The sequence below is a fragment of the Prinia subflava genome, chromosome 15, assembly GCF_021018805.1.
Source record: "Prinia subflava isolate CZ2003 ecotype Zambia chromosome 15, Cam_Psub_1.2, whole genome shotgun sequence".
Lineage (NCBI taxonomy): Eukaryota > Metazoa > Chordata > Aves > Passeriformes > Cisticolidae > Prinia > Prinia subflava.
Window position 1 is genome coordinate 2,537,939 of NC_086261.1, and position 107,646 is coordinate 2,645,584.

Here is a 107,646-nt window from a genome sequence, read left to right on the forward strand (position 1 = left end):
ATCCCAGCAGCGCTGGAATTAGCTCAGCAGAGACTGGCTTTTCCAAGCATGTCCTTGGCATAGTGCACGAGGTCGTGAGATATTTCACATCTCCGGTCGCCCCCATGACCACAGGCACTCCAGGAAGGGGAGGCATTTCCATGCTCTCTTTTGCCAATGGGGATGCTGGCAAACTCTTTTGGAGCTGAAACCTGGGGGTGGATCAACCCCAATTAGCCCAGTCCAGGCATGGCTCCACCTTGCTCAGTGCAATAATTAATCTGACAGAAATTCCCATATGGTTCAACGAGGAGTGCCCACTACCCTCATGCCTCCATCTTGTCCCTCCTTTCTGTCCATTCCATGTAGAGGCACATCTGAACACTAAAAAACACTTTTTAACTCAACTTTTTAACTTTTAACTTCGCTTTCACTGCCATCACTGTTACCTCTGGTCTGACTTACACAGCCTACACCTCTCCAATGTGCAGCCAGTGCAATCCCTGCATAACAGGAGAAAGACAAAGTGGAAGAACCAAGCCCTCCCTTGCACACTCATGGATGAGGCAGGATCTTGCTGGTTTTTAGGAAAAACTGGCTGACATTTTGCTGGTGTAAGTCATTGCAAAGCTGTCCACTTCAACTTGGTTTATAGCAAGAATGTGGAAGAAAAGGCACAAATGAGACCAGGGATCACCATGCCATGTCTGGGAGGCTGCTCCCCAGGCCAGCATGGGTGCACAGTCTGGAGTGCATCCCAGCCCAAAGCCAATACCCATAAACAGGAGCAATAAATCAAGGATTTCTTCAGGAGAAATTAACTACCCAAATCAACATGGACTTTGACACAGGATGGTCTTTGTCCATCCAAGCCTGTCCAGAGCTAAAGCAAACAGCCAGTGGACTGTGGGTTGGAGCTCTGCTCCTGCCCTTCCTCTGCAGTGTAAATGTCCCCATTGAGGTGCTGTCCTGGCTTGGATCTGGCCACATTCCCATCACGTCTGTTCCCATCCTGAGACCACTTTTACATCACTGATCAGAGGTTGTGCAATAGCTCAAGTCCTGCCACATCTGTGGGCAGGATGTTCCCCACACCATGATGCTGGTTTGCAAGTGTCCCTGAGCAGTTAATGCTCCAGGGACATCCAGGGATATGCATTATCCATGGACTGCTTGAAAATAATGGCCTTCTCCATCTTGAAGAGAGTTTCTAAATGAGTCAGAATTCTTATCTGAATTTCCCTAGCTCAGACACATAATTAAAAAGGGATTTGCTATTGAGGCACTTCTGGTGCTCTCACAGCATCATGATTTCTGACCTTCCAAACTCTGATGGGGAAGGAGAGACAGCAGATATGACCGTGGCACCTAGGAGAGAAATACAGTGGGAGCCTTCTGCAGTCCAGGACATCCCAGTGACCAGAGAATCCCTCCCCGGGGTACATGGGTCTATATGTGTGCAGCAGGGTGGAAGGTGACAGTTACTGGACACTCCAATAGCAAACATGCCCAGCAAAAGCAAGAGAAAAAGTCCTTTTGCTTTACAGTGAAATCATGGAACAGGGGTCACCCTCTTTTACATGTCAGGAGTCAGTTGTGTTCTGCTGGTGCCAGCAGACATTTGGGGCCTTACCCTGTGGAACAAACCCCACAGCCAGCACAGACACTGTGTCGCTCCTGGCTCTTTCACCACTGCAGAAAAAGCCTTCCTGAGCTCCAGAGTTAAAATCAGTCTTTCCCTGGATCCTGCTCTACTGGCGTCCCCGCTGTGTGCTGCCTTTTGTATCTGTTCCATAAATGATGTTTATGGAGCTAAGCACTACTGAGCCTCAGTAGAAGCTTTAGCTCCCAAGCAAATCCTTCCAGAGGGGAAAAAGGTCCACTCACTCCTTTTCTCCCAGTCACAGCCTGTAAATCCTCATCCACACAATGAAAACAAACTCCAGTAATTCATTTTTTTGGCTCTTTTCCAAAGATTTTAGGCAGCTGGAGTGCAATTTTGTGCTGATGAAGCGGTGGAGGAGGGCTTAAGTGAAACAATATTGCGGTGGCTGCAAGGTTTGCTGGTGTTTTCAGAGCTCAGAGGGAACCTCAGGGACCTGCCACATCTCCAAGTTCTCCTACAAACCATGGAAATCGCCACTCCGGCTCCTGGGATAGCAAAACAGGATTTAAAAAACAACATTAGCCACCCCTGGAGCATGGCTGGAGAAGTGCCGGGAGCCAAGTGCTTAATGAAATCCCAGCTCCCAACTCTCCCTTCTAAACCACACAAACTTCCCCAAAGTGTTTGGGATGGAACAAAGTCATCAATCAGTTATTTTAACTCCCATCTCCGTAAACAGAAGCAAGCCCAGAAACATGCAGCAGGGGAAAATAACCGTCAGCTCCCTTTGGCGGAGTGGAGAGGGCGCAGGGAGGGAGGACGAGGGCAGCTGGCAGGGAACGAGCCATGGCCTTGACCCAAAAGGGGATTTACAGGCCCCACAGGGTATTTCACAGACCCCACAGCCTGTGAATTCCACATGCAGCCCTGAGAGCAGCCCCTCCAAACCCGCTCTCCTCCTGGCATGGTGCAACTGACTTTTAGAGATGGTCACTCAGCCCATGCTGAACTAGAAACGGTGGGAGCCATGAAGAACCAGGATGAGCATTACTAGCCAGTTTTCCTCCGGATTTATTAGATGAATTCAAGAAAAGTTATAGATACAACCACAAAGGAGTGTGGGGAGGGAGATGCTGCTGGCACCATCTGTTGTCACACTCCTCTGACACTGCCCCAGCCTCAGCACTGATCAGAGGGAGCATTAAGCATGGCAGCATTCACATAAAGACCTTATTGCTTTGTAATTACACATCAGTGATGAAACCATGGAAAAAACCCATGAGATTTGGGTAGGCTCCCCAGCATTAATCCAGGAGGGGAATGAGTCCAAGAGGCTGTGGATCTGCTGCCTTCTGATGGGAAGCAGCAGCCTTAGGCAGCTGAAGCCACTGGTGATGGGCAGAAAGGCAGGAGCAGTTTGGTCTGCAGGCATCCTTGTCACTGGCCACAGGTTCTACAGCCCTGCAGACTACCCCAGGCATGGGGCAGCCCCTGACTTGTCCTGTCCACCCTATGGGTTGGGGCATCGTTCACCTGCAGGCAGATGGAAAGCATCTCCCAGAGCCAATGGTGCTCAGCACTGGGAACATCTGGGGCTCTCCTCATGCTGTTCCCTCTAAGTCAGCCACATGTTGAAGCTGCAGCAAGGGATGGTCAAGCCAAGAGAGACTGTGCAAATGGACTTCTCTGGAGACTTGGGGCTGGCATGAACTCACACATCCCAAACCTACTCCTGAAGCCACACATGTGTCCAAGAGCTTGTCTTGAAGGAGCCATGCTAGAGAGAAAACAGCTATGCTAAGGAGGCTGCAAAATCCCCTGCAGAAATGCCAGCACCTGCATTGGGTTAGAGCTATCATCCCATTTCCATAACGTAAGGAATAACATTTTATTCCTTTTGCAGAACAGCACATTTCCTCACCCAGCAGTGCAACCCATAGAAATTGATGCCAGGATGTAGGAAAGCAGCTGGAGGGACTGGAGATGTCTCGCCAAGGCATCGGTGCTGTGCCTAGTGTGGGTCAGCTGTGGTGGGAGGTAGGTTCCATCTGGAGAAGAGGAACACCTTGCTTTCTGCCTCCTTCCCTTTCCCACATCTCATCCTCATCACAGAGGGAAAACAGAGATGATCTCCATGTTTATGTCAGAGGTCTGGAGCTTCCAGCTCACTGGGCACTCCTTGCCCACCAGATAAACATTCTGCCATTTTTTGGCACGTCTCAGGTGTTTTTTCCTTTTCCCTTGTAAACATAAACAGGAGCTGGTGTAGGTCACCGCTGATTATATTTTATGGGACGTCTTGATCTGTGTTCCTCCTGCACCACTCCCTCTGGCAGCAGGGCTGACAAGGATTACCAGGAGGCAGCTTGGGACACCACTGGCCCCCACTGGCTGCCCCAACACCCATGCCCTTCTTTTAGGGGTTGCTCCTGACACATAAAGAACATGCTTGCACACCACATTCCTGCAGCAACCGTCTGCACAGTCCAGTGGCTCCAGAGCTGCATGCATGGGTGGCGGTCACTTGCACAAGGCCACGTTTTGTCAAAACCCAGGAGCCCTGTTGTCAAAACCCACAGACCAGTTGCCACAAGTTACATGAGAAGAATGTGGGTGCAAAGGGAGGAAAAGCCTGGAAGGCTGAAGCCAGACTGGGGCAAGCAGGAAACTCTTGTTAGGGGCCACTGCTAGATCTCCCCATGGCCTGAGATACAGTCACACTTATTGACAAGAATGGTCCTGCCTCTGCAGCTCTGTGCTGCAGAGGTGTTCAAACCAATCCCACTTGCTTTGTCCCACATCCTCACATCCCCAAAGCATCCTCATTTGACCCCTGCCAGAGCCAGCACAGTGGCAGAGGTGGGCAGGCAGTGCAGGGAGCGGTGCCCAGCTGAGCCATACCCCACACCTGCAACACGGGGCAAATCCACGTGCACTGCTGGGTGGGCGTTTTGTCCCAGACCAGGTAAAGCCGAAAAAGCACCCCCAAAACTCATTGCCTGTTCGCTGTATCTCCACCTTCAACACTCAGCAGCATCTATTTCAGATCCAGACCCCAGATGAACCCCTAACGCTGACGGTGCTGTGCTGGGATGCGGTGCCCACACCAGGACGTGGTACCCACGCTGTGCCCTGTCCCACCGCCAGCTGCAGCCGCCACGCCGTGGCATCGCCACGGGTTTCTGTTTACCATCACCTTATTAAGGGATTATTCAGGCTGCGGTTTCCTCGCGCGTCCGATCTGTTTGTGCTCGCGGCCGGTGGCTCGCTGCCATCCCCTAAGCTACACGCCGGGCTATATAAGCGACCTCGCCGCCTCGGCGGCGGGAGGCTCGCACACAGCCCGGCTCCGCTCGGCGCAGGGGAGCTTTCGGGAAGCCGCAGCTCGCTCTGTTTCCCAACCGGCTGCAAATCCCCAAGCCCGCAGCTGACAAGCCCGCGGATCTCAGCTCGGCTGGCGGCTCCGTGGCTAGAAGACGGGACTCTCCTTAATTGGAGTTTTTATGGCTTTTTAGGTAAGAGAAAAAACCCAACTCAATCCTGCTGCTTTCCCTTCTGTGGCAGATAGTGGTCGTAGAATTCTCTTGTGCTAAGACGGTGTAATTAAGAGCGACTGGGATTGAAGGTGAGGCGGAAATTAATTAACGGGCAGATGACGGCACAGAGGTTGAAAAATATCGATGGGGATGCAGGTCCCTGCGTCCCGCTCCTCCCTTCCTCGGCTCAGCTAACGGGCTTGGGAAAGGCTTACTGGGACAGCTGGAGCGGGGGTTTGGGGGGCTTTGCTCACGTGGGGCTGTTTCATCTCCCGCGGCTCTGTCCTGTGCTGGCTTCCCCAGCCCCCTGCCAGACAGGGGACACAGGCAGTTCCAAACCTTCCCTACTGCCAAGGTCCGGCCGCTTGAATCTCCCCTCTTCTAGCATCGTGTGTCTGGGTACAGAGGGATTGTATCCCGATCCCAAACCCAGTGCTGAACAAGTTGCAGTCAGCTCCAAAAATAGTTGCCAAGTAGGAAACAGGATTAATTTTTTCCTGGTTATTGTCTGGCTGCAAGTTCACGACCCCATCGTAAGCCCACAAAACACCACTCATGTGTTGCTTGTTATTTTTGCTTGACTGGGATTTGCTGAGCCATAATCAAAGTATTTCCTAGTCCCACATTCCCCAGTCTCAGAGGGGATGGTTAGTACCACTTACAACAAATAAGTGTTCTCGCCACTGGCTGCTCTTTGTCAGCCCCATTTTATGGGTAAACTTAGGCACCAAACAGCTGGGGCAATATTCTCCCCTCCTCCTAGTTCATTAATTTTGGGTCCATAAAATAAAGCACTTGGAATTCCAGCTGGTGTCACTAGGGATAACACCAGCTCCATGGGTACATTCAGAAATGAAATACCCAAATGATTGATGCTATACGGCAAAGGGACTGACTGAAAACAAAATCCGAAGTGGCTGAGCTGGTGAATAGTGACATGAAGCCCCAGTCCCCTATCTGTGCCTGGGGGTAAAGGAAAATATTGAGCTTCTTGCTACATTTGCAGGGAAGACTTGGCTTGTGCATGGGGTTTTCTGCTCTCAGAGGTGCTCAGGATCTTTCCCTCTCCTCACACTCTGGGATGTACTGGGATGTTATCGCCACACTCTGCCCAGTTTTCAGGCAGAGGGATGGAGCCATGAGGCTGTCCCTGCTCCTGTGGGGAGTAGAGCTGGGTGCCGGGGGGGCTGCTGAGCTGCGTGGGCTGTGAGAGATCCCTGCAGAAGTATTTAAGCTGTTCCAAGGCATGTTAAGGAGATGCTGTTACAAAGCAGTGCTCTGCAGAATAGATTTGGGCTCAGATGTGATAGCGAGAAGCAGGGGGGATGAGAGCACAGATGTGGAGCCCCTGCTGATCCCCACTGGGGGAGTCAGTGAAGAGCTGCTGGGGGTGGGTGAACAGGGGTTATAAGTGGCCCTGTGGCACGTTTTGGAGTGGTTCAGCCTGGGAGAAGCTCCCCCAAACCAGCAGGACCTGGGTGAGCTTCGACACAGTCGGGCTTGTCTCTGCAGGACTGGGGAAGGCGTGGGACGGCTGCGGAAACTCCAGGAAGCCCCTGATCACCTCTGGAGACAACAACGGTCACCATGAAGGGCTGGATTCTCCTCCTCCTCTTGGGAGCCACATCTGTTTTAGGTGAAGGTTAAACGTTTCCATTCCAGTCCCCGTGCTGTCCCCTGCCCATGCCAGTGCAGGCACGTCTGCTGGCAGCCGCTGAGCCAGCAGACACAGCCCGACATCGATGCTGGGTGCTGGGCTGGGTCACTGCGGCGTTTGCCCGGCCACACAGCTTCCACACAAGGGCTGGCTCCCATCCAGCCCCCAGGGTTCGGGCAAAGCCTGTCTGTGAGTCAGTGAGCCTCTGGTTCATCAGGGATGAGCTCCCCGGCCCGCTGGCCACGCTGGGACCATCCCTGGCTGCTGTCTCTGAGATCCCACAGTGTCCAGTGTGCACCCAGAGGAGGTGGGCATGGGGCAGAGCTGGTGCTGGGGCTTAGCTCCCCAGTTTATATGGAACTGGTCCCAGCAAGTACCCCAGGAACTAGCCATGGCCATCAGCTCCCCTCGGGCAGGCAAGTGGCCAGCAAGTTCAGAAACCTGTTCTTGTCCCATAGAAACGACCAATATTATCCACTTTGGATTAATTTTTCCTTGAGCATGGATAGAAAGGATATTTTATCTCTCCAGCTACAAAAAGATTAATTGATCTGAGCTGCTCCAACACAGGAAGTACAGAAAAGGTCTTCTTAGGTGATAAGGGAAATAGAGAATTTGTATCATACCTGAGCTGCAGGGATGCTGTGGAATATCTCTATTACCTCCTTCTCTTGGCATCTCCTGCACTGCATCCTACAGGAGCTCTAACCGGCCACAGTTCAATGGGAAAGCTGTAATATTCAGCCTAAGGATGCCTAATTCCTTGACTCTAATTTATTCTTTCATTTATTGACTTTTAGGACAAAGGATTCTGAAACCAACCCTCAGCAGAGTCCAGATAGGACAGAGAACCTTCAGCCCGCTGGTAATGCTCAGCTTGGAGAGTAAGTCAATTCCCACCTTGGGTGGATTTTCCTCACTGGACAATTTTCCCAACAATTTACAACTAACCAACATTATTTGAGAAGAAGAGGACATTTAGGGTTAGAATCATTCTATGACTCTATGATTTAGGCAATGGAATAAATGTTAATCATCCACGACCTCCTGTAGGGTTTTGGCTATCACTGACACACTCTGTTGGCTCCTCTCCTGGAAAAGGGAAGGTCAACGTGTGACCACAGCCCCAGCTCCTGTGGGAGGCATGCGCAGGCTGGGAGGGTGAGAAGAGCCCAGGGATGGGCCAGCACATGCTCTGACCTGCCCTTACGCTGCCCAGCCTGTCCCCACACCCTGGGTGGTTTGTGACACCATGCCTTTAGAATTAAAGCCTGTGGGAGATTAATTACCTGCAGAGCCCACTCTGCTCATTAATCCCTCGGAGATGCCCCGACCTCTCATCTTTACTGTACAGGGCTCAGAATTTAAATTCCAGCAGGCACTGAAAGGGCTGGCCATGTTGTAGGATTTGGGGATTTGCCCAGCCTTTTGCCTAGCTCCCAGCAGCTCTCTTAGCCACTGGGAAGAATCTAAGCACCAAAACCATGGACACTGAAAGGTCCCCTCCACGTGCTGAGAGGTATTTTTAGGAAAACTACCAGTAAAATAGTGGATGATACAAGGCAGCGATGCTGGGGCTGGTTCCCTGGCTGGCAAACCCTGCCTGAACCAACCCTCTGCCCACAGGTACGAGGAGCAGCTCTCGCCGGGGAGACCCAACCTTCACCTACGTCAGACGCAGTATGTTCCTGCTGGCCAGTGCCACGGGGCAGCCCTGTCCCTTCCCATGTCCCCACCAATGCTCGACCCCTCAGATTCTCCCTCATCCTCCACTTTCTGCTTTTCCTGCTGTCAAAATGCTACCCAGAGCCATATAATGCCATTTTCCTCCACAGGATTCCCCTGCTCATTTCTTATCATCAGCCCTGCAGATTAAAGCAGCTGATCCCAAACAATCTTAGGATCTTGCTGAGATCCTATTTGAATCTGCTGCACATTCAGTTTTTGCCTGGGACAAGCACAAATAGGCATTTATTCACAGGATGTGACCATGTCCCCAAGCCCTCCTCCGGCATGCCTCAAATGCTAAATAATTCATGGATCCCACTGCTTGGGATGCTGAACTAGAGATGCCGATGTGCCAACAGATGAAACCCATCTAAGCCAAGCACTCACTCCAAGCCAGACATGACACTCTGATATCTGCTTCCACTTAAAGCGTCTTTCCACCCACCTGGTTTTATAAGACAGGATTGTTTTTAACCACCCATTCACAATTTGAACAGTCCAGCCCTGTGCCTGTCTGTCTTTCTAGGAAACAAATCAACCTTCTCTATTACAAATTGGGTGGAAGAATAGGTATGGGAGATGACATAGCACATGTCTCCAAGAAACTTCATTTTTAGAAACTTTAGTCACTAGTGCATCCTCATAAACATTATTAGAACACTGTCATTTTTAAAAAAGCCCAAACCACAGACTTGGAGTGGATCTCGTCCATTCAAAGTACCTTAAATTAATAACATCTAGTAGGCTGGTTAAAAATTGCTTTAAAAATCTAACCTCATATTAAATTCTCAACGGGTTTTGCAAATTTTCTCTGTTTTACCAATCAGCTGGCTCCTGACATGTTCAGCCTGCTCGGTAGCATCTTAAGCTTCTGGTTTGCACTCAGTAAAAGTGGTGCTCACAATAGGACACATGCTGCCCCTATAGAAAACATATGTTGAAATTTGGTTAAAGACATTCAAAACAATCATACCAACAATTTTACCCCTTTTTTATAACTATTTCACCATTTTACCTTTTTTTAAAACCATTTAACCACATTTGAAACAGACAAGTGTTGCCCCTCAAACAACATTTAAATGAGAATGTGTGTTTGATTTACTTAAGCCAAAGTTACTCAACACTAAGCATGAGCTGCCTGCACTTTGCTCTCTTTGGGTTTATTTAATCATCCTGAATTTGGTAGCCTGTGGGGAATTAAGTCAGAAGCCTTCAGACGCCTTCTCATGCTTTAATTCCCAGCTCCCTGAACATGCTTTGAGTTTGTTTAATCCATGTGGTGCATAGTATCCAAATGTATAGTCTGAGCTCTACAGAAGCTGCTAAAGTCCATCTGCCTGTTTTTGGGCAGCTGTATGTATAATGTGCATCTCAGTAACACACCACTGATGTTATTCAAGGTCCACTGGTGCAAGATTCAAAAAGGTTTTTGTCTCCATGGTCGAAATGGAGCGAGTGCTCAGCAAAGTGTGGCCAAACCGGGGTGCAGAAGCGTACCAGATCCTGCCTAGCTGAGCGCTTCTGGGGCGTGCACTGTAATGAAGCAACTGAGGAAGGGCGGCTCTGCATTGGACATGTTTGCTCAGGTGCTCCTATAAACTCACTTATGGGCAGGGGAGGATGTCGTGGTCTCACCACTGCTCAGGTGTTGTACTCCCTTGGCTGTCATTTTATCATCTTTCTCTCCTTTGACAGAATTTAGTGATTCTCAAGCAGGGCTGGAGAGTACAAAGAGAAGAGCAGGGGGAGTTCACAGACAAACAGAAAGATAATAGGGACTCACAGTATCTTGGGGATATAGAAAAAAATCTCATAAATCTTGTTACAACAGCAGTTCTCAAGGTGGAGTCAGTGACTGCAGACAGCTGTCTCCATGCAACCTCCAGGAAAGAGATAATTTGGGAATATCAAATTGCCATAGTCCCTACTGAAGGGGCTTGTAATTAATTATATTATTCTTATAATCCTCCTTTTAACCAAATAATTCTGAAAAAATTCTGAAAACATATTTTGTGGAGAAAAGTTGTTCCAGGTTTTCCCTGATTTCTTACATTTATTTCCATCTTTGAAATATCAGATAGCTTCTGTACAGGGACACTCTGTGATTGTAAAAAGAATGATCTGAGCCTTGGGAAAAGACAGATTATTATTTAGGATTAATCACTATAGGTAAATGAGAACAGAATAATATTTGTGAGCCCAAATGTTAAGCCCATTGGGTAATGCTCACTTGGCAATTATCCCACATCCTGCCCAAGCCAGGATACCATTGAATAAGGGGAGACAGCTTTTGGGATAGACCAAAATCACAACTTCTGGGCATGCACTGGTTAGAGAAACCTAGAAAGTTTATGACATTGAATTTGTAATTTTGCCAGGGTTGAGCTAAGAGCTCACATGCTGATCTGGATTCAAATTTCCCTGAAATTCAGCCCTTTGGGGAAGGTAAATAACAGTTTCTAGCTGTAATTATATCCACGTGGCTGATTTCTACTAATTGTCAGGTTCAAAATGACATCGTCCCTGCCTTTCTAATGCACAGCTGTGGATAATCAGGAAAAATATGTTTTGGATACAATTTACTCCTTATGTGCTATTTGCCTTATTGCATCTAAATTAAAACCAGACGCGAGAACGTGCTGTGAGTGTTGTGGGGAACTGAGGCTGTTTTTTGACCTGTCTGCTTCTCCTCCAGCCTGCAACATCACCTGCCCCATGGGCCGTGTCAATGCTGACTGTGACACCTGCATGTGTGAGGATGCCACCCTGCATGGGAAGGTGTCTCTCGAGGATGGGTCACCTGCTGCCGATGCCCGGGTCTACCTGCAAGCCAAGAAACTCAAGCTGTTGACAGTGGCTGATAACAGAGGCATGTTTAGGATCCCAGGGGTTTGTCCTGATGGGAAAAACACCCTTAAAATAAAGAAAGCCAAATATGCAACAGCGACTGTCACCGTGCCTGAGAGCAACCGGAGAAACCTGGCAATCCAAGTGCAGCTGCACCGATCAGGTAGCCCCAAAGATGGGGGATGGAGGAAGCTTTATGCAGGCATCAGAAATAAACCTCGGTTTTATGAGAGGAAGAGTAATGAGATGGCCTTTTCCTTCTCCTGCAGGCAAACCCTACGTTTTCAGGAGCCCTGAGGACAAAGCCAGGAGAGAGGGACAGAGTGTGTCACTCTGCTGCGATGCCCGAGGGAGCCCAGCTCCCGACCGCTACTTCTGGTAAGGAGCTTGAATCTCATCTGCCAGAAGTCTTAGCAGTCCTATAGATGTCAGTTTTATCTCCTTGCCATCTCCACAAATGGGGGGGGGGTTTAGCTGTAAAACAGTTAAATGTGCTGAGAACTGATGGCTTCCTCAAGATGGCACAGTATTTTCATCTGCTGAGGGATTCACTGGAAAAACACATGAAGAAAGTGTTTAAAAACCTCATCAGACACAACTGACAGCTCTGCCTGCCTGCCAGCTGTCCGGCAGCCACACTGCAGTACTGCCAGGAGTAGGGGAAAAAATTTAGGTGATGCCACCTAGCCAAACAAAAACCTCAGGGACACTGAGGCAGGAAATCTGGCAAAATCCACATAGTAGGATGCAGGATTAGGCCATTGCTGTGCTCCAGCCAGAGAGTCAGTCTCTGTCCCCTTAACTGTTCCTGGCAGGTACCACAATGGCTCACTGCTGGATCCCTCCTTGTACAAATATAAAAACAACCTGATGCTGAAGAACCTGAAGAGAGAACAGTCAGGAGAGTATTTCTGCAAGGCCAGCAGTGCCGGGGGGTCGGCAAAATCCCAAGTTGCCAAGCTGGCTGTAATAGGTAAGAGAAAATGCACCTGATACTCTCCAAGCAGCTGGGGAGGTGTTGGTGTGCAGGAACCAGAAACTGTGGTACATCTGGTAAAGAAAAGTCACAGGAAAAATACTTGAGGTTTATATCATTCATCTGTTTGCAGATAAGCTTGAGTGAGCTGGCTATGAACCAGACGCTCCCTACAAACCAGAGCTCTGGATTGCAGGTGGCCTATCAACCTCAACCTGCTGCTGCCAGGAGATTTCTCACTGTACTTGCTGCCTGACATGGGAATACTTCTGCTTGTTTAGGGTTGTTTTGAAATTTTTGGGATATATTCTAGTCTTGCCATAGTCAAAAAGCCAGGCAGAGCATTTAGCTAAGGGTGGGCTGGATGACCATAGTGGATAAGCAAGAGCAAGCAGGATCCTGCAAACAGCTCTTAATCAGGGTCCTAAAGCTAAAGCTGAGCTACTTGTTTCATGGAAATGAGTTAACCAGCTCATCAGAATCCTGCAAAAACCTCACTGCTTTTAGGAGCAATGTTTAGCTCTGAGGTTTCAGACAACATAGCAATGACTGTACAATTATTTCATGCTGCTAATTAAGAAATCCTATTCAACAGGAAGACAAGAGGCAGCCTGTGACTCTCAACCCCAAAGCCACCTCATCCGACTTCCTCACGATTGCTTCCAAAAAGCAACAAACTCCTTCTATTACGATGTGGGCAAGTGCCCAGCAAAGACCTGTGTGGGGAAGGTGGATAAGGGACTTCGGTGTAAGGACAATGTCTCCTACTGCTGTGGGGTATCCAAGATGGAAACCAGAGACATCTCCTGCGATGGCTACACGCTCCCCACTAAAGTCATCGTTGAATGTGGTTGCAAAATATGCACTGAGACCAAAATAATGGTTCGAGGCAGAGCCACAGCAGCAGATAATGGTGAGCCACTGAGGTTTGGCCACATCTACATGGGGAACAAGAGAGTGAGTATGACTGGCTACAAGGGAACCTTCTCCATCCACATCCCAGCAGATATGGAGAGACTGGTTCTAACTTTCGTGGACCGGCTGCAGAAGTTTGTGAACACAACAAAAGTTCTGCCCTTCAAAGAAAATGGAGGTGCTGTATTTCATGAGATCAAGCTACTAAGAAAGAAAGCCCCTGTTACACTGGAATCCACCGAAACCAATGTGATTTCTTTGGGGGAAATGGAAGAAGATGATCCAATTGCTGAATTAGAAATTCCTCCCAATGCATTTTATAGGAAAAATGGAGAGGTCTACAGTGGCAAAGTGAAAGCCAGTGTGACATTTCTGGATCCAAGAAACATCTCCACAGCCCCTGTGACACAAAGTGACCTGAACTTTGTAGATGAGGAAGGAGATGTATTTCCACTCCGCACATACGGCATGTTTTCCGTGGATTTCACAGATGAACAGGGCACCGAGTCCCTCAATGCCGAAGAGGTGAAGGTTCATTTGGATGCTGCTCAGGTCAAGATGCCAGAGCATGTGCAAGAGATGAAGCTTTGGTCCCTGAACCCAGAGACAGGGTTATGGGAGGAAGAAGGGGACTTCAACATGGAGAAAAGCACCCGGCGCAAAAGAGAAGAGAGAACCTTTTTGGTTGGGAACATGGAGATCAAAGAGAGGCGTCTTTTTAACCTGGATGTCCCTGAGAGCAGACGGTGCTACGTCAAAGTCCGAGCCTACAGAAGCGAGAGATTTCTGCAAAGCGAGCAGATTCAAGGGGTTGTGATTTCTATTATAAACATGGAGCCAGAACCAGGGTTCTCCTCCAACCCCAGAGCATGGGGCCGTTTTGACAGTGTAGTCACTGGTCCCAATGGCGCCTGTGTGCCCGCCTTCTGCGATGAGCAAAACCCCGAAGCCTATGGTGCTTATATCTTGGCAAGCATGGGGGGTGAAGAGCTCGAAGCTGTGCCCTCTGCTCCCAAACTCAACCCTGCTGCTATTGGGGTGCCACAGCCATACCTCAACAAGCTCAACTACAGGAGGACAGACCACGAGGACTCCAACATCAAGAAAACAGCGTTCAGTATTAACATGGCCAAGCCAAGCCCTAATTCCCCAGAAGAGAACAATGGCCCTATTTATGCCTATGAAAACCTCAGTGAATGTGAGGAAGCTCCACACAGTGCTGCTCACTTCAGGTTTTACAGGACAGAAGGAGACCGGTATGACTACAACACTGTTCCCTTCAGTGAAGATGACCTCATGAGCTGGACCGATGACTACCTGGCGTGGTGGCCCAAGCCCATGGAATTTAGAGCCTGCTATATTAAGGTAAAAATAAATGGACCCCAGGAAGTGAATGTAAGATCTCGTAACATGGGTGGGACACACCCACGCACCATTGGCAAGCTCTACGGCATCAGGGACGTGCGCAGCATCCGCGACCCCCGGCAGCGGGACGTGTCGACAGCCTGCCTGGAGTTCAAGTGCAGCGGGATGCTCTTCGACCAGGACCGCGTGGACCGCACGCTCGTCAAAGTGGTCCCACAAGGCAACTGCCGCCGAGTGAGCGTCAACAGCATGCTCCACGAGTACCTGGTGAACCACCTCCCCATGGCCACCAACAACGACACCAGCGAGTACACAATGCTGGCACCTCTTGACCCACTGGGACACAACTATGGCATCTACACAGTCACTGATCAAGACCCGAGGATTGCTAAGGAAATTGCCCTGGGTAGGTGTTTTGATGGCACATCTGATGGCACATCCAGAATCATGAAGAGCGATGTTGGCGTTGGGTTGACTTTCACCTGTACAGAGAGGAGCACAACAGAGCAAAGTGTCTACCAATCTCAGAGGAATTTGGGCCCACAGTCTCGGAGGGACTCAGCCCAGCAGTCTCCAAGGAACGTGGGCCAGCAGTCTCCGAGGGACTCAGGCCAGCAGTCTCCAAGGGACTCAGGCCAGCAGTCCATCCTGATTCTGCCAGGGCAGAGCCCCGTGTACCAGAGGCCGCCGGCAAGCCGCCGAAACAACCAAGCCAGGATCCCAATGACAGGTCAACGTCCCACCTACTAGAGCTGTATAGGAACATTGGTAAAGTCACTCTTGCTCAATTAAATATAATTTGAAAGTAACATCAACCCGCTAAGTAACGTAATTGAAAGCTGGTAGGTGTCATTATTTAAGAGACATAATTAAGGTGCCTTTTTTTTTCCCCACCAGAAAAGAAAGACGTAAGGCCAGAACTGGGGGCCAGCAGAGGCAGTGAGTTTGTGTCTTATTAAATGTATCCATAAAAATCTCCTTTCTGCCTGACATTAAACAGCTTCACATGATAGCCTAAAGGGAAGACTAAACACATGGTTCAATTAAGTCATGTACATAAAACATTCTTCTGTTCTGCATCTGCAGACTTTGCCAGCCCAAGTACCTGTACAGTAGTTGGTAACATGAAAAGGAATAAACTGATTTCCTCATACTGAATTCAACTGCAAGGTTTCGTACTTGAAATGTAAGTATTTTATTTATTTCTAGCTTGTTTTAGAATGACTGTATTCAAGTTAAACTACTGGCAGCTGCATTTCTAAGAACTCACATGCTCAATAGCACAGAGAAGCCATGTGGATTTGTAGGCTCCACGTAGATATGGCTAGAGTTTTCTCTTGCTTCTTGCATTATTTGACAAGAAAATCCATGCTCTATGATAGGGTAGATTAATAAAAAAAGTAATTTTGTAACTTCAACAACGTGTGTCACTTTTGTGTTTGAAATGCCCAAGTAAATAAACCACATGTACAGCTGACCTGCAGGATTTCATCATTCTGTTCACCAACAGGTCACAACTTTATCAGTGTGAGACTGATCCTGGATATGGATGAGGGGTTTTGTGGGTGCCTGGTTCTCCTGCAGCTCCAGGGTTTGGCCATGGCATGCTGCAGTCAGGGAATCTCTCCCCAGCTTGACATGTGGAGAGTCAGCAATGGTTCTGGGAGAATCAGAGCAGCAGGTCTGGGCAGGGATGAATTAAGGAGTGGCACAAGATGGAGGCAAAAGAGGGTGGGAATTCATGCATTAAGGATGTTAGGAAACCAGGCAATGTAGAGCAGTGCAGGGTGGAGATATGGAGAAGACAGGCTTCCCTCCACACTCAGCAGCAGTGACCACAAGAAGCTGCTCTTAGCTGAAGGTAAAGCTGCCCACAGAAGGGGTCAGTGATCCCTCTCCAAGTGACCTATTAAATTGTCCTTTCAATCCCCCACTCTTTCTAGAGTGAAATCAAGGACCTCACAGCACAGGCAAACACTGGCAATAAACTTCTGGGGTGCAGACAAGCCAGCAAGTCTCTGACACCAAAATTCCCAAGAAAGATCATAAAGAAGTGGACAGTGCTATTGGATGCAAACTAGAATTCAAACGCATGCTCCAGCATGGATTTCCTTCTCCTACCCAATCCCCTCCTAAGGATATGAAGCCAGTTCTAGGCCTATGCTGCCATACCTACAGCCCATCAAGGGCATAGGGAATGCTTCAATAGTGTTTAGCCAGCTTCAGAAGTGTTTCTCAGGTCTGACACAGGGCAGGCTGAATTATGCTTTAACACATAAAAACACCCCTTAATAATCCCCTTTTTAACGCAAATTGACAGTTATCAAAGAAAAGCAGAAAAGGAAGAGCTGTGGAATACTCTGGCACATCCTCTTCATACCAATGAATTTAGACTCTGTGTGTTTTCTTTTGTGTCTAGTCTGCTGCAAGGGCTTGGCAGGAGCCAGAGCCAAGGTGGCCAGTGGGGAGCATTAGCTTGGACCTTCCCACAGAGCTCTTGGCTTGTGCAGAGAAATGTCTCTTCCCTCTGCTCCCCTCCTCCCCTGCAGACAGACAGCCAAATCCCAAACTTAGTTTCATCACTTTGAAAGTGAAGTAACACAAATGACTTCCACAGACTAACCCAAGAGATAAATGGATGAAAGCACGCTCAGGATCTGATCCCTGTGCTGCATGTGGGCTCGCTAGTCAAACACAACAGAGTACAGGGCTCTTCCTTCTGGGGAGAAATGTGTGTTTAACAGCACTGAAACGGTCACGGCCCTACAGCCTGGAACAGCCAGAAGCTCTCCAAGTTTCCCCAAACTGTTCCCCTCTGCAGCTTAGTGCTGACTTGGAGGAACAAACTAATCTGTGCACTCACTGAGTCCCTGAGCTCTCCCGGGAGGCTGCTGGCAGACTGTGCTGGACACAGAGCAAGACAGAGGTTTCAAACACGGGTGTTTAAGCACTACCAACAGAAAACAACCTTGACACAGCCACCACTCAGTGCTAACACTTCACCATTACTGATAAGCCATCATCCCAAATACATTAAGAAAGGTTTATATAGGAGCAAAGCTGCTATATAAAGCAGGGTCCTGGCATCACAAATCACAAATTTTATGCTACAGTTCAATGTCAGTTCTGACTCCTCCAGCTTGTGTTTATGGTCACTGTGTGGCAGTGTCCTTTCTGCAGCCTGAAACCTAACCCACACTCCCACATATCAGAGAGCATCAGCTGGAGGAATGCAGGAAGGCTGGGACTCAGCTCCTCCCTTGGCCTTGGCCTTTGGACCACCAACCTTGAGGAACAGACTGAAGAAGGAGACCTGGCTCCTAAACATCGGCAGGTTTGTGGCTAATGGCAAAGCACCTCCCATTAAGGTCACTTAGCTTCCAATCTGCAGATAAATCCAGTGACCTATCCCTCCTGTTTTTAAAGGAAACTCCTGTTCCCAGAAGCTATCAGGATGCTAGCAGACAGGATAAACAAAAGAAGAGATATTCTTGTCTGGCCTCAACCAGCAAATTATTGGGGGATTTTGCAAACAACTTTATAAAAAGGCTCAAGTACTTTGATTAGTCAGTTATACTTTTTGTTTATTTGTAATGTATTCAGAAAAAAAGGGATAAAGAGGTTTCCTAGGAAGCAGGGGAGTAGTAAGGTTGCAGAACATGAAACAGATGCACCTAAATGTGAGTCACCAGCATCCTAGGAAATAATCACTCCCTCTATTAACATTTGTTTGAAATTCATGATGAAATCATCCCTATCCAACACCAGAGCCCTTCTGGTGCCCAAATATTTTGCAGTTCTGCCTGTGATTTGGTTCCAGTGATGTTAAATTGAGCCATAGTGGACGATGGGTCTGTGAATACCTCTGTTGCTTTCTCTCTCTCCTCTGAGAGGAGGACAGCTGTTTTATTTTGCTAAGATCCTGTTCCAATGGCCAGGGTAGCTGTACTCAACCTCATCAGTGGTGCTGGGGATCCAATCACTGTGTCTGTGTTCCAGAGTCAACCCTGACATGCTATTCCACACCTCATCAGTGAATGCCCCATTTTTTTCTGTTCTGCAAAAATGATCAGATTTTCATTACTTACTGAGTTAAATCCCTGCAGAGCCAGGTGAAAGCAAAGTTTCCAAAGAGACATTTTGGCTAACAGCTGCCTGGGGAACACCAATTCCATTTAAAACTTCTCTACCATGCCAAAAATAGCATGCCAAAGACTTTCTCCATAAAAAAATAAATTAATCTTACCTTCTTTTGCTCCATAAAATGACTTGGGTAAAGTTGTGCATATTCAGAGCTAGGACATTAACTGTTAAACAACACAGAATAGTCTAATCTTTTATGACCTCTCACACAGAAAGCAGAAGAAGCCTTAAAGCAAACTCTGCACAGATCAAAAGATTAAGTTACAAGTACATGGGATCCTGGCTGCAATATGGTTTAGACATTATTCACTATTAAACAACTAACTGAAGGGGTTCTGTACCGAATTTTCACCATCTTCTGTCCAGCTGTCCTTGGTTTTCACCCAAAAGGGATGCAGCGAGCTCCATCTACAGGGATTCTGGGCACATGCTACCTCAAACTTTCCAAAAACACACGGAAACTCTTCCTGTTGCTTTATGCTTGAGTGAGAACCTGATAATTACTGTCTGCCAGCAATAGGTCTCACACCAGGCGTGACCTAAAAATGAGGATGAAAGATACACAAAGGAGTTAAAAGAATTTTCCTCAAGTCACTGCTAGGAAGAAGCTGTTGATTTAACACTTTGGTTATCTAAAAGCTTTTAACCTGGACTCTTTAGCCTCAACTTTTGACACTCTGTTCTTCCTGTGAGAGTCATGCCTTGATGTTCATTTTGCTTAGGTTATAATGAACAAGAATTAACTTTCCAGTGTCCAGGGATCTGGAACATCTGAAAAGTTGCATCCTGAAACACTGAAATTGTCAAGTCCCAGTTAACTAAAACACTGCTCTTAAGTCCAAAACTCTTTATCATTAGTGCTTAAAATTACCTCTAAATTGGTGGGGTATTGCCATACAGTGAAGCAGCAACCCCCAAAAAACTCTCCAAACTACCCATCATCCCCACAAATACACAAAAAACTCACTGACTCACCCACCCTTCTATTGGCATAAAGTGGTTACTAACATTTACAGACTCATCTGAATAGAGCAAAAACAAAGTGACTCCACAACTTTCACTTGCAAAAAGTAGCAGGGAGCAAAACATAAAAATACATCATTTTCTTGGAAGTGAACTTGCCAGATTTAGAATTTCTGCAGCACAAACTGCACCAAGTCTGCGGTCAGGAACAACAGGAATTCTCCACAGGAGCCTGACTTCCACCTTGCTGTTATTTCCAGTTTTTGACTCTGATTCATAGGCTTGGATTTCTTGGAGGACCATGTGTTTTGGAAAACCTGTCAGAGGCAATTAATTGATGGACTAATGGCAATAGATGAAAAATACTGCAGCAGCTGCTTTAACAGATGCTTCTTCAGGAACATTTTAATCCTTGTGATATGACAAAATTTTTTACATTTTTTTGCTTTTACTTCAGTAGAACTTAGAAAAAGCAGGAAAAAACTAGCAAATATTAGAACAGATTCTAAAATACAGCCAGTCTTCGCTCTGCTGTTATGCTCAGTGCTACATTATTACTTTTAAGCCAAGAAAATATAAGAATCACAAGTTTTGGGGTTCTTGACATGAAATACTCCTTGTATATGCCACTAAGAAAAGACAGACTGAGGAAAATCCTGGATTAGATTAACAACCCCTCATCAGGTAAAAACCTCTCCCATCAGAAAGTGAAATACTAGAACATAATTCTTTGGGATGGAGGGCACAAAAATTTTAAATGGGATGTATCCCAAGCAAACAGAAAGGGGAAGGAAGAAAATCATCATGGACAGGAAAAGATTCTCTTATGTTCCTAGCTAAGTTGTTCACCTCAAAACAGTGGTACAAGGAGAATTTTGGTATCCACAAGAACATCAAACTAGACAGCCTAAGTCTTGGTGAGCATTAGAAAAGCTCACTGGATTTTAGTATTTCCAGATTAAAGTAACTGTCCAAAACTTATGCCCAAAGAAAATTCTACCAAAGTCCACAAAAAACCCCCTGAAAATGTTGTATAAAAATAAATTTATTTCTTAACAGTGGAAAAAGGGATTTATTCAATATCTACAGCACTCATGGAGAGTCTCTTCCTTAACAGGGAAAGAGAACAAATATCTTTAGGAACCCACCATGAAAACATGTGGATGACAATAAGATCAAACATTATGGGAAGAAATCCCTTAATTAAGTTGAATGTTATAGGTGGGCTTTGAAATATTTTCTATTACTATTAACTTACAGACATTAAAAAATACATTTATTGCTTTATATCCTGTGCCAATGTTCCCCTCTCTTTCAGAGTCTTTTTTGCCGTGCTGAGTTTGAGTGTTTGAAATCTGCATTCCTGATGAACTGTTCTTGGATTCTGCTGGAACCAAGAGTGCATATATCCATTGTAGAAGTCAACTGCTGTAAGCTTCTTCTTTAAAATAACTGTTTTGATTCCAACCCAGCCTTCCTAAAAATAAAAACAAACAAAAAAAGGCAGTAAGCTTCTTCCATATTTAAAGCTATCTTTAGCCCCCATAGGCTCACTTACAGAATACATTTTATTCAATGCCATCAGGCCTACAAGTCAAATTCTTGCTCTGCAACTGTGCAAAGCCTGTTAATGGAAATTAAAAGTTTAAGGTATCAAATAAAACATCTGGTGCTGATCTGAACTAGTACAGAGACTAACAATAGACAATTAAGACAAAAGTCAGGCACCACACAAATACTAAAAACCTCATCTTTAGTGCAGTGAAGATAAAACAAATGGGAAAAGCCTACCTTGCAGCGAGCTATCAATGTTTGGGACATTTTATGGAACAGCACTGAACCAGGAACAACTCCACAGTCATTTAGTATTTGATCTACAAGCAAAGAAAGATCATCCTACATTTTTATGCCAACAAATACAAAAAATGTTTGAATCACTTGTGTTCCTTTGAAGCATGATAACCATCTTGAGTCACTATTTTGCTGAAAAATATTTTATTGTCTTCTGTGTTTTATTATAACCAAATGAACAGAAACAATCAGAACAGTCATTCTCTGGCACTGCTCCATATCTGATCTGTGAACACTCACTAAGCCCTGCTCAGTCACACACCTTGGCGCACATGGCACTCAGACTCCTCAAGAAAATGGTTTACAAAAATAATAATTTAAGAGTAAATACCAGAAAAAACAGGGATATTATCCACTTCCACAAAATCCAGGAGTTTAATGGTAGTACCCTTCCAGAGTGTCTGCAGAGGAAACTGGAAACAGAAACAGATGACACAATGAGAATATTTTCACATTTCCAAGCAATTTTTCCCTTGGGCAAAATACCTGTGCTAATAACATGAAGGGAAAATTTAGCTCTATGTCTAGATAGGAGATTTTTCTTATCAGACTTAGTTTTCCTTACCCTTCCTCAACTGAAACCATTAGCCTTAAGCAGAAATGAGTTAAGCAATTAGCTACAACAGCTCTTCACAGTGGCTGTTTGCACTGCTTACTGCCATGCAGAGATTTCACTGCAGCACTCCAAACCTTCTCAAACACATCAGGGAAAATCACAGAACTAAGGAAACAATATAAAATTTTTGAGCTGATTTCACAGTTGGGATCAAGTCCACAAAAATTCTGCACATTAATTCAACCTCTAATGATAAACTACCAGGATTTTAGAACACATGCAAGATTACAGAGGCTAAAATAACTAAAATTGAGGTTTTGTGATTAGTTAAAATATCTACACCAAACTTAGCCATGCTATAGGACAGAAAAGGGTTCCAAAAAATCCAGTCTCACCATACTTCCTATTGCACGATGCAGCTGAATTATCTGTGCAGCTGTTTGTTCTTCCCATTTTATACAACTCTTTGCTGTAGAGATTTTAGGAGCTAGGGGAAAAGAGAAATTAGAAGACTTCTTATTTTGCTTTGCATCTTTTAGTAAACAGCTGTACTACTTCATCCCATTTTAAACCTCAGTTTTTCCTGACCAATAGTGGCTGTACCATCCAGCCAAGGTAGCTCAGACAAAAACTGGAGAAAAGATCTTGTAAACACCTCAGTTTGGATTATTTTTTTTCTCAGTTGTTCTCTTTATTTACCCATTGCACTGCAAACTCATGTCATGCTTAAAAGCACAGCTGTAACTCTTCTGTGTGCATTATAACGATGAAGAATAACAAACTCAGATTTTGTGACGTCAATAGTGATTTTTATATTGTACAAGTAACTGGAAAAAAATTATTGTAGTAAGTTTGAAGAATTCTGAAGCATTTTTCTCCTGTATGACTTTCTTAAGCCAAAGAAGTTAGTGAAGAGAGCATATTGAGAAATGAAACTAAAAAAAAATACAACCCAGGATGGCAGAAAACTTTAGTTTTCCAGCTCATAAAGGTAAAAATGAACAAGCCACATTAAAAACAATGTGTACCTACCAAATGTTACTCCTTCTTTTGGCTGCTCTTTTTTATTTCTTAAACTTTCAGGCAAGTTCTTCAAAACTTCTAACAGCTGCAAAATTACATTTTGTAAGAATATTAGTCAAGCTAAGTTTAAGCAATAACAAACAAAGTAAAACTTAATTCTTCAACTGTGAAACTGTCCTGTGAGCTTTTAGAAAATTGGCTCAGTTTACTCAGAGGGTATGTATCCCACACTCAGTAGACATCTTTCCCACTGAATCACAATTAAAAAATGCAAGGGTTTTTTTACAGATGATCTCTTCTCTGACATTAATCCCAGAACAGGACAAAAGCTGTCTATTTAAATAAAAAGGCAGATACTCATTTAAATGAAAGAACCTGCACTGTTTCCACAGGACAGCATTTGGGTTCTTCACTGAATGGAAACACAACAGCAACACACAGGGCTGACACTGATGCCTGATCACAGACCACTGAGCTCTCCTCTCAGCAAGGCAAAATACTCACAAAACACCAATTTTCACATCATCCTCCTCCTAAACTTGAAGCCAGCTCAGAACAAGATTAGTAAGATTTCTGTTTGCACATGCTAAAAGCAAAATACCAGTGAAAAGGGACACAGCTGGCAGGACTTTACCATGTTTGCACCCATCTTTGCTAACATCCCTTCCAGCTCCTGTGCCGTACAGCGGGGAGGAACAGCAATCTCTTCTTGCTTAATAATTGGACCTACATCAAACCTGCAAGGCAGAAAACACACAACCTTACTGGAGAAGCCAAGCTTAATTAGCACTTCAAAAATCTGCATTCAATACATTAGCTCAGTTACTAATTACCCTTTTTTATCCCCTCTACAAGTATTTTTCAGATGTCATTTCACATTATCAAATGTTTGGTTCACAAGACAACACAAGGAGAGAATACCAGACCTCTCTCTTGGCAGCAAGATTCTCCTCAGCAAGCTGAGCCTGATATGAACACACAATTTACAGTCCAGAACATCAGATCTCAGAAGAAACAACTTCAAATACTCAGAGGAAATTTGTTTCACACTTTCCTGAGATCTAGTATTAGACAAGCATCTAAGAAAGAAAAGGTAACTGGAATAATGTATTTTCACATGAGTTTTAAGCCAGAGTTTGGGGTGAAACTACAACATATAATCTCTCTGATGCCTAGACAGGCAATTTCTTGTCTTTTGTCCACTTACAGGACGTTACAGGTGACCCTGAAGTCTGAAAACCAGACTTCTCTGTCCTGTCATACCAAGCCTATTGATAAAACTGTGTGACTGTTCTCTCTCTGTTCCCTGTGACAATGTTATGAATTAGCTAACAGGCCTGGAGTGCAAATTACACACTTACTAAAATACTGTAATTGTGGAAAATCTCATATAGTTAGATGAACATTTTTAAGTGTTTCAAACTTTAAAATTAATCACACACATTTAAAAAAATGCGGTTATGCACGATGACTTAAATGACGACTTCAGCAGTGATTACTTGAAGTCCTGAGAGGCAACAGCAACAGTGACTCATCTGCAAAGCACACCAAACTTACCTTTTTGGTCTTATTTCCATAATTGTCACCCCAGTCACCTTATCACCATGAAGCACTGTGTGGACTATAGGTGCAGGACCACGCCATCGTGGGAGACAGCTGGGATGGACATTCAGCACGCCACTGGAGTGAAATATTCACAAGTTAGAACAGCAATGGTACCTGAAACATACGTAAATGGAGTGCAACATATATTACAGTGAAACTAGGATCTGCTCATCCCTCCTCATGTGTTACTGGCTTAAATATGCACTCGAAGGAAAATTCACACTATATAAACGTCAGTTTCTCAGTGAACACAGAAAAAAAATGAGGAATAAAGGTAACATATTCTGCTGAATATTTGCATAAATTTATACCCATGTGTCAAAGAACACTGAATTTCACAATGACAGCAATAGGGCTCAGGGTAAGCATATGAACCCAGGGAAGCTGACTTCACCTACTTCAGGTCACAGATGCTGCCTCAAAACAAGAGTGCAGCTTTGCTACCAAAGCAGTGACAGATGTCCTATCCACACACTTACTATGGGAACTGCAGAATGAGGTCCTCGCTTAGAAGACGTCCGAAAGATGCCACCACACCCACATCAAACTGCCCCACGGGTCCCGTGTGCGGCCACTCGTGCACAGGCAGCTGGAGCTCCCTGGCACAGCTCCTCACGGGCAGCTCCCCGGGCGGGCGGGACGGCAGGGTCACCACCTCCAGCCGCGACACGAGCGAGTCCTCGCTGCGCTCACTGGGGTGGACAAGGTGTTGAAGGCGTCGTGCAGGCAGACTGAGGCGAGGGCTGGGTCACCTCCACCCCTCGCTGTGCCCCCGTGCCAATCTCTGTGATCCCTGGTCCCTGTCCCACGCTCAGGCTCCTTCCTCCTCCCTTCTCTGTCATTCTGCCTGCCCAACCTCCGGTCCCTACCACGCCACTCCACCTCACCCCTCAATAAGCACTGAGCCTCATCCTGAGCCCTCATCTCCCATCCCTCGCTGCCCAGCCCTCTCTCACCCTCCACAGCCCCTGCCGCGTCTCGTCAAGCTCCGCGCCCCTCACGTTCCCGTCCCCCTCAGGCTCCTCCCTCAAGTTCCTGTCTCCCGTGTCCCCTCTGCCCCTCTCTCCGGGCCCCGTCTCCCCTCAGCCCCGTCTCCCCCGTGCCCGGGCGGTACCCGGCGGCCCGCAGGGCTCGCAGGGCGGTCACGGCGAAGCGGTCGGTGCCGAAGAAGAGGACGCGCCATGGCGGCCCGGCCGCCCTCACGCCCTGGCGCCAGGCGCGCAGCACCCGGGCCCGCATCGCGGGGCTCCCCGCGCGCCGCGATGACGCAGCGGCACCGCCTCGCGCCGGGGCCGCCCCTCAGGGCTGAGGCGGCGCCGCCATAGCCATAAAATCATGGAATCGTAGGCGACCCTGACTAGGAACGGGGCTACAAGGATCATCGAGTCCAACCCATAGCCCTGCGCAAGACACCCCAATAATCCCACCCTGTGTCTGAGAGCGATGTCCGAACGCTTCTTGAGCTCTGGCGGCCTTGGGGTCGTGACCATTCGCTGGGGAGCCCCTTCCAGTGGCCGACCACCCTCTGAAAATCTTTTCTTGGCATCCAACCTAAATCTCCCCTGATTCATCTTTATGTCGTTCCCTCGGGTCCTGGCACAGGTCACGAGAGTGAGGAGAGCAGTGTCTGCCCCTCTGCTGTCCCTCCGGAGGATGTTGAAGACCACAGTGAGGTCTTTCAGTCTCTTCCAGGCTGGACAAAACAAGTGCCCTCAGCCACTACTCATACAACCTCTCTTCCACTCCCTTCCACATCCTCCTGGCCTACTTTGGATGCTCTCTAAGAGCATAATGCCTTCATATTGTGGTTAGCCTGGAGAAGACTGACAGGGGATCTCGTTAATACATAAATTTATCTCCTAGGGTGCTAAGATGCTAGTGGAAGGGTCTTTTGGGTGGTGCTCAGCAACAGGGTGAGGAGCAGTTAAATAAATTAAAACACAAGAGGTTCCATCTCAACATGAGGAAGAACTTCTCTATGCTGAGAGTGGCAGAGCACTGGGACAGCTGCCCAGAGAGGGCGTGGAGAATCCCTCTCTGGAGACATTCCAAACCCACCTGGACACGTTCACCTGTGTCACTTGCTCCACAAGACCCTGCCTGTGGTAGGGAGTTGGACTGGGTGATCTCCAGAGGTCCCTTCCAACCCCAACAATTTTGTGATCTTGGCATGAGGTGGTGGAAGCCGTCAGGGCGGCCCTCAGATAATGCAGAAAAACGTCAGGGACTGAAAGGGGTGTTGACCCCACGGCCACTGATCTGGCTCTGACAGCATTTGAAAAACAGATTTCAGTTTCTCACTCCATGGACAGCTTCATTTTAACAGTGACAGTAACTCAAAGAATGTTTTCTTGTAAACTATGGGGTCAGAATCACCACCTAAAGAGCTGTCTCTTCCCATAACATAAGTATGAAAATATTTTATCATTCTGCAAAGTACATTCTTTCCCCCCATGGGAAGATGGTTTATTTGTGTAGCTTTTAATGTAAATCATATCCACAAATTCCCTGCTCATCTAAATCACAGTCTGTCCTACAATCTTTGACACTAGGAATTGCTGCAGCATGGAGTGTGAGAATCTGTAAATGTCCTATATGCCAATGAAAATATGTAAATTACTTGGAAAATGGGTGGCAGAATTTCATGTCAGATACATGAGGGAAGGATCAACAAAAAGAGTGAAATTTTGTGCCATGCTAAGCAGTGCTGTGTATATCCCTTCCCTTTTTCATGTCTGTTTGCCCATCATTAGGCTGTTCTTCTCTCAGGCACTGAAGATGCCATTGTCTCCTGTAGTGGTAATAAGGAGAAAAGAACGAAAAATTGCTGTTACAGGTAAAAAAAAAAGAGTCAAGACATCCCAACTGGGGTGCTTACATTCCTGCACTCTGAGAAAAGGAGAATATGCTACCAAATACTGAGGTAATTTCCTAATCAGTATGTAAAAATCAAATGCTCAAAAAACCTTACAATTCTCTGTTACCTGGGGAGTCCCATGAAAACACTTGGTTTAGTCACAGGCAGGACATTTCAGCTCTGGGCACCTCATCTCAGTGTGTAAATGAAAGGTTATGGTAAAAATAAATGAAAATATAAAGAGGCTAGGAAGGATGAAGGAATGGGTTGTGCTTGAGAAGAGATTAAAGCTCCTAGCGTGGTTCATGTTGGAAGGTGAATTGGAAAGAAGGGAAGGCAAACAGTCTGACTTGTCATAAACAGGGAACAATTCGTCATTGCACAATAATCAAGTGATTACAGGCACTCGTGGCTGTCAGGCCCCAAATGAGAGGAGCACTGTTCAGCACAGAGTGTAATTTCAGGCCTTATCTCAGATGGTGAAAAATACTCATGGTTTCCAGAGGCAGTGAGGGCAATTGCTGGAAGAAAGGCTGGAAGGAGATGTCCTTTGTGGTGATAGCAAATACCAGTTCTCTGAGGTCTTGGGTAAAGCCCTGGATTTGTCACCAACACTTCAGAAAGGTCAGGGACGTACATGTGTGTCTGGATTGCCCAAAAGTTGTGAGTTTGAACCCAGAATCCAGCTGCTGTGTTAATTTCCAGGTATCAGATCCAGGCACTGAACACGTCATTGACACCGTGTGTTGAGTTTCACCTGCTGTTCCTCCAGGACTTAAGCCCTGAGATGGATTCTCACTTCTGGCTGTAGTTAAGTCTCCTGGAAATGCTGTAACTCCATGCTGAGCTTTTACCAGACTTATGCATAATCTAATTAAAGCTTCATTTGCAGTGAGTTTTTGAAGTGGACTTAAATTCCCTCCAGTACACTTGCTCCCACGTAATTCAGCCCTGGCTCTGCTATGACAGCACATTTCAAACACATTGTGGCTGTTATTCATTATTATGCCTTCGATGCAGTGTTCGTCAGTTTTAACTGAAGATTTATTTTGATATAAATTTTTTCAGAATGAAAGCAACTGATTGTTTCACAAAAAAAAAAAAAAAAAAAAAAAAAAAAAAAAAAAAAAAAAAAAATCTCGCTTTCCTACTGCAATTGGACTCTGCTTTTGTACATGGAAAGAAAAAAACCACCAACCCTGAATGTTTAGTTATTCTGTAACCAGGCATTTCAGGTCAAAGACACTGAAGGGATCAAATAGATAAGCAAAATTAAAACACCAAGGTCAGACAAATTCTTCCCAAGAATAGTGAAGACAAATCCAAGGAGGAAACAGAACACAAATCAGATCTTATCTCCACTTTGCTTCCTGGCCAAAGACACAGAAAGTGTCTCCAAGAAGTTAAAAGATATCTCCCTTTAACCAGTGCCAATGTTGTTAGGGGAGACACAGAATCAAATACACCCTCACTGAAGAGGAGCGCTCCTGAGCACATCTGTGGTTCTCTGGAAAAGGAGAGGATTACTGAGCACAAGAGCCAACTCTAACCAGTGGGGAACTGTTTTTATTTTCATGTACATCATGCTGAGTCCTAAACATATCTCAGCCACCTACCTGCATCCTGACCCTAGATATATACATCAAGCCATGTAGAAAATTGGGATGAAAAGGAACCATCTGGGCTTTTGCAGTTATCATCCTTATGTTACAGCCACCTCTTCACCATGGCCAGTGTCTCCATCCTGCTACTCAGAGACTGTTCTGCACAGGCCAGGTGTCTTCTTTGCATTCTCCCAAGGCCAGAGGATCCAACACCCTTGCCATGGGCAGGAACACCTTCCACTAGACCAGATTGCTCCCAAGCCCTGGCGAACGTGGCCTTGAACACTTTATTTCAAGCTGAAAAACACCAAGAACAGGACAAACATAAGGATACTACACCCACCATCTGCAGTTCAGCTGGAGCTAACCAGAGCTAGCTGTGTGTCCCAAGCCCATCAGTGAGATGCACTCTCGCTTTGCAGTGTGCAGCTCCATCCATGAATCAGGTAGTTCAAGGAAGGGGAATCCTCCTTTCCCAATGTGGCTGGCACAAAAAGCAGCACATGAGTCTGCAGAGCCTCTTAGCAGACTATTGACTTAACCAGTCATTACCAGTACCCATGAAACTGAGATGGTAAAATCTCTGTCTGGTGCTTCAAGCTTTGCATACAAAGTTGTTTGCTCTGGTAAGATGCTCTGACAGCATTAGAATGGCCATTCATTAAAAAAAAAAAATACAAGGATAATTTCTTTATCAGGACATGCTTCCTGTATGCAATGAAGCCTGAGGCAAGCAGAGTGAACATTATCATTTATTTAACTGCAGGGTAACTTATTACTGAGTGTCATTCTACTCAGCGTGCTCGTTTAATACTGATTATGCCAATAACTTGAGCAAATAAACGGGAAGTTGCTACAGTTCATTCTTTGGAAAAAGGTCATTCACCTCGTGCTGTAAATGGTCCCACTAAAGAGGTGTGTTTTTTCAGGGGCTGGAGTGTACCTCACCTGTTGAACTGCCCTTCACACATGACTCAGGAGCAGAATGAATCACGGCTCATAGCATACCCAGAGCAGGAGCACAGGGAACCTTGTATTACCACGGTGCTCGGAGATGTCTTCGAATGACAGGGCTTAAAGAAGAAATGTAGCTTCCTCCCTGCTGGGAACTGCATGTTTCTGGTGAGTTAGCAGAGATTAACGGGCATTCCTGCTGCACTGGCTGCTGGGTTAATTTATAGCTATCTGTAAAGAAAGGCTTATTTATTTATTCCAGTTAGAAAGCTTGAATCCTTGGAAATTTTAAGTGAAGGCAGACTTTTTAAGGAAAGACTGTCTGAATGGCAAGAAAGTAGCAGGCTGGGATAACTCCTGCACATAAAAGCAGTCAAAGGAAAATGTGTAATATAACTTCGATTTTCTCTTAGGTTTTTATTTTACAGAGGTTAAAACTAGCACAGACTGCCTTCTTGCCTTAATATTTTAACTATTAAACAATTACTTGTGTTCCTTAATGTAGCTCAGACCTTTATGTACTTTTATAAACCATGTCACCTATTTGCATGTTTGTGGTGTGACATTGTATATATATTCTCTGTGAATCCCAAAGACAGGATCCCACTTTAATAATGTATTTGGAATAACTGACCCATTTTAACACAATCAGCTAAGATAAGATAACCACCACAAAAAGAGTCTGGATGACAAGAGGAGACTAATTTGAAAAGACTGAGATGTTCTAAATGCATTGTCCCATATTGTGTAGTGAGTTTTGAATACGGAGCCCAGACGGACAATATCATTCTTAACAGAAGCTGTACTTGATGGTCTTTCCAAAAGATTTCCCCCCATCTTTACTTAAACCAGTATAATACATATCTAAAGACTTCTGATTTGCAGAATGAGGGCAAAATGTGTCTTGGTGAGCAACTGTGAATATCAGAGCTGACAAAACCCACCATCAAAAGCACAGGGTGGTTTCACAGCACCTCGTGCTGTGCCCTGGCTGGAAAGAGTCCATGTGCAGCTGTGGATGTGCCTGTTCCCCTGTTCCCACATGGCACAGCCCCATTGCTGGATGATGCCAACCTTTAGAGCACCAATCCCTCAGCTCTGCCTTCTGCATTTGATATGTCTCAGATCTTCAAGGGCTTCCATTATGAAAAGGGGTTTTACCATTTAAATGCTGGGATCAATGCATAGAGCAAAAAGCAGTCCCTTGCCATTTTCCTGTAATATCTTGAGATTTCATTGAATGCTAGCAAAATCCGCAGATCCACAGGAGGATTTGAAATAGCATTGGTGTGTGATTCTTTGTTCCTGAAATACATAATACTGTATAGATACTGTATAGGTTTTTGCCAATCTATGATTTTCTGATCTTTGGCACTGAAGCATTGTTCCATTGCAATTAATCCTTTGAATCCCAACTTTTGATGTTAAAATCCCATTTGCAAAAAGAAAGAAATTACAAAGATGTCCATGTGTCAATATATACTCAAAATAACACAGGTAAAATGTTTCTTGAGAGGCACTGGCCTCTTTGTTCTTTCTGCCTCCTTCCATACGACCATAAAATTAATCTCTCTCTCATTTGAGCTTCCCCTGCTGCACCTGAGCTTCCAAGCAGGGAAGCAACCTCAGAAGGGTCTTGGATGCCTTCAGAGGAACAGGAAATATGTGAATACTCAGAGTTGCAGAGGCCTGGGTCTAAGGGTTATCCCTGTCCATCAGCCACCAGAGTCACTGCTGAGATGTGCAGGCAGGGGAGCAATGGGGAACAACATCCCTCACGCTCTCCCAGCTGGTCTTGTGGAGCCGTGCTCACCCACCTTGGGATGTGGGCAGCAGGGCAGAGCAGCTGTGTGGGGGAGGCTGGAGCAGATGCCTCTAACAATCTCTTCCAGGCTGGAAGATCCAAACTCCTCAGAGCACATCCAGCCCAAATGTGGGAGTCACTGTTGCCTTACTGGAGAAATTGGTGGTTTAGGCAGAATCCTGCTCAGACTCCACTGCAGTAGACACACTCACATGAGAACACTTTGTTTTGTAACTTTGATGAATTAAGCTAATTTTGTTAATCGATTTAGATGTAAAAGATCTGTAAAATACCAAGATTTCCCCTAAAGTCTTTTATTTAAATGTCCTGTTAATGCACAGTAAGTGTCCATTCTGCTGCTGTGTTCTACCTGCAAAGTTCTGGCCTCCCATGTCTGGGGAGATTTGGCAGTTGACCACTGCTTGGTGAAGTAACTTAGTACTTCCAGCAGCTTTCCACTATCCCTGCTGTGCATAGACACCAGGAGGGAGCCCACAACTTATGAAACACCTTAGGGGAAAATCAGCAACATGCTTGTCAAATATTTCTCTTCGAGCAAATGATTACTCAGAAGCCTTGCACAGCAAGATTTAACACATTCAAGTGCCACTTCTTATTAGGGTGTAGCTGACTTGTAACTTATTTTCATTGGCACCAAGGCCTTATTTCCTTCTTTGTGAGGGGTGATCCATGTAAATAAGCTAAAGGTTACCTGGACAGAAGGGTAATTGGCACACTTAACTGCAGGGAGCAGCTTTACCAGTATTTTCTGAAATACAAAGTGGACCACGTACTTGAGTGTCCCCTCCTCAAAGAATTGCTAGCAGGTGGTTTTCTGGCAGTGGGGAGTAAGCCTGCATGCCTGGTTAGCTATAAAATGTGAACTTTGAATTGTGAAGACATTGAGAATGGGGGGGAAAATAGTAGCAATCATTAGGTCTATAACCGACGGGACAAATGCTTCCCTGAGGAGTCAGCAGCAATGTTGTTGACACGCCTGGCACAGTGGAACATGCCTGTGAGCAAGTTTCTGACAGCACACAGCAAAGGCAAGTAAAAGTTGAGAGTATCACACTGTTGTAAAAGTTTTCATATAATTATTAATGGCCTTTGGGGCCAGAATGTCTGAGGGACACACGTGTGTTGTGGTGTCATTGATCTGCCAGTGGGTGATGGCCAGCGAGCAGTGGGCTGGGGAGAGCCACCTCAACATCTCACCAACTCACAGTGGACAGCCAGGAACCCCTGCTCAGGGCAGAGCCCTTCGAAGGAGGCTGAAGAAGTCATTTGGACAAGCAGCCATAAAAGTTGGATTGATGCCACTAACAAATGAGGGACTAAAGGTCAAGGAGGACTTGATGTTTCCCTGAGGGATGGGAGACACTGTAACCTCAATGGCAAGCCAGCCTTGCCTCCTCTTGGGGCTCAGCCTTCCATTTCCTCATCTCCACACCCTTATTCTGCCATCCATGGGTTGGCAATAGGTAGTCATATGCAAAGTATGTATTCTCTAGGGATTATGGCAGGGGAGCAAGCAGGGAGGCTTTGTTAATTGGGGAGGGGCTGGCTCACAGCAGCTGAGCTCTCATCTGTACAGGTTCACCTCGGCAAAGGATCCAACCCCAGGCAGCAGACGCTGTGCCAGACCCCCTCTGCTGTCACCTTGGCGGTCCAGGGATTTCTGCACCCTCTCCTGGCAGCTCAGACTGACATTCATAGGAGGAAACAGATGCTGAGGTACATGAGATCTCCTCTCTGAATAGAGCTGGAGTAGGGAAGGGGATCAGGTTCTCTCTCAGCTCCTTAGTTTCTCTGTCTTTTGCAGGCATCTCCACACTGAAGAAATACTGTGAAGGCCTGATCCATCCCACGTGCATATAAAATATGAAGTTTTTCTGGATAATCCCATTTTTCCTGCTGCAAGGTAGAGTCTTGGCTTAAAGGATGATGGAGTGGGTGAAGTAGGTCCCATGTTAACTTCCTGGAAATACAGTTACTTTCTTTCTTTCTTTCTTTCTGTGGCACTATTTTCCTCAGTATACACCAGGAGCAGCCTGGCTGAGCCAAGGAAAACGTTGCACCCCAGTTCCAGAACTGGGTGTCATTCCCATCTGCATTCTGTGTGTATGTTCTGTTCCTGGAACTGGCGACATTTATGTGTTGGTTTCTTTGCAGACACTGAAGCTTTTCTGATAAAAAATTGCTAGAGTCAAGCTAGCCAGCCTGATAAGAGGAATTTATTGCTGGAGGACTGCAGTCCAGAGTCACATTTGCAGGACTGGTCTTGGCAAGGCAACTGTTTGGTGAATTGTGGCTCATGGAGCTGCCTCTCCATGTGGGAGATGTGGAATGTGGAAAGGCCTTATCAGCATCCTCGGGTCTTTGCAGCCCTGGTGCCCCACCACAATGGGGTCTGCAGCCAAAATCACTCTCCACGTCTCAATGCATGAGATCAGGCTCTGCACTCAGGGCTGTGTTCTGCCTGCCTGGAGAGACGCTCTGGGCAACCCTAGGAGTGAAGGGGAAGGTCACTTCCAGTCTGAAGGGCTGCAGTGAGTGACTATTGCATCTTCCTCTTTTCACTGCAGCTGAGGCAGAGCACAAGCACCTCCCAACCACCCTGGCCAGCACACATGGGGATGAGCACACAGCAGCAAATGTTACCCTTCCACTGGGCTTGGAACTGGAACAGCTGGAGGAGCTGCTCTGGTTCTTCCGCAGAGAAGACCGTAAGTCCCGTTGGTGTTCCTGGGCTGAGACAGTCCCTGGCTGTGTTAACTTTCCTGCCTGACAGAGATGCCTGAGGGCACTTCCTGAGGGGGTGATTTGCCTCAGACACACAAACCCTCAGTCTTGCCTCTGGAATAAGCAGGCCATAGGTGAAGACAGGCGGGAGGCTTTGCTGAGATAGTGTCTCTGGGGTTCAGCCTCTTTCCAGGCAGAGCTTGCCAATAGAGCAAAGGTCTCTTGTGATTTTGGCAGGGTGGAGGGAGCAGATTGACATAGCAGCAGGTCAGTGTCATGAGGATCAACTTCAAAGCCACAAAAATCAAGGACAGAGCATCCTAGGTGTCCTCAGAAAAACCCTGGCCAGGCTCTGTGGATCACACTGTGCTGTTCCTGCTAACACTGCCTCTCTGCTTCCCCTCAGCCTCAACATGGAATTACTCCGTCCTTGCGCTTTCCCTCGCGACCATGATTTTGGGTCTTGTTCTTCTGACCATTAACATTGTGCGAAACAGGTGAGACAGGAAAATTTGAGAATGTTTTGGTGTGTGGTGGTGCCCTGAAACTCTCCCAGGCAACCAGACACAGGGGTTTGGCAGAGCAGGACAAGCCCTGAGTGATGGGGAGAAGAGCAAAGACAAACTCCCTTTGAACCATCGTGTTATAAAATCTTGCCTGATGCTGCTCACTTTGTGTCACTTGGAACAAGCCCTTTCTCTGGGCCCTGGATCGAGTGGAGGTCTGCACAGCTCTGCCCAGCCCAATAGGGCTGCTGAGAGGGAAGTGATGATAACTGGGGTGGGAGGTGCTCTCCCCCAAGTACTGGGACTGTGGAGCAGGACTCCCAGCCTTTCCCCATCCACATCCCCACACAGTTCTCCAGTTGCTGCACAACCCTGCAGCTGAGGAGCCACTCACTGTTTGCTACAGCGCAAAAACTCAGTACGGGGCAGAGCTGCCGTCTTCAGACGAGAAAGAGCTAACGCTGCGAGCCTGCCTCGCTCTCCCTCTGGTGATGGCTGGCTGTCAGGAGCTGGGTGCTCTCCAAGTGTGAGTCCCACAGCTGTGTGTGCTCAAACACTTCAGAGCACTTACCTGGCACAGCTCACCTGGCGGCGTTTGCCCACAGGCAGCTGGCGTGTTCCAGGGACACGATGCATTGATGGCTGTGACCCCCACCGGGGTAGGTGCCCTCAGATGTGGGCTGGGCTTGCTGCTTCACTCTCTGTGTCCTTGTTGTGCCTTCCCTGCAGGAAAAGGAAGCTCCTCGTGAATGGAGAAGCAGAACAAACCACACAGGAGGCTGACCTGGATGCCAAGCAAGCCCTGATGCCTGTGCAGGAACACAGCCTGGCTGAGCCTCTGAAGCAGGAGCCAGGGCCCCAGGACCAGAGACCAGGGGATGTGATGGTGCAGTGGAAGGACGGGACTGTCACGTCCCTGTACACGGAGATGTCTGAGGAGGCCATATAGGGGCAGCTGAAGTCAGCCCATTTAGGCCTTATGGAAGGTATCAGAATGTCTCGGTTCATAGGGGTGCAAGTTTAAAAATGCAGTTTAGCCTGGGGAAAGAAAAGCGTGAAACAAGAAAGCAGCAGAGTTGCACCTGCAGGAAGGGCCCTGGGCTCCTGCCTGGCTGGTGTTCCCCCAGTGCTCTCGGCTGCTTCCAGCCTTCCCTCCAGTGCCAGCTTTTCTCCTCCCTCAGGTGCTGCAAACAGGTGGGAGCTGAGCCAGGGAAGGAAGCAGGAAGCTTGGCCTGCATTCAGCCGGGGAAAGCACCCTCACTTCCCATCATGAAAACAGCAACACTGAAGCTGAAGCATTTTTATTCTTTTCAGAATCCTCTTTATTAAAATACTTTCCAAAGTGGTTGATCAAAATGCCATATTGAATCTGTCAGTAAGGTCATATATATATATATTTATATGGCTATATGTACAAATATACACATCGATATTTTACTCTGCAAAGTAACTGCAACTCCAGGGAGAAGCAGAATATTTAACCTGATGGAGCACCTGAAACCAAACACCCAGCCCTTGGCCCTGGCTCCAGCACAGGTAGAGCCTGGTCTGCTCCAGGATTCCCTTTGTGTCCTTCACTGGGCACACGTAAAAGCCATGAAATAATTTAGGACATTATTGGAAATACATCAGTCTTTTAAACAAAGGCTTTTCAGACCACGTCCTTGTCAGCAAAGCATCTCCTTGTAAAGCCTTTGGAAAGGGATGCTATAGTGTAAAAAGTTGATTTAAAAAGCAGCAATTTTGATGTGACTTAGCTTGATGTGTGGGTATCAGTTTCAGGCCACCTGGGGCCTTTAAGCAGCTGAAACAGTATCTGCACCTTTTTTATCTGGATTAAAAAAAAAATAAAAATTCCTCCTACTTATTGCTTAGTCGGGGACCTGTGGGATGAACGAGATGGGTGCCTCCGTGCTGGATTAATGATTAATCCCTCCTTTCTGAGCTCCCGTGGCTGTGGGCCAGGTGCCCAAGCTGGCTGGTGGCCATGGGGCCAGCCCTTGCCCTCCCAGTGGTATCCACAGCTCCGGCTCTGCTGGGAGCTGCTGCATCCTCACAGAAAACTGATCTGGCCCTAGTGCCAGTGGCAGGACAGGGTGCAAACACCACAGCAGCACTGGCAGGAGCAGGCAGAGCGATGCCACAGCCCGTGGCAGACCCTTGGCACTCTGCCTGCTCGCCAAGTTGCCACTGCTAGCTTTGCCCCAGCATGGAGACTTGAGGCCACCATCTGCCAGCGGCTGCTGCAATGCCTGTGAGTCCATCATGGAAGGTCTCAGCCTCTGCAGAGCTGGGGGGATGGATGAGGGTCTCTCTTCTCCCTCTCTGCAGCCCACAGGGATGTGTCCTAAAATATCTTGAAGCCTTTCAGCAAGGTGAGCGTGGGAGCTTTCCTTTTGCTCTGAGCCCGCGAGGACTTGACGGTGACCAGCTTGGCCTGGGCCACCGAGGGGATCTCCTTGCAGTTGACGGTGGAGAGGGTGTTGAAGGTGCAGGTGGCCAAGCTGTGGTGGGTGGGCAGGACCACCGGCGTGGCCACGGGCGGGCAGGGACGCTCCTCGGAGATGAAGAGCGGCCGCACGGGCAGGTTCTGCTCCGCCCGGCGCCGCACCTCCCGCACGGCCTCGTGGAAGACGTGCTGCACCCGAGCGAAGTCCTGGCAGGCAGACACCTCGTGGAAGAGGCACCCGAACCTGCTGGCGAGGGACATCCCTTCTGCTGAGGGCACCTGCCTGGCGAGAGGGGAGGGGACGGGTGCAGGATCCCCTGGGGCATGGCAGCCACCCGAAAAGGGTGCAGGTAACAGATCCTGCATCCCACGCCTCCTTCCCAAAGAGCACCAAGGTAGCACCTGGCCATCCCTGCCCTGGGACAAGCAGGTACATGAATCCAAAAGGGTTTTGCCTTTCCCAAAATCCCAGAGTAATGGTCTCTTTGTGTCGCTGGGGAATCACACAGTGATGACAGTGCACTGGGAAGCGGGGAGGAGGAGATGGGGCAGGTCCTGGCTGTGGGGAGGGGGATACCTCCCCCCTGGGAGCGCAGGGGTTCCAGCAATGCATGTGACTCAGGGACTCGCGGGACCACAGAGCAGCACAAAAGGCCAGAAAAACATATTGGGCACATCCAGTCCTGGCAGTGGGGCTGGAACTAGAGGGCTCCAGGGAAAGGAAGGGCATGTCCAGAGGGGCTCCTCTGGCTCAAGCCCTGCCAGGGATGGTGACACTGCCTCACCACTCAGCCAAAAACCATCCTACTGAAAATACCAATGGGCTCAAAATAAACACATCAGCCCTCGGGCAGGAGAGCAGAAACTTTCGGAGATGTGGGAGGATATTGCAAATACTAATGGGGGTGGAAATACCCATTAAAAAAAAAACAGATTTGGGGTTTGCATCCCAGCTGGAGGGATGGGGATCTGTGATCTCTCTCCCACGGGGAACAGGCAGCCTTACCGCATGCCCGATACCTGTACTGCTCCATGTCCAGCTTGTTTCCCAGCAGGAGCACGGGGCAGTGGCGCTGGCAGCCCCGCGCGTGCAGGGCCAGCACCTCCAGGTAGCGCTGGCAGCCCTCAAAGCTCCTCCTGTTGTCGATGCTGTAGACAACAAGGAAGGCGCTGGCCCAGCACAGGTAGCGCTCGCAGTTCCCGGGGCCATCCTGCGGGGGAGAGGAGGGGCTGAGCTGCAGTCCAGTTGTGGTCCAGCCATGGTCCAGCTGGTCATCATTTCCCCAGTGCCTTACCTGGTCAGCAGTGTCCATCACCTTCAAGAGCACAGGCTGCTGGTCCACCAGCTCCTCTGAGGAGTAGGTGTCCTCTGCAAGAAGGATAGGCTAGCACATCCTGTCTTCTTCAAAGCAAGCAAAGCCAGGATGCTTGGGACACCATGGAAAAATTTCAGCCCCGATGACGAGCATCCTCCACCAATGCCTCCCACCTTACTCCTTCCTGAGACAACATTATTTTGGGGCACTGGTGGTGATGTTGCTGGGCAAGCCTGGCTAGGATCGCTTATTTCTCCTCACGTGCTGCAAGCGTGGGCTCCCACAGGAGGAGGGAGGGGAAGGAGCTTGGCACAACAATCACTGCACCAGGGCTTGGCCCTTATCGAAAAGCCATGGCCTGATGAGATAAAGCAAGCTAGGGGCTTGACATGGGACTGCTTCCCAATAAATCAAGTGAGAGGAGCAGTCCTTTCTTTTGGAAGGAGGGCAGGCAGGGAGAGCCATTGAGCCATTCCCCCAGGAGAAAGATGCTTTCCTTGGGCCAGATTTTAACGAATGTGTTTCGGAAAGGTTTTGACATGGGAAGATTAAACCACATTCCCAAAAATATCTGAGGAAGAAAGGATTTGTCTGTCTTTATAAGAGTCACTGAATTATTAGGGGCTGGAGTTGGTTCCTGGACAAGGTCCATATCTCCCTAATGGCCCAAATAAATCATTTATGGTTCTTCCCCACAGCCTGGAGTCAGGCCTAGAAAAATAGTTATTAATTACTCAAATGAGTGGGAAAAAAATGCCCAGAACTGCTCCCTGCAAAACTCAGCCGCGGGGTTGCCTGCTGTGCACTCATCCTCAGCCTTTTCCCTGCCCAACAGACATGAGATGCTCCTCAAAGAGCCCCAAAAATTCAGATTTTGGTTTTTAGGGGGCAATGCAAGGAGCCAACTTTCCCCGTGGGAAGTGCCCCCAGAGAGAGCACTGCTTTCACCCCTGTTTTTGCAATGGTTTTGGGTCAAATCCAGCCCTTCTTCCTGTTTTTTTATATAATTTTGGGTGCGTGGTTTTTTCTTTCCCCCTACATGACACATTCATGGGAAACGTGGGATGTGGGAAGGATGCTCTGTGGGATAAGAACACGCCTTACCCAAGTTGGGATCATATTCACTGATGAACCTCTTGGTTAGAAACTTCACGGTCAGAGCTGCGGGAGGTGGAAGAGGCAGGTGAGGCGGGTGTCCCCTCAGGGCACCCCGCAGCTCCCCGATCCCTGCCCGTGCCCGTCTCACCTGACTTGCCGGCCCCTCTGCACCCCAGGATGGCCACGTTGCACTCGGGGAGGGGACTCAGGGGCGGCCGCTCGCTGCTGGCTCGGGGTTTGCCAAACATCGAGGACATCCTCGGTCCTGCGGGAGAGAGCGGGGGACGTGGAGCACCCGCTGCCATGTCGGATCTCACCTCATCACTGCCTGGCTCGTGGGTACCCCAGCCTGGGCGAGAGAAGGGCTCAGCAGCACCAGGGTGGGAGATTCCCTCTCTTCCATCCGCATCCTAGAGCCAGGCTGGCTGGCATCCGCATCCCACAGTGGCGGCCAGCACTCACCCAAAGAGAAGGACCCCCCAGCCCTCTGCCCACTCATCGCACCCCCGAAAGAGAAGAGAAACGCAGCCTCCCACCTTAAAACCCGCGGCCGGAGGGGACGCGGGGTTCTCCGTGAGCTCGGGGCCGGGACAGCAGCGGCCCCTGCACGGCCGGGGCTGCGATGAATGAGGCAGGCGGAGGCGAGTGCGGCTCCCGCTGCTCGGGCTCCAGCCAAACTCCTTGTAAGGAAAATTGCCACGCCGCGGGGCCGGACACGCTGCCCCGGCCACCCCGAGGACGGTCCCCCCGGCAGAGCACACGCCGCAACCCCGAGCTCCCCCGGCTTCGGGCAGGGACCCCGGGCCCGAGACCTGCCGTGCCTCGGCTTGGTGGTCACCTCGCCATGTCCCGGCACCTCCTTGAGCCCTCAGCTCCCTGCCGTGCCCCCAGCAAGCCCAAATCTGCTCTGTCCTGGCTGAGGCCGGGGCACTCATCACACCTCCGGCAGGCAGCAGCAGCACCCTGTCCTGCCACCCTGCGCACCACCTGCCCGGCTCCTTCGGATGCAATTAAGCACAGACACTTTCTGCTGTCGGCAGAGGCTTTCGAGGGAGAAAAAACACTCTTTTCCCACCGCAAAGACTCGGTCCCAAGAGGAAAAGGGAGCCCAGGGAGTACTCACCAGTGCCCGCACCAATCCATCAGCCGGCACCCAGTGGCTCTGAGCCCGAGTAGGTGGCGGAGGCTGAAGTCAGCGTTGTCATGGCGATCACAGCCATTTGGGATAGGGCTCAGTGCCCGGGACCACAGGATACGGCCCCCGGGCAGGTCCCGGGGGAATGCGGGGCGGGCCGTAGCCGAGGCTGGGGGCGAGGGCTGCTCCGCGGCCATGCGGGGCTGCTGCGCCCTTGGGAATATTGCCCGTTAATACACGCAGGATATTTTTAAACCCTCCCAAAATAGTCTGGGAGTGTGGAAGTCCCTGCAAACCCGAAGGATGGGGAGAATGGGTATCACAGGGATAATTCCCCTGTGGGAAGCAGAGCCCCTCTGAGGACCCTTTACTCCTGTGGTCACAGGTCTAGAGTGCTTAAAAGCAATTGGAACTAAACATGGTATTTTAAGCTGGGTATCTATGAGGATCAATGACAGTGGTGCAAATGCAAAACTCTCCCATTCTCCCCTAAACTAAGATTTTTGGGGGAACCTGCTTGCAGCCGCGACTCTGAGGCAACAATTTTGCCATCATGCACTGCCTGGAAAGTTCCCAGCTGCTGGGATGAGGGGGTTAAGGAGGGAGCAAAAATTGACCTTCAGCGGGATGAGCTGCTCAGGTTAAATTATTCATCAAAACAAAACACCAGCTGCAAAGTAGTCATGAGTAGTGATGGGGAGATCCAGGAAGGAGGCCCCAAGTGAGCCCTGTTGTCAGCCTTCCTTAGCACCCCACGGCAGAGCTGAAATGGGATTTCTAGCCAGAAAAAGCTGGGATTAGCACACAAGTGATGTGCCACAAATAACACTTTTCTTCACTCTGAACCTCTGTGTGTCAATAAACAGGGGTTTATCTCTTCCCACAGCCAGGTATTATGAGGAGCTGGGCAAGCCCTGAGACCAGAGGGGAGTTTTTTTGGTGAAAGAGGTTGCTGCACTTCCCTTTTCTCACCATAAAATCCCCAGGTGAAGCACAGGCTGGCTTGTGGCTCCTTGCAGCTGGGATGGATGTTGCAGATGCTGCTGCTGTGGGGAGGGTCACAAAGGAAGGTTTCTTGAGGAACAGCCAAGCCCCTCTCCCATGGCCGAGCTGGGTGGCAATGAGATTTGCTGATGTTGTTTACCTTCCTGGGCTGTAAACTCCACGCTTTAAAGGAAAAGAAAATAGTGTGGCCATGGCTCTTCCCAGCCATGCAAGAGTGTTGCCTTCACTAGGCTGGGGACTCTTCCTTAGGGCATCACAAGAAGGATGCCTGAGAGTGGAGAGGGCAAAACCTGTTTTCTCCTGAGTGGCTGGGCATACTCCATGGGATGATCCAGGCCACTCTGTCATGCCCAGTCCTGGCTGGTGACACTGGAACCCTGCCTGAGCCTGGGGGGGCAGCTGAGCCTGGCGGATGCCTTTGAAGGGCCCCGGTCACGAGCTCAGCTATCTTTAGCCCAAGGTATTTATATTACAAGGCCTCCGGGCAGTGCAGCAACGGCATCAAAGGGTGGAGAAGGCCGGAGGGCGCTGTGCCGGGGCACGGAGGGGCAACGGGTGCTCCCCCACCCCTGAGGGCTGCTGAGATCCTGGGTGAGGATGACCCCAGAGGAGGAAGGTTCCCAGGCAAGGCCCCCGGAGCGGGTGCGTATCCGGGTGGAGGAGCAGTCATTCTCGGTGGAGAAGACCTTGCTGGTGGAGAGCAGTGAGTACTTCCGTGCCCTCTTCCGCTCGGGCATGAGGGAGAGCACGCAGGAGGAGATCGGGCTGGGGGAGCTGAGTGCAGCTGGGTTCATCGCCATGCTGCGGGTGCTGGCGGGCGAGAGGCCCATCCTTGGCAGCGAGGAGACCTTCCAGGCAGTGGAATGTGCTGCCTTCCTGCAGGTGAAGCCCTTGGCCAAATACTTGATCCACTCCATCAACTCTGACAACTGCATCCTGCTGTACCAAGCTGCTGCCATATTCGGCCTCCTGGATCTCTTCCACTGCGCCGCACTCTACATCAGGGACAGCTACGCTGAGCTGGAGGAGTACCTGGACTGCCTCTCTGATGACCTGCTGGCCTACGTGGAAGCCCTCCTACCCAGCACCTTTGTGGCAGTGGGAGCCCACACACCCACCTTTGAGTTCTTGGAGGACCTCTCCAGGACCATCTGCTATCTGGACGAGGAGACCAATACCTGGAGGACCCTCTCCTGCCTTCCGCTGAGTGCCAGCACATTCCTAGCCGGCATGGCAACCATGGATAATAAGATCTACATCGTGGGTGGTGTCTATGGGGCTAACAAGCAGGTGGTGGAGAGCAGCTTCTGCTACGATGCCGATGCCAACGCCTGGAGCGAGTTCCCCAGCCCTCACCAGCTGCGCTACGATGTCAGGCTGGTGGGCCACGAGGGCTACCTCTACGCCATCGGCGGCGAGTACGAGAAGATCTCGCTCAAGTCTGTGGAGAGGTACGACCTGGCCTCCAGCACCTGGACGTTCGTCTCTGACCTGCCGCAGCCGAGCACGGCAGCGCCTTGTGCCCAAGCCTTGGGGCAGATCTTCGTTTGCTTGTGGCAGCCGCTGGACACCACTGTAATCTACGAGTATGAGACCCAGCAAGACGTGTGGCTTCCCGTCACCGAGCTCAAGCGGCACCAGAGCTACGGGCACTGCATGGTGGCCCATCGTGACAACCTCTACGTCATGCGCAACGGCCCCTACGACGACTTCTTGCGCTGCGTCATCGACTGCTTCAACCTGACGTCCCGGCAGTGGAGCGCCCTGCCCGGGCAGTTCATGAACAGCAAGGGAGCTCTCTTCACCGCTGTTGTCAGGGGTGACACCATCTACACCGTCAACAAGATGCTGACACTCCTCTACTCTGTGGAAGAGGAGACCTGGAAGCAGAAGAAGGAGCGGGCAGGGTTCCCACGCAGCGGCTCCCTGCAGACCTTCCTCCTGCGGCTGCCAAGACGTGACCATGACATCGCGACGTAGCTGATGCCCCTTGTCAGGGTGCTCTCCTTGCACACGGCCTCAGTTCTGCACTCACTGCTCTCCTGGGCTCCTCTCCTCCTCCACAGAGGTCCAGGGATGCATCATGTTGGTCCTTGGAGGTGACATTAGATGCTGCCAGAGGGGAAGGGCAGCTGCTGTCTGGCTCTTCCTGCCCTGCATGGGCACAAAGTCCTGTCAGCCACGAGCTCACAAGCCAGCTGTGTGCAGGACATTGTGGCTTCTGCAGAGGACAGATACCACAGATATGGAAATGAGGGATTTATTTATTCTGACTGCACTCTGAGGGTGTGCAGCATTCCACCTCCTCTCTGCCTTGATGGGAAATCATTCATTACATGCCGGAATTAAAAGGAAAGCTATAGAAAAGCTTCTCATTACTGTGTTTTTCATTACTCTTGGGTTTGGGGTTTTTTTCCTCCCATGCTTCTGAAGGACAATACCTCCTAACAGGGATCTGTGTCAGGACTCGCTTCTGCCCCTGAATGCTTTTTCAGCTGCGGCTCAGTTTCAGAGCCTTACGTGGGAGTGCGGTTCCCACAAAGCCCCACACTCCCCTGGGAATCCTCTGTGGCTGCAGCAGGGTCCTGGGAGGAGGAGGGGAGATGGGGAGTGAAGGAAAGCAGCTCCTGGGCATCAGGTGCTTCATGTGCCAAGGGTTTTCTGGGACCTGGGAACCATCAGTCACCACCCCTCCCCACCCAGGCCCCAGCACAGACCCAACGGGGTGGCAAAGTGCTGGCTCTCACCAGGGACTTGCTTGAGCCAAGTCAGGGTTTTTTGAGGACATGGCAAAGCTTGGAAGTACAGAGAGTGCCACAGGGGAATGAGGGGGAGGGAGCCATTACATGGTGATACCAGGCTTGCACAGCTCCACAGCCAGAGGAGCTGTTCACATTAGATCCCACCACCTGGTGCTGAGGGTTCACAGCCCTCAACACCGCTCTGGAGATAGCTGGGAGCTCCCCTTTGTGACCACAGGGACCAGGGCAGCAGCAAACCCAGACCCTGGCTCAGCTGGTTTCCCATCCATGGGGCAGGCTCTGTGCTGTCCAGGCCGGGAAGGAGTGGAAGGGATACCAGCTGGAATGCCTCAAATACCTCCGCTACTGATCCCCGCCAAGTTCTCAGCATTTTCAAAACAGTTCCCGCATTTGAGCATAAACCCACTTAATGCAACTGCAAACCAAAACAAACCAGAAAACCCCAGCTTGCACCCACAGCCAGATGGAAAACCACTGGCTGTGTCTTGTCCCCATTTGCTCTCTGCCACTGGGCCAGGAGACCACCCCAGTGTCACCTGTGAGGAGACTGCTGCCGGTGGAGCTGCAGTTCTGGCGGTGGCACGGAGGAGGCAGGGGACACTGACAGACCTGTCCCAGCTCTGTGCTGTGGGCATTGTGAGCAGCTGAGCACCATTGCAGTCCCCAGCTGGAATGTTACAGCAACCCATCAAATCAAATCATTGTCCCCTTCCCAGACAAAGCCAATTAACATTTTGCATTGTCTTCTCCTGAGAGCAGCACACTGCTTTAAAACAAACTTAAGTTGAACAAACAGCTTAAACATCCATTAAAATGAAGTTAAAATAATTCTGTTACTAAAATATTTATGTTGGGCTCCTGTGGCCAACCCTGGACCACAGAACTTGGCAGGCTCACCCTTCCCTCCAGCTCTGACACCAAGTGACACAACCTCCTCCCAACCTCCACATGCTGCTTTTTGACAGTTCAGGGGTTTACAAAGATATTTGTCAACAAAATGCAAAAGGTTTTAAAATGTTAAGGGTAGCACTTAAGAGAAAGTGTGAGTCTTGGCAGGCAGCAGAGTATGGCATGGATGCTCCCAGAAGCCATTTGTTGCATCCATCAATCCAGACTGTGGTAAGTAACACAAGATAATTTTAGGTGTAAAGGGAGGAAAAAAGATACATTTCTTACCTCTGCAAGAAACGATCCAAGATCCAGGACCAAGCAAACCACTAAGGAGGGCGAGAAGCTGCTCGCCTCTGCACAGCGAGTTGGCACAATGCTGCCAGAGTGCTTTGCTGCAGCAGAATTCAGCACCACTGGCACCAGCACAGCACCCTTATCTTTCCCTTTCCATCTTCACGGTGTTCGCTCCTCCAAAGATCACAGTTGGACCCGACGCAATCTGCCTAACCACAGTTTAACCTTTTGCAAGTCTCGTTTTGAAGGTGACATCATCTTGGCAAGGGGGAATGTAAGGAAAAGCTGTCTGTAGATGGACTTGCCTTATAAGGGCCGTATCAAAAATAAAAGCTTGTATAACCAAGGGAAAGCAGGAGGAAAAACAGAGCTGGGAGTTCCAAAAAGTTCCCCAGGAATATCTCCCTAGGACATACAGGGTGCCACATTTTCCATTTCAGTGCCATTAAAGAGCAGGAACAAAGCATCCTTGGGGATGGAAGGGTCAGCTCCCCCAAAACCCGGATGCCAAGTTTCCTTGTTGCATCCAGGCCAGAATGAAGGCAGCCATGGAGAGCTGTACCTTCCTGTTGTTGTCTGGCACCCACCTGGAGATCCGGGGAGAAGGGACACACTGTTTCACCTTGATGCAGCACACTGTGCTGGGAGATTGTTTGGAAGGGTACAATGGAAAATGGTACTAATACAACTAAGGATTTTCTCTGCTGGGTTGTGCCAGTTGGCATCCTGACAGAAAAAGACAAACATATTGCAGAAGAACGGCCCCAAGCATCTTTACTCAAAGAAATTACATCTGTATCTAATTCACAGGAAAATAACATACTTTATGTGAAAACACTGTCCACTCTTCCACTGCCAAGCCAAGACACACATCCTGTACAGTGATCTGAATCTCCCATTCTCTGTCCTTCAGTTACATACAGAAATTCCCTTGGGCATCCAGATGTTCCTGATGCTGATATGTATGCTTCACTTCATTTGGAGCCCTCACTGTTTAGGGAAGTAAATTCCCCTGAATTTTCCTGATTTGGGCAGAGCGTGAGGGCAGTGAACAGTTCCCCATCTCTCTGTTCTGATTTCATGAAGTTGCCTGAGGACAAACCTTTGCTTTCACCATTTTTCACTGCACTGGATAAACCTCACGTATTTCCGAGCAAGGGCAGCTTGTTTTCTTTCTTTACCTACATGGAATTGTGTATTTTCCTCACATTTCTGGTTTAAAAGAAGCTAATGCCATCAAAGTGAATTTCAATTACAATATTCAACCATGACTAAGTCAGCTGAGACTCTTCCCAAGCCAGGACCAACACATGTTCCTGCAGGAGCCTTCAGATTTTAGGAAAACAATTTCTTCTGTTGATTTATATAATCTTTTAAGAATCCCCATTTGATTATAGCTGAAAACATGACACCCATCACCTCAGGTGGGGGAGAACACTGGTTTGGTTTGGGTTTTGCAAAAATCTAAGCCGAAGGCAATTTGGATCTCCTTTCATCTGATCTGAACAGCTGAGATGATCAAGGGTGGGGATGTGTGGGTGAGGAGATAAACATTCCTGCTATGCAGTCAGTGTCTGAATGACAAACACTCTTATGATGGATGTCCATAAAATGAGACACCAAGGCAGAGCTGTGAAGTTGTGTCTGGTGCTTCCAGGGGTGGGGATGGAGCAGCAGAATCACCTCAGTCCTTCTGGTCTGGTCTGGTGTGGAGAGGGGAAGCTGTGACTGCTCCAGGATGCTGCTCAGTGGGTTTTCATCACGAGCTCTTCCAGTGCCCTCTCCCTCTGATTCCCACAAAGCAAAAGAACTTCTTTGATTTCATTTTGCTGGAAGCCCATATCATTAAACTGAGCCAACAGATGCAAGAATTCAGCTGCCTGGAGGAAGAAGGAGGAGAGAAGAATGATATTATCATGGATGGATATATTGTGTGATTGCAGCAAAAGCAGTGCTGTGGGACAAGGCTGCAGCCAGAAGATCTGGCTGGGTTGTATGACTGTGACAGCAGATTGAGGGCACACATATCCCTGGTAGCATTGAAACTTCTTAAATAAGAAATATTTCATAAAGTCAGCCTCTAGCTTCACTATTCCTTATAACATTTATATCAATTCCATGCAGTGTTTGCCTGCATTGTGAAGAGAATGGCAGTGAGCACAGCTGGAATTCATTTATCCTGCTCCCCCCTTTGCTCAGGCTGGGCCCCAGCACCACAGCATCACCCAGAGCTGTGTCTTTAACAAACAAACCCTTCCCTGACACTGAGACCCCGGTGCCCTCCCACTGCCACTGCCCTAAGGAGGGTGACACAGCAATCCTACAGGCATTGCCATCCCAGCAAACACTGCCAGCCTGGATTTCCTGCAGTTCTACCTCCCCAGGCTCTTCATTACCCCAGGGGAGACTGATGATGGAGACAAACGCCCAGTTCTCCACGGTTCTCCTCCCTGGCAGGGCAGGAGAGAGTGAGTGCTGGTGGGCTGGGGTGGGATTCCCTGTGTGGGGGCTGAGTGAGCACTGTGCTGCACAACACGGGGAGAAGAAGGGCAGAGAAAAGTGAAGGAGTAGATGTCCTCCCCCAGGGGTCCTTATGGTGACACTGCCCTAGAGGTCTGGCTCTCCATGAGGCTGCAGGAGGGCCTGTGGAGGCAGAGGGAAGCGTGCTGCCCACTGAAAAAGAGAGCCTGGAGGACACAGAACAAAGGGCTGGGCTGTGCCATCCCATTCTGACCTTTTTCTCCGAGTACTGGAACATTTCCATGGCTTCCTCCACCTGCCCTTCCTCATAGCCCTGCTTCAGCAGCCGATCACAGGCACCCAGGTAGCTCAGGAACTGCAGAGGAAGACAGACAGGTTAATCCAGCCTTGCAGGCACGGGGAGCAAGGCCAGTCAGGAGCCCCCTTGCCACCTCCCAGGGACACACTGTGGGGGCTACATGAGCCACCATGTACCAGTCCCCATCCAATGCTCAGCCAGGGTGGTCTGTCTGTCTGCAGGATTCCCAGTGGGAGACAACATCTTGGTCCCTTTTTACCCTCCCAGGGTGGGAATGGGAACAAGGTGGAGGGAGGACAAGGAGGAAACCAAACATGTGATAATCTGAGATGCAGAGAAATGGCCCCCAGGCTGCAGGGTGAGGCAGAGCCTGTCCTGGTGGGATGACTTCACTCAGCTGACCCCACATCCCTTTGATGCACTGGGGTTCAGGCACCCGTGGGTTTGGACCAGGGTCCAAGTGCAAAACCCATCCCAGGGGAGACCTGTGTGCTGTCATTGCTGAAAGTAAACAGTTATTTTTGGCTTTCCTTGTTGTTCTTGGAGTGCTGACAGCACAATTCCCAGCAGCATCTTTTAAATACTGCAAGAATCACTCACTGTCCAAAAACATATGGGACAGGCAATAATAAATGAGCTATACAATAGCAGGGGAATAAAAACATCCCGCAGGTCTCTCCAAAGCTTCTTCATCCAAGGAGAAGCTGATTAATTTCTCCCCAGATTCACCAGCACACAGACCTCCACCCTCCCCAGCACTGCCATAGACAAGGAGAAGGACTCAGTGAAAGGCCATAAAACATATGAAAAAGACAAAAACCTCTCTCAAACATTGAGCTGATCTATTTTGGCTGAACAGTCAAGTAGGGATTTTCAGAAATGTCAGCCTTAAGGAGCCCAGTAACTCAGAAAGGAGACAGTCACTGGTCACTGGCATTCCTCACTTCACAGTATTTCTCTTGTTACCAGGTTAATGACAACCCCAGATCACAGCTGTATTTTCTTCCCCTGTTGTGGCAGAACAGTCACTCACTTACAGCATAACACAGATAGTCCTGGCAGCCTGGTCAAGCCCAGCATGAAATCAATGCCTTGTCAACTCAATGCTTTTTATCACAAAAAATATTATATCTACATATTTATCTCCTCAAGACTGAACAAGAAGAGGTTTTTTTAACACTGACCAGCTGCAGCCTTTGTCATGTCTCAGCTCACACGTACATTGAGGGCTCCATGGATCAACGTTGCATTTTGAATTGACCAATGATCATTAATCAACATGCAATGGTGTCTTTTTGGCTAAGACAAATATCCTACATAATGAACCTCTGGCATGGGGCAACTAATCCTGCTTCAGCCTTTCAGAGAGGTTCTTCCACCAAAATTAGGAAAGCACTGCTTCTGGAGAAGGCTACAGAAGGCATTGCCTTCTCTACTGGGGTGGGCTCTGCCAGTCTCACTTGACACTGCAAGGAAGTTGAGCAATTTTTGGCTACCATCTGGTACTTCCATCAATCCTCACAGCTGAAGTAGTCATTGTCACACATCGAATCACCAGCAAGCAATAAAGAGCACAGGTCTTCTTTTTAATTTCAGCTGGAACATATTTTCCAGGAAGATATAGACTAATCTGGTAGTTTGGTACTTGTAAAAGATGCATGAAGGGCCAGGCTTTATCTTGGCTACATTTGGCATAAATGGGAAAGATGGGAACTGCTGTGAAGAAGGCATGGGATAGAAGCCAGCCCTTGTCTTCTGGTGCAGGAATCTCTTCTCCAAGGGAGTGGGAGTCTTGGTGTTTATACACCAGGGAGCAGGCTGTACCCATTTCCACCCTTAATAAGATGCCCTGTTTCTTCATTTTGAAGCAGTTGCTACAAGACACCTTCACTTGGCTCTGTGAAACAACATGGGCTGGGCTCTGCCCATCTCTCTGTGCCTAGATGAAACCTCTATGGATTGAGGACATAAAGGTTCCCTTCCCATCTCCGCTGGCCTGAAACTCCAGCGAGCCCTGGGGAGCTGGTCCAGCCAGGGGAAGGAGGGAGGCAGAAGCTGCAGGATGACTCAGCCACGGAGCAGCTCCCAGGGGGTGAGAGCTGGCCCAGGCAGCAGAGGCAGCTCCCAGGGGAATGGGGAGGAGACTGGCAGCTGGCAGCAGCTGCTTGGTGCTCTGCCTGCTCATGCCCTGCCAGGATCTGCTCCGTGGCTTGACAGCCCCATGGAGATCCCTCTTGCTCAGCTGTGATTGAGATCCTTCTCTCTCTGCAAGAACTACTTGGGTGATTTGGCCCTAAAATCCTGTGCTGGGATGGGCAGGTCAGCCCCAAGTTTGTCAAGGGAGTCAGAGCCAGCAGCCTCCCTCATGTCATGGATGCTCTGAGCCCACCTGGACCTTTCTGACAATCATCTGGACAAACAGAGACATTGGGAATGAGGATGCAGCGCAGCAGGCAGGGATAGGAAGAGGCTGAATGTTAAGTATTTTCAATAAATTTCGGGTTATTATAGAGGGTTCCTCGGGAAAAGAGCTCCGGGACTCCACTGCAATGTTTGCATGGATTCCCTGCTTGCTCCAACACAGAGAAGTTGTGTTTTGGAGAGAGTCCAACCAAATCTCCAAGGTATTCCTACAGTCCCACTCTGACAGGATGAGCCATGGCAATAATCACACGAATCCAACAGCTGGGAAAAATGATGTGCAAAAAGTTTCCATATATGGGGGCAAAATTTGTACCTCAAAAGGACATGAAGCTTCATACAACAGATTGAACAGATAACAAAGCCAGCCGTGATAATGTGCTAAAAAGCTGAGGGCAACTCATTGCTATTTTATTACAGCAAAAGTGTAATCTCATGGAAAATCCTGTCAGCTGTGGTCTGAAGTGGAAAGGCAAGGCCATCAAAAATCTACCCCAAAGAAGATTCCTTTCTCCACGAAAATCAAGTTTTCCTTTACCAAAAGTTTCTCAGAGTACCGTGCCAGCTCCACCAACCTGACTTAAGCTTTGCCTTCCTGTCTTCTGGAGGGTGAGGATGGCTTTCTGGGTGGGGTAGCCCAGGGCTATGACAGGCTCGATGAGGTCTCGCTCCTCCTGGCTCAGTGCAGAGAGCAGATCAGCCGAGGAATCTGGCTGGGACCTGTGGCAGCTCAGAGGCCGTCCAGGTGTGCAGGCAGGGGGGAGGCAGGTGTAGGGGCTGAGGGACTGCAAGGAAAGAAACAGATGGTGTTACTGCTGCAGGTCATGGAATGAGGTGAAACACCCCAGAGGAAATGCTTCTGCATGCTCATGATTACCTTGCTCTATCCAGAAGAGGAAAATTCCCATAGAAGGAACATCAGATGGGCATCAAATGAGACTGGACTTAATTAAATTCAGGCTCAGCCATGGATACAGGTCAGAGAAGAGTGCTCAGGGTGGGTGTTGTACAAATACACATGGGCATTTAATCTTTCCTTAATTACTCCATGGCAAATGCAACTGCATATAAATAACGTGGTCATTCATGTGTCTGATGGTTTTATTGCAGGTTTTCAGTAATTCATCTCCTAAATCTCTCAAGCAGCTGGATTAGATGCAATTTCTTAAAAGCAGGGTGCAGTTCAGATTTAAGGTGACAGAGTATTATTTACTCCATCCTTTCACACCACTGTCTCTATCACTAAATGATCTGTATTTCTAACAGGACTGTGAAGCCCAAAGTTTCCTAGAAAAGACATAATGGGTGTAAGGGACATTTCCCTATAAACCCTGACTATATATGTTAGAATGGGATAATGAAGCAAAAAGAGGACAAACCTCCCATATTTGACTCGTTTTTTAGTGCTTCAGTTGAAAATCAGATTAGACACTGCTTGGGGAAAACACGGATGTTTTGGACAGAGCAAGTAAATGTGCACCCAGAAAGCTTCTCTCAACCTCAGTGAAAAAATCAAACCCTTTCTTCACTTCTTGTGAAAACGTCAGCAATTCCTCATGGGTCCAGTGTTCCTGAAGCCCCATTTCACCTCCTTTTTGCTGGCCAGCCCCCACCAAATGAGACCAATTCGATGCCCTCTACCTCCCTCCTCTCTCAGCAATGAACAAAGCGCCACCAAAGTGAGCTTCTCACCGGTACCGTGGGCTTGTGCTGCGTGATGGGAGGGATGGGCGCGGCTGTGGCTGGAGGAGTTGGCACAACTGTCCCCTGCTGGGACACACCCAGCTCTGCCCCGTACTTGACGCTGCGGTTGGTGCCGGGGCACTGGGGGAGCAGCCGTGGCATCGGGATCCCCCTGCCCCCTGCGGCAGCTCTGTTCAGAGGAGGCACCAAAGCAGCCAGCTTCCTCCTGGCAGCTTCCAGCTCATTCTTCATGTTGTTAAATATCACCATGGATCGTCTCTGCTTGCTGGGGTCTGGGCTGGCTGGGCTGTGGACGTTGTTCTCTGGCGAGGGCTCCAGCAAGCCAGGCGACGTCTTTGGTCGGATCTGGTAAGAGCCGGGGCGCGAAGACACACTTCTCCCAGAGCTTCTCCTCCTGGAGAGGAGTGTTTCATCCCTGTCATTCTCTTCCCAAGAGGTTGAAGAGTACTCATCATCCGAGTACTCCCCCTCCTCCGAGTGCCAGGTGTCACTCTCTGTGTCGGACAGCGCCGCCCTGCCCTTGGCGTGCCCGTGGGAGCCGTGGGCAGCGCTCAGGCTGATGGAGCGCCGCACCGCCCCGTCCCGCCCCCGCCCCGCGTAGCTGTCGGCGGGGTCCACCAGCAGCAGCCAGCACGGGGGAGCCGTGGGGACCACTTCGGAGGTGACTCGGTGGCGGCAGGTTTGCTGCTGAGAGGCCACCTCCACCCAGTACAGCACCTTCCTCTCCAGAGAGAAGTCGTGCTGTGGAAGAGCGAGAGGCAGCTGGTGAGGACGTGTGAAACCAGACCATGCGGCATGGAGCAAACCAGGCACCCCACCAGGGATTTCAAGGGCTGCAGGCTTCCCCTATTAGCTCCTATTTCCCTGAGAATTAGGGCTGGCCGTAGGATTGGGCAGCCTCATCTCTATAGGGAATCCCCAAATTCATACTTGAAAACCATTTATCTATGAAGTCATTACTATTGTGAGTGGCACCTACAATTCTCTGGAGAAGTGTTTTGTGCTTGAAGGTGTTTGTGTCATTTTGACTGTGGTAAGCAGGAGTGTGCAGACATCCCAATTTTAGGCAGCTGCAGACAGGCACCACATCCAGCCCCAAGCATGGTGGCAGAGTTTGTTTGTGACCCTCATTAGCAGCGCTTGGCAGAGCCACTTCAGGGGCTCAGAAGCCACCAAGAGGGGAGATGCCACCTTGGGCAGAAGCAGAAGCAGAACCAGCCATGGGATTCTCTAGTGGCGCCAGGGTCTCGGCTGGTCCCCAAACAGAGTTGTCATTTCCACATAGTTCAGCTTAAAATATAAGTGTGTTTGTGACTGAAATCTGAGGGTTTTCCTGGAACAAACAAGCCTTGCCTGTCCCAGAGCTCTCCAAACAAGGTCTCCTCCTGACAGGCAGGCAAGTACATTCACAGCCCAGGAATGCTGTTTTTACTGTTCCTGCCACTTGGGTCAGCTGTGGACCCAAATCAGCCTCTCTGAGGAAAACACCCTCATATCCCTCCATAAGGACCAGCAGCACAATGGCTTGGCCTCAGAGGGGACATCAAAACATCCCCAAATAGAGAGAAACATGGTGTGTGTGTGTGTATATATATATATATATATACACTATCTATATGCTTCCAGCACAGGTAGTATTGCCTGCTTATAGCTCGTAGATTTATAGGTAAACATTTTAAAAATATTATTAATAAATGAGATGGAGGTAACTCCAAAGTAGAAAACAACCCCAGAACAGAGCCTGAAGTTTGTCCTCCTATCCCAGAAAAACCTTACCCTCCTGCTTGGAAAGGATTTTTAGACAGCAACTCCAAACCAACCCCATCATCACTGCCACACACCACAAACCATCCTCACCTCCTCCCAATACTGCTGCAAACCAGCCAGTGAAGAGGAGATCAGTTAGGAGGTTTCCCTTCCCCCCTTTGATGAGAACACTGCTGACACCCCTTGGAGCATCCCCCTGCAGTGATGAGTGTGGGCTCACCATGGTGCTCATGAGGATGTCAGTGCAGTCAGGGAGTTCAATGTCAGGGGCAGTGACTAAAGGGATTTCTCCCTCTGAGTCCCCACTCAGGCTCATGGCTGTCCGGAAGGGAACTTCATCCAGGTAGTTCATTGCTGCTGCCTGATTTCTTGCTGCTGGAGGAAGGGAAACAGAAACTGTAAGAGGGAGGAGGACTAGCACCTCTAAGTTGGCTGGAAGGAGAGAAAGATGAGCTGTTTCAAGTGCTGGCTGGGTAAAAACAGATTGGGAAAATCTTAATTACTGACACAGGAAGCTTTGTCTGAACTAACCTTTGCTATTCTCAGCCTGAGCCAGCAGGACTTGACCAAGCTTATGGCTTCCTTTGGCAGAGATCCTGAGCATTTTTCTCCTCCATGCTTGCCCTGCTGCTTCCCATCCCTCCTGTCTCTCTCTCTTCCTCTGGTGCCATTGCATGCTCCCTTCCCCAAGTGGGGGACTGAGCACTTTTTCCAGTTACAGAGGGGGAAAGCACAGCCAAGAGGACACCTTGCAGATCTCCCCTGTCTATAACCTGTGGTGACAGAGCTCATGCACAGGGCCTCGTGCTGCTAAGCCATCACAGGGAGCATCCTGAGGGTGCAGCAGCTCCCTGGGAGCCAGGCAAGGGTGCTGGTGCATCGGTCAAACATGGGAATCAGGAGGATGCCAAGCAAGCCATTTTTAAGATTAGCTTTGAGGAACCATGCATTCATTTTAAGTGTGGTGGTAGTTTTAGATCAGGAATTGCAGGGGAGAGAAAAATCGCTGGTGAATTGGGAATGCTGTCAGGGAAAATATTACTGCAAGTGTCACCATCAGGTCTCTATAAATGTCTCAATTTACTAAAAAGCCATTACTTGCTCCATGAAGCCTTGGGCTTTCAGCTTCCGAGTGATGAGGGTGTAAAATCACTTTTTTTATGAACTGTTAGGAGCTGGTAGCCAGTCTTCCACTGAATTCTAGTCCTGGCAGCATGTGCCTAATCATCCCAAAGTCCTCAGCACTCATCCTCAGGTCACACAGTAAATACGTATGTGACATCCCTAAGTGCTTTTCCCAATTATTTTTTTCCTTTGAAAACAAACAGCTTCTATGACAACAAGGATAAACATTCCACTAAAAGGAAACATGCAGAAGAATAAACACAAGGATGACAAAACTGCCTGTTTAAAGCAAAAATAAGTCTGTAATGGGAGATGGGGTTCAGGGCAGTTTCCTGTCTTGGCAAAGGACTCACAAAAAGCTTCCAGGCCACAGAGAGTGACATACAAAATCAATGTGCAATCACTCAGTGCAACTCAGCCAGTCCTACCAGAATGACAACAGGGTTGTCACTTTGCCTGCTTACACCAGGAGCCTTTAATACCCCTGTACATGCAGAGCCCTTAACAAGCTTTGTGCTCCTGCACATGTCCTGCCTCCAATGTGCGACACAGGCAACGTGTTGGGATCCCACATGGAGCCAGGCCATCTGCTCGGCTCAGAAGGGCTCAGCCTAAGGGACAATCCACGTCAGCACTGACAAAGGTGACGCCTGAAAACATCTGTAAGCAAAGCCACCTTCCCTCAGTTTACTGCTACTCCTCGAGCAGCTCCTGCATGCAAGGGGGACTGACCTTCCCTGCAGCTTGGGCTGTGAACCAGCCCTTCCCAAAATCCCAGGGTGCTGAGGAAAGGAGTGTCAGCATCTGTCACCCAGAATGGCTCCACTCAGGTTCAAATTACACTTTTAGGGATGGTGATGGGTAGTGAGAGTGTCTGAAGCCATGATGAAGAAAATATGATGAGATGATGGTACCATACCTCGCTGTATTTCACTGCGTAAATCCTGTGCTTTAAGAGAGGCTCACACAAGTGTTAATTCTCAAAACCACAGTTTAGAAAACAAGAAGTACTTTGGGGCAGGAGCACTCACAACAAAAATGCTACTAGAAAAGGGTAAGAAGGTCAGTCATAAACACCAACTCCCACCAGAAGGGAACTCCTACAAGGGCTCTGACCTCATGTTCTCCACACCAGCCCTTCCCACTTTCACATGGCAGACACCAGCCAGTGCACGAACCAGTTCACATCAAGAGGATGTGCCTACACAGCAGGAGAAACCCAAACTGCACCGGGACCAGGGGAGGAATAGGATACAAATGAATCTTGGAAACTCACAGCCAACCCCTCTCTTCTTCTGGGCTATATTAAGTTTTTAAAACTAAAAAAGTAGGAAATATTATACTCAGAAAAATGGGAATCAAGTCTGAACACACACTTTTTCAATTAATACCCTGTGTCCATGTATTTTATGATTTGAGATTTTAAATATTCCTCCCCATCTGTGGTTTCAACAACTTCCTCACTAAAGCTATTCAACATTTTAATGCAGATGTCGTTAGACAGGAACAAATACACAGATAAAGGCAGGTCCTCCCCTGGCATTTTCAAGCCCAATGTTTATTAGCAATATGAAGCTGTCCTTACCGTCAGATGAACTCATGGGGCTCTCTCCTCGCAGGGCAGGGAGAACAAGGCTGCTGCTTTGCTGCCTCCTCATCTACTGCTCAGCCCTTTAAATTCCTGCAGAGTCAGACAAGCAGCTGACTTGGACAGCTTTAAGATAATCGTAGCTTAAGCGGATGGCCTGTTCCATCAGACATGCTGATGGGATAAGGAGCCTAATGATTTAAGCAGAGCATCCTCTGGTCACTATGCTGCCTGAACTGAAAGTGTTGGGTTTGTGTTGGTTTTATGCAGTTTATTTTTATATTTGATCTTGTGCATTTTCATCAGGGAAGGCTCCCCAGGATCTGACTCAGCCTTGAGTGTGGAGTAATGAGATGCTGGAAGTGACATTAGGGACAGGAGGATGCAGGGAAGAGCAAATCAGAACACCACCTGCAGAGGACTTCATGGCAATCTGTATTTTGGGGCACTACAGGTGAACAAGAACTGCACACTTCTGCACTCATGTTCTATCAGGAGCTACCAGTTCATGTCTCTTACTGACAGAAACCAGTGCAAAGTTCAGCCAGGACACTGCTAATATGACACCTAAGGCCCAAGTATTGAATTGAGGCAAGGACACGTGTGAATTACGCACTGTTGTGACGCCAAGAGGCAAAGCACTGGAGGGATTAACGTGATTCCCACACACTGGGGCTAAGCACTGCAGCTCTGAAAGGTGCCACAGCAAAGCTCCACATCCATAGGGGCCGTCACAGTTACAAGCAAACTGTCCCCAACATGGAAAGCTTTGACATCAGATGTCACCTCTGTCACCTTGCAGGAGGGAGAAGTTCCTTCACACAAACGTTTCCCAACGATTCTCTCCTCCTTGGAGTCGTATTTGATGCAAAGTACTCAAACAAATCTCTCCCCTGGTGTGAAAATGCTTTAAACAAAAAAACAAAAATCCAGTTTTCTCTATTTCTTCTGTACCAAAAACAAACCTTACAAAACATAGCTTTGTTTTTTAATCAAATATTATAGACGTGATATGTCCCTATACGAAAATATCTATATAGTCAAAACACTTACAGTAGGCTAGACTTCAGATTTTATTCGGTTTTCTTCCAGCAAGCTTATTCATCAAATTTGTATTTATTCACAAGGCTGTCTAACCTATTTCAGCACAACTGGGAATTTTTTCCATGTTTTGGTATCAGTTTTAGCCCACAAAAGTAAAATGTCAACAGCTGCCTTGATCAACCTTGAAAAACCCTGTCTTGTTTGTACTTCAGAATCTGTTTAAACTTGTAATAGGTTTGTCTCTACACCCAAAAATACAGGAACTATTTTGACAGTGATGCTTGACATGCTTCATTTAAGAAGAAAAACATGTTTACTAATGATCTCTTCTTTTTTAAAGAATTTTCTTTATTTGTGAAGTTTTCATCATCCTTTATAAAGATAAAAGCCACTAAAAATAGTATGTTAATACTGGCACAAACACCACCATCAGCAATGTTCCTTTATTAAGACTGAGATTTAACAAGAACTCGCAGCTGGATTGTAATTCCACACCACGAGAGGCCTGGCAGCTCTGGGCTTGCTCAGTTATCTCCCTGCACAGTCAATCAGCTAAAACAATTCTTAAACTTTTTTTCAAGACGTTCCAGTCAAGATATTCCAGTACCTGGCTGCTGAAAGAGAGGATGAGACTTCCTCTTTGGATCCTCTCATATTTACAAACAACTATAACAAAGCAATCTTCCAATGCTGAAATAATTTATTACTAAATTATCGGACAGCAGTGGCCCAAGTGTCATTGGTGGGGAGACTCGGGAGAACCCATCCTGGAGGGATGCAGCTTCCTTCGGGATGCTCAGCTGGCACCAGGTACTGATCCCACTCGTGCCTTTAACAGAGAGAGCCTTGTTTGAGAGGAGAGCTGGGGTTCATTTGGTGGAAAGATTTATTACACACCCACACAGATGTCACTGATCCATACAAAACCCACAGTACTTGTACTCTTAAAACTTGTTTTTCAATAGACAAATGTGAAAATCCAATGTTCTGGTGTTAAATGGAATGGTTATGCATGTAAGTGCACTCTGCCTCACACGGGCATCTGTTGGATATGACTCAAGCAAGAAGCCTGAAAAAACAGAACAATCCATTGCACAACCATATTTGGAAGCTGACAAACCAAAAGGGGCACTGAATTTACAATTGCAAAAAACAGTGTTTGCCATCTCTGATGATAGAATGCTTTCTTTGGTTTTACCTGATCTGGATTAGAGCTGCTACAGAATGTTCAGCTTGTAAGTAGTAGTCTCTAAAAGGCTGCAGCAGATGGCCAAGTGGGAATTCAGCTGTGAAAACACAGACACAGAAAAATTATTTAATAATCCAGAAAAATCTTCCATTCTAGTGAGTCTCAGAAGCCCCAAATTTACAAAATCATTTGCTACTGCTCAGCTGTAATCCCACATCAGGTCCCTAGGTAATTTATGAAAGACTGTTTACATGTTACACATCTCCTGGTCCCTACCACAGCTGTCAGAGGAAAGCCAAGACTAGCAAAACTTCCTGACCTTCACCATCTAAAAAAAGTGCAACATATGGACACTGAGTCCTTCCAGATCACCTGAGTCACACTTACCAAAGCACCAGACTAAAGCATCTGCTGGGTTCTGGAAGTCTTCGATCTATTCTGTTTATTCTCACTTCAGTTTAATCTACTACCTTTTCTTGCAAAACATTATGAAAGCAGCTTGAGATGTGCTTCAGTCCATGTCAAAGAGCTCAAGAGCTCCTCTTACACCACAGGTGTTAAAAGCCCTATGTTCATCCTCGATTCTCAGACTATAAATTACTCCAGTGGATGATTCCTTTCTCAACAAGACCTGTGCCTGAATTTCAAATCCAGTGTCTGTGAGATGGGGATGTGATGTGGAAAAAAACACTGTTAAGATCAGGATGCAGAATTTACCTGGATCCCCAAATAGCTTGGAATCCATTTCCAGTTTCTGCTGTAGTAGTTTTTCCCTTTCCTTCTTCTGTTTCTTTTCCATTTCCCTCTTCCTTTCCTCCTCCTGTTCTCCCTCCAGCATAACCCTTAATGCTCTTTCCTCAGCTTCATACAGTTCTGTGCGAGTTTTGAGCAACGTTTGGAGACTTTCCACCTGAGTTTCAAATGCTTCATCTGCAGAAGGAGGTGGACACACACCTGAACAGAAAGAGAAGTGATTTTAAGTTTTCAGATTCAGAAGGGGGTTTGATACCAGACTTGAGAGCAGAGTTGGCAAAATCTCAGAGGAACATGAGCTTAACCTTGTTAACAGATGGAATTCTTACTGGAATAATACTTCTCCTAGAAAGAGCTTGGAAACATAGGAACACAACCACTGAATTCAGCATTTTGTACCTATTCTTGTAATTAAGATCACAATGAAGACACGGCTTTTTGAAGCTTCACCTAACAAGCCAGCACAGGGCACCCTCATCTTATTTCCTGTGTGTGCAATTTAAAAAGTTTGGATCTTTCTTGTAATGAACCTTTCCTGGCAGCAGCTTCTTTCCTCAGTTTCCGAAGCTTCTCCAGCCCGCGCAGGATGTCCATCATCCTCTTTGTGTCTGCTTGTTTCTTCCGGACTTCAGACAGGACACTGTCAGCAGCAGCCTTCAGCTCTCGTTCCTATGAAAGGAAGGGAAAAAAACAGGTGAGAAGTGTGAGGTATCCCTCAAAGACGAGAATTAAATGGTATTTTCAGAGATTAGCAAAGCCCTGGAGAGCAGAGTGATTTCACAGTCACAGCAACAAGTCAAGGCAACCATCCAGCCTTGCCTTTTTATGAAAAAAAAAAAAGGCTAGAACACCACAGACTTCAGAAAACAAAAAAGAATGCTGTGGGACTCATAAATCCGGGCCAAACCAGAATTATGGAATTGTTAATGTTGGAAAAGATCATCAAGTCCATCTGTCAACCCAGCACCAGCACCATGTTCACCACTAAACCATGTCCTCAAGTGCCACATCCACACATTTTTAAACACTTCCTAGATGATTTATGAATTATGAAAGCCTGAGAGCCTTTAACCACAGAAATTTAGGGTAAATATGTTACAATAGACAGAAACCATCCCGATTCCACAGTTCTGCAATTAAGGACCACTACCTGCCACAGTCTGACCACAAACCCTTCAGCAGCAGCTGCTCTGGACCATCCCAGCAGCAGGCCAGCAGAAAGGGAGCTCTTTAGGCAAAATTCAACAGAAAGGTGCCTACAGCACTTCCCAAAAAGTCTAATTTGAGGTGGTATTTTTTGCTTTGGAGATGTTTTACTTCCCCATGAGATTAAAAAGCTTGTAAACCACAAGCTTTAGAAGGATGCAAGCAGGAGGCAAGGCTGATGGATACTGAAACAGCACTGACATCACAGGATAGCTGTGAGCAGTGTGGACAGGCTGACACTTGGGACCCGAGAGGAAAACCTCCAGGTGTTCAGAAATAACTTAAACCCCAATTTCATGTCAAGGCCTAGAATGTGAGGATGGCAAAACCTAGATGCCCGCTAAGACTTCTAAGCAAGAAGCAGGGCTGCAGACTTTGGAAACAGTTTGTCTCTCTGTATGCTGAATTCATGCAGCACCTCGGTGGCACCCACTGAAGCACGGGGGTCACAGCCAGGTGTGAGGCACGCACAACCCGCCGTGACCCCGTTACCGGCAGGTCACCCCTGCTCCACCGCGCTGTCCTGGAGCCCCAGGGAGAGGCAGGACAAGCCCTCGGGACCGTACCCTGTTCTTTTCCTCCACCTCCTGGATGCACTTAGCCCGCCACTGGTCGATCTTGGCCTCCCGCTCGGCGGCCCGGGCCGCCTCCTCCTCCTTGGCCGCCCTGGCTTCATGCTTCCTCCGCTGCAGGCGCAGCCTCCTCTTCCTCGCTCTCTCGGCCTTCCTGCGCAGCGCCTCGCCGTAGCCGGGCTCTCGCAGGGGCCGCAGAAGTTCCCGCAGCTCCTGAAGCTCTGCCTCCGCCTCCTCCCGCGCCCGGGCCCAGCCCGGCTCGTCGCCCTCGTCTTCGCTGCGCCGCAGGGTCCGGCAGAGCGCGGTCACCCGCGCCACCCGCGCCAGCGCCGCCACCGCCACGGCCCGGGCGCCGCTGGGGCTGGCGGCGGCGGGCGGCGGTGGCGGCGGGGCAGCGGCGCGGCGGCGGCCCAGGAACTGCGACAGCCACAGCTCATCCTGCTGCCGCTGCACCGCCTCCTCCTCGATCGCTGTCCGCGGCGGGGCCGCCGCTAAGTACGGGACGCCCGGCGGGAAGCGCGGTCCCGCCTCACCCGCAGGCGGCGGCAAGAAGAAAGGCGGCGGTGCTACCGGCCCTACCGCGAAGGGCGCTGAGCGGACGGCGGGGCCGGGGAAGGGCGGCGGGAAGGCGCGGAAGGGCGGCGGGAGGCGGGAAGGGAACGGCGGCGGCTGCGCCATGATCCCGGCACAGCCCTCAACTCCCCGCACAGCCCTCAGCGCGCCGCCATGAGCCCGCCTCAGCTCCCGGCACAGCCCTCAGCGCGCCGCCATGAGCCCGCCTCAGCCCTCAGCGCGCCGCCATGAGCCCGCCTCAGCTCCCGGCACAGCCCTCAGCGCGCCGCCATGAGCCCGCCTCAGCTCCCGCCTCAGCCCTCAGCGCGCCGCCATGGCCCTGCCTCAGCTCCCGCCTCAGCGCCGCGCCACAGCGCCCCCTGGCGGGCGGGAGGACCCGCCTCGCCCGCCTCTCGCTCCCCTTGAAAAATTGTATTTCAAAAACTACTCCTAAAACTTAAAATATGTGGGGATGGCGTCAGGGATGACAACTCTCCACTGCTTGAATATTCGCTTTTATTCAAACGCCAGAGGTGAAGTACAAACTGTAGTTACACGGCATTTTTGTTTCCTTAAAAACAGTTCTTGGTTACAGAATTCCAAACAACTTTCAAAACTAAGTTGTTGAACAGTTTTACCTAAAATGTGGTGGTTTTTTTCTATCTGTTTAAAAAAGGATTTGAATTAAAGGATTCAGAGTTAAAAGCTGTTATATTTTTTCACTCTACAAAAAGGAAAGTGAGGATGCAGTTACAGATAGTTCACCACAGATTCCCATTCCGAGGGGATCAAGTTTCTAGAAATATCCTTAACTCCAAATGCAGCTTTTTCTGAACCATTAGTGGGTCATTTAACCTGGAAAAAATCTGAAATCCCACGGGAAGTATCTGTCGCACCTGGCTACAAACTGCATGTCACACTGTTGCTAGGGGAAGAACACAAATATTACGTAAAATTTACATGACAAAAACTAATGACAAGAATAGGCTCAATAGATTTTCGGTATCCTTTTCTGTCCTAAAACATCCACTAGACTGAAAAGAAGGATGGAAGTTTTATTTAAATAGGGTGAATTAAAGTTTTAAGGAAACTCAAGTCCACATTTTCACCGAAGGACAAAACAAATTGTAAGCGGCAATTTTAATTCCTGAAACAAATCAAAAACATACAGGTCCTTTAGTGTTTTTACAAAGACTTTCCTAAAGGATTGGATTAATTTTGGTGGAGAACGGAAGAGGGAGGATTGCTTGCTGTGAGACTAAAAATCAAAGACAAACCCACACGATGCAATACTAGCATTTGAGAATATAACTTAAAAAGCACTGTCCTGTGAACAATCACTACTGATTACAGCAAAAATATTATACATTTACTTCTTTCATCTCTTAACATTATAAGATAGGTTGGGCAAATACTTGGCACCAAAAAATTGATGCATGATAGTTCCAATACGTTAAACAAAATGTACTATATTAGAACATTCATATTTAAAAATTTATGGCGACTTCTCATCCAAATTTAGATGGTTTTACTGCTTCCTAGGAATCTTGTTTATCCCTCTGGAAAACCAGCAAAGGACTGACTTCACCTTCTTTCCCAGTATCCAAGGTGTCTAAAGCTCCCAATGGAGACCTGAAGGGTATTACTGGATATTCAAATTACCAGTAACAAACCAGTGTCACATTTTAGCAGAATCTCCCCGCAGTGTCACAAAGCACGTCCCAGTTTTTCCAAAAGGCTTCCTCCCCCACCAATGTAACAAATCACTCCAGTGCCCGCTGGGTTTCACACACCAGCAGGACTAACACTGACCTGAACAAAACCCCCTGTGAGCCGTACCAGGAGCTAAGATAAGTTTACTCACCCTCTACTAATTATTAATTTGAATTTCCCGTTTGCAGAGTAACATTATTGTTAAATCTAACTATTGGCAGCACCTGTGCTGCTGGTTTAGTTTCTGGCAAGGGCAGTGCAGGTGCTGCTGCATTTGCTATACATTTTAATTGAACAAGTGTAATATACAATTCATATTTGAACATTATATGCCATCCCAGTCCACACTCTGTCCATCAAATCAATGTGATGCTGCAATGAATACACTGATTTAGCTAATGAAATTCCTCATCACACATCGTATCCGAGACAGATCCGGTGCTTTAGGATCAGGCTGGAGCCAGAGGCAATCGTAAGGAAAGAACCAAGGGAGCTTTTTGCAGATGAGAGTTCTGACAGTGTTTAATGGTTTGCAGCATCTGCCTGTCGAGGCCAGCCTTCCTCCTCCACTCCAGAGTCATACTCCTCTTCTGATGAATCCTTGGTGGGAGCCCTAGGATTGAAAGGAATGATCAGATACCTTAGACAGAGAGAGAAAAAAAACCAAGAGACACTTTCCATGGCTCCTGACAAACAGGTCACATGCACAGTGCCCCGTGACAAAAGTTCTGACCTTCTCATCTGGAAATGCTGCTGTGCACATCTGCATTGCCACACAGGCTCAATTAACCGAATTCAATTAGCCTTCTGATTTTCAGTAAGTTGTTTGATGTAATCAATAAATTTAGTATTTCTGGTGCTACACAAAATCACTTCAAGGAACCATCAGTGTAATACTTTTCACTCCAACAACACAAGCTTCAGCACAGACAAGGTGCTGAAATGGAGTAAATGTACCTTAGTGGAGAATGCTACTCAAACAACATTATAGAGACAGTTGTGATAGAGATCATTGACAGTGATAGAGACAAGACACAGTTCCTAAATTTCAGACTTGAAATTTGGGAACTCATTTTTAAACCAGTTTTAAACTGACCTATTCTCTCACAATTCCATCCTTCATTCACTGAAATTGTTGCCTCTTTTTTTAATGGGTATTTGTCCAGTGTTTTCAACATTTCACAATATTACCATACTCTTCATAACATTAAACTGATTATTTTAACAATAGTTCAGCAAATCAACAGATGTGCCTTTGTGGCTCTCCACTGCTGAAAGACTAATGTAGAAAACCATTGCAGACTGCACTTGTATCAAAAACCCCAAATCAGTGGTAAAAAGTAAGAAGGAACAAACAGCTTCATTTCAGAGATTTCAGTACAGTCACAAATGATTTTTAAAGTTCCACTGTTAAAATTTACTTCCATTCCTACAGGTATACATACACAAAAGTAACTTCACATATATTTATTTTAAAATTTCTGTTTAAAAACTACAGCAATACCAATTCAAAGTCTCTAGGACAGAATAGGCATGAATTCAGCTGTGTACAATATACAGAGCATTTAATCTTTTTTAGGTTGTGTGCACGGATTTGTGTTTATTCCATTAGAATACCTGTCTAGTTGTATTACTGGTCTGTTCTGCTACTTCTGTTACGGTTTTACCTAATGTATCCTGGCTCTTTTTTGCCTTCTACAACATCTTTGTCAACTTCCACACATACGATGTCAGAATTGGGCACTTCAAACATGGGCTCCAGCAGCAGCTTTTCCTACAAGAAAATGGGAGGGAAAATATTTCTGTATGGCCTCTGCTACATAAAAGGCGATTTTCAGAGCTAGAGAGTCTTCTTGGAAGAACTCTAAATACTCACAGCATTAGAGAGATTTATTTTGTCCATGTAAGGGCCAGAATTAAGGGTGGTTTTCACTGGAAACGGTCACAATTAGGTCCATACACACAAATGCAGGAAGCTTCCTTTATTGTTTGTAAGATTTAATTACTCACCATTATAGATCGAAGACCTCTGGCACCAGTTTTTCTGTCCAGGGCCAGTCTGGCTATAGCCTTCAATGCATCTTCAGTCACATTTAATTCACACTACACAGAGAAAAACAGCAAGTTCAGTTAATGACTTCATGTATAACTCAGCGTGTTGAATGCAAGCATTACTGAAAACAGCACTGTATTTATAAACATGAGCACCAAAGAGTCATCAAATAAAAACTCAAACCTTATCCATGCTGAACAGTGCCTGGTACTGAGGAACCACAGCATTCCGTGGCTCCGTAAGAATCCGTACAAGGGTTTTCTCATCCAGGCTGTGCAGAGGAACCACAACAGGCAAACGTCCCACAAATTCAGGAATCATGCCGAACTCGATGAGATCCCTGGCCTCCACGTGGCGCAGCAGGCGATCCTTCTCCTCTATATCCTCCTGTGGGTCAGACTCCCCGCTGATATTGGCCAGATCAGCTGCTGCTGCAGCCCTTCTGCCTTTCCCCATGTTAGATGGTGTCCCAAATCCTAGGTACTGCAAAACAAACACGTTCTGCTTAGAGAACTGTAATAACTAACTGAGTTTTCTTGATGTAAATAAATCACTTTCCATGAGTATTAAAAAATCTGCAGTGACTGATTATGTCATTACATACTAATTCGAGCTCAAGAAACTACTTAGAGTAAGATTAGACTCCTTGCATACAATCAGTTTCCTATAAAATTGAATTTCCTCAGTGAAAGATTAATATATCAGTACAAGAGCAATTTTTTTCTTGAAATAAAGAAGGTTATTAATATGTTGTGTGTCACTTTACAAGTACCAGTGACACTCATAGGTGAAGCAAATACAGGCAGGTTTGCTTACATGGGAAGCTACATGGATTACATGAACAATAACTTGAATTTCAGTCACTCCTTTAGTGCTAGAGACAGGGAGCACATTTTGTCAGAATGCTACAGCCAGAACCCTGTCCCCAGAAACTCATCTACAAGACAGTGACCTGCAGGACCAAGTATTTTAAGATGATGATGGCTTTTAGCACCACTTGCTGAAATAAAGAAATTTAGAGTGTTTACAAATAGAGCAAGACTTGTAAAAGTCAGTAGTTTGAACAGTAATCAAGATGATTTTTCAGCCCTGATGCACTCACTTTTTCATTTTTCCTCCTGCTGATAATTCTGTCAAGACCATTAAAAGCACCAGAAGCTACAAACAGAATGTTTGTTGTGTCAACCTGCACCGTTTCTCCGCGTAGTTTCCGAGAATTCTTTTCTGGAACGTTTACTATTGTGCCTTCAAGTAATTTTAACAAGCCCTAAGAAGGAAAGAAGAAATAAGCAATAAAAAATTTCCATTGTGTAGCATCATGTAAAAGGGAACACCATGATATGTTCACTTTCACAAATACACTTGTATTTTTTGCTCCCTTATGCCTTTATAGTAACAGTAAGTGTCCAAAAAAGTCAGTTTTCCCTATAAGACAATCCTACTCACAGACCAAAATGTTCCTTTGATGTGGCTCCCATGCACATTATGTATATAAAGATTAGCTGTTTTAAGAGCTTTGTTTAAATGGGAATTGTTACCTGTCCTTGGCTGCATTATGAAATGCCTGTCTGAATGCTGCAGACATTTTTTGAACTAAAATGTCTCCATAAGGATACCTCAAAATGCTTTTGAGATTATGTTTTTTAATGAAGTCAAGAGGAAAGATCTGTCTTTTGAAGGTGAATACTTAAGGAACTGAAGAACTATGACTCCATACATTCCCACTCAGGAAGTAAAATCATTCCATGGAAGTATTTACCTGTTGAACACCTTCTCCCCCAACGTCCCGTAACTGATGGATACCAGGAACACTGCCAATCTTATCTACTTCATCCAGAAAAACAATTCCTGCAGTTACAGAAAATGGGTTTAAAGAAGATCCTACTTTTTAAGAGAAGCAAGAATTTGCAGAGAATATTAAGATTTGAGAGAGCAGCAGTCTGTTCTACTTCCTGACTGCAAAAACATGTGTAATCTTGTCCAGTTATGGTCAAAACCAAAACTACAAAATACACCTTGAGCTCTTTTCAGATTTATTCTATCTGACTTATACTTTGGGTACATGCAGCAGGAACACTAATTTCAGGAATACTAGTGGTCTCAAAAGCTTAGAGCACCTCAATAAAATTAACAGTCTCTGAAACACACATTAAAAGTTTACCTTGCTGTGCTTTTTCTACGTTGTAGTTGGCATCTTGCAGGAGTTTTGCGATGACAGATTCGATGTCTTCCCCAACATAGCCAGCTTGAGTCAAGGTGGTACAATCACAGATAGCAAAAGGGACATCCAGGCATTTAGCCAGAGTCTGAGCCAGCAAGGTTTTACCTGGTAGAATAAAAGCTGCATGTTAGAACTGCCACACGTTTCTCTTAGAGCACACAAATCCAAGTACTTGAACAAGGACTTTTAACAAGGGTGTGTAGGGACAGAACAAGGGGGAATGGCTTTAAATTCAAAGAGGGTGGGTTTAGATGAGATTTTGGGAAGAAATCCTTTTTCTGTGAGGTGGGGAGGCCCTGGCACAGGGTGCCCAGAGAAGCTGTGGCTGCCCCTGGATCCCTGGAATTGTCAAAGGCCAGGTTGGACAGGGCTTGGAGCAACCTTGGATAGTGGAAGGTGTCCCTGCCCATGGCAGGGGTGGAACGAGGGGAGCTTTAAGCTACCCTCCAAACCAAACCATTCACCACAGGATCATCATTACTCTTATTAGACATTCTGAATCATACCAGCATCTTAATATAAGAGTATTTCCCAAGGGCGACAGCTTTCATAAGCAGTGGTTTTTACATTGGCAGGCTGTATTTCTGGTTTTAGTTTAATATACGTATTTAAGGCAGCTTGAAATGCGTACAGTACCACAAAATGTCACACAATATAAAAACCATAATACATGTACTTGCAGAGTTTAAAGATTAAATAAATCAGTAGTCCTTTGCAGACACTCAGGGTGCAGTGCAAAGTCCAATTGCTCCTGCTTTGAAGTTGGGAAGAAACAGAATTAAAATATTGTTTAGTGAGTGTTCTCCCAAAAAGTCTGCAAAATGTCATCACTTCAGCACAAACACTCCCAAGTCTTTATATAAAATAATCTCTCTTTCCAACCCCCTGCAACTAATCTGTCCCAGAGGTGAAACAGCACTAACTGCAGCATCTCAGCTTGCCAGCTAAAGCAGAGAAACTATAAATGCATTTTATTTCAGCTTAGTCCAAGTGGCATCTTTTATTCAGTCAGTAAATATAGGCATTAAAAAAAGAAAAAAAGAAAACCACACAACTACAGCTCATTCCTTTTTAAGGCCACTAGCTCAGCATGTTAAGATGGCAGGAAAGCACTGCAATGCCAATTTGAACTTCACAGTTTGGTTTTTTTAATAAACCAAATCTCAATAATCACAGAAGAGGAAAATCACTCATTAACAACAAATTCCATGAAAAATAGGACACCTATAGAAGCATGCAGCTGTATACCTGATCCCGTTGGTCCAAGCAGCAAAATATTACTTTTTTCAAGTTTAATGTCATCATTAGATGAATCTAGTACTTCTCCTCCCCGTTTTTCCTGAGGTATCTGCTGGTTCATTTGTTGCTGCATTGATGCTCCCAAAGCATTACCGTGTGGACTGATTCCAGCAATCTGCAGGAGTTCTGAGGAGAACAATAACAGCACTGTTTGAGCACCAACAAGATCTGTCACTGCCTTAAACACACAGTAACTGCTTGGTTCTTCTGCAAACCTGGAATTCTCTCTGTACTGAAGCTTACAGAGAGGAAAGCAACAGAAATAATAATAATACAATTATTACACAAACAGGAGTACCAATCATACTTTTGCAGAGGCATATAGGAAAAGAATTTCCAGTGGCACAGTGGATTACCTAAAAGTATTCCTCTGCATTAAAAAGCAAGAGGATTTTTCAGTCTTTACAAATATACTCATTTTAACTGTAATTTCCTTTTCTTTTTTTAACATATGAGAAGAAATAAACCCAAGCTGTTGATTTCCACGATGAAAAAGTACAAGCACTGGACTTCACCCAACATTTCAAACTAGCAGTCACTAAAGACTGTTCTCCATGTCATTAAAGGAGGTATTGCAGAGGAGGACATGAGGAGAGGGTTCACTTACTTGTAAATCTGTACTCATCCTCCCGTCTTCTGATTTCTAATTCTAAGAGAGAGGATGAAAACAGTCATAAAATAAGTTTATAAAAGCTTATAAATTCTCCACCTCTTGCCCTCTTCTGAATACATCTCACCACTGTCTATCAATGTATTTCTAACAAGAAATCCCCACAAGAGCTATTTTGTATTGCTGTCAAAATCAACCCAAATCCCAAATTACATGTTTTTAAAATGTCAGCAAGCTATCTAGTTCTAAAAACAACAACAACCTTTTACCTGTAATTAGATTTTCACTGTAAAACCAATTATGGAAGGGAAAAAAATGCAATAATTTTGGTTTGAAGAGGCTTCCTCAAACTCTTCCTGAGTGTTTCAATGTAAGACTTTGTTATAAGACAGCACTCTGAAATATGTAAATATTCACTGTCAGTCTCTCTGGGTATGGACCATGGTATCTCCCTGTGGAGGGTCAGGAATTTCCTGGTGCCAGGTACACAACTGCCCTCTTACCATTACCACAACACTGCTATTAATGTTCCCTCCTCATTTAAAAGACTTCTTTATGTTAATTCAAAAAACAAAGAAGATTTCTGTGGTAACTTTTGCAAGACAGAACAAAACACCTTAAAAAAAAAAAAAACCCACCCAAGGTACACTTTGAGTCTGAGATGGTAACTTAATCCCACTTCTAAAAATAAATTAGATCAACATAGCTACAAACTTACTCAGCAGCAAAAGCACTGCCAGGAGTAACTCCACCTACACCTGCTAGATATGGAACAATACTGTGGTGAGCAGCAGATGCTGCCAGCAGGAGCAAGGGAAGTCAGAAATCCACGGACTCGTCAATTTGCAACACCTATGCAAAATATCACCTTCCTGATCTGCATTGTTGCTTGCAGATTAAGCAGCAGATTGACCGTTAGTAGTAAATGAGATTAGAAAGAAAAGATTAGGAGACTCACTTTAGAAAGTTAAAGGAGAATATCCCCTAATATGTATCAGTGAAAAGAGCTAAGCACTAATATGGTAAGCACCATAAACTTTCTGATTACCATTTAAATAAATCACACAAGTCCACAGTGAAAACTGTATTTAGTAGGAATTAGTATAGATCATTTCAGTTAGAGAACATCTACTGTCAGGGTAAAACCATTCTTAGATTTCTTATGTTAGGGCCCTGAAATGGTAATTTATTTGACCAGAAAAATACTAAATATCATACAAACCTCTTGGTGTTAAAGAAGTCTGTTTCTCAACTTCTGCTTGCTGTCTCAGGTTAGATGGGATATTATTGTAGATTCTTTTGTAATGATTATACACAGCAACTGAAAGCACCTTCTTTGCAAAACACTGACCAACAACGTATTTGTCGAGGTAGTTGTAAATCTGAAAAACAGCTTCATCTTAGTAACACTTCTAAATCCTCTGGCAGCAGAAAAGGCAAAATAGTATATTGTGCCAAAGATGGACTTTGGCCTGAATTGTTACAGACCTGAGAAATAGAAACTAACATTCAAAAGACAAAACATATTCCTGTTGATAAGTTTACATAAAAAACATGCTGCTTACACACACATATTGGGTCTGCCAGTTCTGCCCTACTAATATGTAAGCCCACTGCCATTTTCACCCAAAATTTTATGAGGAACAGAAATTTTAAGAACACTTATTTCCTTAAAGAAGGCATATCAAGGAGCTGTGTGCAGGTTCAGAAACCATGACAGTCCACCAGGAACTGAGAAACATAAAAGGCTTCCTCACTCATCTCCAGAGGGAAACTAAATGACTTCAGAAGGACTATGGCCACAAGTTAATCAGCTACAGCTCTCACACAAACCCACACTAAATAAAAAGCTCTGCAGCTACAGAAAGAAGCTGCTAAAATAAGGAATGCAAGGCCATAGTGAGAAAGAAAAGTTACTAAGGTTGGTGAGGGCTGAGGTCAGCCTCAAGGTCAGAGGAGAAAATGAAGTCACAAGACAAAGATAGAGGAAAACAAGCTCCAATACCTTTATTGGATCTACTTGTTCCCTTTATCAGTGCTCTGCTGGGTCACACAGCTCACAAAGGTTTAATCTTGAGCTAATCATCTTTATTGTTTGTTGCTTTGTCCCAGCAGCCCATTACACACCTGGTGCAGATTCAGGGAAGCTGCACCACACAGGGACTCTGGGACAATTCAGAAGGTAAACCTTCTTAAAAGGTATTCCTTAAAAAACATACCTTTTTCGGTGGAGGTGGTGGCTTCTGCTGGAATGCCAATTTCACAGCTTCTGCTGCCGACTCAGGCTCTTTAATGATGCTCTTTTTTGTGTCTGCCTCTGACAGGACAACAAAAAAGTGGTGACACTTTTCACACTTCACAAAACGGGTGGAAGCTGCAGAAAAAGTCAAACAAAACAGTAAGAGGAATTGCTTCTGTCCAAGTTCATCACACAGGACAGGCACTTGTAAGACAGCACAGCCACTCTGTTTACACAACACTTGTCCCTCGCTCATCTTAGAACATTTAAAAGCTACTATTGGCCTATGAAATTTGACACAGAGGGAACACAATCTTCCCCCAAAAATCAGAATGCTGGGCAGCAACCAGACAATGGGTTAAACACAAAACTCTTTTTGATACTTATCCAGCAGCACCACACTCAGGAGAGGATACTTTACACTTCTAAGAGAGACAAAATTAATGAGCAGACTTTAGCTATACAGGCAATGTTCCCAGCTCTCAAACTGACAGCAAAATAATACTGTGGTTAGGCACAGACTAAAATGCAGGAAAGCAGTCTAGAATATCAAAGACAGCATTACAGGAGGGCTGTGGCAGCTGCTGCTCCCTGCATCCCACTGGCTTTGGAACACTGTGCCTCAGGCCTGAGCCACCCAAGGCCAGGACCCCGAGCACAGGGGTCACCCAAAGGGCTCATCCCAACCAGAGGCAGCTCTGGTATGCAGCACACCATCAGGACTTGGATGTTCTGCAAGATCGTCTGCTTATTTGTTTTTACTGTCAAGACTAGAACAAATTTCTTTTGAATTCCAAAAGCTAAACCTTCCTACTGCTGACTTTGTGAACTATGTCTCAAGAAATCTGCAAAGGTTGGTTTCATAAGCCTGAAAATGAGAACCTGCATTGCTTTTCTTTTCCTTTGGCAAAGCAAAGCTGAAACAATAAAAACAGACAGTACAGAAGAATAATAAAAGTAATTCAGAATAGATCCTTTCTACCCATATTACTATGCTATTAAATGCAAATCATGAGCAATAGGATAGATTTAAAGGAAATGTACTACAAAATGTATTTATTTAAAAGTAAAGTGTAGAAAAACAATGCCATGAAAACTTCAGTGTCAGAACTTCTGAAATCATAACAAGTTTTTAGAAAATGGCTTCAACACCGTAGCACCAGCTGACTGTAACAACAGCCTCTAGCAATAAACAAGCTGCTTATTTATAACTTGTTGTCTCCCACAGGACTGGCATCAGCAGAAGAGGAGTGGCTGGGACTTTTCTTACCATTAATCCCACCTTATACCTGGATAAGCAAGACCAACAGATTACTTTAAGAATGTAGCAACTAATACAGTGACCAAGACAGCTTTATTAACTTTGCTTCAAAGAAATTCTCTGTAACACCCTGAAAGTTTTCCTGGCAACCTTCCAAATTACTGTTATCTGCCACATGGGAATGTGATGGAAATCCACTTGCACAAACCCATTCTTCTTACGTAACTATTATTTAGCAACAATATTGTAGGGAAAAAAAGCAACCCAGCCTTTCTCCCAGGGCTCACTCGAAACAGCTCTGATATTCATGATGACTACAGTGCCATGAGGCTGTTCTGCTTCCTTATACAAGGCTTATTTTGGATAGAATAGCCATGAGAATGGTCGTTCCCTTTAGAGATCTGCATGAATGATTTAAAAAATCCCAGAAAATAAGGAGTGGGCTGTAAGAGCAGTATGGGGCATCTTTAAAACTTCACTAAAAGCAAAATGAGTACACAACTGAGTTGCAGGCAACTTTGCTAATCCTAAATACTGGCAATGTTTTCATATGTTCTTTTAGCAAAGACATAAATGCACAACACAAAGAATATCCATGTCAAATTACCTCCCTGTCATTAAGATGTCTGCAAATATTTACAGTGTGCCAAAATTCAAGTCAAGTGTTGTTTTTAATCAGACAACATTGCCACAGAGGCTGCTTTGGCAAGGGCATTTCGAAAGTAGGTGTGAGTTGACCTTGCCAAAAAGAAATTCCAGGTTTTTACAAAACATAGAGGAAATAGAGACAACCAGAGGATTAAACTCAAAAAGAATTGTAGGGCTGAGATAATGGGCTACTATCAAACTGTTTTAAGGTAAAAAAAATATAACAAACCAGGAAAAAGAAAGCAGGGAAGCTTCTGAGTATGTGCAGTAGTAGGGAAGTGCTGCTTTGGAGGATGGCATCAGGTGGGGACAGTAAAAGCAGCATCCAGAAAAGGCTTCTTATGTTAATCAGCTTTACAGCTATTGGATTTCACTCTACATCTGAGGATCAAGTCTTATTTCATTGATCACAAACTCTCCTTACAGACTTTCACAACCCAAAACAATACAGGAACTGCTGAGAAAGGAGGTCAAAGCAAAATGACTTTTTGTTTGCCTCATATTTTTCTTTCATTGTTAATTACTGGAAAACCATTGCCAAGCAAATCTTTCTGCAAGATCTGCAGATACAAAGTGAAGCTCCATCAAAAACAAACTCCACTAGAAAACCAGCCTGTCACACTGCCACACTTAATTTCCTAATGAATGTGGCTTTTATTCAGTATTTTGTTTCCCTACTTCTCTCAAAATGACTGAAAATCTAATATTTAAACTCAAACAAATACTAATTGCATGTTTTCCTTTGGTTTTAGGTACTTATGTAAGGCTCTGCAGTTTGGCAATTCAAACCGGAACTGTGCAAATTCATCATTTTTCCTGACTAAGCAACAACAAAGGCTTATCCAAAAAAATCAAGTTACAGTAGGCTTAATACAACTTGCAACTCATTCATTTTGGGCAGAATGGGACAGATTTCTTTTTCTCAGTTTTTGTTTTCTTTTTTCAAATAAATTTTAAGATAATTACAAGTTCTGTTGTGATTGGGAAGCAGTGTGCTCAAATTAACAGACTAAACCAGAATAACACAGGTCCAGAAAAAACCTCACCAGGACTCACAGGAACTAAAAAAAGTTGGTTTCCAGTCCCAAGCTGTTTACAGAACCTGTGTTATTCTGATGCTCCAACTCAAGTGGGTTTACTACTTGGGAATTTTAGATTGCATCTATCAAGATACATTCTTCCACAGTGTTGGTATGAATAAATCACGTTCCCAAGGTTTCCAGGCATACTTAAGTGTTCCCAGCAACACTGACAAAACACTAAATCACATCCCTGCTTTCCAGGGATGGTTCTGGGACAATGCTTGAATGGTAATTCCAGATAAAAGCACAGACTGCAGTACCAAGGGAAACACACCAGTGAAGTGAGAGAGTTTCCAAAACATCTCTGCCTGCTCATGAATCATAAGAAGGTAAATGAGATTAAAAATCCTTCTACTGTTTCCAACCACACCTAGTCCAGGGAGAGACCACACTGAACACCAGACAGGATCATATTTCTAGTTCCATGGACTAGTGCCAGGTTTTGCAGAATACCTTGTTGCCTATAGTTTCAAACAAACTGGAAAAACAGCCTTACTTCTGCAGGGAAACAGCAACTGAAAACTGATCCTTTCTTTGACATAAAGAAATATACTCCTATTATTATAAAACTGTCATGTGATTCATGACATTTGATAATTTAAAATACTATTTTATATGAGTAGCAGCAAATAACAGCACATCCACTCATTATTTTTGCCAGCTGTTGTATTAACAACTGCTGAACACGTTTATGCTGACCTTGTCTTAAGCCTCTAGTACACAAGTCTGATGATGACTTGTTACTTCCTCCTTGAGCCCCAACAATTAAAAATGACCATTTTCTTTCTGACAAAAGTGGTTTTTTTCTAAGCTGGTCTCATTAGTGCTGAAATAAGGTATGAAATGTCTTCAAGTCTGATAGAACCTAAAGAATAAATAGCATTAATATGGATTATACTTAAAAAAAATAAAAATAGCAGTTGCTGCTGGAGAACAGGCAATTTGGATTTTCTAGTTGAACTTTACTATTTGGAATGTATTAGAGCTCTGACTTTGCCATGGAAGACTGTTCTAGTAAGCCATCTGTCAGATACTAATTCCTCTGCTGGATAAGCACTTTGGTTATAGTACATGCAGGATTAAAGTTTTATTATTTAGGAAAGAAAGGACAGACATTACAAACGCACATATATAAAGTATATACTTATATAATAGAGATATGAAAGTATCTGTAGCTAAAATGGTATTAAGTATAAAAGGCCATGAATGATTTAAAAAATGCATATTCACAGATGCAATGTGAATTCCACTACCACATTCCCACCCATCATGGGAATAGCACAAATGTACCCACGGAGACAATAAATGGGTACAGCAACAAAGCCAAACTAAGCATAACAAAATTTCTGGCACCATATAATTTGGTAGGCCAACACTCAGCCATCAGGACTATACTAAATCACAAAGTCCCACCTGTAACTATTTTTAAACAAGTTAAGTTTTAAGGAAAACTTACACACAAAGGTCTCCACGTGTGTGCACAAGTCCCCACACTTTGGGCAGCGCAGTTGGTTCCCTCCTTTCCCAGAGCTTCCAGAGCTTGACTTTTTACCACCACCCTCACCAACAGATTTCTAAAAGAGATTTCCAGACAATTAGCCCCAAACAATGGAGCTGGTACAGTAAACATCTAGCAGTGTGCTTATGGAATCAGATAATTTGAATTTTGCAATAGCTGAATGACAAAATAGCTATCGTCAGGATTTTTTAAAGGCTTTGGAAACTTAGAAGAATGTGACACAAACAGTTGGGAGTGTTTTACTTTTACAAATTATTTACAAATGCATCTGCATTTCCCAGGTCTGCCCAGGGAAGAGGTAGCCCATACCGGCATTAGAGCTGCTTGACTGGCCCTAAAACAATAACAAGCTGTGTCAACAGTGTTTTGATAGTGGATTTTGATGTTTTAATGCCATACAAGAAAACAAATCATATTTAGAGAGTATTTTACTATCTCAACTGTGTGGGTTCTAAGAATTTCTGAAGCCACAGCTCCTCTCACTTCCTTGGCAGGTGTAGCAATCTGTGCTGAAACATGAATTTCAGGGTGCTTGGAAATACTGCATTTTTTACTTGCATCTGTATCTATGCCTTTATACTCTGATTAATACAAGGCATTATATTCTAGGAAACAGCAAAAATCTCTCTTCCCGTTTCTAAGGCAGTTCTTCATTTTTTAAACCTGTCTTGACTACTGATTTCTCCTCACAATCCTCTTCAAGAAAAAAAAAACCCACAATTTTTTTCATCTTTTTTTTTTTTTTTTTAAGTTTAATTGCACCTTCAGAACAGACCTGTGTCCCCTGGACAATTCCTCAGGTTCACAACACAGCATACTGAGGCAAAGTTATTGCCTGTGAACTCTCAAAATGCTATTTGCTGACTAAAGAGCAGTTTTATTCTCAGGTAATCATTTATCTGAAGAAGCTGTTTATTAACTATAATTATAGGGAATGACTAGGATATATAAATAGACTACTACTAACAAAAGGTGAGCTCATGTCCTCACTGACTTGTCTTTACTTAAGACAAACCAGTTCTAAGCCCAGAAACATATTTTAAATGTATTTTTTTAAAGTCTACTTGGGAGCACCAGGCTTTTGAAGGAGAATAGCTCTGATTACTACTCTTTCCTAACATCCTGAAACCTGTTCCTATGACATCCCATAAAGTTTTCAAGTTTACACTGGGCAAAAAGATTTATAAAACTGGGAAAAGCATTGTGGGATGTTTACAAGGTTTATCTCCTAACAAATTCACAATACAATTTATTTTTTCTTCACTGCCAGTTGCAGCAGTTTGAAGGATTAGAAATGTCAGGAGTTGGCCAAAATTTCGAGATTAATTTTAAGTAAAAAAAAGCAAAAAAAATTAAGGAACATTTTACATAAACTATTGAAACCCCCAGTTTGTGGAGATTACCTTGCTTCCATCTCCAGAACCATCCTTGCTTGCACCATCCTTTGAAGCAAAATATGCTGGTGTTTCTGAAAAGTTTCTAAGAGGAATTCGTTTTAGGGAACAAGTTTCAAAAGTTCCAAGTTTTCCTAAAACAGGGATGCGTGTACGACCACAAGTAATACCTAAAAAACAAAGGAAAAAGGGGGAAAAAAGAAATAAAGTAAGTTAAATACTAAAAATACTCCCATTTTAATTCCATTGCCACCAAATCTCAAAACTGATTTACTTTAAGTGGAGTTTAAACGTTTTGGCAACACAATTCAGCTCTGAACATACATATTTCAGTCATTCAAAGTAAATGATCTTTACCGCCTTAATGTTCATCTCATTAAAAGCTGCCTGGGTTTTCTAAAAAAGACCCCAAAGTAATTCCAGGTCCTCTAACACCAAACAAGTGAGAGTCCTCTGGTGGCATGAAATAGGGAATATCCCAGTTATGAAACTGATCCTGAAGATGATAAGCATAATCAACTTACAGCTTTTATTGTGAAATTATTCAAACCCCCCCCAAGAGAAACTTTTGAAGAGTCTCTTTATTATGCAAATTCAGGTGTTTCAGACTCAATGACTGCACGTCTGGATTTGGCTTTCGCTTGGGAACTCCACTAAAAATTAGTTTCCAGGAATTTGAGGCACCTCTTGGCAACAAAAATTGTGCTGAGGAAAACTGAGAAGCCGTGTCCTATTTGGCACTCACCGAGTGCCGGCACCGGCAAACTCAGCGTAATCTTAACTTTGCTGAAATACCTCACTGCCAACATGAAAAAAAACCTCACTGAGAAACTAAACAGCCTTTTCCTTCTCTTGCAACACTGTCAGGATTGCATTTCATGGCTGGGTATGACGTGAGCCAACATATGTTGTGCTTGTGATTTCAACATCAACAACAGCCTGGAATCAATATCTCATCTCCCGCATTTAAAGTGGTGAATTTCTCACTTGCTCCCTGGTTTTGATAAGGACTCTGTGCCTTACACACAGCAGAGCTGTACAGCAACACGGCAATTACAAACTTGCTGACAATACAGAGTTTTACTGTTATAGGGAGGAGAGAATCCTATGGAAAATCCAAAAACTCTTCAAAAAATAAGAAATAGTAAGAATGGCAAGAGAAGCACAGGTTATTTGCTCTGAAAGAGGAAACAACAGCAACCAAGCTGAAAGAGGATATTCTGAAAATTCTGAAAATTCACCTTGTTACTATAACAAGAAGGGAGAAAAATAAAGAAGAGGAACCTAAATTTGCCAGGAAAACTCTTACAGGCCTCTGCAAAGTCACAACGAAGATTACAGTGTCAAATGAGATTTGAGGCTGGTTTATTAACTTACATGCTGCTTAAAGATTCCTGAACCTGAAGATGACTTGTTGCTATTTTTAACATGACTAAAAATTAATCTTTTAAAAAAATCTCTTAACAGCATTGCTTCTGTCTGTAAATGTGAGGGAGGAATAACAATCCATGAGCTTCCCATTTTAAATTCTGCTGAGTGCCACTGCAACACATTTTAGATTACACAGGATAAGCTATGAAAACATCACAGAAAACTTGAAAACATTGGCTGGCTCGCAGAAACAGCTGTGTCTTTTAACTGAATGTGCAGAGAACTCTGTGACTCTGTGTGCCAAGTGCACTTGTCAGTAAAGAATAAATTTTGGTGAGTGTTTACAATGCAATAGCTGTTCTGAGCAGTTCCCTGTCTTGGAGGCTCATTCCTCAGAGGTGGTTCTTTCACTGATATTTGGTTAAGAAACTGAGAAAAGACCCCTTAATATAAAACAACGACCATGTTGCCTCCCTTGAACAAAACCTGAAGTCACACAGCTTTTTCCTTGTAACACGGGGAGATTTGGCCTGTGAAATGCTGAAGCACTAACACAAAAGCTCAAACATTTCAGTCCTCATTTTAATTCAGAGCGCTCTTGTGAGACAGAAAATGCACTGAGAACTGTATGTGATGAACTATGAGACCTTACACAGCACAGAGCACTGAGTACTCTGAGTACCGTGAAGAGTAAACCAGGGGGGAAAAATACTGCTACATCAGCTTGTGGCTAAGCCTCATGTGCTTATCGTGAGGGCTGAGTGGTGGTTTTCTGACAAAATATCATTGTATAATTAGACACTGAAGCAAGAAAGTTATCATCACTACTTCCTCGTGCCAATAAGCCCAGGGTTTTTTCAGAGGAAATCAACATTCCAGCCCAATGCCTGGCAGCTGCCACCAGCCCATGCAGACTCTGATAAATGCTCCAATGTGTAAGAGCTGGCAGGATTTGCTCACACACCTGGCACGGTGGCTCAGGTGATGTTTGTTTTTTTTTCTGGAGCACTAAATTCAAAGGACGTGTCCCTGACATCGTTGGCAGCAATGAAACCAACCCAGCATGCTGGGATCTGTGTGTTAAGAAACGATGGGAAGCTCCTTAACACCTTATTAACCTTTAATTGATATTTGATGAAATAAATACAGACTTTTGGGCCAAGCCTGAGGGATCTTGGAGGCATCTATTGCTCAGGAAAGTGACAGGGAGACTGTCACAAACTGTCCCACATACCACTCGATTGATTACATTGATTTGTGCACTCTGAACTCTCTCAAGTTTGCACCAACCAGCAACAGCAAACAAAGCACCTGGCAGAAGACATAATTTAATATAAAAGACATAAAAAAATAACATACATTTATTTTTAAACAACTTTCATTGAAAGCTGATGGATAAATAATTGCATTGCTCTATCTGGATTTTATTCTCCTTTGCTCTTTTACATGATTCTTTTGAATCTTAGTTCTGATCAAAACACCCACGAATTTTAAAAAAGATCATTCTGTAATGAATTCCAAACTGTACTTGCTTTAAAGTTGATTTGTTTCGCAGGGGTTGCATATGGCCAGACAGGCTAGACTTGAAAGTACAGGTTTGAACCTTGCAGCACAGGTGATATTTGAGATATAAATGTAAAGTCACCTACAAAGAGTTAACTCACTTCTCAATGGCAGTAAATGATCTCTGACTCATCAGGCTATTGTTGAGGGTAGAGTAATTGAAAATATTGTTGCAAATGTGGCAACAGAGAGATTTTTCAGCACAGTTTGGGGGTGCTCTGCTGCTCACCTAAAGCAGCATATGGTTTGTCTGTTCTCAGTACCCCCAAGAATACCATGAAAAGGATAAACAAGGGAAAAAATAAAAAAGAAACAGCCTCGTACAGCCCTCAACTTCCAGTGAGTAGCTAGCACAGTCTCGTCCTTCTATCAAGTTGGAAATAATTAATTTTATTAACTAAGCCCATCTTTGTGAGAAATAGTTCAAGTTTAGACGACCACAAAGGTAAGCTTTTAATTAATTAAGGTAATTAAGCCAGTTTTAAGCTAATTAAATACATTTAGTCGCACTGCAGGGTAACACACACTGTCCGACAGCTGCTGAGCATCCCTTCTGTTGAAATAAATTCGATTCCCGCATTACATTTCCCCATAGCGAGGGCAAATTCTCCAATACTTCACACCACGTAACGCTGCCCTTACCCCCACTCGCACCGCGCGGGTGACACCGGCAAACGGCTAAAAGGAGGAGGAAAAGGGGCAAGGCCGCCGCGTCCCGCCGCTGTCACAGCGCGATAAGGGCAGCGGCGGGGCCGGGGCGCCCCTCAGGGCCGCGGGCCCAAGGGCCCGACCCCGCCGGGCCCGGTGAGGAGCGGCCGGAGCGCGGTTACCTCTGCGAGCGGAGGGCAGCGTGGAGCCGAACAGGCGGGCGGCGGCGGCGCAGCTGTGGCAGGCGGACATGGTGCAGCGGCCGCGGGCCCGGCCGGCTCCCCCCGCCGCCGACAAGGCCTCGCTGGCGGCGGTCCGGCCCCGCCCGCCCCGGTAACGCCCCCGTGACGGCCCCGCGCGTCACTGCGGGACTGCGGATCCCAGCGGGCACCGCGCCGCGCCGCGCCCCTCACGAACGCAGCCGCCGCGCGGGGCATTATGGGAAGTGTAGTCCCGACAGCGAATGGTTGCGTGGGGGCCGCGTGGTATTGAGGGAAATACAGACCGGCAGCGCCCCCGGACTCTCTCGGTCTGTTCCGGGCACACCGTCCAGGTGTGTGTGTTCCCGGTGATTCCGCCCTTTAATTCCTCTTTCAAAATACGATATGACAGGAAGATATCCCTTTGATCACAGATTTTTTTTAAAGCTTTTCGTTGAGATGTGAGCCGAAGAACTTCAGGCAAACTGAAGGGATTTTGGGAGCGAATAGAAAATGATGGCGCGAGTTGTGGGGTGGTCTTCAAGCAGGGAAGAGCACTGTATAAATATGTGTTATCTAATGAAGTGTATCCTTTAGGCGTGCCTATGGAAAACACACCTATAACTGCAGGTAACTAGGTCTATTTCTTTCAGCTCACCTTCAACTCCTATTTATTACATACCAATTAAACGAGGCTCATTAACTCCACCTGTTCATTAGAAGAATGATTCACTATGACCTGTCGCTCTCCTCAATTAACCTGAGCTGCCTCGCAGCGAACAAGTTGCCCAAGAAGCTGCGGCCCATCCCTGGAAGTGTTCAAGGCCAGGTTAGACGGGGCTTGGAGCAACGTGTTCTAGTAGTCCCTGACCGTGGCGGGGTGGAACAAAAGGAGTCGTAAAAAGTCCCTTCCAACGCAAATTATTACATGAATTAACACAGGGGGCACGTGACTTCCGCCTCGGTAGCGATGGCGCCTTCAGGTCACTTCCGCCTCGGTAGCGATGGCGGCGCAGCTGTTTCCGCCCCGCCCACGCCCCGCCCGGGGGTCACGTGGGCGGCGAGGAGCAGCACCCGGAAGTGGCGGCCGGCGGGTGCCCCCGGCTGGGCGCGCGGGGCGGGAGGGGGAGGCGGGACAGCGGCGGCGGCCCCGGAGCTCCCGGTCCTGCTGCTCCCGGTCCTGCTGCTCGTCCCCGGGCCCTGCCAGCTGGTGAGCGCCCATCCCAGCGATGGGAAAGGCGGCGGTCGTCGCTGTGGAGACGGGCCTGCCCCTATTCTCAGCGCCCCGCGCCGGGGAGGGAGCTCTGAGGGGCCGGGTGGGCGCTGAGGCGAGCGGAGCGGTCTCCGCTCCTTCGGGACAGTGGCAGCCCTGGAAAAGCTGCGCCGGAGGGGGCGGGAGACTGTGCGGGACCAGGGCTGTCGTTCGGGCTCTGCAGCGGAGTTGTTGCCACCCCTGGGGGAGGAAAGGGCGAGGGTCGGGACAGGGAGCCCAAAGCCCCCTTGGGGCTCCATTTAGGGAGGGTCTCTCAGGGGAAGGGGCTGCCTCAGCCTGTGCTGCAGAGGGGGAAGCCTGAGCTGAGGGTTTGGGCTTTTGTCCCCTTCTCCCTGCAAAGATGTGGAGCCAAATGCGGCTGAGGAGGGGGAAGGAGCAGGGGCTGGGGGCGGTGGGCAGCCTGGGCAGGCTTGGGGGGAGCAGCGCTCGGGGGGAGCAGCGCTCGGGGAGAGGGGAAGGTGCTGCTGCCATATCCCAGCTACCCATAAATCTTCTTTCTCATTGTCTTTTTAAATCAATAATGAATGGAGTATGTCATTAGTGTAGTGGAAGAGCTCACAAGGAGACTATTACCAAGTGCTCTGAGCACATCCTGAGGTGATTCTTCTTTCATGGGAATTGTTTTTAAGAGGTTAAGGTTCTTCAGGTTGTTTGGTTTTACTAAAAAGGAAACTTGTGTATTTAGAGACTGATCATGACCAGCATTAGGCTCGTTATGGTCTGAGTTACCTTCAGTAGCTGAATCCCTGTTTTCAGTTCACGCTTCAGCTTCTCTGGAAAGCACATGTAGTTGTTGTTAATCTGAGTATTTGTGTGTATAAATTTAATGCTGCATTTCTGTGCAAAGGAGAAAAACCATAAACATTCAGGAACAGGACATTCTCTAATCCAAGTTTCCTCTTGCCTGGAAGGAGAGGCAGCCCTTAGGAGTGGTGATCACAGCTGCTCCTTTAGAAGGAAGCTGGTGGGAATCAGCCCAGATGTTAGTGACCAATGGCTCACTTCCATGAGTGGGAGCAGGTGAACTGGGAAGTTCAAAATTTGAGTTTCAGGTGGACTCTAAGCTTGCTGTGGTACCAGACAAGGTACAGGGACAGCACAGAGTCCACCTGCGTGGTGCCTTTTCCTTACCAATTGTAAGGACACAGCTCTGTGCTCCCAGCCCCCAGCAATCAGCTTAAGGCTGCTGCAAGACAGAGGTGGCAGAAGCAGTGAGGTGATCACAGCAGGAAGAGGCTGCCAACCCTCTCTGGGTGCGGGGCCCTGACCATGACTTCTGCCTTTTGGCCCTGCCAATGTAACAGTCCCAGATAATGTGTGTTTGAAGGCATTTCCTGTAATTTGTCTGCCACGTTTCTGTCACGCTGTCGTTTGCTGAAGAGCTTTTAGAGAGCCATTGATGTGTGGTTATGGGAAGGAGCCACGGTTTCCTCACTCCAGTGACTGCTGTCCCCCAGCCCAGGAAAGCATCCTTGCACCTGCTCTGCTTTGCAGGTTGTTGGAATAGATATTTTTTTACCCTTGCTGTGGTTTTACCTGCTGCCAGATTTTGACAGAGAGCAGAACAGCTGGTGCAAGGACCCAGGTGAAACCACACGAATTTGAAACAACAGCCACACAGCTGAACATCCCACCTTTGAATGTGTTAGAGGTGTAGCACATGCTCTATGGAGGGTGTGTGTTTCTCATGCAATTTAGAAAGTACTTCCCCTTTTTAAATGCAAATTATCTGCACATGGAAGACAGCAAATGAAGACTGAAAGATGAGGAAATTGTAATTAACTGTTAATCCAGCTGTAACCCCATAAATTGGTTAAGCTGCCCACCGGCAGCTCTCCTGCAGGGACAAATGAATTGGAGTGACTCAGAACACAACGAGGTCTTATTTTATGCAGAACCAAGAAGCAAAACCTATTGATTTAGACTTAGCAACTGTTAAGTAACAAGAGCAAAAGTTTCTTTGTTTTTCTGTGCTCGGTGCTGTGTGTGAATGCATGAAAATAATCTCCCAAGGCAGCTGGCTTTCAGGGTGAAGCTATTGAGTCTGCAAACTTCAGAAATGTTTGATGCTGTTTGTTGTATAAATGGAAGCTAATGGTCTCTTGCTGCTTAAAAAAATACCCCAAACAGTTAAATCTTGGAGCTACCTCAGTGTTTATTACTAATTAATGGAGTATTATAAGATACTCATTATGTATGCTTGGACATTCTGGCTGGGAAGTGAATTAGTGGCATTCCTATGTGGACCCAACTCAAAATCAATTTGTGCTGTATCAAGTGGTGTGCTTCAAGGATTTCTTCATTGGTAACTCCTGACAAGAGCCTGCTTCTGTGTGGATAGAATTAAAATTTCAAGGATTTTCTGTAAATTAAGCCTCTGATCAGGTGATGTTCCTGATGTGCTTTGGGACTTTGTTTGGGTCAGTTATACTCAGATGGAAAAACATGACCTGAATACTAAGTAATTTAATGAAATAATGCCTGTGGTGTGAATTCCTGAGTGAATTGTATAAATATTTATTAGCTATAAACTTGGAGTGCCTTATCAATTTAAAAGAAACCAAGAACATGCTTTAGGTTTTAAAGCCACTTCCTGCAACACAATTGACTTTCTCTGCAGCTGTCACACGGGAATGCTGCTACAGAAGCATCATCATTTCCTAATTAGGTTGGTGCAGGAAGGCAGTCAGGTGACTGCCTCTTGGGAGAATAATTGCATGGTTTGATGAAAACTGAGCAAAAGTGAACTTGGTGTGAGTCAGGGGTAGTGCCATCAAGTGATGAGAGCAAATCACCCTGCACTGCTTTATTTACATAGCACAGCTTTCGAGAGCTGCCCACGGTGAAACTGCTATTGATTTCTCATTCTCTCTCTTTTCCAGGCTGACTCAAACTGAGTTTTTTCTAAACATCATGGGAGAGATTAAAGTCTCTCCCGACTATAACTGGTTCAGAAGCACAGTTCCTCTTAAAAAGGTATGTACATCTTGTGGGTGAAATATCAGTGTGGGTAATGCAGGGCAGTTGTGGCTGTGCTACTGAGCTGCTTCATCTCCTGAACTGTTGTCCCACACATCATGTGAGTGCATGAAAGCACACCCTGCATCTTCACATGTTTCTTGGAGGTCACTTCTGCCTGTGGTGGGGACAGTACCTGCCATCCTAGTGCCAGCCGTGCCTGAGGAGGGGCTCCAGGGCAGTGGTGTGTGCTGGGCACCGTGTGTGGCCTCCCAGAGCTGCCTGGGTGCACTGGGCTGAGCTGCCAGAGCCACCTCCACTGTTCCTGCCCGTGGTCCTCAGGCCAAAGAATGTCCAAAGGTACCTTCCCAGCAGCCAGGCTGCACACAGGCTCCTGAGAGTGGGAATATCCTTAACCAAGGGGGAAAACCCCACACAGTTTCTTCTGCTTAATCACACTGCCCAATCACTTTCTCCTCTTGCCTGGATTTCCCCACTCCCTTTCACTGAGCCACAGGAGGATGTTTGAGGTGTGCAGGGCTCCAGCTCTGCTCTCTGTGTGCCGAGTGGCAGAGGGCATGCAGAGACGTAACTCCTGACCCAGCAAAGCACTCGTGTACCTTCTGCAGGGCAGGCTTGCTGTGGTTACAGAGTGACCTGCAGCCCCCACTGCTGCCAGACAGAGACAGCCCTGCTGTCACACCCTGCTGCTGCAAGCACGGGCACTGCTGTGTCCTGTCTAGCCTGAGGTGTGGTGCAGTTTGATTTTGGGCTAAGCTGACTTTGGTGTGGTTCCCTTATCTGGATGACTGTGTGGCCTGCAGAAGCACCTTTAGAGAAGGGCTGTAGGATCCTCATTGATTTTTGCCAGTGTGTCTTCTGTAGATAAGAAAGGTGCATTGCTGTTGACCACACGTGCTCTGTTATTGCCTTCACTGGTCACCAGAGCCAGGGGCCAGTTTTTCAGCACAAAGATGTGTGGATGCTCTGAGGCTCTGCTTTGTGGGATGCAAGGTGGTGAATGGAAGGAGCTGGAGGTCCTGGTTCCAAGGGAACGTGGTCCTGCTGCCCTCAGCTGCTGCCAGTGCTCAGGGTTTCATAACTGGACGTGTGTAAGCTGAAGCTGAGGGTGACCTGGTGACCTTCAGACTCAGGAATGCCTCACCCTCTTGAGTGCTTCTGTCGCCTCAAAAGGCAAATGATGCCCCAGTGGTGAATGTTGGGTATGAAAAGATAAACTAAATAGTCCTGGTTACTGGAGAAAGGATTTTTTAAAAAGCCCAATTTGAAAATGTAATTAATCTCTGAAGCAGTCTTTGGGAGTACATTTGCCTGCATTATCCCCCCCAGAAGTGCAAAACATGTGCAGTACAGAGGAGGGAGTGACCAGCCTTGGTAATTGCTGTCAGATCTAAGGAAGCAGAGCCAGAGCAGTTTGAGAATGTGCTGAGATGTTTCTCCTGACAGGCACAGGAAATGCACAGCTCTGTCCTTCTTCCTGCCCTGGTCAGATATAGGAAGTACAGCACAGAAAATAATATTTTTTAACTGAATCTCCTGCTTTGCCTGTGTGCCTCCATTTTGCCTACACCACTCGCTCTCATATCTGAGTCCTTCCTAAAAGTTTTCATCAAGGGACACCCTGGTCCTGCTAAGTTCTGCTCCTTGTTTTGAGGCAGGGCAGATTTTACCTTCTGTGTGAACTGTAGCTGATCTTGATCAATCAGCCAGAACAAGAAGATGGTTGGTGACCTCCCAAGTCAGGAGTTAACCACACTGCTGCCTACACAGCTCAGGGGCTGGAGTTAAACTGTCCAGCATGTGGCTAGAAATCAACCAGAACAATGCTTAAACCATTGATTCACTGTCTGGGCTTGAGGAAAGAAACATTATCTCTCACCCTCAGCTCTCTTGGCACTCTTGAACTAACTTTGGTGTTGTTATTTCAAAGACTCCCATCTGCCCTTGGAAATACTCCTAAAGGTAAACGTGGTGGTGGCCACCCTGAATGGCTCCAACATTGCTGATGGAATGACAGCTGAGAACAGCGAGGCCTGGAGCCAGGGGTTGTGTGCAAGGAGCTGTGGTGGGGATTGGGAGGGCTTTTGTACAAGGTTTGTGTTTAAATGGTTTCAGTGGTCTGGAAGCTCTGGTATGCAATCTGTCTTTTTTTATAGAGACTTTAAGAAACAACGTTATCATGTGATTCCTCACATGCTCCCAGAGCCTGAAATACTGGCTTCATTAGGAGCAGATTTGTTAGTCAAGCAAATCTGATTTGTGATACACTGTTCTTCTCTGATTGCTGAGAAGCTTAACTGCTGGGTTGGAAAAGCAAATTTTGCTTGTATATTACCGTTCAAAAAGCTATAAAATCTCAATACAGAGGAGATGCATTCTGGCTGCTTGACTCAGGCTTTCCCCAGAGGTTTGTGCTTATTGATCTGGTACAAGATGCAGCTTCTGCTGGGTTGTGGAGTTGAAAGAACATCTGGAAGATAGAAAGCAGTTTCTGGTAGAACTTGTCAAAACAGGCCAGGCTTTGGTGCTGCTAGAAAAGAAGACACAATTCTTAACACTTCTGAAGATACTAATTATGATGTGCTACTCTGTGAGGAGCTGCTCATTAAGGATGGCACCTCACGTGTGAGTAATCTCCCTCAGCCATCCCTGTGTCCTGGGCAATCCAGATGCTCCTGAGATGCTGCCAGATGATAGAAGCATTTTCCCTCCAGGTCAGCCTTGCAGTGCTACCCTGGGGGTTTCAGTGTGTCTCTGTTTCTGGCAGGCAGCTGTAAGTGTTTCAGATCAATAATTTGCGGTGATAGCTGCTTAATTCCGCAGGCCTGTGTGGTTCCAGACCTGTAACATCTTCTGTCCGTGAATGCAGATATCAATGGTTGTTTAAAAACCTGTCCCTGGGGCAGTGCTGGCTCTTCCAGCCTCCAGCTGCTGCTCTTGGTGCCCTGAGCTGACCTCCAGGGTCTCTCCTGAGCATGGTGGCTCCTTTCCTGAGGTGCAGTTCATTATCCAGCTTACCTCACAATTCACTGATTATTCTGATGGTGTGTGGCCACAATTCTGTTCCAACTGTATCCACATTGTCATTTCCAGTTAGAAAACAGCCTGAAAGCTGTTGTGAAGGTGAGTAAAAGAAGGTCTTGAGTATTACAACATTTACTAGAAGTTGGAAATTTCTAGAAGCCATCCTGGAAGCTGACACTTGTCTTGTGTTTCTCCCCTCTGTGCCTCTCTTTCCAGATAATAGTAGACGATGATGACAGTAAAGTCTGGTCACTGTATGATGCAGGGCCAAGGAGCATTCGCTGCCCACTCATATTTCTCCCTCCTGTGAGTGGAACTGCAGATGTGTTTTTCCAGCAAATTCTGGCACTGACAGGATGGGGCTACAGAGTTATTGCTGTGAGTATCCTCAGTCCTGTGTCAAAGGTGGTGTACTTGTGCTTGTTGCTCTGATTAGAGGTTGGATAATGAACTTCTTAGATTTGACTTAGGGAATCCACTAAAAAACTTTGTGCAAAGTAGTACTGCAGAGTAGTTAGCATGTGGATCCAGGTTGGAATCTGCTCTATGTCCACAGCAGCATTTACCCAAAACCTTGTGTGTGCACACTGTTGACTTCTCAGCCTACTTTTGTCCTTTTGTGTCCTGGGCTCAAGTACTTTTTGCCTCCAGCTGCATCTTTGTTAGCCCTGAGGCAAACACATGAGTGAGTTCAGGGTTTCTGTGTTTTCCTTAGGGATGGTGAATAACACAGTTCTTGGACTATATAATAGCTGCAGATGCTATTTCACTCCTTAAATCCTACCAGCCTGCTCTTCTGGGCCTTCTCAGCTCCTGAGCTGAACTGAAGTGTTGATTTGTACAATATTTTAGACAGCCTGGCTTTAGGAGCACCGCTGTCTTTTGCAGCAGTTAATGATTTCTGTATCTGTTCACGCTCCAAAATCACTGAAGAACCATTCCAGCCTCTCCTACCACTGATCACAGAGTGAGGCAATGCTGCACTTTCCCCAGCAAACTCTGCTCTGTGGCACGTTGTGTGTTTTTGTGTAACTGAGGGGGAGGTGTTGGCACCCTTGGGCTCTGGGGACCTTGAAGAGGAACTTCATAACATGGGAGAGGCACAGCGCTGTCCTGAAATCTTTAATGTGAGAACTGGTACAACTTTGAAGCAGATTGATCTCAATTTTTTCTAACTTTGTGTTATTTTAGTTGCAGTATCCAGTGTACTGGGATCACCTCGAGTTCTGTGATGGATTCAGGAAACTCTTAGACCACCTTCAGCTGGATAAAGTGAGTGCTCCCAGGCAAAGAAGTGGACAAATTGTTGCAATAAAAACCTGATGTTTGAAACAGTCTCATTTAAGAGCCAGTGCAAAAAGCAGGATCCAAAAATACAGCCTATAAACAAAAGAGGCTGCCTGGCAGTTTCACATTTGAAACGAGTTTATTTTTGAAGGTGAATGCCCTTGGAAATTGTCATACTTGGCCTAAATTCAACTGCCATTCCAGGCCTATTAAACTGTATGGGTTAACTTCATTTTTTGTGAGATCCTGTGGAAGTTATCCTTCCTAACTCACATAGTACAGAACACCACAGTTGAGTGTCTTGGGCTGGAATAGCTATAGAGAAAAAAGTGAAATGTTTGGGTTTTTTGTTAAGCTTGATGAACATGATTAAATTTGCACTGACAATCTGTGGGAAACATTTTCTTTTGTTAGTATTTATCACGTTTACATTGCACATAAAACCAGGAGATGAATGGAACAGTGATTCTTTCAAAAATGGGTTAGAGGGACAAAGGTAAACTGCAATGACCTATTTTTGTAATGAAGCACTGTGCTCAGAGGTCACATTTTGTCGTGTTTGTTTTTGTTGGTTTTTTTTTCTCTTGCATTAGGTTCACCTTTTTGGAGCTTCTCTGGGAGGCTTTCTGGCTCAAAAGTTTGCTGAATACACACACAAATCTCCCAGAGTGCAATCTCTGATCTTGTGTAATGCCTTTAGTGACACTTCTATTTTCAATCAGACATGGACAGCAAACAGGTAAAGAAGGCAGACAAGCAAGCAGACTCGTGGCATTAAATTTTTTGCAACAAAATGTCACATCAGTTAGTTGGACTAACTTGATTCCAGTTTGGTGGAGGGAGGTGTGGGATGAAATACTTGTGACTTTTAAAAGCACAGCACAAGGAGAATTGAAATATTAACAATTGAGAGTGTGGAATTAGACAAATTGTTCTGTGATCCTCTGGGGATGCATGGCCAGATTTCAGAACTCTGCCTGTTGTCCAACAAAACCATTTAGAGCAAGAAGAGTGTTGTTTACCATGTTTAAAGTACACTTTTGCCACATGACTAGAAGTTTCATCAGGGATTTGATTTGAAGTTAAAACATGAAGTCTGTGCAAGGAAAGAAACCATTTACAATACAGCATCTTGATGTTGAGTCCTCGGTGCTTGAAGATATTGTTACATCTTATTTCTGTTTTAGCTTTTGGCTGATGCCTGCTTTTATGCTGAAAAAGATTGTCCTTGGGAATTTTGCATCTGGTCCTCTAGATCCTGAAATGGCGGACGGGGTTGATTTCATGGTGGACAGGGTAGGTGTGTGCTGTGTGCTCTGATGGCTGCGGTCGCACTCTGTGGTCGCAGAGTGGGAGGTTGTGGATATTTCTGCTGCTTTCTTCATTCACTGGCCCAGGAGGGAGGGATGGGAAGTGGATCTTTAGCAGGTGTTGACTGTCACAGCCTCAGCAGTTTGACTGATTCACTGACCCTCTACCTTAGTGCTGTTTATTTGTGTCAATCAAGAGGAGTTAAGGAACTGAGGTGGAAAAGGAGAAAATGATGGGCTAGATCTGTAGACCATACTCTGGGGGCAGGAACAACTCATGGAACGTGGTTTAGGCATTTATCTCATGCAGAGTAATACTAAATTTGAAATATAACCCTCATCCCTTTAAAACTATCTTCTCTTTGGCTGTACTGTTAATATTGCATTAAGTTCCTGCAGTGAAATATGTTGTTAATCAGTGTTTCTCTCTACTGCAAGCTGGAGAGCCTGGGCCAGAGTGAGCTGGCCTCAAGGCTCACCCTCAACTGCCAGAACTCCTATGTAGAACCTCACAAAATCCGAGACATCCCTGTAACCATTATGGATGTAAGTGAATCTCAATTTTTTAATTAAACACTATTTCTTCCCTTTGGCAGGCAGAGCCATGATATTCAGTTAGCAACTTAGCAAGCATTTGCAGCATGTAACTTCCTATTTAGGGAAGCCTTCTGCTGACTGGGCAGCACTGTGACTTTTCTGTGCTAAATCATGAATTAGATAACTCTGTGCCATATGTTTCAGTATTGCAGTATTGGCTTTCTAGCTGTCAATGCCCAGGTTTGCTTGTTTTGTTTCATTAACACCATTCCACAAAGGAGCTGAGGGTCTCTTGTAGGAGCAGCATGCAGCCAATGTGATGTAGCAACAAAATCTGAGGTTCAGAACTCACTGCTGGGTCTCGTTCCGTAGGTGTTCGACCAAAGTGCGCTTTCAACGGAAGCAAAAGAAGAAATGTATAAACTTTATCCTAATGCCAGAAGAGCTCACCTCAAAACAGGAGGCAACTTCCCCTACCTCTGCAGGAGTGCTGAGGTCAACCTGTACATTCAAGTGAGTTCCTGAATTTAATCTATGAACACATTCAGTCACAACAGCAGAAGGGAACTCCTGTTGAGCTTGCTTTTGTTCCTTAACTTCCCTGTGTGCTCAGTGTTGCTGATACCAAAGGGCAGGGCTGGGAGCAGCTGTGTCCATGCTGGGCCAGCTTTGAGGGTTTTCTGTCTCTGAACTCTTGTACTCCAGAGCCATGGTTTCACCCTCAGAAGGAATGTTTCTGTTTTACCAAAACTCTGTGCTCCTACAGCTGTTTGTGTGTCCCCCAGATCCATTTGCTGCAGTTCCACGGTACCCGGTATGCAGCCATCGATCCCTCCATGGTCAGCGCAGAAGAGCTGGAAGTGCAAAAAATCAGCCTTCACACCAGCAACGAGCAAGAGGAGCAGTAGACTTGGGAGTGCCAGTGACACAGAGGCATTGGTTTGGTGGTCTTCCTGTGTACAATCAACTGTTCCCACTCTGCCTTTTCCCTTGTGTTAGCCGATTATCACTGTGTGATTCCAACAGGATCAGCAGTCAGTGAACTACCCCTGGACAGCAACCTCCAGCAATGTAATGGGATAGATCTGTTTAATTTTTAGTCTTTGGATTCAAGGAAGCATCTTTGAAGACTACACTTTTAAAAATAATGACATTTTTTCTACCAAAGTCTTCACTATATCATGTTCTTAAGCAGAACGGTATTTCTTTTTATATTTTTCACTCAGCTGTATATATTACCACATGCAGATTGTGTACTTATAAGCTGACATATATTTTTGTTGAATATTTGATTTAAAAGATGTTTAAGTGTCAATGTTGCCATCACTTATTTGCTTCGTACATTGTGTTGTAAGTTAGTTTGTTTCTATTTGAAATAAAGCATTTGAATTTTTAACTTTCTTGCTGCTTAAAAATGGTTTTCAATAAAACTTCACTTTCAGCAAGTGTCTCTTGTTTTGACTCCAAGCAAACAGCGGCAGTTCACTGCAATCCTGGTTTGCCTCTACAAACACCTCTGGAAATGAAGAAAACCATCACCACCTGCTTGAACTCCTCTCAAGCTTTAACTTGGTTGTACGGGAAGGAAGGAAGCTGTAGTGTTTTTTTAATAAAAATGACAAGATATAACTTGCAACTTTAAAGGGTAAAATCTAGATTTATTGAATTACAGTCATTATTTTTCCCTTGAGATGCAGTAAAAAATAAATATGAAGGATTATATGACAAATGAAAAGATGTTTTGAAAAGGTTAGCCTCACCTGTTTGATTTATAGACAGTACATGTTAATGTACATTTATAAACAGCATATATTGATATTCTTCTCAAACTTTTTCTGAAGAGTCAAAGCATTACAGATCACAACCCCTCAGGTTCCAAAAGGACCAAAGAGTAGCTTTGATTTTGCTTAAGTTTTCCTCTTATGGTGGGAATGTATGGACATGCCTAAGACATGAGACATCCCCTACAAATAAGGTGAGTAAAGAACATTCCTGAAAACAAATTCCTTTGCCCTCATTAACTTAAAAACTTGGCAATTGAAAATTTATATATAAAAATGTGCTGTAGACAAGTTACAGTAAAACTTTGATATTTCCTGATGCAGTATGACAAGGAAGGCTCGCTCACCAAACTCATTACAGTACCCAGACCATTTGAAATTGCTGATCAAAATCTCCCTTCTGTGTGGAGGCATTTTTGACCATGAGCATTTGTTTTACCCTTGTCATTTCCTGTCCAGAAGGATTCGGCAGTGCCAGCAGTTTGTGACAAGAAGCCCTTAGGTTGCATCTGCCTTCTCTCAGCAGCAGAGAAGTGTTTTTCCTGTAGCTCAGACCAGCTGAGGATGCTCGTGGTGTTACATTGCTGTGCACTTGCGTGGGGAGGTGGAGTCTGCGTTTGCTTTTTTCCGGATACTTTCTGTAAGAGAGAATGATCTGCTGCACAGAAAAATAAAGCCATGGCTGGATCTGTTCATTTATCAAACTTAAGAGAGATTACATATAATGGAAGCAAGGGGGCAGAGCAGGTGCTTTCAGTTCATGTGAGTAAGCTTCATTGAAGTTTTCCTCTGTATGTTGTCTAAGCACAGCATTTGGGTAAATTAATTCAAATAATGCTCAGTGTGCATTATTTGAAGGAAGACAAAAGTATTACCTGCTAAATCTCTTCTCCCAATCCCCACCAGGCCTTCATACAGTCCCTTGATTGGATTTTCTCCTGCAGTGATCACACCATGGAGCCAGATCAGCAGCATTCTGTGGCCATGTTCCCTGTAGCTTTTAGTGCCTGGCAGGATCAAACCAGAGAATAAATCCCACACTCAGAGTGCATGGCCATGACCAGAGCAGATTTCTGCCCTGGTGCGTTTGCACACCCCTCCCTCTCCTCTAGACTTTCCTAGGAGGCTGTAAAGCATGATTTTAATTCCTGGTTGTGATATGATTGCTGGATTTGTGTGGAACTTAATGGAGGGGCTATGGCTGAACTTGGGTTTGTTGCACAGCCTTTCATGGCAGAAGTTTCTGCCTTCAGAGCACAGCTTGGCCCCTTGCTCACATCATCCAAACTACAGAGTTCTTGCAACAGCCAAAGTAGCAATGATCAGTTTCTGACCCTGTTTCTGGTAATATATTTCTTAAATGCTGAAGAATTCACTTCACTGCCTTCTTGCTACTCAAAAAATTAAAACCAGCAAGTTTCTTCTGTTCTATAGAACAAGAATTGTAGCAAGAACTCACAGGCCTGCCAAATGTCTCATAAGGAGTGAGCAAAGAACCACAAATTCCCCTGCTTGTGTGCTTTATTCATAGACAAATTACAGTGTGTAGGTAATTCCACATTCAGTAAAACCAGAATTTTTAACCTCATCTTTTGGTTGCTTCAAATAAGCCAACTGTTTTTCATGCTTTGCTCTTACTGCAGCTTTATCTCCTAGAAACAAAGTCCAAGGAAAGAAAGGAAAATACCTGGGAAGCTTTTTTATACCTGTCCATTGTTGCTCAATGGCCCTAATATGGTCATCTGTGAATTTCCAGTAATGTGCCAGCTTCTTCCATTCCCCAGGTTTGAGGTACTTAGTGGCTAATCTCCACATAACTGAGCGAATGTGCTGTGTTTCCAGCCTGTGATCCTGCTTAAAGGTCAAGTGCTTTGCCACCCATGGGCCAGAGTCACTGTTCAGGTTGTCCTGCAAAGCCAGAACAGGGGGGTCAGTCGGGTGCTGCAGGGGTGCCTGTGGTTCTGCAGCCTCCCACGCCCTCAGCTCTGTGGTCCCTGTGAGTTCCTGCTGGCACTGCTCTTTTTTAATTCTCTTTATTCTCATTTCACTCTGTGCTCATCAGGGTTAAAATGCCGTTAATGGACACTTTGATGTGGAAACCTATTCGGATCACGATTTGCATTTCTACACTGCCTTTTATCTGGGGTTTGGGGCAGAATCATTTAATTAAATCTCCTGCTTCCCTGCAATATCAGCTCCGTGCTCACAGTGCTCACATGCCAGGCTGCAGAGGCTGCATGGGAAGCCACTGCAAGGGCCTGATACACTGAGCATGACTCCCAAAGCTGCACCTGAGCCACAGGCACAGGCCCTCCTTGCCTTCCTTTTCTTCCCACTGCTATGGAAAGACAACCACAATCTTAAGAACATGCAAGGGATGTGACATTGGGCTGCATCAGCTTGGTTTGGGCACAGGCTTGGGGTAGGCAGGGTTTCAGAGGGGAGACTGGGGCTGAGAGGCTGCACTTTGAGGGAGAAGTATGACTCCAACTAGAGCTGTCTCCTTCCACTGCTGAAAAACTCTCAAAATCCCATTTTGGTTACCTCAGGCCAAGCATTTTCCCACTGAGTCCTTCAGTTTCTCCTTCTGGGAATAGAAACTAATTCTATCCCTTTGGGAACAGCTGTTAAATAATTTTTGGAAACCCCTATTCCCATCAGTGCTGCCTGGGATTTCTAACAACAGAGGGCTCTTTAAATAAGGAAAGCCTTAAGTAGATGCTGTTGGCATGGTGAGGACTTCTGTTTTTCTTAAGAGGATGAAAATAGAGGTCAGGCTGTCACAGGATGTCCCGTATTTCTTTTTCTTTGACAGCTGCTGTGGAGTCTCAATGGAGAAGAGAAAGCACAGGGCCTGTTGTGTAAGCTGCTCACCTTCTCCCATTTGTAAAATCGATCAGCTTTGATAATCATGTCCACCAAGATGATGTGATTGCCTCGGGCAGCAACATCCAGAGATGTTTTCCCTTGCTGAAATTAGAAAGGGAAAATGAGCTGGAAAAGACTTTGCACCTTAGGCAGTACAATCTCCACGCCCACCCAGCATCTGCAGCAGCAGGCACATGCACCCAGCCAGGACCTGTTCTACACCTGTCAACACTTCAGATGTGAGATGGTGTCAAACTGCTGCACTCAGGGCATGGGGAGTGGATTTCCAGGCTCTGCAACATCTCCTCTGCTGCTACAAGGGTTCTGCCTGTTTTGCAGGAGCCACTGGAAAAGCTTCCTGCAACCCACCAACACGAGAGCGACCAGCAGAGGACCAGCTCAGCTCTGCAGTCCAAGGCATTTTATGGCTTTTTGCACAGCAGGTTTGCTGACACAGGAAACCAAAGTGATTTATACAACCTCATTAACTTCATAGGCTCCAGATACACATGATTAGAAATGGTCTCCTAGGAGAAGCATAGGCTGATGGGACTATGAAAATGTGGCTATATTCCCTTCATGAATATGATTCTGGATTGGGCACAGAGAGATTTGTATTTCTATATAAAATCAGAAGGCAGAAATGAACAAGATTTGAAAGTTGCATGAAGGAAAGCGAGGCAGCCCAGGCACCAGGCATAACAGGAAGAACAGTTCTAGCCTCAGATGTGAACAGAAACCCAATTTCATACAGAAGAGTGTGAATGTGTCCCCTGTGCTGAGTGTCACTGCAGCTCCACAGAGTGCTGAAAGGTGACATTCACCACAGCTGAAGGCCAGATCAGCCAGGTGGCTTCAGGTCTGCACTTGCTCTAACTCACTGTGAATGGCAAACACTTTTAATCCCTGCCCAAGGCCCTCCAGCATTTTCTGGGCACACACTACATTTTCAGGCCTCTTGAAATTTGTTCTCTTGATTTTATTAAATGGCAAAAGCCCTAGAACTGTGCCAGATCTATACCAAACAGATCCTTTCAACCTATTAGAATATGTGTGCTATAATTTTTCAGGTATATATTACATATCATTATTTGAGGAAATCTTTGATATTACTGTTCATGATAGTACAAGTAGAAGGAACTAGAACAACTTTGAGAAGGAAAGTGTTGTTCATTGTGTTATCTGTTTTCTGTGTGTCTAAGAACCAGTCTCTTCTTTCCTGGAAAACACATTAAAATAACCTACTTAGCCATAAGGGCTAAGGGCTGGAATTTTTAAGGGCTTATTCCTGGAAATATCCAAACTTTAATATTACTAGCCTTCCTTGAAAATTATGAGAGACATTAGCACAGACCATCTCTGTATATTTTCCCTCTCATACTCCCACAGACCCTGTTTCTCCCATGGAGACCTTTACCTTGTCTGTTAGTTTCAGATTAACTCCTGCAATGAGAATCATCTCAGCAATGTCCTGCCTGCCATGCTCTGCAGCGATGTGGAGTGAGGTCTGCTGCCTCTGCAGAAGGAGGGAGAAAGGACTGCACTTCAGAGAACGACAAGTGTGAGGCTGGAAGGACAGAACACTCCCAGGAGGAGTCTTTGAGACTGTTTAATGGAAACCAGTAAAATTGACCATTAAATGTGTCAATTTTATGGTATCATCTGGAGAGAACATCGCTACAAGAATGAAGATTAACAGAAACAAGCAACACAAAGCCCCTTGTTCACAAAATTACAATTTGGTCAGACAACCAGCTACCTCCAGGCTTGCCTTCTATTCTCAGCCCTCCAAACATTTTGCAGAATATCTTCCATGTTGAAATTTCTCCTACCTGCTTCCAGCAAGGAGGAGAGAGCCTGACTATGCAGTGTTGGAGGGGACACAGCACAGCCCTCATGCAGTGAACACCATCAAGTGATTACCTCACTGCAACACTTAGAATCGTTTCACAGGTTTCACATTTCCTCAGCTGCACTTCCAGGTTCTCCACATTTTAAAGCACTCCTCTTTAATCCTGTCCCCAAGGTGATAAAATCCCCCATGAAACTGGTTCACATTTCAAACACAATGAGCAGGAGCTGCAGTCTTACATTATCTGGAATGTCAAGGTCACACTCTGCACTGATGAAGAGCTTCACCATGGCTGGGAAGTTCTGCAGGACTGCGATGTGAGTTGCTGATGCATTTTGCTGTGGAAAGAAGATCCTGCACTTAGGGAGAGCTTAGCTCATAGCACTGAAAGGACCATGCTGTGCCCAGCATGTCCTATCCTATCACAGCTGCCCATCTGCACTGGGGGCTGACAGGGATACTGCAGCACTGGTCCTTCCAGAGCTGCTTTGTGCTCTTGAACAGCTCCACAAACTGGTTTTACCTTGTTAGAGGTGAGAGCATTGAGAAGGACTCACATGATTGAGAGCATCCGTGTGGATTCCTGCATCCATGAGGATCCTGGCTATCTCCTCATAGCCATGCAGTGCTGCATAATGAAGGCAGTTCATTTTTTTCTGAGAGGCAAGGCAGAACAGAGGAGTGTTACTCAGGGATTATTCCCAGAGGCCGCAGTTGTTACAGACTACCCACAAAGAGCTCCCTGCTCCCTCCTGCAAGAGTCCTATGGCCCAGCACTGACAAATTCATAGAGATTGTCTCCAGCCAAAGTAATCCCAGGGAGCTTCACCTGCCTCTGTACAAAACCACATTTACCTTCCTCTAAACTCCCTCTGCTATTCCTGAATGTGGGGCTCCCCATGACCTCTCTCTGTAATAGGTGACCTGGCAAGCCACAGGTCTGGGCATAAATCCACAAAGTAGGGATTGGGAATGGAATCACCTCCATGGAGCTAACCTGGGTTTGGGCATTGACATCAGCTCCTGCTTCCACGAGAAGCTTCACACAGTGGCTGTGTCCCCCCTCAGCAGCCAGGTGCAGAGCTGTGAGTCCCTCCTGCACAGGGCAAGAAAGGACACAAGCAGCATTTCTGTAGACAAGGCTGAGACAGAGCAGCAAAAGGAGTCAGACTCTACCCCATCTTCTGAATCTGTGACATTACAGTACCAGTTCTGAGGGCCAGGGATCTCCAGTTGATTGTTACAAAAACAGAGGACACAACTATCTGTCCTGGACATACCAGAGTAACTGCTCTGTCCTGAATGTCACTGGCTGTGGGCCACAAGACAGACATGGTGTTCACCATCTTTCCACCCCTCCAGCCCGTCAATAAACCAAAAGGGATTTCACACCAACAGTGAAGACAAACCATTCTCCTGGAATAGCCCAGAGACTGAACTGGAAACCTGTGACCTGCTGTCACCGGTTTTCCCTGCTGAGGGTTGCAGCTCACTTCATTACAAGAAAACAGAAGCAAGCAAGCAGAATTCCTAAGTGATTTAATCTGGTTTTATCATTGCTCTTTGCACAAAGGGCAGCCTATGTGGGGGTAGACAAATGCTGCCAGTTACCACAGAAGGTGGCTTCCCCTTTCCTTCAGATCTTAATCACAATCAAATACACTTTTCAAAGACAGTAACCAAATAAGACTAAAAAAAAAAATGCTGATAAACTTAATTGGGAGTATGCCCTGGAATAAATAACAGTGGTACTAAGCCAATATTTGCTATCTAAGTCATTAACTGTGTTCCAGCCACATAATTTTCCAGAGCGGATCTGTCAAAAGAGAGATCTCAAACAGCAGGTCCATATGTTCAGTGACTAAGTCAATACTTTAAAGCACAGTGAAGTTTAGTTTAAAACACACTCAATAACCATTTAGGCACTTGAATGTACAAGGGTCAGGGAGAGAAAGGGAGATTAAATGGAGTGATAAGGTAGGTGAGCAGATACAGCAGGAAGGGAAGGCAACACTTTAAAGCTGGAAATTGGTCCAAGACAGATGTTGCCTTTCACTGACACTCTGCAAGTATGACCTGCCTTTACCCACACAGGCTTTAGATAAAATCAGCTATTTTCTAGACCTCTCCTGTCAATACTGGCTTTTCAGCCTGATGACTGTGGCAGGAGAGTATTTCTAGGGAAAAAAAGGGCAAAACTGATGTGGTTTTGATTTAATTTAAGTGTACTTACTGAGTTTTTTTCATCAAGGTCCACTCCAATATCTATAATCTTCTCCAGCACAGAGAGGTGTCCATTTTTAGCAGCCAAATGCAATGCTGTATTTTCTTCCTGAAAGTAAACATTACTTTATAAACATATGTCTCACAGGACTGAGTGTTCATATACCACAACCTTGCACAGAGCATATCCAGTGTGGCTGAAAAGGAGGTTGGAACCAGTAGCAAATATGAAGCAATCTTCCTACAGTTGCAGCAGTGAGGGAAGAACCTCTTCTACCTTAAACTAGAGCATGGTCCACCAGGCTTACCGTGTATCCTGCTTGAAAATCCCTGGAGAGAAATCATGAACTAAGCAAGAAAAGGCTTCAAGTGGATAGGGAAGAAAAGCCCTGACATACCACAGTTACAGTAACAACTGTGGACAACTTGCCTGCCTGAGCCTCATTTGGTATTCTGTTCCCTGCTTTTCACATCCCCTAATCCTTGGACTTCACCCCCTTTCATGTGGTTTTGAGCCCTTACCTTGTCTTTGGCACTGTGAGAACAACCCAGGCGAATGAGGAACTCCACCACCTCCAGCTGCCCGTACTCCGCGGCCAGGTGAAATGCTGTCCTGTCCATCTTTGAAAGGAAACAGAGGAACACAGTCCAAAAGGCTCAGAAAGCACAAGAGCAAATCATCTACTGCAAGAAGCTTGACCAGAGGCAGAATCTCCATGATCCCTAAGCTCACTTTACAGGAAGACTTCCAGGAGTAGCATCGGACTCGGATTCTCTTCCCAAGACCAAGGGCAACATTCCTGCTAAGCTCAGCAGAGCAAGACCAGATTTCATGAAACAAAGCTGTGAAGAGCCTTCCTACCTTGTCTGTCTCATCCACACACACATTCTCCAAGTGCTCCATGATGAACTCCATGATCTGGATGTGTCCCCTCTGAGCTGCACAGTGAAGCAGGTTCCTGCCATTCTGCAGAGGAGACAAGGGAATGCTCATTCAACAAGCCCAAGACTATGGGACAGTCAGTCCCTTTTGACAACCTATTCCTGCTAGCAAAAGCCCATTTTATCCCTCCCTACACCTCTAGGGCTAAACTTCCTTGTGTTGCGGACAGCAAATTATAACTGAAATATTAATACCCCTTTTCCCAGACAAGGTCTGTTTTAGAATACAAGGGCTGCTGATTCACTAAACCCATTTCCCATTTCTGTAACACCTTCTACATCAGCACTGCACAAACATGAGGTGAGGAAGCTGTGTGCATGTCTAGAGCTGTATTATTACACCTGCTTCAGGGATAAGTAAGAGTGCAAATGGCAGTCCCCAGAGCAGATGCTGTCACACACGACTGAGCTCACAGGTAAACCTCTCTCTGTCCCCCAACACTGTCTAAGGCCAAGTGATGGATCCACACGGGGAGACCCTCACCCTATTGACACAGGTAATCTTGGCCCCAGCATTGACAAGGATCTGCAGGACATGGAGGTGGCCAAACCAGGCAGACAGGAGAAGAGCATTCATTCCAAACTGGGCAAAAAAGAAGAAAGATACTTACAGTCAAACTGCAGCCACCACCATCCCCACCCTGGAGGGAAGCTGTCCTCTTAAGCTTAATGAAGTTTTCCAGATCGATTTGTTTCTCACTGGTATATTTTTCAGTTGCACTTTCTCCAGTTATTATTATTCCTGTCACAGATATTCACAGCAACTGAGCAGAGACCTGCTTCTTGGCAGCTACTACCTATTTAATGGTGTGTATTAGCCTGGCTGTATGGGGGAGAGAAAACTTGTTGGCTATCACTGTCATCCCACAAGACCCATCAACACAATCAGAAGAAGCCAAGCATCCCCATGCTCTACGGAAAACTTCACAGATTCTCCCAGCCTAGTCCAAGCCACTGTGTATGCAAGGAAAAGGCCAAAATACAGAGCACAGACATGTGTGCCAACAAGGCTTGCTGCAGCCCCTTGCTCAGCAGGTGCAGCGTGCCACCCTGTGCCACCCACCCAGGGCTAAGGTGCAGTGTGTAACTGCTGGCCCAGCACCCAGTCCCCAGCACCGAACACATCTGCAGCACATGCAAGGGAGAGTCGCCTTTGTACACTGTCCTCATCTTCCACAGGGACACCGTGATCCAGGAGCAGTCGCACAGCACCCACGCTCCCTGCCCCTGCAGCCCAGTGCAGGGCGGTCCGGTCCATCTGCAAGGGAAGGACAGAGGCAGGCAAGGCTGATGTATGCACAGGGTGTGTGTCCACCAGCCTTTCTGAAGGCCAAAATACCCTTGGCCATCTATGCAGCCAGAATTTCTCGCACTGTGCAGAGTTTTCTTTGGCTGCAGCTCTCTGCCTCTGCTCTCCTGTCAGGCAGACAGGTGTTAGTCACCTTCTACTCAGGAGCTGAAGTTCTGGACTATATTGACAATACAAAGAGAAGAACATTGTTGACAATGTTCAGATTGACAATTATGACAATTATGGACAGATAATTGTAAATGGACAGATTGAAACACCAGGTATGGGTGCAATCCTGTATCTCCATGAACCCACCAGTCAACAAGGAAAGACCTGCACCAGAAACAGAGTTTCTCCCACAGTCTTATTCTACAGAGACAGTAAAACCAAAGCCTTTCATGGCAATCATGTCTATCTGGAACTTGCAGCTTTCCAGTAGCCAGAATGATAGTGCTTGGGGTCTCAGTGTGTTGTGAAAACTGCTTGGTTGCCACAGGCCCTATTTGGCACTGGGTGTTGTATTTTAAAGCTTTGACAAATTAGGCAGCTAATGAGAAGACCAGCGTTAAAGAGCTGCAATTCTGAAACACACCCTCAGCACTTCCTGCAGCTTGGAGGTGGAAAAACCCAGGACTCACATTGTTTTTGGCTTTGATGTCAACTCCTCTCCTGATGAGTTCCTCCATCCTGACTGTATCATTTCGCTTCGCTGCATCATGGAACTCCTTCTCTGACTGAAGCACTGCAGCAGAGCAGAAGAGTGAGCATTAAAACAGTGCTGGCAAGGAGCATGGAGCCGCATGCCCCAACAAACCTCCCCTTCATCTCACTGGCTTCAGGGAAGGATGACTGCAGAAAGTCTTCCAGGAAGAATCCCAGCCCTATAGATATTGGCATGTTTGCTAGATTTATATTCTATCACTGTCCCTCCTTCCCTGACTACCCCTGTGCCACATAAGTGCTCTTCCAGTCCTCCTCACTTCTCTTCCAGTTCAGTGTCTTTCTCTGCATGGATTTCCTCCAGCTGCAAAACCTTTTGATCCATGAGGTCCATATCCTCTGGGCACCCTCTGAGGCCCAGAGTCAGTGTGAAGGCTCTGAGATGACACGGGCCCTTTCTTCCATCCTTCCTCCTACATCCCACTGCTCTACAAGGAGGCCTTTACACACGGCCCCCCTCCAGGCAACCTGAAGCAGCCAAGCAGCACAAGACTGCCAGCCTGGCCTGTGATTAGTCCTGCATCTCTTAATAAACCGTGGCAGTTCTGCACATAACTTACCATGACTGGCAGTATTTGTCCTGCACAGTTAGGCACAATTTAAGAGTGTTTACTCTCCATGCTGGGCCTTGCCCCAGCAATCTTCTCCTTGATTGAATAAACCTTCCTGCCAAGAAACAAGAGCAAGGCTGTGACTGCCACAGCCCAACAGGGAGGCTCTGAAGGCTTTTGGCAAGGCTGGTGTCAGCGTTTGTTGGACTCAGTCTCTGTCCTAGTGCTTTTGGGGAATTCTTTCAAGAAGTGCTTGAGTCAGACCCTTGGCCTGTCACATTCCACTGGAGAGCTGGACCAGAGGCTCTGCTCTCTTCTGCAGAGCCCACAATGCAGTTTGAGGGGCTCAGTACAACTTCAGTTTGTTCCAACATATCAACTGCATACTAACCACATGCCATACAAAAGGCATCAAAACATATTACTGCTCCCATTCCATCACACTGAGGGAGACAAATGAGATCTGCTGCCTAAACAGCACTATTAATCTCTTTGGAGGGCATAAAAGAAAGGCATCCCTACTGTGGACTTCTAGAGCAACAGAGGTATAATCTCATCCTTCAGTTTCCATTCCATTCACCTTCAAACAAAAAACTTTAGCTCAAGAAAAACACAAATAACACAAATTTTAATGCTAGACAGGATCATTCAATTGTGTGTTTATCCACTTGGCACCAGACATGATCATCTGAGAGTGTGTATTCAAGAGTGTTGGACCTGGCAGTAGGATTTGGACTCTGATTTCTGCAAGCACCAGGATTTCCTATACTGTATATTAAAACTCTTTTATCACCTTGTCAGCTGTGTTAACAGCATTGCATTTCACCCTGCATGGACTCTTCATTTGAGAGGAAATATCAAGAGAAGTTGTGAAAAACACATTGAGTTTTTGTTAATTATTAACACAAATGGTTACACACATACCACCTCCTTGTATATGCTTATCTCCCTTCAGTGGAGTAAATCCTACATTTCAATTAAGAAAACTGACCCTGACTGCTGACCCTGCTCTCTAGGTGACAGAAATGTATTCTTACATTTTATAGTCACACAAAGCATCGTTTTCAAGAGATGCCAAACCACCTTAGTTATTCTTTGCACTAGCTGTGAAGATGCAGTAACAAATCTGGCATCACTAAGGCTGTAGAAGCTGCAATTTATTTATTTTCAGCAACACATGAGTAACAGTTTGATGGTCTGAGTTTCCTATTTAAGATCTACAGCGGCTGTGTAAGTGTAAATGTGCTCCTCATCATGGCATGCACCTGTTCAACAACAACATTTCAGTGGATGTTTAGCAGTTTTCTTTCTCTTTCAGGCTCAGATTCAGGGTACTTTATAGCTTACTGCACAGGAATTCAGTTACTGAATAGGAATTCAGTTATCACAGTGTGGAAAACATTTTAAATTATTTACCCTCAGTGCAATGCACCAACTCACAGGCAGTTTATTATGCAAGAGATGTAGAAAAGCAGCAAAGGAGGTGAAAGACATGCAAAGAAACGTGCCAAACCCATCCTTCGGGCTCTACCTGGGGTTCCAGGACACAAAGACAACAAGGATGGGGACTGAGGGACCAACGGGGCGAAAAACCCCGAGTGCGGGGTACCAGAATTATGTGCAGCATCTCAGCGGTGCAGGATGCTTTGGGGCAAACAGCAGTCTTGATTCACGGGTAGGTTGATCCACCTGCTTTGTTTCCGAGAGGATTTTCAGTTGTCCGGTTATTTTTTAGGGCATCCCGGCTCTGCCCCTCAGCCCCGCCGGCTCCCGCCCGCCCCCGCCACACGAATCGCCCCTCACGGCGCTGCGCCCCCGCCCCGCTGGGGCAGCCCCCGCCTCGGCCTCACTCACGGGTGTCGCCTTCCGACGCCAAGTCGTCCCCCATGTCGCGACACAGCGGCCCCGCCGCCACCGCCTCAGGGCGGGCTGAGGCGCGTCCCCGCCGCCTCAGGGCGGGCTGACAGGCGCGTCCCCGCCTCCTCGCAGGCCACCTCGCCGCCGCCGAGTTGCTCTTTTGCTGCTCTTTAAAGCAAAATATCATAAAACAAGCCCATTTCTCGGCAAACACGGCGTTTTCGGGCCGTTTGGGGACGACTTGAGCGGGGACATCCAGCTGCCGCCATTTCGGCCGGATGCCGCCTTTCACCTCAGTGCGGCTCGCTGCTTCGAGGTGGTGGGTGGTATAATTTAAAATTATTTTAATTCTGTTTCCAGAGCAATTTGGGATGAGAGGGATTTTTATTCAGTAGGAAATACTGGGGGTTGTTTTTATTTTTGTTTTCCCCTGAATGCAGGGCTCAGGGGTTGATATTTC

The 107,646-nt window shown here is 46.4% G+C and overlaps 9 protein-coding genes and 1 long non-coding RNA gene across 25 annotated transcripts; 4 read left to right on the top strand and 6 right to left on the bottom strand.

The window, feature by feature from the left end:
* Window positions 1-4,865: 4,865 nt before the first annotated feature.
* CILP (cartilage intermediate layer protein) lies at window positions 4,866-16,086 on the top strand. Its single transcript, XM_063412705.1, has 9 exons — window positions 4,866-5,100; window positions 6,634-6,757; window positions 7,579-7,662; window positions 8,405-8,458; window positions 9,907-10,092; window positions 11,202-11,516; window positions 11,623-11,731; window positions 12,169-12,326; window positions 12,925-16,086. Exons 2-9 carry the CDS (start codon window positions 6,709-6,711, stop codon window positions 15,357-15,359), a joined length of 3,390 nt encoding a protein of 1,129 aa, XP_063268775.1. The 5' UTR covers window positions 4,866-5,100; window positions 6,634-6,708; the 3' UTR covers window positions 15,360-16,086.
* A 4,658-nt stretch (window positions 16,087-20,744) lies between these two features.
* On the bottom strand, window positions 20,745-26,013 carry MTFMT (mitochondrial methionyl-tRNA formyltransferase). The gene is made up of 9 exons (XM_063412747.1): window positions 25,865-26,013; window positions 25,230-25,442; window positions 24,703-24,825; window positions 23,780-23,882; window positions 23,155-23,230; window positions 22,518-22,609; window positions 21,898-21,979; window positions 21,507-21,589; window positions 20,745-21,192 (listed from the first exon to the last, which is right to left on the bottom strand). The coding sequence occupies exons 1-9, from the start codon at window positions 25,987-25,989 to the stop codon at window positions 20,992-20,994; spliced, it is 1,098 nt and encodes a 365-aa protein (XP_063268817.1). The 5' UTR covers window positions 25,990-26,013; the 3' UTR covers window positions 20,745-20,991.
* A 1,378-nt stretch (window positions 26,014-27,391) lies between these two features.
* On the top strand, window positions 27,392-34,680 carry LOC134558635 (uncharacterized). Its single transcript, XR_010082385.1, has 4 exons — window positions 27,392-30,333; window positions 33,567-33,706; window positions 33,795-33,893; window positions 34,558-34,680. It is a non-coding gene; the product is annotated as an uncharacterized LOC134558635 (long non-coding RNA).
* A 1,939-nt stretch (window positions 34,681-36,619) lies between these two features.
* RASL12 (RAS like family 12) lies at window positions 36,620-46,403 on the bottom strand. Of its 7 annotated transcripts, none has more exons than XM_063412824.1 (6): window positions 46,162-46,403; window positions 40,232-40,348; window positions 40,090-40,146; window positions 38,965-39,038; window positions 38,676-38,880; window positions 36,620-37,948 (listed from the first exon to the last, which is right to left on the bottom strand). In XM_063412824.1, exons 2-6 carry the CDS (start codon window positions 40,338-40,340, stop codon window positions 37,140-37,142), a joined length of 1,254 nt encoding a protein of 417 aa, XP_063268894.1. In that variant the 5' UTR covers window positions 40,341-40,348; window positions 46,162-46,403; the 3' UTR covers window positions 36,620-37,139. The 7 variants fall into 7 exon arrangements, with proteins under 7 accessions (XP_063268894.1, XP_063268893.1, XP_063268892.1 ...); XM_063412823.1 differs by lacking the exon at window positions 46,162-46,403 and adding an exon at window positions 41,207-41,333; XM_063412822.1 differs by lacking the exon at window positions 46,162-46,403 and adding an exon at window positions 40,620-41,188.
* Window positions 42,820-44,433, top strand: KBTBD13 (kelch repeat and BTB domain containing 13). The gene has a single exon (XM_063412820.1). The coding sequence runs from the start codon at window positions 42,821-42,823 to the stop codon at window positions 44,201-44,203; it is 1,383 nt and encodes a 460-aa protein (XP_063268890.1). The 5' UTR covers window position 42,820; the 3' UTR covers window positions 44,204-44,433.
* Window positions 46,404-46,927: 524 nt separating the features above from the next.
* On the bottom strand, window positions 46,928-58,461 carry UBAP1L (ubiquitin associated protein 1 like). 3 transcript variants are annotated; one of them, XM_063412816.1, is made up of 7 exons: window positions 58,350-58,438; window positions 57,552-57,647; window positions 55,062-55,216; window positions 53,063-53,815; window positions 51,946-52,155; window positions 48,905-49,006; window positions 46,928-48,050 (listed from the first exon to the last, which is right to left on the bottom strand). In XM_063412816.1, the coding sequence occupies exons 2-7, from the start codon at window positions 57,622-57,624 to the stop codon at window positions 47,916-47,918; spliced, it is 1,428 nt and encodes a 475-aa protein (XP_063268886.1). In that variant the 5' UTR covers window positions 57,625-57,647; window positions 58,350-58,438; the 3' UTR covers window positions 46,928-47,915. The 3 variants fall into 3 exon arrangements, with proteins under 3 accessions (XP_063268886.1, XP_063268887.1, XP_063268889.1); XM_063412817.1 differs by lacking the exon at window positions 57,552-57,647 and having other exon boundaries at window positions 58,350-58,461; XM_063412819.1 differs by lacking the exon at window positions 57,552-57,647 and having other exon boundaries at window positions 55,062-55,213; window positions 58,350-58,431.
* Window positions 58,326-63,239, bottom strand: PDCD7 (programmed cell death 7). 4 transcript variants are annotated; one of them, XR_010082395.1, is made up of 6 exons: window positions 62,313-63,112; window positions 61,071-61,209; window positions 60,505-60,741; window positions 59,797-59,884; window positions 59,206-59,427; window positions 58,326-58,461 (listed from the first exon to the last, which is right to left on the bottom strand). XR_010082395.1 is itself a non-coding variant. In XM_063412831.1 (6 exons), exons 2-6 carry the CDS (start codon window positions 62,994-62,996, stop codon window positions 59,310-59,312), a joined length of 1,266 nt encoding a protein of 421 aa, XP_063268901.1. In that variant the 5' UTR covers window positions 62,997-63,054; window positions 63,215-63,232; the 3' UTR covers window positions 58,592-59,309. The 4 variants fall into 4 exon arrangements, 3 of the variants coding, with proteins under 3 accessions (XP_063268901.1, XP_063268900.1, XP_063268899.1); XM_063412831.1 differs by lacking the exon at window positions 58,326-58,461 and adding an exon at window positions 63,215-63,232 and having other exon boundaries at window positions 58,592-59,427; window positions 62,313-63,054; XM_063412830.1 differs by lacking the exon at window positions 58,326-58,461 and adding an exon at window positions 63,129-63,239 and having other exon boundaries at window positions 58,593-59,427; window positions 62,313-63,054.
* Window positions 63,240-63,911: 672 nt separating this feature from the next.
* Window positions 63,912-82,831, bottom strand: CLPX (caseinolytic mitochondrial matrix peptidase chaperone subunit X). 3 transcript variants are annotated; one of them, XM_063412813.1, is made up of 14 exons: window positions 82,674-82,831; window positions 78,919-79,079; window positions 77,453-77,570; window positions 72,986-73,140; window positions 71,989-72,148; window positions 70,764-70,805; window positions 70,106-70,282; window positions 68,798-68,962; window positions 68,396-68,484; window positions 67,739-67,903; window positions 66,820-67,119; window positions 66,594-66,686; window positions 66,251-66,357; window positions 63,912-65,196 (listed from the first exon to the last, which is right to left on the bottom strand). In XM_063412813.1, exons 1-14 carry the CDS (start codon window positions 82,741-82,743, stop codon window positions 65,106-65,108), a joined length of 1,893 nt encoding a protein of 630 aa, XP_063268883.1. In that variant the 5' UTR covers window positions 82,744-82,831; the 3' UTR covers window positions 63,912-65,105. The 3 variants fall into 3 exon arrangements, with proteins under 3 accessions (XP_063268883.1, XP_063268885.1, XP_063268884.1); XM_063412815.1 differs by having other exon boundaries at window positions 66,201-66,357; XM_063412814.1 differs by lacking the exon at window positions 70,764-70,805.
* Window positions 82,832-83,749: 918 nt separating this feature from the next.
* Window positions 83,750-94,501, top strand: SPG21 (SPG21 abhydrolase domain containing, maspardin). Its single transcript, XM_063412556.1, has 9 exons — window positions 83,750-83,901; window positions 86,847-86,940; window positions 90,184-90,345; window positions 91,159-91,239; window positions 91,848-91,993; window positions 92,442-92,550; window positions 93,003-93,110; window positions 93,474-93,614; window positions 93,887-94,501. The coding sequence occupies exons 2-9, from the start codon at window positions 86,878-86,880 to the stop codon at window positions 94,007-94,009; spliced, it is 933 nt and encodes a 310-aa protein (XP_063268626.1). The 5' UTR covers window positions 83,750-83,901; window positions 86,847-86,877; the 3' UTR covers window positions 94,010-94,501.
* A 186-nt stretch (window positions 94,502-94,687) lies between these two features.
* Window positions 94,688-107,437, bottom strand: ANKDD1A (ankyrin repeat and death domain containing 1A). 3 transcript variants are annotated; one of them, XM_063412555.1, is made up of 16 exons: window positions 107,184-107,289; window positions 105,339-105,444; window positions 104,697-104,800; window positions 103,927-104,025; window positions 103,252-103,350; window positions 102,688-102,792; window positions 102,348-102,446; window positions 101,836-101,934; window positions 100,600-100,698; window positions 100,160-100,258; window positions 99,842-99,940; window positions 99,168-99,266; window positions 97,757-97,852; window positions 96,589-96,790; window positions 95,758-95,889; window positions 94,688-95,520 (listed from the first exon to the last, which is right to left on the bottom strand). In XM_063412555.1, the coding sequence occupies exons 3-16, from the start codon at window positions 104,742-104,744 to the stop codon at window positions 95,459-95,461; spliced, it is 1,437 nt and encodes a 478-aa protein (XP_063268625.1). In that variant the 5' UTR covers window positions 104,745-104,800; window positions 105,339-105,444; window positions 107,184-107,289; the 3' UTR covers window positions 94,688-95,458. The 3 variants fall into 3 exon arrangements, with proteins under 3 accessions (XP_063268625.1, XP_063268623.1, XP_063268624.1); XM_063412553.1 differs by lacking the exon at window positions 105,339-105,444 and having other exon boundaries at window positions 107,184-107,433; XM_063412554.1 differs by lacking the exons at window positions 100,600-100,698; window positions 105,339-105,444 and having other exon boundaries at window positions 107,184-107,437.
* Between the last annotated feature and the right edge of the window lie 209 nt (window positions 107,438-107,646).

Coding starts and splice junctions, on each gene's coding strand:
- CILP (XM_063412705.1), top strand. CDS start 6,709: ATGAAGGGCTGGATTCTCCTCCTCCTCTTGGGAGCCACATCTGTTTTA. Junction 8,459..9,906: donor CTTCACCTACGTCAGACGCA/GTATGTTCCTGC, acceptor ATGTTATTCAAG/GTCCACTGGTGCAAGATTCA. Junction 11,517..11,622: donor AGTGCAGCTGCACCGATCAG/GTAGCCCCAAAG, acceptor CTTCTCCTGCAG/GCAAACCCTACGTTTTCAGG.
- MTFMT (XM_063412747.1), bottom strand. CDS start 25,989: ATGCGGGCCCGGGTGCTGCGCGCCTGGCGCCAGGGCGTGAGGGCGGCC. Junction 24,826..25,229: donor CTCATTCTGCAGTTCCCATA/GTAAGTGTGTGG, acceptor ATTTCACTCCAG/TGGCGTGCTGAATGTCCATC. Junction 23,231..23,779: donor CAAAGATGGGTGCAAACATG/GTAAAGTCCTGC, acceptor GTAATTTTGCAG/CTGTTAGAAGTTTTGAAGAA.
- RASL12 (XM_063412821.1), bottom strand. CDS start 40,388: ATGGCAGCGGGTGCTCCACGTCCCCCGCTCTCTCCCGCAGGACCGAGG. Junction 40,147..40,231: donor CAGAGGGGCCGGCAAGTCAG/GTGAGACGGGCA, acceptor CACCTCCCGCAG/CTCTGACCGTGAAGTTTCTA. Junction 37,949..38,675: donor GTACAGGTATCGGGCATGCG/GTAAGGCTGCCT, acceptor CTCGCCAGGCAG/GTGCCCTCAGCAGAAGGGAT.
- KBTBD13 (XM_063412820.1), top strand. CDS start 42,821: ATGACCCCAGAGGAGGAAGGTTCCCAGGCAAGGCCCCCGGAGCGGGTG.
- UBAP1L (XM_063412816.1), bottom strand. CDS start 57,624: ATGAGGAGGCAGCAAAGCAGCAGCCTTGTTCTCCCTGCCCTGCGAGGA. Junction 52,156..53,062: donor AGCACAAGCCCACGGTACCG/GTGAGAAGCTCA, acceptor CTTTCCTTGCAG/TCCCTCAGCCCCTACACCTG. Junction 48,051..48,904: donor TCCAGTACTCGGAGAAAAAG/GTCAGAATGGGA, acceptor TTCTTCCTCCAG/GCAGCTGAATTCTTGCATCT.
- PDCD7 (XM_063412831.1), bottom strand. CDS start 62,996: ATGGCGCAGCCGCCGCCGTTCCCTTCCCGCCTCCCGCCGCCCTTCCGC. Junction 60,742..61,070: donor AGAAGCTGCTGCCAGGAAAG/GTTCATTACAAG, acceptor CTTTCTGTTCAG/GTGTGTGTCCACCTCCTTCT. Junction 59,885..60,504: donor CAAGCTATTTGGGGATCCAG/GTAAATTCTGCA, acceptor GTGTTTTCACAG/CTGAATTCCCACTTGGCCAT.
- CLPX (XM_063412813.1), bottom strand. CDS start 82,743: ATGTCCGCCTGCCACAGCTGCGCCGCCGCCGCCCGCCTGTTCGGCTCC. Junction 77,571..78,918: donor GTTCTGGAGATGGAAGCAAG/GTAATCTCCACA, acceptor AATCTCTTTTAG/AAATCTGTTGGTGAGGGTGG. Junction 70,283..70,763: donor GGATGAGTACAGATTTACAA/GTAAGTGAACCC, acceptor TGTTCTCCTCAG/AACTCCTGCAGATTGCTGGA.
- SPG21 (XM_063412556.1), top strand. CDS start 86,878: ATGGGAGAGATTAAAGTCTCTCCCGACTATAACTGGTTCAGAAGCACA. Junction 93,111..93,473: donor TCCCTGTAACCATTATGGAT/GTAAGTGAATCT, acceptor CTCGTTCCGTAG/GTGTTCGACCAAAGTGCGCT. Junction 93,615..93,886: donor AGGTCAACCTGTACATTCAA/GTGAGTTCCTGA, acceptor TGTGTCCCCCAG/ATCCATTTGCTGCAGTTCCA.
- ANKDD1A (XM_063412553.1), bottom strand. CDS start 107,373: ATGATATTTTGCTTTAAAGAGCAGCAAAAGAGCAACTCGGCGGCGGCG. Junction 99,267..99,841: donor ACCTTGACATTCCAGATAAT/GTAAGACTGCAG, acceptor CTCCTTCTGCAG/AGGCAGCAGACCTCACTCCA. Junction 97,853..99,167: donor ATCTGAAACTAACAGACAAG/GTAAAGGTCTCC, acceptor TTCTAATTTCAG/CAAGGGAAAACATCTCTGGA.